Genomic DNA, 144,179 nt, shown 5'->3' with positions numbered 1-144,179 from the left:
TGACCTTGTGGCTGATTGTTAGCAAGTCAGATATAGTGCTCTCACGCAGGATGTGAGCATCATGGATGCTGCCCAGGAATTTAGCATTCACTGCCATAATAATTTGCTGGTGGTCAACAATGAGTTGCACATTCAGGGAGTGGAATCCATTGCGGTTCCTGAAAACCTCTGCAATATGAAAAGGTGCCTGCATCGCGATGTGCGTACAGTCTATTCCTCCCTGCACCTTGGGGAAGTTAGCAATTTGGTAGAATCCTAGAGCCCTCTCAGTCTGAGTCTCTCTGGTCATAGGGAAGCTGATAAAGTCCACCCTTCAGTGACATGTCTAATGCAGCAATGTAGCAATGTGTGGCATGCTGAGGCATAACCACAAATGTCGCCAGCTGAGGCCTGAAAAGAACCCGACGTGTAGAACGACAGTGCCGCAGTGACTTTGACCTCGACGGACAGTGTGGTCTTGATGGTGCTGGCAGGCTGCAGATCTCCTCTTATCAGCTGGCATATCTCACTGATAACTCTTTGTGGAAGCGCAGTCTCCGAAGGCAGGTTTTGTTGGGCAAGTGCTTCTCCCTATACTTGAGGGGGGTGTAACATCCGGTCCTCCTCATCAGTCTGTCACGTCTTACATTGGGTATATGATGCTGTCGAGCGTACCTTCTGCCATCTCGAGTCTACATGTAAGTGGTCATCAACAGAGGGTGAGAAAGGATAGGCCCCATTCCAATAGCTATCTGTTTTCCATCGATTGGTCACAAAGAATGAATGTCCCCACTAAGACACCTATTAAATTCCAATTGTCCACAGTATGATAAAGATGTTTGTTCAGATGTTCACATCACCTCCAAAGACCTCCAGAGTACATCCGAACACCCCCGAGGTTGAAGCAGAGTAGCCTTTTAACTGATGAGACATGTGATTTAGAACATGGCGACCACACCGCTGTGAGTGGTTCTGGTTAGTTCCACTTTTCCCCAGCAGTTTTTTCGGCGAACAATATTGTGGGCGAGATGTGTGCGAGGTGCCGAATGTAAGGATGGGCAATCTCCTGGGCCTTAGTTTCAGCAAATTTGATCTTTACGACAAAAAATAGTGGGTGGGCGGTATTATTAAATCTCGGTGTTAACTACGTGCCGAAAGTAACACTGGCCGATATTACAGGCGTTGGGATCACCCATTCTGATGAACGCACGGCAAAAAAGTGGGTGGGCCGTATTATTTTTTCTCGGCATTACACACATGCGAAAAGTAACGCTCGGCGATAAGTGACTGAGAAATGGGCGTCAGTTTCCATTTTGTGGCTAAATGGGCGATATCTGGGCATTACATGTCATTTCAGCGTTAAAATGGACAGTAAGTGGGCGTTATGCATGCAAAAATAATGGGAAATCTAGCCCTTTGAGTCTCTTCATCGGGAGCACGCGGAAGCCAAGTACAAACAGCAGAAGGATTGTATGACACACCAAGCTCCCCACCCACCGTCCCATCAGCCACCACCTGTCCAACCTGTGACTGAGACTGTGGATCCCGCGTTGGACTTATCAGCCACCTTACAACTCACGACAGTGTGGAAGCAAGTCATCCTCGACTCCGAGGGACTGCCTAAGAGAAGAAGCTTATAAAGAATATAGAGGCACTGGAACGGGTGCAAAGAAGATTTACAAGGATGATATCAGAAATGCAAGATATACATATCAGGAAAAAGAAGCCTAAGGGGTGACCTAATTAAGGTCTTTAGAATTATGCCAGGGTTTGATCGACTGAATACAGAGAGAGTGCTTCCACTTGTGAGGAAGAGCATAACAAGAGGCCATCAATATAAGATAGTCGCCAAGAAATCCAATCGGTAATTCAGAAGAAACTTCTTTACCCAGAGAGTGGTGAGAATGTGGAACACGCTACCGCAGGGATTAGTTGAAGCAAATAGTATAGATGTATTTAAGGGGAGGCTAGACAACCATATGCTGATAGATTTAGATGAGGAAAGATGGGAGAAGTGGAGATAAACGCCAGCATTGACTGGTTGGGCTGAATGGCCTGTTTCTGTGCCGTAATGATCCTAAGTAATGATCTTATTGAATGGCGGAGCAGGTTCAAGAGGCCGTATGACCGACTCCTGCTCCTAATTCACAGTTGCGTGTTGATACTGCAGTCCTAGGGCCATACATAACCTCTAAGCACAAATAACTCATGTATTTCGGCTTATATTTCTTATTCCCTGGTTTGTCCTGTTTAAATATTGTGAGCCGGGAGCTTTGGAAAGGGCTATTTATAGCACTAGTGTCTCAGTGATGGATAAATCAGTACCTGTTAGTCCCACTCCAGAGCCTTGAGCACAAAAATCAAGGCTGACACTCCGGTGCAGTGCTGAGGGAGTGCTGCACTGTCGGAGGTGCCGTCTTTCAGATCAGACGTTAAACCGAGGCCCCGCCTGCCCTCTCGGGTGGACGTAAAAGATCCTGGCCTAGAATTCCCGGTCGAGGGTTTCCCGCGGGCGATCGACAGAAAAAGGTAAAAAAGATGCGCACCTACCTGTTCCTGCTGCGCCCACGTCGGAGCACATGCATGTCTGGACGTCCATAAGCTGGAGCTGAAGTTACATGGCTCTGGACAGCCAATCCAGGTACAGTATTTTCGCATTCATAATAATGGGAACTCCGTAAGTTGGAGTTCCTATTATTATGATTGAGAAACCCCCCAACACCCAAACACCAATAAAAGATAGAAAAAAATACACCATATATTTAAGATTAATTTAAATTAAAGTTATTAATATCATAAAATAAAATATTTTTCCAATTAAAAAAAAAAAATTAAATTATGCTTTAAAATAAACTTACCTTACTGGACAGAGTTTTAAGATTAAAATGTGTTTTTAAAATTTTATTTTACTATGTTTTTGTATGTTTTAAAACTCTTAGGCCTGTAAAGTAGGCTATGTGCCTGCTTTTATCAGGCACAAGAGTTTTCAAGATATCTGCTGGGCAAGATATGGGTAAATACCGTAATCTTGCCCATGCGAATGTCCTGGCTGTGGGGATGCGGAGGATCTGTCAAACCAGAGCTTGACAGATTGGGAAAGTCAGTTTTCAGCGCATGCACATTGTACGCTGAAAACCGGCTTTTGTGATGCCTTGCCGGGTCTGTGCACACTCCGTATGGACGTGGGGAGGCCTGGATTTCTAGGCTCCTATGTCAGTATTTTGAAGAAGAGCAGGGGAGTTACCTGGTGTTCTGGCCAATATTTATCCCTCAACCAACATCATTAAGAAAAACAGATTATCTGGTCATTGTCACATTGGTGTTTGTGTGCAAATTAGCTGCTGCGTTTCCTACTTTAGAACAATGCTTCAAAAGTACTTAATTGGCTATTAAGTGCTTTGGGACATCTCGAGGTCATGAAAGGTGCTATATAAATGCATGTCTTTTTTATATTTCTTATCATCAACAGCCTGAGAAATCTGCAAAGTAATAGGAATGTGGATTTAAAGTGACAAAATTGGACAGCCCTGCTCTACGGTATATAAGAATCCCAGTCCATTCCACTTCATGGGCTGGATTTTCTGAGCTTTTGCGCACCGTTTTCGCCTCGGAGCGGTGGCAAAGGCGGCGGTGAGGATTTCTGGGCGGGTGGGCGGGCGGGAGTTTTCGAATCCGGTTTTGCGGCGGCATGGAGAAGTACCACCTGGAAGAGCTGCAACGCCCCTGATTGCGACACCAATGCGCTTTTTGACTCCCGCCCGACCCGTATGCCCCGCAGCGCCCCGCGCAGTGACCGCCTAGGAAATTAGGCAGTCCAACCTATACTGACTGCAGAGAGATAAGTAATGCCGTCTTAAGGTAAGTGTTATATATGTGGACTTTGTATAGCCACCAGAGGGCTCTTCCCCTGGAGTCCCAAGGGATCCCATAATCCCTTGGGAGCACAGGTATTTAAGGAGGCTTCACAGGTTGGAGAGGCACTCTGGAGACTTGCAATAAAAGACTAAGGTCACACTTTACTTTGAGCTCACGGTGTTCAGTCTGACTCTTCCTCCATACACAACAACTGGCGATGAGATATAGATAGCGAACCCAAAGATGCAGAGAACAGTGGGCATCCTGGAGAAGTTTTCAGAGGGAGATGACTGGGAAACGTTTGTGGAACAACTCGACCAATACTTCGTGGCCAACGAGCTAGATGGGGAAGAGAGTGCTGCTAAACGAAGGGCGATCCTCCTCACCATCTGTGGGGCACCAACGTATGGCCTCATGAAGAATCTGCTCACTCCAGTGAAACGCACGGATAAATCGTACGACGATTTGTGCACACTGGTCCGAGAGCATCTGAACCTGAAGGAAAGCGTTCTGATGGCGAGGTACCAGTTCTACACCTACAAAAGGTCTGAAAGCCAGAAAGTGGTGAGTTATGTCGCCGAGCTAAGATGCCTTGCAGGACATTGCAAATTTGAAGGACATTTGGAGCACATGCTCAGAGACTTTTTCGTACTTGGCATTGGCCACGAAACCATACTTCACAAACTTTTGACTGTAGAGACCCCAACCTTGAGTAAGGCCATAGCGATAGCCCAGGCGTTCATTGCCACCAGTGACAATTCTAAGCAAATCTCTCAGCACACAAGTGCTGCTACAAGTACTGTGATGTTGTTTTTGAATCATAACACACAGGGCAGGTCACACATGCCTGCAGCTGCTCGTCCGCAGATGACTCAGAGTCCACCATCAAGGGTGATAAATGCAAGGCCATTAACACCTTGTTGGCGCTGCGGGGGTGATCATCATTTCCATTTATGCCAATTCAAAGAGTACGTTTGCAAAGGCTGTGGAACAATGGGACACTTCCAACAAGTGTGCAGGTGAGCTGCAAAGCCTGTTAAATCTGAAAACCACCAAGTTGCAGAGGAGGACAAATCCACGGAGCATCATGATGAACCAGAGCCTCGAATCGAGGAGGCAGAGGTACACGGATGCACATATTCACCACGAATTGTCCCCCGATAATGCTGAATGTTAAACTAAATTGACTCCCAGTGTCAATGGAGCTGGACATGGGCACGAGCCAGTCCATCATGGGCAAAAAGACTTTCAAAAGGTTGTGGTGCAACAAGGCCTCAAGGCCAATCTTAACTCCAGTTCGCACGAAACTAAGAACTTACACAAAAGAACTGATTCCTGTAATCGGCAGTGCTACCGTAAAGGTCTCCTACAATGGAGTGGTGCACAAGCTACCACTCTGGTTGGTACCAGGTGATGGTCCCATTCTGCTCGGCAGGAGCTGGCTGGGAAAGATACGCTGGAATTGGGATGACATCTGAGCGCTATCGCCTGCTGACGACACTTTGCCCAGGTCTTAAACAAATTTCCTTCGCTGTTCGAACCAGGTATTGGGAAATTCCAAGGAGCAAAAGTGCAGATCCACCTAATTCCGGGGGCGCGATCCATCCATCACAAGGCGAGAGCAGTACCGTACATGATGAGAGAAAGGGTAGAGATCGAGCTAGACCGGCTGCAAAGAGAGGGCATAATTTCACCGATCGAGTTCAGCGAGTGGGCCAGTCCTATTGTCCCAGTCCTCAAGGAAGATGGCACCGTCAGAATCTGTGGTGATTACAAAGTAACTATCAATCGTTTCTCCCTGCAGGACCAATACCCACTACCAAAGTCCGACGACCTCTTTGCAATGCTGGCGGGCAGAAAGACATTCACAAAGCTGGATCTGACTTCAGCCTATATGACACAGGAATTAGAGGAATCATCGAAGGCCCTCACCTGCATGAACACGCACAAAGGTCTTTTTGTTTATAACAGATGCTCATTTGGAATCCGATCAGTAGCGGCGATATTCCAGAGAAGCATGGAAAGCTTGCTGAAGTTGGTCCCGCACACCGTGGTCTTCCAGGCCGACATCTTGGTCACTGGTCGGGTCGAGCACCTGCAGAACCTGGAGGAGGTCCTTAGTTGACTCAACCTCATGGGGCTCAGGTTACAACGCTCGAAGTGTGTTTTCCTGCCGCCTGAAGTGGAGTTCTTGGGAAGGAGGATTGCGGTGAATGGCATCAGGCCCACTAAAGCAAAGACGGAGACAATCGAGAACGCACCGAGGCCACAGAACGTGACGGAGCTGCGGTCGTTTCTGGGACTCCTGAACTACTTTGGTAACTTCTTACTGGGTCTCAGCACCCTGCTAGAACCACTACATGTCTTAGTATGAAAAGGGGGCGATTGGGTTTGGGGCAAAAGCCAAGAAAATGCCTTTGTAAAAGCGAGAAAATTGTTATGCTCAAACAAATTGCTTGTGTTATATGATCCATGTAAGCGTTTGGTACTTGCATGTGATGCATTGTCATATGGCGTCGGGTGTGTATTGCAACAAGCTAATGATTTTGGAAACTGCAACCGGTTGCTTATGCATCCAGGAGTCTGTCTAAGGCTGAGAGAGCCTACAGCATAATTGAAAAAGAAGCGTTAGCGTGTGTCTATAGGGTAAAGAAAATGCATCAATACCTGTTTGGGCTAAAACTCGAATTGGAAACTGACCATAAGCCACTTATATCCCTGTTTTCTGAGAGTAAAGGGATAAATACCAATGCATCAGCCTGCATCCAGAGATGGGCGCTCACGTTGTCCGCATACAACTATGCCATCCACTACAGGCCGGCACAGAAAACTGCGTCGATACTGTCAGTAGGCTGCCATTGTTCACCACAGGGGTAGAAATGGCACAGCCCGCAGATCTATCCATGGTTATGGAAGCATTTGAGAGTGAGCAATAACCCGTCACTGCCTGGCAGATCAAAACCTGGACAAGCCAGAACCCCTTATTATCTCTATTCAAAAGCTGTGTGCTTCACGGGAGCTGGTCCAGTGTCCCAGTGCCGTTCCAGCAGTGCAAAGATGAAATGTCTATACAGCAGACTGCCTTCTGTGGGGCAATCGAGTAGTGGTCCCCAAGAAGGGCAGAGACATCTTCATCAATGACCTCCACAGTACCCACCCAGGCATCGTAATGATGAAAGCGATAGCCAGATCCCACGTGTGGTGGCCCAGTATCGATGTGGACTTAGAGTCCTGCATTCACAGATGTAATACATGCTGGCAGTTAAGCACTGTACCCAGGGAGGCGCCGCTAAGTTTATGGTCTTGGCCCTCCAAACTGTGGTCTAGGGTACACGTCGACTATGCAGGCCCGTTCTTGGGTAAAATGCTCCTTGTGGTTGTAGACGCGTACTCCAAGAGGATTGAATGTGAGATAATGTCGACTAGCACGTCTGCTGCCACTACTGAAAGCCTGCGGGCCATGTTTGCCACTCACGGCTTACCCGATGTCCTGGCAAGTGACAACGGGCCCTGTTTTACCAACGTTGAGTTCAAAGAATTCATGACATGTAACGGGATCAAACATGTCACATCTGCTCCATTTAAACCAGCGTCCAATGGTCAGGCAGAGAGAGCAGTGCAAACCATCAAGCAAGGCTTGAAGAGGGTAACTGATGGCTCACTGCAGACTCGCCTATCCTGAGTCCTGCTTAGCCACCGCATGAGACCTCACTTACTCACTGGGATCCCACTTGCTGAACTGCTCATGAAAAGAGCACTTAAGACAAGGCTCTCGTTAGTTCACCCTGATCTACATGAACAGGTAGAGAGCAGGCGGCTTCAACAAAGTGCATACCATGATAGAGCAAATGTGTCACACGAGATTGAAATCAATGATCCTGTATTTGTATTAAATTATGGACAAGGTCCCAAGTGGCTTCCCGGCACTGTCGTGGCCAAAGAGGGGAGCAGGGTGTTTCGGGTCAAACTTTCAAAATGGACTAATTCACCGGAAACACATGGACCAAATGAAACTCAGATTCACGGACTATCCTGAGCAACCCACCTTGAACCCTACCTTTTTTGTTCTCCCAACATACATACCAGTGGCAACCGGCACCACGGTTGACCACGAAGCAGAACCCATCATCCACAGCAGCCCAGCAGGGCCCAACACACCAGGCAGAGAAGCAAGGCCAGTTGCACAGCAGCCCAGCGAGGGCCCAACAAATGATTCAACAACACTAGCTTTCACACCGAGATGATCAACCAGGGCAAGAAGGACCCCAGATCGACTCACATTGTAAATAGTTACACTATTGACTTTGGTGGGGGAGTGTTTTTATATATGTGGACTTGTATTTACTCTGTACAACCACCAGAGGGCTCTTCCCCTGGAGCCCCAAGGAATCCCATAATCCCTTGAAAGCACAGGTACTGGTTGGAGAGACACTCTGGAGACCTGCAATAAAAGACTAAGGTCACACTTTACTTTGAGCTCACAGTGTTCAGTCTGACTCTTTCTCCATACATAACAGTAAGTGTGATTGTTTTTTCTTCTAATTTATTTTGCGATTTATCTTGTGGGCATGGGTTATGTATTGGGAATGTTTTTGTGGGGATTTTTTTCAGGTTTTTCTTTTTCTCCCCAGGCATCTCACAGAGCACTCCTGACCCAGCTCTTTAGCTCGGGATTTTACCATGCTGACACCCCAAGAGAGGTGCACAATGCCTCCCTTAGTGCTGCACCTCCTGACTCAGGATTCCAGATGCCCAAATTTGCTGACTGAGGCGCAAACTGTTCCCGGGCGCAAACTTTACCGCTCCGCCGCCGTTACCGCCCCGAAAATCCAGCACTATCCTCCTTCTCTTTCTTCAGTCTGTAACCTAGCACTAATTATGAGCTATATAGTGTGTTTGCAGCTTCCTGAGCAGTGCTGCATTTTTACTTTCAATCTCACAGATGCCCAAATATCACATCCCCTGAAGCAATGTCTGTGGTTCACCCAGATCATCACACCCTCCCATATGCCCACCATTCAGAGGCTTCACTAAAATGGAAAAACATTCTATCTGATGCAATAGCCAGAATCTTTGCCCATATCTTTAGATACGGCTCAGTTCTCCATTACCACCAAAATGTCTTGTTTAAAGGATTGAGAGACAAGTTCCTTAGATTATAGGCAGATGCCATATCTACAACAACAACTTGTACTTTATAATGCCTGTACTGTAAAAAATCTTCTTCTTCTTCAGCCGTCCCTCGGAGTCAAGGATGACTTGCTTCCACAATAAAAATGAGTTCTAAGGTGACTGATGAGACCAATGCAGGATCTGCAGTCTCTATCACATGTGGGGCAAATAGTGGTTGAAGGGATGGGTGCTTGGTTTGTCGTACGCTCCTTCCGCTGTTTGTACTTGGCTTCCACGTGCTCCCAACAAAGACACTCAAAGTGTTCGATGCCTTCCCGGATGCTTCTCCTCCACTTTGAGCGGATTTGGGCCAGGGATTTCCAATGGTCGGTGGGGATTTTACATTTTTTCAAAGAGGCTTTGAGGGTGTCCATGAAGCATTTTCCCTGCCCTTCTGGGGCTCACTTGCCATGACGTAGCTCGGATTAGAGTTTTTGTTTCGGAAGTCTAGTATCGGGCATGCGGACGACGTGGCCCATCCATCGGAGCTGATTGAGTGGTCAATGCTTCGATGCTGGGGCTGTTGGCCTGAGAGAGAACACTGACCTTGGTCACCCTTCCCTGCCAATGAATTTGCAGGATTTTGTAGGGGCCATATCTACAACAACAAATTATACTTTATAGTGCCTGTACTGTAATAAATAACCCAAAATGCAAAACAGAATCAGTTATGGCTCAGTGGTAGAATTCTTGCCTCTGAGTCAGGTTCAAGTCCCACAATGAGATGAGCAGAATATCTCGGCCGACATTCCAGTGCAATACTGAGGGATTGCTGAACTGTGGAGGTGCCGCCTTTCAGATGAGACGTTAAACCGAGGCCCCATCTGCTCTCTCTGGTGGACGGAAAAAAATTCCATTGCACTATTTCGAAGAAGGACAGGGAGTTATCCCTGGTATCCTAGCCAAACTTTATCTCTCAACCAACATCACTAAAACAGATTATCTGGTTATCACATTGCTGTTTGCGGGAGCTTGCTGTGCCCAAATTGCCTGCTGCATTTCCTACATTACAACAGTAACTACACTCCAAAAGTACTTTATTGGCTGAAAATCACTTTGGGATGGCCTGAGGTCATGAAAGGCGCTATATAAAGTCTTTCTTTAGAGGCGAAAAATAGTCAGGAAGTCAAGAAATGAAGGAAGAAGTGTTAAGGCTGTGAGTGAAACAGGATCAAAAAAGTTAGGATTTGAAGGGACTTTTGATGGAGGGATGGGAGGTAACAAGGTAGTGAGCGTTAGGGAGAGTGTTCCAGAGAGTGGGGACAAAATTGGTTGAAATCTCTGCAGCCAAAAGTGGAGTGCAAGGGGAAAGATTGCAAAGGATAAGTGGAAGGCACACACAAGAACATTCAGTTGAATGATGATGAAGAGTTGCAGGGCAGTGAGACCATGGAGGGCTTTGTAGATAAAGACAAGATTTTGAAATCGATGTTGGATTAATGATCATCAATGATGTCACCAAGGTGCAGCATGTGAACACAATGGGCCCCTGGTGCACACTCAATGTAACTGTACATGAAGAGGCATTACAAGTGATTTTATGTCTCTGTTGGGAAGGGTAAGAGGGGAATCAAGCGAGGTCAATGCCACAAGTACACTACGAAGAAGAAACTGTGGAGATGGATGGAGTGATCAAATGTATCGAATGCTCCTGAAATGTCAAAGAGGACATTGTAGATGTGGCTTCTGCCTGTCATCTAAGGAATAGTGCACTGCAGTCACAGTCACAAAGGATGTCGTTGCCGACTTTGACCAGGGCTGTTTCAGGGTGTGGGCAGGGTGGATATTGGATTTATTTAGAAGGCGTGACGGCAGAGATGGGTACGGAACTGGTTAGCGATAATACATTTAAGGAGAAGCTTGATGGATACATGAGGGAGAAGGGAATAGAAGGATAAGGTGACAGGGTAGAAAGAGGGAATTAGAGTGGGAGGAGGCACGAGTAGAGTATAAACATCGGGGCATTGATCAGTTGGACCGAATGGTCTGTTTCTGCCTGTAGATTCTATGTAAAACATTTGCAAACTTTAGAAAGGAGGATAATTGCGAAGATGTGTCTCAAGGACTTTCAAGGAGGCAGTCAAGTCAAAATCATCTGGCCCCGAAATTGTCCTTTGCCCTGATTGGGGGTGGTAACCTTCAGGGACCGGGACTTCCTGCGGCCAGCCCGGAAGTCACGCCCATGGCGCGGAATTGGGCCATGCGCCCCTGAAAGGAAGTGAAACGCTGTCTCCGGCGCTTTGCTGAGTCCTGTGCCGCACTGAGGAGGCCAACGCTACGTGGATGCTCTGCGCAGCACTGATGCGCTACAATGCCCCACACTTCAATTAAAGGGAAGGCTCACTTTGCACTCTACAGACCCTTTGGTGGCCACAATGCGAGATGCTAAAGTCCTCCCCTTTAAGGGGCGCCCCGGCAGTGGATGTCCATCAGCTTCGCGACTGGCACGGACATCCTCCAGCAGGGCGCAAAGGGGTCGGTGCGCTCCAAACCTCCGGGGCAATTTCCCCAGAAGCGCTAGCCCCCTCCCCTGGTCGAAAATGCCATTGCGCCCCCTCCGCGCCCCCCCCCGGAGGCGCTAACGAGGCTATAAATAGGGTCAATTTCGGCCCCAGAAAGTTCAACAATCGAGGTATGAAGATAACATCACTGGAAATAAGAGAGAGCTGCAGGAACTGATGAATGGACTGGCCATTATAAGCAATGGTTAAAGGGCTGCATTGTCAAATGTTGGTGGGTTAGCAATGGAGCAGGAACATGGTGGCCGTCTGGTCCGTATGGCTTAAGCATTTACTGTGCGGCATCTTCACCTACTAGATCATCAGGGGATCTTCATTCCTCACAAGGGAAGGAAGCAAGGAAGGAAGGAAGGGAGGGAGGAAGGAAGGAAGGAAGACAGACTTGCACTTATCTAATGCCTTTCATAACCTCAGGGCATCCCAAGTGTAGTCACTGTTGCAATGTAAGAAAGCATGAGGGTCAATCAGAGTAGCGATGTTTCTTTTCGTTGCAAAGTTTGATCAATTAATTGTTAAAATTCTCTGGCATCATTTTTATTTCACAGGCAACTGTTTGACTAATGTAAAGTAATTAGAACTGACTGCGTTTATGTCTTTGACCCCTCTGAACAAATCATTTGACAGCAAGCTGCTGACTCTGCAGGGCTGTAGTTAGAGCATGAGCAACAGTGTTTAGCGTTTAGCGATTACAGGATAGCATATGCTTTAAATAACCCTTCATTCTGAGTTGTAGCTCCTAATCTGGCAGGAAAATTGATGGTCTTCAACCAAGAAATTTACAACAGCAGCATTACCGAGACAGAAAAAAAAAATGTTTTTAAAGTCCGCTAGCCATTAAGTTCCTCTTACAAGACATTCCTAAACCTGTTGTTTTTTCCCAAGTGTTACAATTTTATTTTATTAGCTCCCAACCCCGCTTATTTTCTGATGATCCAATGGATGACTGCGTCTTCAAGGAAAGTTTGCGCCTCCCACCCAGAAATTTGTCAGAATCGATCGAAGAGCTGACAGGGGTGATAAATCAGCCATTGCACACCAGAGCTGAGGGGATGCTATCGAAAATGCTGGCGCTAAATTTAACCGACCCATTGCGCATGCGCCGAACTCTGAGTCAGATCCCAGGAAAAGCCGAATCTTAAAGGCGTGGCATAGTAATACGCCCATTAAAGTTTTCAAAATGACTTTTTCTCAAGCTGAACTCTTATTTCTGTCTGCCACTGCAAACTCAGAGGCTCACACATCGTGCTGTGTGTAAACATTGCACTGACTGTGATCTCCGAGGGAAGCGCTTCCTCATCCCTTTAAGTAGCCACCAGTTAACGACTCTGCAAGCATGCACCGACTGTTTTTCCAGACGCTGTTCTTGGCGGTCGATAAAAGAGGTGGCGCACCTAATTTTCTGACTAGGGTGCAAGCGTGGGCGTTGCACCAGGAATATGTCTTGACCGGAGCGATCATCAGCAGCCAGGCACTAATGGTTTGTGCCCCCTTTAAGCCTCTAATGAATTTTCGAACTAAACGCTGCACTCCCGGTCGGTAACCTCTACGCTTCCATTAATGCCCCCTCTGGCCGCTAATTGAGGCATTAGACAACCAAAAATCCAGCCCATTACCTTCAGTATCCTCTTCTACATTATTCACTTTGTCCATCTTCTATTTCTGGCACAGAAGAGCTTCATTGCATTCTTCAGCTGCTTCATCCTCACTACCAATATCTTCATCATCATCACTGTATTTGCCATCAAGTTTATCTCCCTCATCTGGACCTGGCTTGCCCCACCAGACACAGTGGTGGAAGCAGAATCCATAGTAGCTGTTAAAAGGGTCATGAAAAAATATTTGAAAAAATATATTTTTTAAGTGTATGAGGAAAGGGACTAAGTGAATAACTCTTTCAAAGAGAGTCAGCACAGGAATGATGGGCTGAATGGCTTCCTTCTGTGCTGTAAAATTCTAACCTTAGTAAACTCACTAAGGTTACTTTGACAGCACCTTCCTCCCCAGCAGCCGAAGGATAAGCGCAATAATTTTGTGGGAGCACCATCACCACCAAGTTCCACTCCGAGTAACACACCATCCTGCCTTGGGCATATATTGCCATTCCTCCATTATAACTTGGTCAATAGCCTGGAATTTCCCTTCCTAACGCAATCGTGGGAGCACCATCACCACAAGGCCTGCTGTGGTTCAAGAGACAGGTCAACCAATGCCGGGAATGCTTTCCTTTATTAGCCAAAGCATAGAATACAAGAGCTGGGAGGTTATGCTACAACTGAATACAACTCTAGTTAGGCCACAGCTTGAGTACTGCATATAATTCTGGTCACCACATTACAGAAAAAATGTGATTGCACTAGAGAGGGTGCAGAGGAGATTTACAAGAATGTTGCCAGGACTGGTAAATTTTAGCCATGAGAAAAGATTGGATAGGCTGGGGTTGTTTTCTTTGGAACAGAGGAGGCTGAAGGGAGATTTAATTGAGGTGTATAAAATGATGAGGGGCCTAGATAGAGTGGATAGGAAGGATTTATTTCCCTTAGCAGAGGGGTCAACAACCAGGGGGCATAGATTTAAAATATTTGGTAGAAGGATTAGAGGGGAGATGAGGAAAGAAAATTCACCCAGAGGGTGGTGGGGGTCTGGAACTCACTGCCTGAAAAGGTCATAGAGGTAGAAACCCTCATTACATAGATGCACACTTAAAGTGCCGTGACCTACAGGGCTAACGACCTAGTGCTGGAAAGTGGGATTAGGCTGGGTGCTGCTTTTTCGACCGGCACGGACACGATGGGCCAAATGGCCTCCTTCTGTGTCGTAATTTTTCTATGATTCACGGGGAAACTAAATGTGGTTGTGCCAGCGCTGCCCATTTCTTGAGAACAAATAAAAACATTTAATTGCTGCTTTTTTAGACCACATTAAGTCAAAAGGAATTATGTAGAAACTATAATGTGGAAACAGGCCTTCCAGCCCAGCAGACCATGCTGGTGTTTATCTTGCACATGAGCAGTAGTCCTGATCCACATTCCCGCTAATTTTTTTCGGGTGCGTGTCCCCTTTAACGGGCTGTGCGGCCCATTCAGTTTTTTGCACAGGCGCGGTTATTTCCATTGAAAGGTCCGTGAGTCGCCTACGTGGGACCTCCAGAGTGCCGCACAGCACAGTGCCACGGGAAAATTGATGCTGATCCCACGTATTTGTCCTGTTGCTATAGTCCCCTTATTTTCAATCAGCCAACGTATTTTTAAACTTTGTAACTATTTGTATTGCACTTATTTTGCGCATGCATCTGTCAGGACCCACCCCCCATGACGTGTCTGTCAAGCTCCGCCCCCTCTCCCTCCCATCCCCCCCGAATCATTCACCCCACGTGGTGTCGAGAAGCAGGACCTGAGGCCCTAGACTGGCGACCTGATCTCGACGGGGGGCTGACAGGTGTGAGGAAAAGAGAGAGAGACTGGGGGAGGGAGAGAAAGACTGGGGGTGGGGAGAGAGTCTGGCGGAGGGGTTGGGAGAGAGTCTGGCGGGGGGGTGGGGAGAGGGGGAGAGACTGGGGGGGGTGGGAGAGGGGGAGAGACTGGGGGGGGGTGGGAGAGAGACTGGGGGAGGTGGGAGAGGGGGAGAGACTGGGGGAGGTGGGAGAGGGAGAGAGACTGGGGGAGGTGGGAGAGGGAGAGAGACTGGGGGATGGGAGAGGGAGAGAGACTGGGAGAGAGGGATTGAGAGAGGGAGAGGAAAAGAGAAAGAGGGGGAGAGGGAGGGGAAAGAGAGAGGGGGAGAGAGAGAAAGGGAAGGGAGCAAAAGAGAAAGGAGAAAGAGATAGAAGTGGAGAAAGGGAATGAGAAAATTCGATTGGAAGTGAGAGAAATAGAGGAAGAGAGAGGCTGGGGGAGAGAGAGAGAGAGACTGGGGAGGCGCGAGAGAGAGAGACTGGGGGTTGAGAGAGAGAGACTGGGGGTTGAGAGAGTGAGACTGGGGGGGGGTGGGGTGAGAGAGTGAGACTGGGGTGGGGGGGAGAGAGAGAGGCTGGGGTGGGGGGGGGAGAGAGAGAGGCTGGGGTGGGGGGGAGAGAGAGAGGCTGGGGTGGGGGGGAGAGAGAGAGAGACTGGGGTGGGGGGGGAGAGAGAGAGAGACTGAGGTTGGGGGGGAAGAGAGAGAGAGAGACTGGGGGTTGAGAGAGTGAGACTGGGGGGGGGTTGAGAGAGAGAGAGGCTGGGGAGAGAGACGGGGGAGGGAGGAGAGACATGGATGGGAGGGAATTCAGGAAAGACTGATCACATTCTTCCAACCCCCTACAAGGGACATCATTGGAGGGGATGAAATCCAGAAGTCACGACACTGTCACATCATACCCAGTAAACCTGTTAACAATCCATACCACAATGCCCCATCTATTGTGGAGGGGGGGGGTGGGGGAGTCATGCACTTGCACTGAGGTAAAGCACTTTGGCTGGGGTGGGGGGGGGGGGAATGTACTTGGACTGGGGTAAAGCACTTCAGCTGGTCCTTGCTGTGTTCTCGAGATCTCTGTCCTCTGTCGCTTCAGGAAGTCAAAGTGGATCGAGTTACAATTTGCAAAGTCAGTGAGACCTTGGGATGGGCGGTTCCAGTTACACATTCCAGTGAAACTTCAGGGTGTGGCTTATCCTCCAAGGGGACCAATCATAGGCAAAGGGTGGAGAATAGTGGCCATTTTTGCAGTACAAATAAGCGCATCCATTTTTAAATGCTGACGTGGTCTCTGCTTCAGTCATTAACTCTGGTCATGCATTCCACAGCCTTGTAGTTTCTCCTGCTCTCTGTCCCAAGTTGCTTACACGCTGCCTGACCTGCTGAGATTTCCAGCATTTTCTGTTTTTATTCCAGATTCCAGCATCCACAGTATTTTGCTTTTGTAATAATATATCTCTTTCTCATCGTTCTAGACCCCCCCTCAACCACAGAAAACAGTCTATTTTTATCTACCCTGCCTCATTCATTCCTAATTTTAAACACCTCTATCAAATCGGCCCTTAATCTCCCCCGTTCTAATGGAAACAGTAGCTGTTTCTAACGGAAACAGTTTAAGTGGCTGCATTGCTGCTGTGGCTGTCAACCTCCAGGGTTCTGTGGGCTGAGATGTATCCCATCCCCTCATCATTATGCTGACAGCTGTTCCTGAAATCACAGTTGATTTCCAGCCTGCAGATATGACTTTTGGTTAATAAATGTGTGTAAAAGCACCTCTTGGGGCCTTATCTGCAACAGCCAGACAGTAAGTCATAATCTATTCACTTCAAACTTGGCTCAAACTTGTTACTTGTGTTGTCCATCATAAGCGCCGTATTTGTTATCTTTGCTAATTTTTTTCCCCTTTGTATTTCTCTCCTCTTCCTCTGGAGGCATTTGGCCAATTTCCCAGGACCACCGCTGCCCTGGTACTGGGCAGGCGATAGAACCCCATCAAATTCTTTGTCATTTAAAGCTGGCTTTGCTTATTCACTATCTTTAAATGAAAACAAAATTCTCCTCACCAATGATGTTTTATATTACTAAGCAGTTTTTTATAATGCAGTTTGCAGGCCATTCAACAAATTAACTCCCTCTTGATGTTTACTAAGCTGGCATGAAGTGCATTGTGTTGATCCAGGCAAATCTTCAGGCTACTGGCCTTGGTGCCTACTGGTTGCTGCTGGAGGACAGCGGTTCAAAGTGCCTGAGGGCCGAAGATCTGGAGGACAAGAAAGAAAGACTTGCCTTTATATAGCGCCTTTCATGACCACCGGGCGTCTCAGCCAATGAAGTATTTTTGGAGTGTAGTCACTGCTGTAATGTGAGAAACTGCGGCAGCCAACTTGCGCACAGCAAGTTCTCACAAACAGCAATGTGATAATGACCCAGATAATCTGTTTTTATTACGTTGATTGAGGGATAAATATTGGCCAGGATACCAGAGATAACTCTCCTGTTCTTCTTTGAAATAGTGCTATGGGATCTTTTACATCCACCTGAGAGCAAACAAGGCTCCAGTTTAACATCTCATTCAAAGACAGCACCTCTGACAATGTTGTTCTCCCTCAGCACTGCACTAGAGTGTCCATCTAGATACATATGCTCAAGTCCCTGGAGTGGGATTTGAACCCACAACCTTCTATTCAGAAGTGAGTGTGCTATCCACTGAGCCACAGCTGACACTAAATCATCAGGTGAAAATATGCTCACCTTCTCATTCAGTCTTGGCCTCAGCTTGCCGCTGAGGAATTTTCAAGTCCGTCCCTCCATTGGGAGCATCTCTTATCACATTTTCAAGAAATTGAGGTAACAGGCATAGATCGCTCCTTCCTGCTTTCCTTGCATTGCCATGCTGGCTCTGTACTTATTGCATGCACAGGCCCTGCTCAGCCCCTTAGGGGAAACCTGGGGCGATATAAAAGGATGGAGATACAGAGTTAAAGGTTTCTGCCTTCTGTTTCCTGATCTTTGCACCCACACAATGGAGGTTCCTTGGGGACAAAGGTAAAAAAAACTCACCCCATTGACTCGTTCTCGAGGCTGAGTCCACAGATGTCAGCAGCCCTCTTGTACCTTGCCAAAGCCTTTCATCATGTGTGAGCCGAGATAGTGACTGTTGGTAGGAGGCATCAAAGCCAAACCTAACTCTGCCCTCACTCAATGCATCTGTCGACATCTTTTGATAACAGCCAGGAGGTAACATACGGTATACAGCACAGATACAGGCCATTTGGCCCAACCAGTCCATGCTGGCGTTTATGCTCCACTCGAGCCTCCTCCAGTCTTTTCTCATCTAAATCTATCTGCATAACCCTCTATTGCCTTTTCCCTCATATGCTTATCCAGTCTCCCCTTAAATGCATCAACCACTTCCTGTGGCAGCGAGTTCCACGATGTCATGTATCTCACACTACTGTACATAACTGTATCTTACCATGCTATACATGACTGTAACAAGAGATGACCTGTAACCACTAGCTTACCTTACCAGGGGTGCACTTGCAGGAGACACTGCATACCTGTCCCAGACAGGTATATAAGGACAGGTCTCGGGCAAGTGTGGCATTCGAGAGCTGTGTAATAAAGGTGCAGGTCCTGAGTGACCTTGACTTCAGCATGTGCCTCGTGTGAGTTTGCACTGCAGGGATAGGACTTTACAGTGGCGACGAGGATGGGATTACAGAATCCACAGAATGGCGACCAACAGCTCAGATGAAAAATACAATGCTGGAGATAATTGGGAGGACTTTATAGAAAGGCTCCAGCAAAGCTTCGTAACCAAAGACTGGTTAGGCGACGATAAGGCAGACAAGAGAAGAGCCCATCTCTTGAGAAGCTGTGGCTCGAAAACATACGCCTTAATGAAGGACCTGCTGGCACCCGAGAAACCAGCAAGCAAGTCGCTTGAAGAGTTGAGCACACTGGTAAGAGACCACCTGAAGCCAGCGAGCAGCCTACACATGGCCAGACACAGGTTCTACAACTACAGACGCTGTGTGAGCCAGAGCATACCCGACTTTGTGGCGGAACTTCGGAGGTTGGCTAGCTTATGTGAGTTCTCCGATGAACTAAGGAGAGAAGTACTGAGAGACTTTTTTATTGAGGGAATAGGCCACGCAGGCATATTCCGAAAGATCATAGAGACCAAGAACTTGACCCTAGAGGCAGCAGCACTGGTTGCACAGACATTCTTGGCAGGAGAAGAAGAAACGAGGTTGATCTATACTGCGAGTATGACAACTAACGAAACATCGGAACAAGGGGTTCACAGCGTGAAACAAGCCGTTACCCCCATACACAGACAAAGGCAGGAGAGCAGGCCCTCAACAGCAGGCAGTGGCGCCAGAAGCCATCAAGGGCCACATGAACGGCCGTTCACACCTCATCAACCCACAATGCAAGCAATCAACTACAAACTGAGAGAAGCTCAAGAGAGATCAGCCAGACGCAGTTCATTCTTTGGAAGCAATGGAAGTGGTCTGTGCTGGAGATGTGGGGAAGGTACTCATCAAGGGGGTGTCGATTTCAGCAGGCTGTTTTCAGAAACTGCGACTATACAGGGCATCTGGCCCGCATGTGCAGAAAAACAGCAGCTCGGCTGGTATATGAATCGGAAGGGTCGGAAAGCGGACCAGAACACGGTGGGGACAGTACCCGGGACACCGAGGTACAGCGGGTCAACATGATCAATGGCCACTGCTCTTACAACAAGATGCCTTCAATAATGATGAGGGTCCTACTCAACGGGATACCCGTCAACATGGAGCTGGATACGGGAGCGAGTCAATCTCTCATGAACGCTCAACAATTTGAACAGCTGTGGCCGCACAAAAGAGACAGACCAAAGCTCACAAGGGTCGACACCAAACTAAGGACTTATACCAAAGAAATCGTCCCAGTCCTTGGCAGCGCCATGCTCTCAGTCACACACAAAGGGACAGTGAACCGACTTCCCCTGTGGATTGTCCCCGGAGATCTCCCAGCACTGTTGGGGAGAAGCTGGCTGGCAAACTAAACTGGAATTGGGATGATGTTCACGCCATGTCGTCAGAGGAACGGACCTCCTGCTCAACAGTTCTAAGTCGATTTGAACATCTCTTTCAGCCAGGTGTGGGCACCTTCAAAGGGGCTAAAGTCAAAATCTACATCACACAGGATGCTAGACCGGTCCATCACAAGGCTAGAGCTGTGCCCTATGTGATGAGGGAAAAGATTGAACATGAACTGGACAGGCTTCTGCGGGAAGGCATTATCTCACCCATGGAATTTAGTGACTGGGCAAGTCCCATCGTCCCAGTCATGAAGCCTGATGGATCCGTACGAATCTGTAGGGACTACAAATCTACCATAAACAGAGTCTCCCGATAGGACCAATACCCGCTGCCCAGAGCGGAGGACTTATTTGCCACATTGGCTGGAGCAAAACTTTTCTCAAAACTAGATCTCACATCTGCGTATATGACGCAAGAATTGACCAATGAGTCTAAGCTACTCACCACCATCAACACACATCGAGGCCTTTTCATGTACAATTGATGCCCATTCGGCATCAGGTCGGCAGCTGCTATATTCCAGCGCAACATGGAGAGTCTGCTCAAGTCCATCCCGGGTACGGTTGTATTTCAAGACGACATACTTATCACGGGCAGGGACACCGACTCCCATCTCTGCAATTTGGAGGAAATACTAAAGCGGTTGGATCGGGTAGGCCTTAGAGTTAAGAAATCCAAGTGCCTGTTTCTTGCGCCCGAGGTTGAATTTTTAGGCAGAAGGATTGCCGCTGATGGAATCCGCCCAACAGAGTCCAAAACCAAAGCAATCCACCTGGCACCCAGGCCACGGAATGTCTCAGAACTACACGCCTTTCTCAGGCTACTCAACTACTTTGGGAACTTTATGCAGAACTTAAGCACGCTGCTGGAGCCTCTCCACGTGCTACTCAGAAAGGGGTGCGATTGGTTTTGGGAGGACGCCCAGGAACGCGCCTTCAATAAGGCACGCAACCTTAAATGTTCCAACAGTGTTTTGGCTTTCTTTGATCCAGGTAAAAAGCTAGTTCTTACATATGATGCGTCAGCATACGGGGTCGGGTGTGTTTTACAACATATCAATAGTGCAGGTAAATTACAACCCATAACTTATGCCTCCAGGTCACTTTCGCGGGCGGAGCGCGGGTACGGGATGGTGGAGAAGGAGGCGCTCGCGTGCATGTACGGTGTCAAAAAGATGCACCAATACCTTTTCGGGGCCAAGTTCGCGTTAGAAACCGACTACAATCCCCTCACGTCCCTACTATCCGAGAGCAAGGCAATAAACGCTAACGCCTCAGCGCGCATTCAACGCTGGGCACTCATGCTGGCCTCTTATGATTACACCATAATGCACACAGCAGGCACAGACAACTGTGCTGACGCGCTTAGCAGGCTACCCCTGGTGACCACGGAAGGGTCTGGCGAACAGGACTGTGAGATAATCATGGCAATCAATGCCTTTGAGTCCACAGGTTCGCCCATGATGGCTCGCCAAATCAGAACCTGGATGACCAGCGACCCCACGTTATCCCTAGTAAAAAGATGTGTCTTAACTGGTGACTGGGCAGAGGCTCGCGAAGCCTGCCCCGAGGAGATCAAACCTTTCCATAGGCGCATGCATGAACTATCACTATAGGCAGACTGCCTGATGTGGGGCAGCCGAGTAGTTATGCCTCTGCGAGGCAGAGAGGCATTTGTACGGGAGCTCCACCGCAAGCATCCGGGGATCGTTCTCATGAAGGCCATAGCCAGATCCCACATCTGGTGGCCTGGCGTTGATGCGGACTTGGAGCTCTGCGTCCGATGGTGCACCATTTGTGCCCAACTCAGTAATGCCCCCAGGGAGGCCCCCCTGTGCCCCTGACCCTGGCCCACCAAACCGTGGTCGCAGTGCACGTCGACTATGCGGGCCCATTCATGGGCAAAATGTTCCTCGTAGATGTAGATGCATTTTCAAAGTGGATCGAATGCACCATTTTATACTCGAGCACTACTTCCACCACAGTGGATAGCCTTGGAACCATGTTCGCAACACTCGGCATTCCTGACATATTGGTCAGTGATAATGGTCCGTGCTTCACCAGCGCAGAATTCAAAGATTTTATGAGTGACCATGGCATAAATCACATTAGGACGGCAACGTTGAAGCCAGCCTCCAATGGCCAGGTGGAGCGAGCAGTGCAAATCATTAAACAAGGCATGCTCAAAATCCAAGGTTCCACGCTGCAGGGTCGCCTGTCGCGGCTGCTGCTGGCATACAGATCTCGTCCGCATTCATTGACTGGAGTTCCCCCCGCGCAACTATTGATGAAACGGACCTTAAAGACAAGGCTCTCATTAATTCTCCCAGACATGCATGAAATCGTTGAGGCAAAGTGCCGTCAGCTAACTGAGTACCATGACCGAAATTTGACGGGGAGGTGGAATGAGATAGGGGACAAAGTGTTTGTGCTAAACTATGGCAGGTGTCCCAAATGGCTTGCAGGGACAGTAACAGGCAAGGAAGGAAACAGGCTACTTGTGGTACAAATGGACAATGGCCAAACCCGCTGGAGGCATGTAGACCAAGTCAAAAGTAGATTTACCAACAACACTGCTGAACCAGAAGCAGACTACACTGTGGAACTCACACCACACCTGGTGGACAGACAGAGGGAACAACCTGAGGAAAGGGCAATCCCAACAGACAGCCCAGGCGAGACACCAACAATCATACTGAACGAAACAGACAGCCCAGGTGAGATACCAGCAATCACCCCGAAAGAAAAACAGGTACCAAGGCAAACAACTGAACCACAACTAAGACGCTCCACGCGAGAACGTAGACCACCTGAGAGACTGAACCTATAAAGACAATAAGACCTTGGGGGAGAGTAATGTCATGTATCTCACACTACTGTGCATAACTGTATCTTACCATGCTATACATGACTGTAACTAGAGATGACCTGTAACCACAAGCTTACCTTATCACCAGGGGTGCACTTGCAGGAGACACTGGATACCTGTCCCAGACAGGTATATAAGGACAGGTCTCAGGTAAGTGTGGCATTCGAGAGCTGTGTAATAAAGGTGCAGGTCCTGAGTGACCTTGACTTCAGCATGTGCCTCGTGTGAGTTTGTACTGCAGGGACAGGACTTTACACACATTCGCACCCCTCTTTGGGCAAAGAATTTTCTTCTCAATTCCCTACTGGATTTCTTAGTAACTATCTTATATTGATGGCCTCTATGTATTTTTAACGCTGGTTAAAAAAATTCTTCCGCTCTCCAGCCAAGGAGCGCAAAGGGTGAATGAGATTTCCCTGTTGACAGCCCGGCTCAGCAGATCGTAGTTCGAACCTACATGGTCAGTGTGGCTGAGAAATACACCAGGCTGTGCACCACATCACTGAGCCACTATGAGATGTTGTGCTCACAAGTTTAAAACAATAAGAAAAGAAGACATGTTGAAGCACTTTAAACTTGCCGTCACAGCGGTCAAAGGACAACATTGCAAAAGAGCTTTCATACTGGGCTTTCCAAGAGCACACTGCACCAAATCGCCATGTTGAGTTGATAGAACCCCATCAAATTCTTCCTCATTTTTCATTGTCAGCCGTGGCTCAGTGGATAGCACACTCGCTACCCACTGAGAAGGTTGTGACTTCACGTCCCATTCCAGGGACCTGTGCACAAAGAAATCTAAACGGATACTCCAGTGCAGTGCTGAGGGTGTGTTGCACTGTCGAAGGTGCTGTCTTTCGGATGAGATGTTAAACCGAGGCCATGTCTGCTCTCTCAAGTGGACGTAAAAGATCCCATGCTGTTACTTCAAAGAGCAGGGGAGTTATCCCCAGTGTCCTGGCCAATATTTATCCCCCAATCAACATAACAAAAATAAAACAGATTGGGGCCGAACTGAGAGACCGGGTGGTACTTTGGGCAGGAAATTGATGAAAAATAATTTAAAAGTTGGGCCGGCGGCAAACGAGTGACGTACACCGTCAAACTGGGCGGAAGCTCCCGATCTCGGTGGCAAAGGCTCTTGCCCCCGAGGATGGAGTCGGACCCATGGAGGGTCGAAGACGTTCAAATAAAAATGATTGGAAAAAAAAAAATTACCCGGAAGACCTTCAGGGGAAGCCATTAAGATAAGTCGCTGTGAAAAGAAATTTATTAAAAAGTTCACCAACTTTTTTTTTCATTTCTTTAAACTTACCTTGGGGGTTAGACCAGCCTCCTCGTAGCAGTCCTTCCCCCTGCTGGCACCGACTCCCGCCGACTCCCGCCCGCACCAATCTGGCATCTCAGAGGTCACCTGATGTCAGCAGGTGGTTCCCGGCGGTTCTCCCCTCCCGCCCGCTCCAGCCCAAGTGCAAACTGGCACTGAGTGCAAACAGAGAGGAATGTCGGCAGATCTCGGTGGCAGTCGGCAGCAGTGGGCGGTAAGACCATCAATTTCGGCCACATTATCTGGTCACTATCACATTGCTGTTTGTTGGAGCTTGCTGTGAGCAAATTGGCTGCCGCGTTATCACATTACAACAGTGACTACACTGCAAAAGTACTTCATTGGTTGTAAAGGTGTTATATAAATCCAAGTCTTTCTTTCATTTAAAGCTGGCTTTACTTATTCACTACTTTTAAATGAAAAAAAAATCTCCTCACAAATGATCTTTCATATCCTTCAAGAGTTTCCTTTAATGCAGTTTGTAGGCCATTCAACACATGAACTCCCTCTCGACATTTGCAGTTTCTGTTGACTCCCATCACCTCCTCCCCCTCCCTATTTTCTGTATTTTTTCCACCTTACTGAAATGCTTGCTCATCCATTAGTCCTCAGTTTTTATGAAGGATGTGCACCCAAAATTAATTAAACTGTCCTTTCTCTTCATGGATGCTGGTGGAGCAGTGTATTTCCATTATTTACTGTTCTTATTTTAGATAATCTAAGGTGAGTTTTGACAACATTATAGATGCATCTTACATCAGTGTTATTAGTATTGCGGTATATTCTGTTCAAGGGTAATTTTGAATTTGCAAACATGTTGGTTTCTTGCTACAACTCCTAGTGTAACACAAGTTAATTCGGCAATGACAAAATGATGTGTTTCAGAAGACATCTTTTAATCATCATCATCATAGGCAGTCCCTCGAAACGAGGATGACTTGCTTTCATGCCAAAAAAGAATGAGTTCACAGGTGTTTCAATGAAGGACCTAATATTCCAGATCCCAAACTACATCTTGGAGGATGGAAGATGCCTGTGCATGGATGTTTTTAACGTGTGGTGGCTGTTGCACACCAGCCACCACACGGGCTTGACAGAGCTAGGTCTTGGTCCAGTGGCAAGGATTAATCAAGACGACTAGAGACCAGCTCTGCTGCATGGACCGAGTGCGCACACATATCGCAGTGTGGGCCGGCCCGTGCTGCCCCTGGGCCCTCGCCTCTTCTGGGCCACAGACTCATGCCTCTCCTGTTAGGTTAGATCACTCCAGAACAATTCTAAATGTAACTATACTCTCCAATATTACAGCAGTGACTACATTCCAAAAGTACTTCATTGGCTGTAAAGTGCTTTGAGATGTCTGGTGGTTGTGAAAGGCATTATATAAATGCAAGTCTTTCTTTTTTTATGCTCTCCACTACTGCAAGGTCGTGGGTTCAAGCCCCAGTCCACAGACCTGAACACATAATATAGGTGGACGTTTAAATGCAGTACTGAGGGAGTGCTGCACTTAGGAACATAGGAACAAGAGGAGCCGTTGAGCCCCTTGAGCCTGTTCCACCATTCAATGAGATCATGGTTGACTTGTGACCTAACTCCATATACCCGCCTTTGTTCCTTAATACCTTTGATGAACAAAAAAATATCTTCGATTTAAAATTAACAATTGATCTGGCATCAATTGCCATTTGTGGAAAAGAGTTCCAAACTTCTACCACCCTTTGTGTGTAGAAGTGTTTCCAAATTTCACTCCTGAAAGGTCTGGTTCAATGTTTAGACTATGCCGCTTAGTCCTAGAATCCCCAGCCAGCAGAAATAGTTTCTCTCTAACTATCCTATCTGTTCCCCTTAATACCTTGAAAACTGTTGGAGGTGCCGTCTTTCAGATGAAACGTTAAATCGAGGCCTCATCTGCCCTCTCAGGTGGACATAAAAGATCCCATGGCACTATTTCAAAGAAGAGCAGGGGAGTCCTCCCGGTGTCCTAGACAACATTTATCACACAACCAAAATCACTCAAATAGCTTCTCTGGACATTTACCTCAGTGCTGTTTGTGAGACCTTGCTCTATGCTAATTGGCCGCCGCGTTTCTCTACATTGCAACAGTGACTACAGTTCTAACGTAATTTATTAGCTTTAAAGTGCTTGGGGACATCTTGAGGTCATGAGAAGTCCAACATGAATGCAAGTTATTTCTTTCTGAGACATGTCTTTGTTGCATTTGCCTCTGGTTGCGTGTTGTTGATAGACCACCTAATTAAAAATGTAATAATATACTAACAATACAATTTGAAGTATTTTAAATCAAACTATTTCCTCTTTCAACACTTTCCATAAATGTACCTGTATCCAATTATGCTTCTCAGGCAGAGTTGCATGATCCCGAGGATTGATAATTGCCCTACTTGTAATCATCTGTTTACAGGATGGAATGCTATTTCACACAATGCGACACACACACTTCAGATAAAAACATAAGAATTGGAGCTGGAGTAGTCCATTTGACCCTCGAGCCTGCTCCGCCATTTAATAAGATCATGGCTGATCTGATCTTGGTCTCAACTCTACTTTCCTGCCCGCTCCCCATAACCCCTGACTCCCCTATAGTACAAAAATCTGTCTATCTCAGCTTTGAATATATTGACTCAGCCTCCACAGCTCTCTAGAGAATTCCAATGATTCACGACCCTCTGAGAGAAGAAATTCCTCCTCATCTCTGTCTTATGTGATAACTGGCTAATCCACATAGGTGAGAATTTACATAGGCTAAAAGGATTTATGTTTATTCACAATTCAATGTAAATATGGAGCATTAAAACAGAGTAATGGGCAGCTATTCACAGTGGCAGAAGGTGGGTAATGGTGTTCCACAAGGATCAGTGCTGGGACCACTGCTGTTCACAATTTACATTAACAATTTAGTCTTTGGAATCAAAAACACAATTTCTAAGTTTGCGGATGACACCAAATTGGGCGGTGGGGGGACGGGGATAGTCAATACTGAGAAGGACTGCAACAAATTATTGGAGGACACTAATAAACTTGCAGAATAGGCATATAATTGGCAAATTAAGTTCAACACAGATAAGTATTACATTTTGGTAGGAAGAATAGGAAGGTCATTTATCACTTGGAGGGTGCGAGGGTGGGGTAGAGGAACAAAGGGATCTCGAAGTACAAATACACAAATCACTAAAAGTTGTGACACAGGCCATAAAAAGAGGATCATCGACCTGAGACGTGAACTCTGTTTCTCTCACCACAGATGCTGCCTGACCTGCTGAGTATTTCCAGCATTTTGTTTTTATTTCAGATTTCCAGCATTCGCAGTATTTTGCTTTTGTGTTGCAACGGATGAATTAATCCTTTTGAGAAATCTCTTTGGATATTAACACAGTTGCTAGATTAGTAAATATTGCCTGTCCACCTTGTGTTTTGAATGGAATAGAATTACGATGTATATGATGTGAGCCATGTGTTATGGCGTCTGTAATGTATGCACCTGTGAGTGTGCTCACAGGTTTATAGAGCAGTTGCATTGTGAGTGGCTTTAGCCAGTGATATTCACAAGACTCAATAAAACCACAGCCAGTTGGGTCTAGGTCATCCACAATGAGGCATGCAGTTTGAGCCTAGTGGTTGAAATAATGTGCCGTGTGATTGTTAAACCTTTGTTCACAAACCAACTAATTCTTAATAGCAATGTGTTGCTATGAATTCTTAAGCAAATAACCTATGAAGCAAATGCATTACTTCAGAGTCCTCCTGACCAAATCTCAAAATGAGTTACTGACCCTAAAGACCTTCTAGTTCTTAAAATGTTGGACAGAAAAGGCTTCGATTCAGGGAAATATCCTTTGTTTCCTTTCCTGGGGAACGACAAACAATGGCCCATAGTATCTCATTAGCAGGGAGTGCCGTGTATAGAATAGTACCCCCCGGGCATGTGTCATCACTTCAAGGGAGAGGAAGAAAAAAGACAATATTAACTAAAAAAAATCCAAATTTAAAACAAATATGCAGTATTACAGGATTAGAAACTTAGTGAAATGATACCAGAAATAGAAACTGTGAAAAGAGCTTTGTGAGAGATTGGTCTCACAACTGTTGAAAGAGAAAGCAGTTCTGTTTAAAATACTAGAAACTGTAATGATGCAATATTATTATAATTTCATCATCATAGGCAACCCCTCAAAATCGAGGAAGACTTGTTAAAAGTGAGTTAGTTCTTAGGTGACTGAACAGTCCAATATGGGAACCACAGTCTCTGTCATAGGTGGGACAGACAGTCGTTGAAGGAAAGGGTGGGTGGGACTGGTTTGCTGCACGCTCCTTCCGCTGCCTGCGCCTGTTTTCTGCATGCTCTCGGCGACGAGACTCGAGGTGCTCAGCGCCCTCCCGGATGCACCTCCTCCACCTAGGACGGTCTTTGGCCATGGACTCCCAAGTGTCGGTGGGGATGTTTCACTTTATCAAGGAGACTTTGAGGGTGTACCTGAAACGTTTCCTCTGCCCACCTTGGGCTCGCTTGCCGTGTAGGAGTTCCGAATAGAGCGCTTGCTTTGGGAGTCTTGTGTCAGGCATGCAAACAATGTGGCCCGCCTAATGGAGCTGGTTGAGTGTGGTTAGTGCTTCGATGTTGGGAAGTTGGCCTGATCGAGGACACTAACGTTGGTGCATCTGTCCTCCCAGGGGATTTGCAGGATCTTGCGGAGACATCGTTGGTGGTATTTCTCCAGCGATTTAAGGTGTCTACTGTATATGGTCCACATCACTGAGCCATACATGAGGGCGGGTATCACTACAGCCCTGTAGATCATGAGCTTGGTGGCAGATTTGAGGGCCTGATCTTTGAACACTCTTTTCCTCAGGTGGCTGAAGGCTGCGTGGGCACACTGGAGGCGGTAAACCTTGTCATCGATGTCTACCCTTGCTGACTATAGGCTCCCGAGGTATGAAAAGTGGTCCACATTGTCCAGGGCCGGACCGCGGATCTTGATGACTGGGGGGGCAGTGCTGTGTGGTGGGGTTAGATTAGTGGAGGACCTTTGTCTTACGGATGTTTAGTGTAAGGCCCATGCTTTCGTACACCTCAGTGAAGATGTTGACTGTGGCTTGAAGTCGGTGGGGATGTTGCATTTTATCAAGGAGGCTTTGAAAGTTGTCTCCTTGATATTATATATTTATTATATTAGATATTATATATTTATTTAGGTGGTGTAACAACAAGGTACAGCTAAAGGCAAATATAATGAAGAATTCTTTCAGATAAATGATTTATATGATCCAGGAATCAACTGCCTGAATAGAATATGTGTGTTATGTCAAAGTGGAATTAATGGGCTGGAATTTGCGGTCGGGCTGACTGGCAGTGTTCGGCATCATTCCGTCTTTGAAACTGACCGCAACGTCGGGATCTGGCGCAGCCTATTGCAGAAATCCTGAAGTTGCAGTTTGTCATTCACTGCTCCAAAACAGGATGTGGTATGTCCTCCCACCACCAACCCCACTATTCTTCCAGAGCCGGCAATCAGTGAAATCTCTCAAATCAGTGAAACTGAAGAAAACTTCAGCTCTTCCGCAGTAAGTACGCTGTTAAATTCTCCACTAAAAGTTAGACCCAAAGGGATTAGGTGTAACTGAGGTTTTAACCGTATTGACTGCGAAACTAAGGTTATAGGCCTGAAAAGCTCATTTTAATTTTGAGACATGTCAAATACTAGTTAAGGGCTGTGCAAAAATATAATGAACAAAATCTGCAATGGGTTAATTTTAATAAAAACATTTTTATGAAACTTTGAAAAAAATATGTAATTTTAACTTAAAAGTTTGTTCATCTTTATTTCAGGTTTGCCTATTCCCCAGTGTGAAAGCCCCAATCTTTGTTTTGCTCCCGCTAACATTTTTTAAAAGTTAGAATTTTAAGAGCTTACTCACTTCCTTGTTCGCTGTCTGAGAATTCTGCATTTTGATTGACTGCTTAGACAGCCAGTTGATGCCACAGCAGCTCGCACAAGGGGATCCTCACTATACTCCATTGATTTGAACTACATGTCGGAAAATCCAAACTTCTAGATTGCGAGATCTTTGCGCGAAGCTAATTTTGGGAACAGCAGTGAATGCCTTCGCTTCACCGCTGTCCGCTAATTCCGGGCCAATAAATGGGTTGGACACTATAAGGAACTCATCACAAAGGCATGCTCGCACATAAACACGCACGTGCACACATGCACGTACATGTACACAAACACACATATATACGCATTTGCACACACGCACATCACCATCATCATCATCATAGGCAGTCCCTCAGGGTCGAGGATGACTTGCTTCTACAATAAAAATGAGTACTCAGGTGACTGATGAACTCATTTTAAACTGTGTAAGATGCATGTGCGTGAATTCTTTTAACATGGGGTGGCCGTTGCACACCGGCTACCACACGGGCTTGACGGAGCAAGGTCTTGGTCCAGTGGCAAGGGGATCCAAGACGACTGGAGACCAGGCTACGCCGTATGGGCCAATACATACACACAAACTCAAACATACTCTTACTGTCCTCCTTCCTTCCCACAGGACCTCTCTCTACGTGGAATTCATAGTACGCAATGTGAGCCTCACGACCTCACAGCCTCGCTATTGGCCCTCGCTGCGCCTTCCCTTTGTCTTGTCCACGCTGCTCCACCTTTGGGCTCCGACCTCTCTGCTCCTCCATGCCTCGTCTGTCCTCTCCTCTCTGCTTCCGACCTCCGGACCTCGCTGGTCCCGACCGCCGCTTTTCATCGGTCCCTCTCTCCGCTCCTCCCCGATCCTGACCTCCGCTCCTCATCGGTCCTTCCCTCCGCTTCTCCCCGATTCCGACCTCTGCTCCTCCTAGATTCTGACCTCCGCTCCATGCTGCTTCCGACCTCCGTTCCTCCTCGCTGCTTCTGACCTCCGCACTGTTGATTCTGCTGCTGTGGTGGCTAGCTTTTTTAGATTTTCCCACAGCTCCAGCCTTGCGCTCCAAACTGCTCCTCTGACTGTCCCATGAATTCGGGCTTTTTTTGATTTGCGCACAGCTCCAGCCTCGCACTCTATACATACATGTGCACACACACACACATACATGTGCACATAACACACACATACGTGCACACACACATAAACATTCACATGCACATATGCACGTACACGTGCACACACACATACACACACATGTGCACACACGTACATACACGTGCACACACATAAACATGCATGTTCACACATGCACATACACATAAACATGCATGTGCACACAAACACACATGTGCACACACGGACATACACACACTTACGCAGATGAAACATTTTATTTCCTTGAGCAACTCTAGTGTAAAAGCTTGCATTTGCATCAGCAAATTGCATTGACACATGCTGAGCAATTTTTGCCGTCGCCACTCCTCTTCCTGCCCTCTCCAAAGCATGCCCATGCATGCAGCCGTTGCCAGCAGATAGAGCAGGGAGAAGGCGACGGACCTCTGCAAGTCTTCAATAACCCTGCAGAGTAGGTCCAGTCCAGTGAGGTGGCTCATGGGCATTGCTGCAGAAACACCACAGCAGACTGAATACCTGTTCTATACACGTTAGATGCCAGCACTCAACCGGAGCAGGTCAGTGAGTTCTTGCATGTAATGTGTACAGAACAGCATCTAGTTACCATCAGCCTGGGGGACTTGTACTGCATTTAAAGGCCTGATCCATGACTGTTGGTCAGTTGTGTAATGCCAGACATACACTTGTACACCAGATTTTCAAATCTTAGTAATAAGCGCTTACAGTTGTGTCAGTAAACTGGAAATGAAATGATATTTGGGCTTTGCAAATGTTCACGGTTATTGTTCCAAATATCTGTATTGAATATGCATCCTGTTCATTTGAAGTAATTGGTGTGTGCTTATTACAATTTCAATTAAGGGAAACCTAATGACTTTTTCCCATTCCTGAAGGAATTTATACATCTGCATTTACTCGTATTGATATTCAGGCGGTCAGGATATCCAGTAAACTTTTCACATCTCTAGTTCAATTCAGAGAGGAATCATGGATCACCTTTGACATCCAGCACTGCAACACAAATCTCCCAATTCCAGTACACCATTGCCCTTTCAGAATGCTTATCCGGGTACTTTCTAGGGACATATACTTCTGTCAGCTGTGACTCAGTGGGCAGCACCTTGCCTATGAGTCAGAAGTTTGTGGGTTTAAGTCCCACTCCAGAAACTTAAGCACAAAAAATCTAGGCTGACACTCCAGTGCAGTACTGAGAGAGTGCTGCACTGTCGGAGGTGCTGTCTTTCGGATGAGATGTTCAACACAAGCCCCGTCTGCTCTCTCAGATGGACGTAAAAGATCCCATGGCACTATTTCAAAGAAGAGCAGGAGAGTTATCCCCAGTGTCCTGGCCAATATTTATCCCTCAATCAACACAACAAAAACAGATTATCTGGTCATTATCACATTGCTGTTTGTGGGAGCTTGCTTGTGCGCAAATCGGCTGCCGCGTTTCCTACGTTACAACAGTGACTAAGCTTCAAAAACTCCTTTATTGGCTGTAAAGCGCTTTGAAACATTGATGGTCATGAAAGGCGCTATATAAATGCAAGTCTTTCTTTCTTCAAAAGACTGACAGTGAAAAGCCTTTGTAACAACAAAGCTTATTTAATATGTGTGTATATTAAAAGAAGAGGTTGCTTTTATTTGTATTCTTGGAAGTAGAATTGGAAATATTGGTTGCATTTTTTAAAATATGAGAAATCTGTGTATTTTTACACTTTGATTTATCTTGCACACCCTGTCTGTCAACTGAGAAACATAGCCGTAAACATTGCACATCACTTTCATCGATCGCGATTTCCTCATCCCGCTGCACAGATACTTTAGACATGACCTTCGGCCTCCTGCTGAACTTACCGCCTGAATGAGTGCGTTACTTGGGAGGTTCTGCGCTGCGCTTGTTTAAATCAGCAGCGGCACCACGATACCGGTGCTGCCCGCACTCTGTTCACGATCTTAATCGAATTTCTACGCCACAGATTTGCTAAATGTCACCCTACTGCAGTACTTGCTGCCATTCTAAAACCCTCAAAACCTCCTTGAAAAAATGTAACATTCCCACCGACTCTTGGGAATCCCTGGCCCAAGATCCGCTCAAAGTGGAGGAGAAGCATTCGAGAAGACGGCGAACAGCTCGAGTCTCTTCGCCGGGAGCACGCGGAAGCCAAGTACAAACAGCGGAAGGAGCGTACGACAAAACAAGCACCCCACCCACCCGTCCCTCCAACCAACTGCAACAGAGTCTGTAGATCCCGCATTGGTCTCATCAGTCAACTTAGAACTCATTTTAGTGTGGAAGGGGACTGCCTGAGAAGAGAAAATCGGAGTTAACACATTTTATGAACAGGAAAAACAACATTCGACCTAACAAATATACTGATGCAGAGCAAGGGCGATTTGGCCTGTGCCTAGCTCAGGATATACACTTGACCTGGCAATGCTTGACACAGACATTGGTTGCAATGACAAATCTCCCTTGAGTGAGAGTACAATATCATTTTATTTTAAAAGAGTTGCAATAATTGCCACAGGAGCTGAATGCAAGTTGAATTATGGCAAACCATTGGAGAATTTAGCTCTGTTTTCTGGGAAGGAAAGAGATGCCTGCTGCATTCTGTGTTCCCTGAGCAGTTGTTTGATCCTACATGTCACTTTTATTGCAACAAGACTCGACTGTCTTCGCACTGCTGAAACCATATCAAGTCCCACTGACTGGCTTACCTTGGAAGTGATAAAGTGCTCAGCCACTGAACTTGAAGTCAATTGTTTAAATTTAGTCTTTTTTGGGTGCATTTTGTGAGCAGCAGGAAATAATTGCTGCAGTCTTTTTATAAGGCTGCTGAGTTGATGGAATGGAATCTTAATGGCAAATCAGTATCAGAGCAAGAACTGCAAACATAGGAACCGAGCAGAGCATTGAAGGTGGTAAAAGCCGAACTGAGAAACCACAGCCATCCAATGCAGGAGAAGATTTTGGTTAGATCAAATTACTTCCCAGTCACTCCCTTAGTCTATAATTCCAATGGGCCACTTTACTTCCCATTGTAAAGGCACAAACAACTTTTCATTCATTCCCATTGTATAGAATTCCAATAAACCAAATTGTTTTCCATACACTCCCATTCTATAACGCAGTATTGTCCAATGCCTTAGTCGTTATCATAAAATCATCAAATGGTTACAGCACAGAAGGAGGCCATTCGGCCCGTCAAGCCCGCGCCAGCTCTCTGCAAGAGCTCTTCAGCCAGTCCCACTCCCCTGCCCTTTCCCCGTAGCCCTGCCATTTTTTTTAAACTCAGGTACTTAACCAATTCCCTTTTGAAAGCCATGATTGAATCTGCCTCCTCCACCCTCTTGGGCAACAGTACATTCCAGGATCCTAACCGCTTGCTGCGTAATAAAGTTATTCCTCATGTCGCCTTTGGCTCTTCTGCCAATCACCTTAAATCTGTGTCCTCTGGTTCTCGACCCTTCCACCAATGGGAAGAGTTTCTCTCTATCTTGGTCTAGACCCCTCATGATTTTGACCTCTGTCAAATCAACTCTCAAACTTCTCTACTCTGAGGAGAAAAACCCCAGCTTCTCTAGTCTATCCACGTAACTGAGTCTGTCATCCCTAGAAACATTCTTGTAAATCATTTCTGCACCCTCTCTAAGCCTTCACATCGTTCCTAAAATGCGGTGCCCAGAATTGGACACAATACTCCAGTTGATACCTGTTATGTATTTAATCCTTTGTAACCTGTATTACACTATCACCAGAGGGCCTACCTGTTGGAGACCCAAGGGATCCCAGCATCCCTTGGGAGCACAGTATATAAGCAGGCCACCCACGAGGTACCTGCACTCTGGAGTCTTATTAAAGGAGCTAAGGTCACACTTGCTCATTGTACACAGTACTCAGTTTCATCCTTCGTTATGATCATATAAAATGGCGACGAGGTAACGAACAACCGCGCAAAAATGCAAAGAACAGTTGGTATCCTGGAGAAGTTCTCAGAAGGGGACGATTGGGAGGCCTTCATGGAGCGACTCGACCAATACTTTGTGGCCAACAAGCTGGAAGAAGACGAGAACACTGTCAAACGAAGGGCGATCCTCCTAACTGTCTGTGGGGCAACAATCTATGGCCTCATGAAGAATTTCCTAGCTCCGGCAAAACCAACAGCCAAATCCTATGAATCCTGGGCCGGGAGCACCTAAATCCTAAGGAAAGCGTTTTGATGGCGAGATATCAGTTCTACATGTGTCAACGGTCGGAGAGCCAGGAAGTGGCGAGCTATGTCTTCGACCTAAGGCGCCTCACAGGACATTGCGAATTTGAGGGATTCCTAGAACAAATGCTTAGAGACTTTTTTGTACTGAGCATTGGTCATGAGGTAATCCTTCGCAAATTGTTGAACCTCCGAATCTAAGTAAAGCCATAACAATAGCCCAGGCATTTATGTCCACCAGCAACAACACCAAACAGATTTCGCAGAGTAAAGAAGTTTCGGCCAGTACTGTGCAAAAGAAACGTCGTTTTCGAGCAGCAATATACGTGGAAGAACATACACACTGGCTGCTGCCACCCAACCTCAGATGACCCAGAATCCGCCATCAATTGTTAATGCGAGGCAGTTAACACCTTGTTGGCGCTGTGGAGGTGATCATCGGCCCCATCAATGCCGCTTCAAGCAAAATGCATGCAACGGTTGCAGAACAATGTGACACTTCCAGCGAATGTGCAGGCGAGCTGCAAACCCTGCAAACCACAACGTTGCAGAGGAAGATCGATCCACTTTGGATCAGGCTGAATTGGAGACTCGTACCGAGGAGGCAGACGTGTACGGAGCACACACATTCATCATGAAATGTCCACCAATAATGTTGAAAGTTAAACTGAATGGAATTCCAGTATCTATGGAACTGGACACGGGTGCGAGTCAGTCCATAATGAGTAAAAAGGCCTTCGACAGGCTGTGGGGCAAAAAGGCACACAGGCCCAAGCTCAGCACCATTCACACCAAACTAAGGACTTACACCAAGGAACTAATCCCTGTAATTGGCAGTGCAGAAGTCAAAGTCTCCTTTGACGGAGCAGTACACGAATTCCCACTGTGGATTGTGCCAGGGGATGGCGCCCCCATTGTTTGGCAGAAGCTGGCTGGGAAAAATCCATTGGAACTGGGATGACATCCGAGCCCTTTCGTTTGTCAACGACGCCTTATGTGCCCAGGTTCTGAGCAGATTTCCATCGTTGTTCGAGCCAGGCATTGGAAGCTTCTCAGGGCGAAAGTGCAGATCCATTTAGTTCCCAGTACGCAACCCATCCACCACAAGGAATGGGCGGTACCATATATGATGCGTGAGAAAGTGGAAATTGAGCTGGACAGGCTGCAGCGAGAAGGCATCATCATGCCGGTGGAATTCAATGAGTGGACTAGTCCAATTGTCCCTGTACTTAAAGAGGATGGCGTGGTCAGAATTTGTGCGGATTATAAAGTAACGATTAACTGTTTTTCGCTACAGGACCAGTACCCGCTACCCAAGGCAGACGACCTATTTGCGACCCTGGGTGGAGGGAAGACATTCACCAAGCTGGACCTGACCTCGGCCTACATGATGCAGGAGCTGGAGGAGTCTTCGAAAGGCCTCACCTGCATCAACACACACAAAGGTCTGTTCATCTATAACAGATGCCCGTTCAGGATTCGGTCAGCCGCAGCAAGCTTCCAACGGAACATGAAGAGCCTGCTAAAGTCGATTCCTCGCACCGTGGTTGTCCAGGTTACAGGTCGGGACACCATTGAGTACTTGAAGAATCTGGAAGAGGTTCTTAAGTTGGTTGGATCGTGTGGAGCTCAGGTCGAAACGCTCGAAGTGTGTTTTCCTGGCGCAGGACGTCGAGTTTTTGGGAAGAAGAATCGCAGCAGACGGCATCAGACCCACCGACGCCAAGACGGAGGCCATCAAGAACGCGCCAAGAATGTAACGGAGCTGTGGTCATTCCTGGGACTCCTTAACTATTTTGGTAATTTCCTGCCTGGGTTAAGCACCCTGCTGGAACCCCTACATTCGCAACTGCGCAAGGGAGACCGCCTGGGTATGGGGGAATTCACAAGAGGCTGCCTTTAAAAAAGCCAGAAATCTGTTGTGTTCAAACAAACTGCTTATCCTGTATGACCCTTGTAAAAGATTAGTGCTAGCTTGCGATGCGTCGTCATACGGGGTTGGATGTGTGTTACAACAGGCTAACGAATCGAGAATTTTGCAACCGGTCGCTTATGCGTCCAGGAGTTTATCCAAGGCCGAAAGTGCCTACAGCATGATTGAAAAAGAGGCTCTGGCGTGCATTTACGGGGTAAAGAAAATGCACCAGTATTTATTTGGCCTCAAGTTTGAGCTTGAAACTGACCACAAGCCTCTCATATCGCTGTTCTCTGAGAGCAAAGAGATTAACACCAATGCCTCTGCCCGCATCCAAAGATGGGCGTTTACGCTGTCGGCACACAACTATGTAATCCACCACAGACTGGGCACAGAGAACTGCGCAGATGCTCTCAGTTGGCTGCCATTGCCCACTGCCACGAAAAGTCCCCCGTTACGGCCCGCCAGATCAGGACCTGGACCAGCCAAGATCTTTTACTGTCCTTGGTAAAAAAACTGTGTCCTCCATGGGAGCTCGTCCAGCGTTCCAACGGAGCTGCAAGAGTAAGTGAGTCAAAGATTATGGGGAGAGGTCAGAGAAGTAGAGTTGAGGCCAAGATCAGATCAGCTATGATCGTATTAAATGGTGGAGCAGGCTCGAGGGGCCAGATGGCCTACTTCTGCTACTATTTCTTATATTCTTGTCAACTGCTTTCTCAACCTATCCTGTCTCCTTCAATGATTTTTGCACATATACCCCCAGGACTCTCCTTTCATACACCCCCTTTAGAATTGTACCCTTTTGATTATATTGCCTCTCCTCGTTCTTCCTACCAAAATGTATCACTTCGCACTTTTCTGTGTTAAATTTCATCTGCCATGTGTCTGCCCATCCCATCAGGCAGTCTATGTCTTCTTGAAGTTTATCACGATCCACCTCACTGTTCACTATACTTGCAAGTTTTGTGTCATCTGCAAATTTTGAAATAGTTCCCTGTACTAAGTCTAAGTCATTAATATACGTCAAGAAAAGCTGTGGTCCGAGTGTCAGCCCCTGGGGAACACCACTGTATACCTTCTTCCAGTCCGATAAACAACCGTTCACCACTACTCTCTGTTTCCTGTCACTTAGTCAATTTCGTATCCATGCTGCCTCTGATCCTTTTATTGCATGGTCTTAAACATTGCTGGCATGTCTATTATGTGGCAATTTGTTGAACGCCTTTTGGAAGTTCATGTACATGACATCAGACCTCTCTGTTACCTGAGCAAAAAACAAGTTAGTTAAACACGATTTGCGTTTCGGCACATGTGGCTAATTTGAAACTTAGAAACATAGAAAATAGGTGCAGGAGTAGGCCATTCGGCCCTTCAAGCCTGCACCACATTTAATAAGATCATGGATGATCACTCCCTCAGTACCCCTTTCCTGTTTTCTTTCCATACCCCTTGATCCCTTTAGCCGTAAGGGCCATACCTAACTCCCTCTTGAATACATCCAATGAACTGGCATCAACACCTCTCTGTTGCAGGGAATTCCACAGGTTAACAACTCTCTGATTGAAGAAGTTTCTCCTGATCTCAGTCCTAAATGGCCTACCCCTTATCCTAAGACTGTGTGGCCTGGTTCTGGACTTCCCCAACATCGGGAACATTCTACCCGCATCTAACCTGTCCAGTCCCGTCAGAATCCTATACTTTACTATGAGATCCTCTCTCATCCTTCTAAACTCCAGTGAATAAAGGCCCATTTGATCCAGTCTCTCCACATTTGTCAGTCCAGCCATCCCAGGAATCAGTCTGGTGAACCTGTGCTGCACTCCCTCAATAGCAAGAACGTCCTTCCTCAGATTAGGAGACCAAAAATGAACACAGTATTCCAGGTGAGGCCTCACCAAGGCTCTTTACAACTGCAGTAAGACCTCCCTGCTCCTATATTCAAATCCATTAGCTATGAAGGCCAACATACCATTTGCCTTCTTCATTGCCTGCTGCACATGCATGTCAACATTTAATGACTAATGAACCATGACACCCAGGTCTCGTTGCACCTCCCCTTTTCCTAATTTGCTGCTATTCAGATAATGTTCTGCCTTTGTGTTTTTGCCCTCTAAGTGGATAACCTCACATTTATCCACATTATACTGCATCTGCCATGCATTTTCCCACTCACCTAACCTGTCCAAGTCACCCTGCAGCCTTTTAGCGTCCGCCTCACAGCTCACATTGCCACCCAGTTTAGTGTCATCTGCAAACTTGGAGATATTACACTCAATTCTTTCATCAAAATCATTAATGTATATTGTAAAGAGCTGGGGTCCCAGCACTGAGCCCTGCGGCACTCTACTAGTTACTGCCTGCCATTCTGAAAAGGACCCATTTATCCCGACTCTCTGCTTCCTGTCTGCCAACCAGTTCTCTATCCACGTCAGTTCATTACCCCAAATGCCATGTGCTTTGATTTTGCACATCAATCTCTTGTGTGGGACCTTGTAAAAAGCTTTTTGAAAGTCCAACTACACCACATCCACTGGTTCTCCCTTGTCCACTCGACTAGTTACATCCTCAAAAAATTCCAGAAGATTTCTCAAGCATGATTTCCCTTTCATAAATCCATGCTGACTTGGACCGATCCTGGCACTGCTTTCCAAATGCGCTGCTATTTCATCCTTAATAATTGATTCCAACATTTTCCCCACGACTGACGTCAGGCTAACCGGTCTATAATTAGCCATTTTCTCTCTCCCTCCCTTTTTAAAAAGTGGGGTTATATTAGCTACCCTCCAGTCCATAGGAACTGATCCAGAGTCGATAGAATGTTGGAAAATGATCACCAATGCATCTACTATTTCTAGGGCCACTTCCTTAAGTACTCTGGGATGCAGCCTTCAATCCCATCAATTTCTCTAACACAATGTCCCGCTTAATAAGGATATCTTTCAGTTCCTCCTTCTCACTAGATCCATGGTCCCCGAGTACATCCGGAAGGTTATTTGTGTCTTCCTTCGTGAAGACAGAACCAAAGTATTTGTTCAAATGTTCTGCCATTTTTTTGTTCCCCATTATAAATTCACCTGAATCTGACTACAAGAGACCTATGTTTGTCTTCACTAATCTTTTTCTATTCACATATCTATAGAAGCTTTTGCAGTCAGTTTTTATGTTCCCGGCAAGCTTCCTCTCGTATTCTATTTTCCCCCTCTTAATTAAACCCTTTGTCCTCCTCTGCTGAATTCTAAATTTCTCCCAGTCCTCAGGTTTGCTGCTTTTTCTGGTCAATTTATATGCCTCTTCCTTGAATTTAACACTATCCTTAATTTCCCTTGTTAGCCACGGTTGAGCCACCTTTCCCGTTTTATTTTTACTCCAGACAAGGATGTACAATTGTTGAAGTTCATCCATGTGATCTTTAAATGTTTGCCATTGCCTATCCACCGTCAACCCTTTAAGAATCATTTGCCAGTCTATTCTAGCCAATTCACGCCTCATACCATTGAAGTTGCCTATCCTTAAGTTCAGGACCCTAGTCTCTGAATTAACTGTGTCACTCTCCACCTTAATAAAGAATTCTACCATATTATGATCACTCTTCCCCAAGGGGCCTCACACAACAAGATTGCGAATTAGTCGTTTCTCATTACACATCACCCAGTCTAGGATGGCCAGCTTTCTAGTTGGTTCCTCAACATATTGGTCTAGAAAACCATCCCTAATACACTCCAGGAACTCCTCCTCCACCACATTTTGGTTAGCCCAATCAATATGTAGATTAAAGTCACCCATGATAACTGCTGTACCTTTATTGCCCGAATCCCTAATTTCTTGTTTGATGCTGTCCCCAACCTCACTACTAATGTTTGGCGGTCTGTACACAACTCCAACTAGCATTTCCTGCCCTTTGGTATTCCGTAGCTCCACTCATACTGATTCCACATCATCCAAGCTAATGTCCTTTCTTACTATTGCGTTAATTTCCTCTTGAACCAGTAATGCCACCCCACCTCCTTTTCCTTTCTGTCTATCCTTCCTAAATGTTGAATACCCCTGGATGTTGAGTTCCCAGCCCTGGTCACCCGTGATGTCAATTACATCATATCTGTTAACTGCTATCTGCGCAGTTAATTCGTCCACCTTATTCCGAATACTCCTCGCATTGAGGCACAGAATCTTCCGGCTTGTCTTTTTAACACACTTTGCCCCTTTAGAATGTTGCTGTAATATGACCTTTTTTGCTCTTTGCCTTAGGATTCTCTGCCCTCCACTTTTACTTTTCTTCTTTCTATCTTTTGCTTCTGCCCCATTCTACTTCTCTCTTTCTCCCTGCATACATTCGATCCCCCTGCCAAATTAGTTTAACCCCTCCCCAACAGCACTAGCAAACACTCCCCCTCGGACATTGGTTCCGGTCCTGCCCAGGTGCAGACCGTCCGGTTTGTACTGGTCCCACCTCCCCCAGAACCGGTTCCAATGTCCCAGGAATTTGAATCCCTCCCTTCTACACCACTCCTCAAGCCATATATTCATCTGAGCTATCCTGCGATTCCTACTTTGAATAGCATGTGGCATTGGTAGCAATCCTGAGATTACTATCTTTGAGGTCCTACTTTTTAATTTAACTCCTAGCCCCCTAAATTCAGCTTGTAGGACCTCATCCCATTTTTTACCTATATCGTTGGTACCTATATGCACCACGACAACTGGCTGTTCACCCTCCCTTTTCAAAATGTCCTGCACCCAATCCAAGACATCCTTGACCCTTGCACCAGGGAGGCAACATATCATCCTGGAGTCTCGGTTGTGGCCGCAGAAACGTCTATCTATTCCCCTTACAATAGAATCCCCCACCACTATAGCTCTCCCACTCTTTTTCCTGCCCTCCTGTGCAGCAGAGCCACCCACAGTGCCATGAACTCCCCTGATGAGTAATCCCCCCCAACAGTACCCAAAATTTGAAATCCAGATGTGGCTAATTGCACTTTAGTTTAGCAAATAAAGAATGAGTAATGGACACTGTTGTTGCGCATGTGATCTCAATACTCATTCGCACAGCGTTTGTCCACTTTAACCCTTTTGTGCATTTGTTGGTAAAGTGCTAAGATGAAAAGTAGAGTGTGCAACTGTTTTTATTGATCGCAGTGAGTGCTTTCCTTCCTTGGTTACCGAATGGTAGTAGATTTTGTTAAGTATTATCGTGCATGTGCGAAATGGGTGTCACCATAGCCACACCATGTCCAACATCCCCAGCATCGACTTGGAACTCCTACACGGCAAGCGATACCCAGGTGGGCAGGGGAAACATTTCACGGACACTCTCAAAGCCTTCTTGATAAAGTGGGAGTCCATGGACCAAGACCGCTCAAAGTGGAGGGTTAGCATCCGGGAGGGCGCTGAGCACCTCGAGTCTCATCGCCGAGAGCATGCAGAAAACAAGCGCAGGCAGCGGAAGGAGCGTACGGCAAACCAGACGCCCCACCCACCCATTCCTTCAACCACTGTCTGTCCCACCTGGGACAGAGACTGTAAATCCTGTATTGGACTGTACAGTCACCTGAGAACTCACTTTTAGAGTGGAAGCAAGTCTTCCTCGATTTCAAGGGACTGACTATGATGATGATGATGATGATGACCTGTGACTGGTCAACCATTTCTATGTGACAACACTGGTGTCGAGATATTACACTCTGAGGATGATTGCTTCCAATTCATTGGAGCCCCACTCTGTAATTCAAACACTTACCTCATAAAAAGGGAAGATCGGTGAGTAACCTATTCCTAAGCCTCAGCTTATAACATGCTCGTACTGTCCAGCAGAAAATACGTGCAATTAAAATTGATTAGCTTATACAACTATTCTCTTCTCCACTATCAAAGCCTGATCAGTGCAAAAATCCTTTCCTGGGAAAGATTCTGCTTGCATCAACATTTCTATGAACTGTAATTGAAAATAGCAAAGTTGGAAATCTTTGTCTGTTGGTCCACTAAATTATTAATTTACTGTTTCAATCGAAGCAGAAAATGCTGGAACCAAATTACTAGCTGATAGAAAGTGATTACATTTCGAAATGTGCTGATGTCTCCTGATGATATTTTACAGTGGAGTGATGTTTAACATTAACATTAACAGCCCGATAACTGGGGAGCAACTCATGTTTGGGTCAGGAATTGGAATTCAAGTGTTGTACTTGAAGCAGTAACTCTGACAGTGGGAGTGAATGGAAAGCGATTTGGTCCATTATGTTCTATGCTGTGGGAGAGAATGCAATGCAGTTTGGTTCTTTGAATTGCTATACCTGGAGGTGAATGGGAAATAGTTTGGTCTATTGGAAGTCTATATAGTGGGAATGAATGGAAGGCGGGTTGGTGCATTGGATCACGGGTGTAATTATCTGGAGTCAGCTTCATTTCTGTCAAGGGTGAGTTGAAATGTTGATAATATTATGACGCAAGGGCTTCAATGTGTGAAAAGTAGATCCTGGGGCAATTGGTCTTATAGGCCCCAAATTTCAAAGAAGTAGAAAGAAATCGAAAGGTGACATCACAGCCAAGGGGGTAAGTAATTGGCTGATGATTGGTGAATAGTTTTTCTTTTTCTTTTCCTTTATCAGTAGGTAATCTTTATCATTTTTGTTACCAAATTAAGTTAATCTTGGGGTTACGTCATGGCAGGAGAGCTCGGACACGTATCATGCTCCTCCTGTGCTATGTGGGAATTCAGGGATGCTTCCAATGTCCCTGACGACTACATGTGCAGGAAGTGTATCCTGCTGCAGCTCCTGACAGACCGCATTGCAGCACTGGAGCTGCGGGTGGATTCACTCTGGACCATCTGCGATGCTGAGGATGCCATGAAGAACACGTTTAGTGAGTTGGTCATACCGCAGGTAAACGTTACACAGACAGATAGGAATGAGTGACCAACGGGAAGAGAAGTGGAAAGAAGGTAGTGTAGAGGTCCCCTGCGGTCATCCCCCTCCAAAACAGATACACCATTTTGGGTACTGCTGGGGGAGATGACTCATCAGGGGAGAGCAGCAGCAGCCAAGTCTATGGCACCGTGGGGATGGTTTTCGAGACCAATATGTCAAGGGTCCAACTAGAGGACTGGCCATCCTAGACTGGGTGATGTGTAATGAGAAAGGACTAATTAGCAATCTTGTTGTGCGAGGCCGCTTGGAGAATAGTGGCCATAATATGGTAGAATTCTTTATTAAAGATGGAGAGTGACACAGTAAATTCAGAGACTAGGGTCCTGAACTTACGGAAAGGTAACTTTGATGGTATGAGATATGAATTGGCTAGAATAGACTGGCAAATGATTCTTAAAGGGTTGACGGTGGATAGGCAACGGCAAACATTTAAAGATCACATGGATGAACTTCAACAATTGTACATCCCTGTCTGGAGTAAAAATAAAATGGGGAAGGTGGCTCAATCGTGGCTAACAAGGGAAATTAAGGATAGTGTTAAATCCAAGGAAGAGGCATATAAATTAGCCAGAAAAAGCAGCAAACCTGAGGATTGGGAGCAATTTAGAATTGAGCAGAAGAGATCAAAGGGTTTAATTAGGAGGCCAAAAATAGAGTATGAGAGGAAACTTGCTGGGAACATAAAACTGACTGCAAAAGCTTCTACAGATATGTGAAGAGAAAAAGATTCGTGAAGATAAACATAGGTCCCTTGCAGTCAGATTCAGGTGAATTTATAATGGGGAACAAAGAAATGGCAGCCCAATTGCACGAATACTTTGGTTCTGTCTTCATGAAGGAAGACACAAATAAACTTCCGGAAATACTAGGGGACCGAGGGTCTCGTGAGAAGGAGGAACTGAAGGAAATCCTTATTCGGCGGGAAATTGTGTTCGGGAAATTGATGGGATTGAAGGCCGATAAATCCCCGGGGCCTGATAGTCTGCATCCCAAAGTACTTAAGGAAGTGGCCCTAGAAATAGTGGATGCATTGGTGATCATTTTCCAACAGTCTATCGACTCTGGATCAGTTCCTATGGACTGGAGAGTGGATAATGTTACACCACATTTTAGAAAAGGAGGAGAGAGAAAACGGGGAATTATAGACCGGTTAGCCTGACATCAGTAGTGGGAAAAATGTTGGAATCAATTATTAAAGATGAAATAGCAGCGCCTTTGGAAAGCAGTGACAGGATTGGTCCAAGTCAGCATGGATTTATGAAAGGGAAATCATGCTTGAGAAATCTTCTGGAATTTTTTGAGGATGTAACTAGTAGAGTGGACAGGGGAGAACCAGTGGATGTGTTGTATTTGACTTTCAAAAGGTTTTTGACAAGGTCCCACACAAGAGATTGGTGTGCAAAATTAAAGCAGATGATATTGGGGGTAATGTACTGACGTGGATAGAGAACTGGTTGGCAGACGGAAGCAGAGAGTCGGGATAAACAGGTCCTTTTCAGAATGGCAGGCAGTGACTAGTGGTGTGCCGCAGGGCTCAGTGCTGGGATCCCAGCTCTTTACAATATACATTAATGATTTAGATGAAGGAATTGAGTGTGATATCTCCAAGTTTTCAGTTGACACTAAGCTGGGTTGCAGTGTGAGCTGTAAGGAGGACGCTAAGAGGCTGCAGGGTGACTTGGATAGGTTAGGTGAATGGGCAAATGCATGGCAGATGCAGTATAATGTAGATAAATGTGAGGTTATCCACTTTGGGTGCAAAAACACGAAGGCAGAATATTATCTGAATGGTGGCAGATTAGGAAAAGGGGAGGTGCAACGAGACCTGGGTGTCATGGTTCATCAGTCATTGAAAGTTGGCATGCAAGTACAGCAGGCGGTGAAGAAGGCAAATGGTATGTTGGCCTTCATAGCTAGGGGATTTAAGTATAGGAGCAGGGAGGACTTACTGCAGTTGTACAGGGCCTTAGTGAGGCCTCACCTGGAATAGTGTGTTCAGTTTTTGTCTCCTAATCTGAGGAAGGACGTTCTTGCTATTGAGAAAGTGCAGCGCAGGTTCACCAGACTGATTCCTGGGATGGCAGGACTGACATATGAGGAGAGACTGGATCGACTGGGCCTGTATTCACTGGAGTTTCGAAGGATGAGAGGGGATCTCATAGAAACATATAAAATTCTGATGGGACTAGACAGGTTAGATGCAGGAAGAATGTTCCCAATGTTGGGGAAGTCCATAACCAGTGGACACAGCCTAAGGATAAGGGGTAAGCCATTTCGGACTGAGATGAGGAGAAACGTCTTCACTCAGTGTGTTGTTAACCTGTGGAATTTCCTACTGCAGAGAGTTGTTGATACCAGTTCTTTGGATATATTCAAGAGGGAGTTGGATATGGCCCTTACGGCTAAAGGGATCAAGGGGTATGGAGAGAAAGCAGGAAAGGGATACTGAGGTGAATGATCAGCCATGATCTTATTGAATGGTGATGCAGGCTCGAAGGGCCAAATGGCCTACTCCTGCACCTATTTTCTATGTTTCCCCTGGACACAATCACCATATGCAACAGGATTGTGCCCACCACTGCTGATCCAACTGGCTATAGCAGAATCAGTGGGAAATAGGCACTTCTACAGGTGCATTTCTGGTGCTCGCTTGCCCCATGTGGCTGGATAATCTAGATTTTGATTGGCCGGTGGGGGTGGGAGCAGGGGGGCATAGGCAGTTGTCCAGATCACTACCAACCCTCGCCATGTCCTTCTTGGTCCCTTGAGAAAGTAAGCTGTGAGGAAGAAACAAAGAGCTGGCAAATTGGGATACAGTGAGTGGGCAATAAGGTGGCAGATGGAGTATAATGTGGGGAAATGTGAGGTTCTTCACTTTGGTAGGAAGAATAGAAAAACATAATTTTTTTTTAAATGGTGAGAAACTATTAAATGTTGGTGTCCTCGTACAGGAAACACAGAAAGTTAGCATGCAGATACAGCAAGCATTTTGGAAGGGAAATGGTATGCAGGGTTTATTGCAAGGCAGTTGCAGTACAAGAGTAAGGAAGTCTTGCTATAATTGTACAGAGCTTTGGTGAGACCACACCTGGAGTCCTGTGCACAGTTTTAGTCCCTTATCTAAGGAAGGATATACTTGTCTTAGAGGCGAAGCAATGAAGGTTCACTCGATTGATTCCTGGGATGTGAGGGTTGTCCTATGAGGAGAAATTGAATCGATTGGGCCTATATTCTCTGGAGTTTAGAAGAATGAGAGGTGATCTCATTGAAACATATAACATTCTGAGGGGGATTGACAGGGTCGATGCTGAGAGGCTGTTTCCCCTGACTGGAGAGTCTAGAATTAGGGGGCACAATCTCAGGATAAGGGGTCAACCATTTAGGACTGAGATGAGAAGAAAGGTCTCCACTCAGAGTGTTGTGAATCTTTGGAATCCTCTACCCCAAAGAGCTGTGAATGCTGAATCATTGGATATATTCAAGGCTGACATAGATAGGGTTCGAAATTCGGTACCTTAGTTTTTGAGGCGGTGACACCGCCCGAGTGCTGATTTTACCGCCAGGCGTTAGGTGCAGGCTCAAACTGCCAAATTCAGTTTTTACGCCCAAAGTTGAGAGAGCAGTGCTAAAAAGTGGCTTTGCACACTCATCCTTGGGCGGGAGCTCAGGGGGCCAACTGAATTCCTCATCGGGAGGCTGCCATCGTGCTAGCTGGAAAAACAGGAAGAAAAGGGAAGAAAAAAAACGTCAAACTTCTCCGACCCACACACAAACTTCCCCACTGTTACAACAAATGAAGAAATAAATAATGAAAAAAACTTACCGTGCTCTCCGACTGATTCCACCCGAGTTCCGCTGTTTATCCACCACTTTTTCCAGGCTGTAAGAATGCCTGCTGGGAAGGCCAACGATCAAACTAAATATCATGATAGAGGCGCCAAGGAGGCGTTGCATGCTGGATGACATCATCACACAGGTGGCATTGGCCGGCGCAGCATTAACTCTTGGCGCCTCTGCCAAAGAGCCAACTGAATTTCTGCGTAGGCGTGGATGCCACCTACTGTTGAAGTTCAGCCCTTTCCGCCCGTTAGCCGCCTCCCATGCGCGGTGACGGGTGGCAGTATAAACTGAATTTCGACCCCTCAGTCTTTGGATTCTAGGGGAATCAAGGGATTATGGAGATCGGGCGGGAAAGTGGAGATGAGGTCAAAGATCAGCCATGATTTTATTGAATGGCTGAATTGCCCACTCCTAATTCTTATGTTCATGAGTACGTGCAGTGGGGTGCGGGGGTCAATCTGAAAAAAGACAAAAACAAAATTCCATTTTTCTTAGAGGTCAACAATGAGATCCATCTGTATCACACAACACACTTGTTTATACCAGCCTCTACAGGTACACGTAGTTTCAACTGAGCCAGGCTATCAGGAACTTCTAACATATGGAGTTCCTAACACTGGTTCAATCCACATGTTGACATTTACCTTACAAGGCAAGTCGGAAACTCCCAGAAACAGCGGAGACACGGTTCAGGAAGTAAACACTTACAATCTTTGGGTACCAATTCATTTTCATACTGAGAAGTGACATATTTCTACTCAAAAACCAAGCATTACTAGCAACATGACTTAATGAATGCCTCCAGCAAATGAGTCAAGGAATGGGTATTACTGCTAACCATATGGCTGGTAACTAAAAAGTATGATAAAATAGGTCTTGGACTGGTGAGACTGAGCGGTAGAACACCGTTTATGGCATTTCTCTGGAGTTTCCACAGATGATCTGGTGAACCCAACAGAAATTCAACCCCAAAATCTCAAAGGAATTCTATTATTTCTCATGCTTTTGTCCCTTTACCTCTTTCTGCCTCTCCTGATGCATTTTTAGTGAGGACTAGATTGGCACAGCAAAAATGCAGAAGATAATTGCAGGATTGTCAGGATATGCTTCTCCCCATTATAGTGCCAATGAATACCCAGCAACGTTTCTTTGTGAATTGTTGAGAGCAGAAGTATGGTCTCCCCATTCCTATGGGCACTGGGAAATTGGTAACCTTCATCCCTGGGTTCATCAGCAACACAACTTTACTGAAATTGTTTCCTCGTTGCCTTATTAAATTTACAATGATTTATTTGTAGCTTTCCATCTTTTCTTATTTTCTGTTTCTATCTATTGTCTCATTGGAAACTGTTTCTTTCAATGTGACCACAGATAACTTCACTGAGGGAAACTCTTCTTGGAGAGATTGGCCCAGATTTTGCAAAGTGATGGAGCTCGCTGCTCACCTCGAAGAAAGCTGTCCACTCAGATCTCTGTGGCATGGATTTCACCTCTCCCGACGCCAAGTTTGGGGATCTCCAGCGACAGTGAATCATCAAGCTGGATAAGTAGCCAATCACATAGAAGAATTCTCACAGACAGCAAACCAGGAAGTAGAGTGCACAGATTATCATTCCCTTTTAATAAATGTTACAGAGAGCGAAATATAGATTGGGACATACACATGGGACTGAGGTAGAAGCTGAAATATCAAAAGTAAACTTAAAAAATAAATTATATTAAAAAACAATTAATTTTTTATCATAAAGGAAAAATTTTACATTCCACAAATATAAAATTAGTTTCTCAGGGCCAGTGAAGTTGTTCAGCAATGGTTATGACTCAGTATGCTGTTACAAACCCAGTTACACCTCATTGAACAAGGATTAACTTTTTCCATGGGGTTTTAGACAGCAATATTAGAGCTTAAAGCTGAAGTTCTCATCATATTAATGATTGCCCGCTGCAGGGTGTTCAACAGAGTGCCCTATGGAGGAGTAGGGAATGACTGACAGCAACTTCTAGATTTCCACACTTAACTACGTATGTGCGGATGCCAGAAGTTGCTGTTAGTTTTACACAATATTGACGCCGAGCGCTGACAGTTTCACCATCATTACAACCATAAATTCCAGGCTATTACTGAGCAAAACACTGTGTGGCAGCTAACCAAATGTCAGCTATAAAACTCTAACATGAGGGGCTGGATTGTCCCGGGTCCCGCCCGCACAGTGCGTGTGATGTAAAAGGTAGGTTCCCTGCCCAGAAGTCAGCCTGATTGACAGGCTGGCTTCCAGTCGGAGCAGGAATCGAAAACCAGGAGGCCACGGGACCAGCTAAGTGCTGGGCCTAGAATGGTTGGGGGGGTGGATCCAAGCCCAAGGTGGGAGGGAAGGTCCGGTCCCTGACCCCGGGGACGAGTCGCAATCCGGTGGGAGAGGGTTGGTGGATGTTCCAGGCCCATGGGAGGTCCACTCTTGGGGGGCGAGTGGCTCCGAGCCCCGACCCCAGGGCGGTACGAGCTGATGTTGAGGGAGCTTGCTCCTCCCGGCCCATAAGCATTGCTAAATTAGAGACTGAGTGAAAGTGAGCAGGTTGGAGTCGGGTTTTACATTTGCACAACTTTCCCTTCCCCCTACACCTCTAACCTCCCCGTTTTTACCTCTGAAAATTCTGGCCAGGGTTTTTCAGAAATTACGCCATTTCAATTGTGTCTCTCAATTCAGCTCAATAGTTCTTCCCAACCAGTTCCTCCGATTGCATTCAGCAACCAGTACTAAAAGGAAAATTAATAGTCTAGTCTACTTAATTCAAGGTCATTTAATTCAAAGTAGCTGTTAATTTGAATTGAATTGTGTTCAGTGCACCTCCTGTGCTGTTCTCTTTAAATTGCTTGATTCACAATACTGGATCATTTGATTTTTTTCAAGCATAAATAAAACCGACAGGAGTAGAATGTGTTTTAAAAGATGAATGGAAACAAACAGGAAAATGGAGAAAAAAGGATGCTAAAAATAAATAGAATTGCCACTGTTTTATTTTTTTTTAAGGAGTTCTGATGTTGCACTTTCATCAACTTCAGCCATCCTGTTTTTCTCTGTCCTGCATCCAGACAATTAAATTATCAGATTGCAATTTCTTTGACGAGGACTGTCTGAATTCAAATTTCCCACAAGTGCTTTGAATTAGGTAAGGCTTTCCTGTCCTTGCAGCATTTACTATGCTTGGCTGATTTTAAAATGACTGTATCGCAGTAATTGTTATTCTACCTGCACTGTCTCCTGGTCGCTAATTAGAGAGTCTTGCCATCAAATGGCACAATTGCCGAATTCTCAGATCAATGTGTGAATGCAACATTCAACAGGCTAAGTAGTGAACGGTGGTGATTGACGGAAGAGAGTGACTAAAGTAAATGTTGGTCCCTTAGAAGATGAGAAGGGGGATTTAATAATGGGAAATGTGGAAATGGCTGAGACCTTAAACAATTATTTTGCTTCGGTCTTCACAGTGGAAGACATAAAAACCATGCCAAAATTTGCTGGTCATGGGAATGTGGGAAGGGAGGACCTTGAGACAATCACTATCACTAGGGAGGTAGTGCTGGACAGGCTAATGGGACTCAAGGTAGACAAGTCCCCTGGTCCTGATGAAATGCATCCCAGGGTATTAAAAGAGATGACGGAAGTTATAGCAGATGCATTAGTTATAATCTACCAAAATTCTCTGGACTCTGGGGAGATACCAGCGGATTGGAAAGCAGCTAATGTAACTCCTCTGTTTAAAAAAGGGGGCAGACAAAAGGCAGGTAACTATAGGCCGGTTAGTTTAACATCTGTAGCGGGGAAAATGCATGAAGCTATCATTAAGGAAGAAGTAGCAGGACATCTAGATAGGAATCGTGCAATCAAGCAGATGCAGCATGGATTATGAAGGGGAAATCATGTTTAACTCATTTACTGGAATTCTTTGAGGATATAACGAGCATGGTGGATAGAGGTGTACCGATGGATGTGGTGTATTTAGATTTCCAAAAGGCATTCGATAAGGTGCCACACAAAAGGTTACTGCAGAAGATAAAGGTAGCGGAGTCAGAGGAAATGTATTAGCATGGATAGAGAATTGGCTGGCTAACAGAAAGCAGAGAGTCGGGATAAATGGGTCCTTTCCGGGTTGGAAATCGGTGGTTAGTGGTGTGCCACAGGGATTGGTGCTGGGATCACAACTGTTTACAATATACATAGATGACCTGGAAGAGGGGACAGAGTGTAGTGTAACAAAATTTGCAGATGACACAAAGATTAGTGGGAAAGCGGGTTGTGTAGAGGACACAGAGTGGCTGCAAAGAGATTTAGATAGGTTAAGTGAATGGGCTAAGGTTTGGCAGATGGAATACAATGTCGGAAAATGTGAGGTCATCCACCTTGGAAAAAAAACCAGTAAAAGAAAATATTATTTGAATGGGGAGAAATTACAACATGCTGCGGTGCAGAGGGACCTGGGGGTCCTTTTGCATGAATCCCAAAAAGTTAGTTTGCAGGTGCAGCAGGTAATCAGGAAGGCGAATGGAATGTTGGCCTTCACTGCGAAAGGGATGGAGTACAAAAGCAGGGAGGTCCTGCTGCAACTGTACAGGGTATTGGTGAGGCCGCACCTGGAGTTTTGGTCACCTTACTTAAGGAAGGATATACTAGCCTTGGAAGGGGTACAGAGACGATTCACTCGGCTGATTCCGGAGATGAGGGGGTTACCTTATGATGATAGATTGAGTAGACTGGGTCTTTACTCGTTGGAGTTCAGAAGGATGAGGGGTGATCTTATCGAAACATTTAAAATAATGAAAGGGATAGACAAGATAGAGGCAGAGAGGTTGTTTCCACTGGTCGGGGAGACTAGAACTAGGGGGCACAGCCTCAAAATACGCAGGAGCCAATTTAAAACCGAGTTGAGAAGTAATTTCTTCTCCCAGAGGGTTGTGAATCTGTGGAATTCTCTGCCCAAGGAAGCAGTTGAGGCTAGCTCATTGAATGTATTCAAATGACAGATAGATAGATTTTTAACCAATTAGGGAATTAAGGATTATGGGGATCGGGCGGGTAAGTGGAGCTGAGTCCACGGCCAGATCAGCCATGATCTTATTGAATGGCGGAGCAGGCTCGTGGGGCTAGATGGCCTACTCCTGTTCCTAATTCTTATGTTCTTATGTTTTTATGATATGTGAATTTTGTGGGGCCACAGCAAGTCTCCTTAAATAGGCGCTTCCATATCCCATTACCAGATTCTGAGTTAACATAGCTCCACAATTCAAAGCAAGTAAGAAGAATGACTTTCCATGATATGGCGCCTCATCACTTCTTCAGGACATTTCAAAGCGCTTCACAAGCAATTAATTAATGTTAAGGTACATTCAGTTGTTGCATAGGCAAATGCAGCAGCCAAAATCGTGCAAACAGCAGAAAAGATAGATGTTTTTGGTGGTGGCAATTGAGGGAGGGATGTTGACCCAGACAAACCCCTGCTCTTCTTCAAACAGTACCATGAGATCACTTGCACTCAACCTGAACGGCAAGACAGGACCTCAGTTTAACGTCTCATCCGAAAGATGGCACCTTCGACAGTGCAGCACTCCCTCAGTACTGCACAGAAGTGTCAGCCAAGATTGTACTCAAGTCCTGGGAGTGGGGCTTGAATCCATGAATGTTTGGACTCAGAGGCAAGAGTGCGACCAACGGAGCCAAACAGTCAGCCGCACACAAACATAAAGTTCATACAATGAATGGACGGTCGTACTTCAGGGCTTTCACCTGTAGGACTTCTTCTGACGGGTTTCAAACACCAAGACTTATAAGAACACTGAGATTTTCCAATACAATGGGGCCGAACCCAGTTTTTTGAATGCTCTCCCCTCCGTGGGAGATTGGTGAGGCACTCACGTCGATGGTTTGGAAAGACCGCTGTGGAGTGTCCACCGGCGTGCAATGCCGAAAGAAGTCCTCCCGCCCGCTCCCGCCCGAGATTCATCCGCGCGGTCCTCCGCCCATGCAGGAGAAAAGACCGGCGCATGGGAACAGTTCTTACCTGAACGGCAGACATGAAGACCTGCATGAAAAGGTAAGTGAGATATATTTTTTTTACTTTTGCAGAGATTTTCTGTTAAAGGGTCCTCTGAAGGTTTTGTGATTTTTTGTTTTTTATTTTCTGAACATTTTTTTTGTGCGTTTCCCTCTTCCTGGGCCATACTCCACCCTCAGCGTAACTTTCTCCAGGATTCCATTGGCCGCCCAGTATCCCCTCTACCGCTCTCTACTGCCCAGAATTGGTGTGTAATGCCCATTTTTGTCGGCAGGTTTTTTTTTCCTCCATTTTTGACGAAAGTTCTGCCCAAAGTACCGTCAGGACCTTAGCGGTCTTTTCGACGGTAAATGGGCGGAACTTGCCTTTGATTAATTTCGCCTGAATGGACTTCATTAAAAAGATTATAAATGACTATAAGTTCCTCGTTCAACACTACTGAGTACAGGTTTAAAAATAAATCAAACTACAAATGATCCGCTTACCGATTTTAGATTCAATACCTACATACAAGCAAACATTTAAAGATCACATGGATGAACTTCAACAATTGTACATCCCTGTCTGGAGTTAAGAAAAAAAGGGGAAGGTGGCTCAACCGTGGCTAACGAGGGAAATTAGGAATAGTGTTAAATCCAAGGAAGCGGCATATAAATTGGCCAGAAAAAGAAGCAAACCTGAGGACTGGGAAAAAATTTAGAATTCAGCAGAGGAGGACAAAGGGTTTAATTAGGAGGGTGAAAATAGAGTATGAAAGGAAGCTTGCTGGGAACATAAAAACTGACGGCAAAAGCTTCTATAGATATGTGAAGAGAAAAAGATTACTGAAGACAAACATAGGTCCCTTGCAGTCAGAATCAGGTGAATTTATAATGGTGAACACAGAAATGGCAGACCAATTGAACAAATACTTTGGTTCTGTCTTCACGAAGGAAGACACATATAACCTTCCGGAAATACTAGGGGACCGAGGGTCTAGAGAGAAGAAGAACCGAAGAAAATCCTTATTAGTCAGGAAATTGTGTTAGGGAAATTGATGGGATTGAAGGTGGATAAATCCCCAAGGCCTGATAGTCTGCATCTCAGAGTACTTAAGGAAGTAGCCCTAGAAATAGTGGATGTATTGGTGATCATTTTCTAACAGTCTATCGACTCGGGATCAGTTCCTATGGACTGGAGGGTAGCTAATGTAACACCACTTTTTAGAAATGGAGTGAGAGAGAAAACGAGGAATTATAGACCGGTTAGGCTGGCATCAGTAATGGAGAAAATGTTGGAATCAATTATTAAAGATGAAATAACAGCGCATTTGGAAAGTAGTGACAGGATTGGTCCAAGTCAGCATGGATTTATGAAAGGGAAATCATGCTTGACAAATCTTCTAGAATTTTTGGAGGCTGTAATTAGTAGAGTGGACAAGGGCGAGCCAGTGGATATAGTGTATTTGGACTTTCAAAAGGCTTTTGACAAGGTTCCACACAAGAGATTGGTGTGCAAAATTAAAGCAGATGGTATTGGCGGTAATGTAGTGATGTGGATAGAGAACTGGTTGGCAGACAGGCAGCAGAGATTAGGGATAAACGGGTCCTTCTCAGAATGGCAGGCAGTGACTAGTGGGGTGCCGCAGGGCTCAGTGCTGGGACCCCAGTTATTTACAATATACATCAATGATTTAGATGAAGGAATTGAGTGTAATATCTCCAAGTTTGCAGACGACACTAAGTTGGGTGGTGTTGTGAGCTGTGAGGAGGATGCTAAGAGGCTGCAGGATGACTTGGACAGGTTAGGTGATTGGGCAAATGCATGGTAGATGCAGTATAATGCGGATAAATGTGAGGTTATCCACTTTGGTGGCAAAAACATGAAGGCAGAATATTATCTGAATGGCGACAGATTAGGAAAAGGGGAGGTGCAACGAGACCTGGGTGTCATGGTACATCAGTCATTGAAAGTTGACATGCAGGTACAGCAGGCGGTGAAGAAGTCAAATGGCATGTTGGCCTTCATAGCTAGGGGTTTTGAGTATAGGAGCCGGGAAGTCTTAATGGAATTGTACAGGGCCTTGTTGAGGCCTCACCTGAAATATTGTGTTCAATTTTGGTCTCCTAATCTGAGGAAGGACGTTCTTGCTATTGAGGGAGTGCAGCGAAGGTTCACCAGACTGATTCCTGGGATGGCGGGACTGATGTATGAGGAGAGACTGGATCGACTGGGCCTGTATGACTGGAGTTTAGAAGAATGAGAGGGGATCTCATAGAAACATATAAAATTCTGACGGGACTGGACAAGTTAGATGCAGGAAGAATGTTCCCGTTGTTGGGGAAGTCCAGACCAGGGGTCACAGTCTAACGATAAGGGGTAAACCATTTAGGACCGAGATGAGGAGAAACTTCTTCACTCAGAGAGTTGTTACCTCTGGAATTCTCTACTGCAGAGAGTTGTTGATGCCAGTTCGTTAGATATATTCAAGAGGGAGTTAGATATGGCCCTGATGGCTAAAGGGATCAAGGGGTATGGAAAGAAAACAGGAAAGGGGTACTGAGGGAGTGATCAGCCATGATCTTATTGAATGGTGGTGCAGGCTCGAAGGGCCGAATGGCCTCCTCCTGCAACTATTTTCTATGTTTCTATGTTTCTAACTTTTATGCTCTAAGTTAGACAGTTTAAATACAATTAAACCAAATCCTACTTCTTGCAAAAACTATGCAACCCCCCTCAGGTTACTTGGTCATGTACACCTCCTCACAAGATTAATGCCTGTTGGTTTATTAATAGTCCGTTGAGTGATCAATTCGACATAACTATACCTCTCAAATGGTTCTTGCCGGCTTACCAAAAGTTCCCTCACGACATCCGCTTCTTAGAGAAAGATTTCATTTGTCCTCGTTGTTTCATCGTTCACAAACAAACTGGGCCCTCTTGATAACCGAATGTCCAGTTGTGTTTGGCCAGAGATAACTTGACCCTTTCGCTGATTGGCCAACTCAAATGTCCTTCAACATCCCCCTTCCTATCTGATGCCTCTTCCTGTTTCAATTCAAAACTGCTTGTAGTGTGGAATGCCCATCCTCCGAGACTTACTTCAGACAGCTTACAGATGATTGGTTGTCTCTCAAACGCCTTCGCACCACCTGGTGGGGATAGTCCATTAATCCTCGTGTGGCACCACATTTCTGAGGCCTGTGGATCTGACTTGGTTTTACAGTCACACAACTTCATCATGCTGTGGCCGTCACAGTTTATTATATGAATGTGGTGTTGCACCAGCTCCCATGTCCTTGGACCCCGCAGAATAGGCTATGTATTGTCTGTTACATGCCCGCACATTCTCAATTTCTGGTCTTTTCCTACCATTCTGTATAAAACCATAAGAAGATAGCAATAAAATATGGTCAATCAACCCATCCATCTCACTTCATCATTAAGGTTCTAATGATGGGATTCAAAGACACAATGTGAAACTATCTCTTCATTTTTTTATTAGCTCTCGTAGGATCTGCAATGTATTTCTAACATTTTCAAATTTTATTTCAGATTTCCAGCATGCGTTATTTTATTTTTTGTCCTTTAGATCCCCTTTCAGACTCACTTGGGACATTGTTATGCTGCTGCTCGAATTGACATCAAATCTGTTGGAGGAAGAGTCTGCTCAGAATACTTTATTTAAGTCAGCATTCATTGCATCTGGCACTGCTTCATTCTGCAAGTTAATAATGTCTAAAGAGGAAGAAGTTATTCATGAAGTTATTTTTAACTTGTGACTTACAATTATATCCTCTTGTTCACTTGGTTCCTTTTTTTTAATTCATTCCTGGGATGTGGGCATTGTTGGCAAGGCCAGCATTTATTGCCCATCCCGAATTGTCCTTGAGAAAGCAGTGGTGAGCCGCCTTCTCAAACCGCTGCAGTCGGTGTGGTGAAGGTACTCTCACAGTGCTGTTCGGGAGGGAGCTCCAGGATTTTCACCCAGCAATGATGAAGGAACGGCCGATATATTTCCAAGTCAGGATGGTGTGTGTGACTTGGAGAGGAACTTGGAGGTGGTGGTGTTCACATACGCCTGCTGCCCTTGTCCATCTAGGTGTTAGAGGTCGCGGGTTTGGGAGGTGCTGTTGAAGAAGCCTTGGTGAGTTGCTGCAGTGCATCTTGTAGATGGTACACACTGCAGCCACGGTGCGCCGGTGGTGGAGGGAGTGAGTGTTTAAGGTAGTGGATGGGGTGCCAATCAAGCAGGCTGCTTGGTCCTGGATGATGTCGAGCTTCTTGAGTGTTCTGCAGAAAGAACTCCTCCACATTCACCACAGCGATTCCCTTTGTGATTTTTTAATATTTGAATCTTGTCTCTTCCTTTTATTTTTATTCTAATTTAGTACCAGTGATGTCTTATCATTGATTAAAGATCCACTAGACCTTCTGGATTCCTTTCAATACCTCGATTCAACAATCATTGTAACCCATGTATAAGCTGACCTAAGTTGTACACCTTGAGAACATTGACCACAAGGGGGTGAACTTGTGGGAGACACTCCTAACCTGGACTTTCAAGTATAAAAGGGGAAGCTCCACCCACCTTCATCACTTGAGGCCTTGGTAATAGAGGTAACTGGTCACAGAGTGACATTCTCTCAAGTATGGGCCTCATGTGCATTTATACTGTATAGATAGAACTTATCATTGGCGACGAGAAACTGGGATTTAAACCACGCGAGCATGGCCACTAGCAGCACAGAAGAGAGGTACATTGTTGGTGATGATTGGGATGACTTTATTGAGAAACTACAGCAAAGTTTTGTCACTAAGGAATGGTTGGGACAGGATTCGGCCGACAAACGCAGGGCTCATCTCCTGATGGTTTGTGGATCCAGAACGTACTCCCTGATGAAGGACCTTCTAGTGCCAGAGAAGCCGGCGGACAAGACGTTCGAAGAGCTCAGTAAGTTGATCAGGGAACAGCTTAAACTGGCGAGCAGCATGCACATGGCGAGACACCGGTTTTACACGCACCGGCAGCGAGAAGGGCAAAGCGTTCCAGACTTCGTGGCAGATCTCCGGCGACTGGCAAGCCTATGTAAGTTCACAGATGCTTGCAGAGCAGAGATGCTGCGAGACTTTTTTATCGAGGGCATTGGGAATTCTGGGGTTTTTAGGAAACTGATTGAGACCAAAGACTTCACCTTGAAAGTGGTGGCTCTGATAGCCCAGACATTTATCTCAGGGGAGGAAGAGACCAGAATGATGTATGACAAAAATCTTGGCTCAAATGCGGCAAATGACCAGGGAATCAACATTGTTAACGCGGCGCACAGTTCTCCAGGCAGACAAGGGCAATCGGACATGTCCCAGTATGTAGTCAAAACCAAAGGGGGAATTCAACAGAGACAATGGCTAGCTGAACGGCGATTCATGCCATCGCAATGGACAATGCGGCCAGTAATGGGGCCATCAACACCTGTCAATGGTGCGCTTAAGGACAGTTACAGAGACAGTCAGAGACGATCGACTGGTAATGGATCTTTTGTTTCCAACAACAGGGCCTCCAGCTTATGCTGGAGGTGTGGAGGCAAACACCCAGCCAGAGCTTGCAGGTATCAGCAATATACCTGCAGAAACTGCAACGTCAGCGGTCACTTGGCACGGAAGTGCAGGAAGCCTGGAGCCAGGTTGATGTACGAGGAGGACGGGCCTGATGTAAACCCTACAAGGACAAATGAATACTGGGGGAAATCGCTGGAAGCTGAAGTTCAGCAAGTTCATGTGGAGCATATATACAGTTCATATACCAGGACGCCACCAATAATGATGAAAGTGCTCCTCAATGGCATCCCAGTATTAATGGAGCTAGACACGGGGGAAAGCCAGTCCCTGATGAGTATCAAACAGTTCAAAAGGTTGTGGGTGTCCAAGGCCAGGAGGCCAAAATTATTGCCGATTGACGGACATATATAAAGGAGATCATTCCGGTGCTAGGCAGCGCCACGGTAATTGTGGCCCACAAAGATTCGGAGAACAGGTTGCCACTCTGGATTGTCCCGGGGGACGGTCCCGCACTACTGGGGAGGAGTTGGCTTGCTGTCATGAACTGGAAATGGGGCGATGTCAATGCAATTTCTTCTGTGGAGCGAGTATCATGCTCACAGGTCCTGGACAAATTTGACTCATTATTACAACCCGGCATCGGCACTTTCATGGGGGCCAAGGTAGTGATTCACATAAACCCGGACACCAGGCCAGTACACCACAAGGCCAGAGTGGTGCCGTACGTGATGCGGGAAAAGATAGAATGCGAATTGGACCGCCTGCTGAAGGAAAGCATCATCTCGCCAATTGAATTCAGTGACTGGGCGAGCCCGATCGTGCCGGTGCTCAAGGCGGATGGGTCGGTCAGGATATGTGGCGATTACAAGGCCACCATCAATCGGGTGTGAATCCAAGACTAGTACCTGCGACTGAGAGCGGAGGACCTCTTTGCAACGCTATCCGGTGGCAAACTTTTTTCAAAACTGACCTCAGCTTACATGACCCAGGAGCTGACGAGTGAGTCGAAGAAGCTGACCACCATCCCGGCACACAAGGGGTTGTTTGAGTATAATAGATGTCCGTTCGGGATTCGTTCGGCCTCTGCAATCTTTCAGTGAAATATGGAAAGCCTCCTCAAGTCGATTCCAAGGACGGTGGTTTTTCAAGACGACATCCTCATCACAGGTTGTGATACTGAAGAACACCTTCACAACCTGGAGGAGGTGCTACGCAGATTGGACCGGGTAGGGCTGCGACTGAAAAAGTACATCTTCTTAGCTCCACAGGCAGAATCCCTCGGGAGGAGGTTAGCAGCAAACGGGATCAGACCCACTGCGTCCAAAACGGAAGCGATCCAGAGAGCACCCAGACCTCGTAACACGACAGAGCTGCGTTCATTCCTGGGGCTCCTGAACTATTTTGGTAACTTTCTTCCCAAATTTAGCACGCTGTTAGAACCGCTACACGTGCTCCTACACAAAGGTCGTGATTGGGTCTGGGGGGACAGCCAGGAAAGGACTTTTGATAGAGCACGCAATTTGTTATGCTCCAACAAACTGTTAACGTTATATGACCCGTGTAAGAAACCTGTTTTAACATGCGATGCGTCGTCCTATGGGATCGGGTGTGTGTTTCAGCATGTGAATTCCAATGGTCAGTTACAGCCGGTAGCTTATGCCTCCAGAAGTCTGTCCCAGGCAGAAAGGGGCTACGGGATGGTAGGAAAGGAAGCACTAGCATGTGTATATGCAGTAAAAAAAATGCACCAGTATGTGTTTGGCAGGAACTTTGAGCTGCAGACAGATCACAAACCTCTAACGTCCCTTTTGGCCGACAACAAGGCCATAAATGCGATTGCATTGGCCCGCATACAGAGGTGGGCATTTACGTTAGCCACCTATGACTACACAATTCGGCACAGACCGGGCACTGAAAACTGCGCCGATGCACTCAGCAGGCTCCCACTAGCCACAACTGAGGGGGCAACTGAGCATGCTACTGAGATGGTCATGGCTGTTGAAGCTTTCGAAAGCGAAGGCTCACCTGTGACAGCCCGTCAGATTAAAGTCTGGACAAATAAGGACCCGCTACTATCTTTAGTTAAGAAATGTGTCCTGAATGGGGACTGGGCAGCCATGTACGGGCATGCCCTGAGGAAATTAAATCGTTTCATAGGCGCAAGGATGAACTCACGATTCAGGCCGATTGCCTACTGTGGGGAAACCGAGTAGTCATGCCCCAGAGGGGCAGAGAGATGTTTATCAAAGAACTTCACAATGAACACCAGGGCATACAAGCACTGAATTCCAGGACTTCATGGCAGGCAATGGAATCAACCATGTCAGAATGGCACCGTTCAAGACGGCCTCAAACGGCCAGGCGGAACAAGCAGTGCAGATAATCAAACGGGATGCTCAGAATCCAAGGGCGTTCCCTACAAAGCCGCTTATCACGCCTCCTGTTGGCCAATAGATCCCGAACACACTCACTCACAGGGGTTCCACCCGCAGAGCTGCTAATGAAAAGGATGCTCAAAACCAGGTTATCCCTATACACCCTATGAAAGAAATTGTTGAGAGCAGACGTCAGTCACAATGTGACTACCATGACAGAAATGCGAGCGCGCGATGTATTGATGCCAATGACCCTGGTTTTGTCCTTAATTAGGCTGCAGGGCCCAAATGGCTTGCAGACACTGTGATTGCCAAAGAGGGAATAGGATTTTGGTAGTTAAACTTACCAATGGACAAATCTGCCGCAAACACGTGGATCAAGCTAAAAGGAGGTTCAGCAACCCCATAGAAGAAGCAGAGAAAGAACATGACGTAGAGTTTACTCCACCATAGGTGACCAAACACTGGAACCAAGTAGAGGAGAGCCCAGTCACTGTGGGCAATCCGGACAGGCCTGAGGCACCGCAAACAGCAGACACTCAGGCCAGCGCCCAACAACCGGAGCCCCAACTCAGGTGCTCTACAAGGAAGCGTAAACTACCAGAGAGACTTAACCTGTGATCCCAATAAAACTTTGGGGGGGAGGTGATGTCATGTATTCAACTATCATTGCAACCCATGTATAAGCTGACCTAAGTTGTACACCTTGAGAACATTGACCACAAGGGGGCGAACTTGTGGGAGACACTCCTAACCTGGACTTTCAGGTATAAAAGGGGAAACTCCACCCACCTTCATCACTTGAGGTCTTAGTAATAAAAGTAACTGGTCACAGAGTGACCTTCTCTAAAGTATGGTCCTCGTGTGCATTTATACTGTATAGTAAGGACTTATCAGTTTTTATGGGTACAGTGACCAACCTTGTGCTCTGACCTATGCTGACTATGTAAGAATTACACTCCTCCGTAATGCAGAGTTTCTGTTGCCCGCCATGCTGTGCCATCATGAGGACATGCTGGGCATTACCAGGCACTTCATCACACAGAGGGAGAGTCACCTTCATTACCAATTGAACTGCTTGCACATACCTCCCAATGATTGAGTACATGGAGGGCTTGACAAAGAAGCATTGCAGCAAGTTGCCTACCCTCACTCTCAGTCCCTGCCTGAAGAAGGCAGAAGGAGAAATGAAAACAAAGCTTCTCAATTTAATAAACCAAGTGTCAGCTGTGGCTCAGGGGATAGCACATTTGCCTCTGAGTCAGAAGGTTGTGGGTTCAGAGTCCCACTCCAGAGACTGGAGCACAAAATTCTAGGCTGACACTCCAGTGCAGTGCTGAGCGAGTGCTGCACTATCAGAGGTGCCGTCTTTTTGATGAGATGTTAAACCGATGCGCCATCTGCCCTCTCATGTGGACGTAAAAGATCCCATGACACTATTTTGAAGAAGAGCAGGGGAGTTATCCACGATGTCCTGGCCAATATTTAGTCCTCAATCAACATAACAAATACAGATTATCTGGCCATTATCACATTGATGATTGTGGGAGCTTGCTGTGCACAAGTTGGCTGCTGCGTTTCCTACATCCCTACAGATTTTCCCACAAGGCTAGAATCTATTATTAAGGATGTGGTAACAGGGCACTTAGAAAATAATAATAGAATTGGGCAGAGTCAACATGGATTTATGAAAGAGAAATTATGTTTGACAAATCTGTCAGAACTTTTTGAGGTTGTAACTAACAGAATCGATAAGGGGAAACCAGTGGATGTGGTATATTTGGATTTTCAGAAGACATTCGATAAGGTGCTGCACAAGAGGTTATTAAATAAAATTAGGACTCATGGGATTGGGGGTAATATACTAGCATGGATTGAGGATTGGTTAATGGACAGAAAACAGAGATTAGGAATAAACGGATCATTTTCGGGTTTGCAGACTGTAACTAGTGGGGTGCCATAAGGATCCGTGCTTGGGTCCCAGCTATTCACAATCTATATCAATGATTTGGATGAGGGGACCAAATGTAATATATCCAAGTTTGCTGATGATACAAAACTATGTGGGAATGTAAGTTGTGAGGAGGATGCAAAGAGGCTTCAAGGGGATATAGACAGGCTAAATGAATGGGCAAGAACATGGCAAATGGAATATAATGTGGAGAAATGTGAAGTTATCCACTTTGGTAGGAAAAGTAGAAAAGCAGAGTATTTTTTAAATGGTGAGAGATTGGGAAATATTGATGTTCAGAGGGACCTGGGTGTCCTTGTACATGGAGCACTAAAAGTTAACATGCAGGTACAGTAAGCAATTAAGAAAGCAAATGGTATGTTGGCCTTTATTATTAGAGGATTTGAGTACAAGAGTAAAGACGTCTTTACTGCAATTATATAGGGCTCTGATGAGAATGCACCTGGAGTATTGTGCATAGTTTTGGTCTCCTTACTAAAGAAGGATATACTTGCCATAGAGAGAATGCAACAAAAGTTCACCAGACTGATTCCTGCGATGGGGGGGGATTGTCCTATGAGGAGAGATTGAGTAGACTAAGCCTATATTCTCTAGATTATAGAAGAATAAAAGGTGATCTCATTGAAACATATAAAATTCTTACAGGACTTGACAGGGTAGATGCAGGGAGGATGTTTCCTCTGGCTAGGGATCTACAACCAGGGGTCACAGTCTCAGAATAGGACTGAGATGAGGAGAAACTTCTTCACTCAGAGGGTGGTGAATTTTTGGAATTCTCTACCCCAGGGGGCTGTGGAGGCTTATGGCCCGACTTTGATGAAGGCCTCCACCCACCCAAGTGCCACCCAAAGGACCACTGATGACCACTGAGGTGCCTGACGATTTTTTGGGTGGGGTTTTCATCACCCAGGTCCCTCAAAGGTCGGCAGGTGGCAAATCTGCGACGTATGCCACCAATCTGGGCAGCAGCCGGCGGGAGGTCTCATTCGCGGCACCAAATGCACTTGCCGCCCAAGTGCCAATGAGGATGGAGTCGGGCTCATGGAGGGTCGAACTCCTGAAAATTAAAATCATCAGGGAAAAAAAATCCATCGGAAGATTTTCAGGGGATACCATTGAGGTAAGTCGCTGTGAAAATTTAAAAAAAAAACTTTACTAACCCTTTTTTCAGGATCTTCATACCTACCGTCGGGAACAGACCAGCCTCCAACCAGCGGTCAACATCCGTTCTGGCGCCGACTCCCACCCGCATGAATCTGGCCTCTTGGCGGGCAGGAGTCCACTTACACCACTCGGCCGTCAGCGAGCGGTTCCCGGCGACGCTCCCCTCCCGCCCGCTCCAGCCCACATCAAAAGTGGCACTGGGCGGATCTTCACGAGGAATGTTGGCGGCAGTGGGCGGTAAAGTGATCAATTTCGGGACCTTGAGTCTTTGAGTGTATTCAAGTCAGAGATCGATACATTTTTGAATATTAAGGGAATCAAGGGATATGGGAATAGTGCAGGAAAGTGTTGAGGTCAAAGATCAGCCATGATGTTGATGTCATTGAATCGCAGAGCAGGCTCGAGGGGCCAAATGGACTACTCCTGCTCCTAATTCTTATGTTCTTATTACAACAGTGACTACACTCCAAAAGTACTCCATTGGTTGTAAAGTGTCTGGTGAACGTGAAATGCATTATATAAATCCAAGACTTAAACAAAGGGGACTACAGTGGGATGAGGGCAGAGTTGGCTAAAGTAGGCTGGAAACAAGGACTAAACGGTGGCACAATTGAGGAACAGTGGAGGACTTTTAAGGAGCTCTTTCACAATGCGCAACAAAAATATATTCCAGTGAAAAAGAAGGGCGACAAGAGAAGAGATAACCAGCCGTGGATAACCAAGGAAATAAAGGAAAGTATCAAATCAAAGACCAATGCGTATAAGGTGGCCAAGGTTAGTGAGAAACTAGAGGATTGGGAAAATTTTAAGCAACAGCAAAGAATGACTAAAAAAGCAATAAAGAAAGGGAAGATAGATTACAAAGGTAAACTTGCGCAAAACATAAAAACAGATAGTAAAAGCTTTTACAGATATATAAAACGGAAAAGAGTGACTAAAGTAAATGTTGGTCCCTTAGAAGATGAAAAGGGGGATTTAATAATGGGAAATGTGGAAATGGCTGAGACCTTAAACAATTATTTTGCTTCCGTCTTCACATTAGAAGACACAAAAACCATGCCAAAAATTGCTGGTCATAGGAATGTGGGAAGGGAGGACCTTGAGATGATCACTATCACTAGGGAGGTAGTGCTGGACAGGCTAATGGGACTCAAGGTAGACAAGTCCCCTGGTCCTGATGAAATGCATCCCAGGGTATTAAAAGAGATGGCGGAAGTTATAGCAGATGCATTTGTTATAATCTACCAAAATTCTCTGGACTCTGGGGGGGTACCAGCGGATTGGAGAGCAGCTAATGTAACGCCTCTGTTTAAAAAAGGAGGCAGGCAAAAGGCAGGTAACTATAGGCCGGTTAGTTTAACATCTGTAGTGGGGAAAATGCTTGAAACTATCATTAAGGAAGAAATAGCGGGACATCTGGATAGGAATAGTGCAATCAAGCAGACGCAGCATGGATTCATGAAAGGGAAATCATGTTTAACTAATTTACTGGAATTCTTTGAGGATATAATGAGCATGGTGGATAGAGGTGTAGCGATGGAAGTGGTGTATTTAGATTTCCAAAAGGCATTCGATAAGGTGCCACACAAAAGGTTACTGCAGAAGATAAAGGTACGCGGAGTCAGAGGAAATGTATTAGCATGGATAGAGAATTGGCTGGCGAACAGAAAGCAGAGAGTCGGGATAAATGGGTCCTTTTCCGGTTGGAAATCAGTGGTTAGTGGTGTGCCACAGGGATCAGTACTGGGACCACAACTGTTTACAATATACATAGATGACCTAGAAGAGGGGACAGAGTGTAGTGCAACAAAATTTGCAGATGACACTAAGATTAGTGGGAAAGCGGGTTGTGTAGAGGACTCAGAGAGGCTGCAAGGAGATTTTGATAGGTTAAGCGAATGGGCTAAGGTTTGGCAGATGGAATACAATGTCGGAAAGTGTGAGGTCATCCACCTTGGGAAAAAAAACAGTAAAAGGGAATATTATTTGAATGGGGAGAAATTACAACATGCTGTGGTGCAGAGGGACCTGGGGGTCCTTGTGCATGAATCCCAAAAGGTTAGTTTGCAGGTGCAGCAGGTAATCAGGAAGGCAAATGGAATGTTGGCCTTCATTGCGAAAGGGATGGAGTACAAAAGCAGGGAGGTGTTGCTGCAACTGTATAAGGTATTGGTAAGGCCGCACCTGGAGTACTGCGTGCAGTTTTGGTCACCTTACTTAAGGAAGGATATACTAGCTTTGGAAGGGGTACAGAGACGATTCACTAGGCTGATTCGAGAAATGAGGCGGTTACCTTATGATGATAGATTGATTAGACTGGGTCTTTACTCCTTGGAGTTCAGAAGGATGAGGAGTGATCTTATAGAAACATTTAAAATCATGAAAGGGATAGACAAGATAGAGGCAGAGAGGTTGTTTCCATTGGTGGGGGAGACTAGAACTAGGGGGCACAGCCTCAAAATACGGAGGAGCCAATTTAAAACCGAGTTGAGAAAGAATTTCTTCTCCCAGAGGGTTGTGAATCTGTGGAATTCTCTGCCCAAGGAAGCAGTTGAGGCTAGCTCATTGAATGTTTTCAAGTCAAAGATAGATAGATTTTTAAGCAATAAGGGAATTAAGGGTTACGGGGAGAGGGCGGGTAAGTGGAGCCGAGTCCACGGCCAGATCAGCCATGATCTTATTGAATGGCGGAGCAGGCTCGAGGGGCTAGATGGCCTACTCCTGTTCCTAATAGTTATGTTCTTATGTTCTTAAGACTTTCGTTTTTAAGAGGATTTTTTTTATCTCACCATTATTAGATACTATACATAGAAGTGGTGGGGAAACTTGAGAGGTGCAGTGGGTTAGACAGCCGCCTTTTACCTCTGAGATCCTGGTTCAAATTTAGCCAGTGCCACCTCAACCCGCTGGTTGTAAGGTCCTAACATGAAGTGAATTCGGGCAGTCTCCATCCAATTCCTAATGGGTACGCAACATAACGCTGACCCTAATCCATCACTGAAGACTTGCATTTATATAGCACCTTTCATGACCACCGGATGTCTCAAAGTGTTTTACAGGTAATGAAGCACTTTTGGAATATAGTCATTGTTGTACTGTGGAAAACGCAGCTGCCAATTTGCACACAGCAAGCTCCCCAAAACAACACTGTGATAATGACCAGATAATCTGATTTTGTTATGTTGGTTGAGGGATAAATATTGTCTGGGACACCGGGGATAACTCCCCTGTTCTTCTTCAAATTAGTGCCATGGGTTCTTTTACATCCACCTGAGAGAGCAGACAGGGCCTCGGTTTAACATCTCATCTGAAAGACTAATGTGCAATCTAACTCAGAAAGACCACAGGATGGCTGATGTGGGAATAGGAAGTTATTACAATGGTGCAGTAGGGTTACTCCTCTGAGATTAGGACTGAGGCACCGGACATGTCAAAACACTTTACAACCAATGGAGCACTGAGGGAACTTCACTCTGTATCTGTCTCTGCTATACCTGACCTGAGACAGTTTAATACTGATACTGGGTACCCAGAATGGAAGTAATCCCTTCAGCAGCATCCCTTGCCATGATGACCATGACATTTAAAAAAAAATCATTTTTTTTTAAGTAATGGTGGGTTTGCGAGTTACTGACAGATTAATGTTCTGCAATGTAAAGTGATGCTGATGCATTTACAACATAATGCCTGCAAAGTTAATTTGATGAGTGTTAGCTAATGGAATGAGCAATACAGGCTCTAACACTTACGGGGTGGGGGCGGGGGGAATTGTGAAGAGCCCCGTTTGGGGACGGTAACAGCTGAAAAGCGGGAGTTCCTATACCAGGCGCGGAAGTCCCGCCCCACGACCTAAATTCGGGTTACCGCCCCTGAGAGCAAGTGGAGCACAAAATATCGCGCGCCACTTGCTCTTTGGGGCGTGAGCGAGGTGGAAGGAATCAATGATGGGCCCAGCGCTACACGGTGGGGTGGGTGGTGCTGCCGCTTGGGCAGGACCCTCCACTTCATCAAACGAGTGCCGGGCTGAAAGATCGCGGCACGGACCCCGTGATTCAACATGAAGCAGGCCGTGACCAGTAAGTTGGACCATTTTTTTGTTTCAAAGCGCCACCTCCCCTTTAAATTTCGCCCAGCGAGCGGCCTACAGAGCAAGTGGAGCACGATATTTTGCAGCAATAAGTTAGCATTACCCCGCGCTGCCTCGGGGGTGCTACTGAATTTCGCTCCGGGGCCAAAATGCCCCAAATTTCTCCCCCTAAAACCCTGATCCCAGTAAGAAATCTCCTGGCCTGTGTTACAAAGGATGGCGCCCAAACATATTCATCTGGGCCTGGATTACTTTTTTTTAAAATTTCAAAATATACTTTATTCATATAAAAAATTTGCACAATACATTGGAAGGCAGTTCAGTACATTTGGATGCGGTCAGCAATTCCATGCAATACATTTGGATGCTAACGGCAGTCCCGTTCAATTCATTTGCTTGCTTTACATTTCGAGGTACATTTCAGTACAATCGAGGATACATTGTAATACAGTCATCAAATTACTTTACTAGTGGCACTATACGGTACACGGAATGGGTGAGGATACAGTTACATTTCTTTGCAACATACATTACTAAACAGAACCTGCAGTATACATGGCACTACATAGGTTTTTTCAGATCATGGTGCTCTATGTATACAAAAAGTTTACAAGTACAGCCCGAGGGGAGTTTCATACTGATTCCAGCCTCTGGGTTTATCGTGGCGGAAGGGCTTTAAACTGTGGCTCTTCCCCACCGTGCCTTTGCGGCGACTGTACCAATTTTTAGTGCGTCCCTCAGCACGTGCTCCACCCAGTTTAGCGTCATCTGCAAACTTGGAGATATTGCACTCAATTCCTTCATCTAAGTCATTAATATATATTGTAAAGAACTTGGGTCCCAGCACTGAGCCCTGTGGCATCCCACTCCCTGCCATTCTGAAAAGGACCTGTTTATCCCGACTCTCTGCTTCCTGTCTTCCAACCAGTTCTGCTGGTTACAGACAATGTCAGTAATCACTTTTGTTTTTGTTGAATTTATTCAGTTCAGTTATTATCGGCAATCAAATTTTGCTGTGACCTTGTTCTGTAAATGGCCTAACATTTTGCCTCTTGATTGGACAATTTTCCTCTCATCATTAAGCAGCTTGATGAATAACAATGAGGAATATAAGGCTATGATTCATCATCACAATTCCTGTGTATTATTTGAATCTTTTAATATTTTGGTGTTTTGTTTATTTAAATTATTTTTTCTCCAACTTAGACATGGGAAAGGCTTAGACAAGAGGGATGAAAACAAGAAATGGGGAAGGGGAGAAGGGAAACCCTACAGATGCAAGACATCTGAAATTGAAAACAATTTGCTAAAAACACACAGTAGGACCCCGATATTTATAGGGTTGCGTGTTCAAAGCTGGTGGGGGGGAGTTGTGTTAGAGGAGTTATGGTCAGGAAACCCAGAGCTGTGACACTGACACTGATACAAAAAAAACAGTAAAAGGGAATATTATTTGATTGGGGAGAAATTACAACATGCTGCGGTGCAGAGGGACCTGGGGGTCCTTGTGCATGAATCCCAAAAAGTTAGTTTGCAGGTACAGCAGGTAATCAGGAAGGCGAATGGCCTTCATTGCAAGAGGGATGGAGTACAAAAGCAGGGAGGTCCTGCTGCAACTGTACAGGGTATTGGTGAGGCCGCACCTGGAGTACTGCGTGCAGTTTTGGTCACCTTACTTAAGGAAGGATATACTAGCTTTGGAGGGGGTACAGAGACGATTCACTAGGCTGATTCCGGAGATGAGGGGGTTACCTTATGATGATAGATTGAGTAGACTGGGTCTTTACTCGTTGGAGTTCATAAGAATGAGGGGTGATCTTATAGAAACATTTAAAATAATGAAAGGGATAGACAAGATAGAGGCAGAGAGGTTGTTTCCACTAGTCGGGGAGACTAGAACTAGGGGGCACAGCCTCAAAATACGGGGGAGCCAATTTAAAACCGAGTTGAGAAGGAATTTCTTCTCCCAGAGGGTTGTGAATCTGTGGAATTCTCTGTCCAGGGAAGCAGTTGAGGCTAGCTCATTGAATGTTTTCAAGTCACAGATAGATAGATTTTTAACCAATAAGGGAATTAAGGGTTATGGGGAGCGGGCGGGTAAGTGGAGCTGAGTCCACGGCCAGATCAGCCATGATCTTTTTGAATGGCGGAGCAGGCTCGAGGGGCTAGATGGCCTACTCCTGTTCCGAATTCTTATGTTCTTATGTTCTTATGTACCAACAATGTGGAAGAGTACCCGAGTATGTCCAAGTCACAAAAAAACAGCCAATTGCCACTCTAACAGCATAGATGCATTTAAGGGAAAGCTAGATAAACAGATGAGGAAGAAAGGAATAGGAAGTTATGCTGGTAGGATGGAAAGAGGTGGAAGGACACTCTTGTGGAGCAAAAACGCCCCTTTTATCAGTTTAAAAACCTCTACTAAATTTCCTCTTAACCTTCTCTGTTGAAGAAATAGTCCCAGTATCATAAGTCCCTTCTCAGTCTTCCATCCCTGGTATCATCCAGTCCTCACCCTCAAACATACTTTCTAACAGAAGTTAATGCATAGCCATCAAAAGTGGGAGCTCAGTCTGATCTTGCCCTCACCAACTTTTGCTCCAACTCTCCTTCCTTTTCCAACTGTAATGTCCCACTATATCCTTGGCTGGAAATCTCAGCAGGTCAGGCCGCATCTGTGGAGAGAAAAACAGAATTAACGTTTCGGGTCGACGACCCTTCCCATCAGTTCTGATGAAGGGTCGTTGACCCGAAACATTAACTCTATTTCTCTCTCCACAGATGCTGCCTGACCTGTTGAGATTTTCAGCATTTTCTGTTTTTATTTCAGATTCCTGCATCCGCAGTATTTTGCTTTTGTATATCCCTGGCTGGATCAGCTGCCTTGGCGCAGATTGGGAACTGAAACTAAGGCCTTCTGGTCTAGATGACATAGCACCATGCCATTGGGTATAGTGTAACAAAATCATAAACCCGCTCTTTATCAACGCATTTACAATGTTACTGCACCTGACAGATAGAGAAAACCTTCTACATCCCCCATGCTGTATTTACCCACCTTTAAATTGTAATGATGAATATTTTCAATCCCACCAAATTGAGGAGTATTAATGCTGGCAAATGGAGCCTTTAGCACCCAACATTTGCACCCACTATCAGCCTCAAAGCACTTGTAGGTCAGATATGGGGTGGGGGGGGTGGTTTGGTGCAGGATAAAGTTTCCTTAACACTGCTCCAATAATAAGATTGAGGTATAATCTCAGAAAAGCATCCTCTACTAAATCTGTTTCTGCTTTGAATTCAGTACAGAGCGATGACATGAAAGTCTCTTGTTAGTTGGAAGGATATTAACTTATATAAGTTTATAGAACCTCAGCAAAATCCCTGGTGGGTACAATTCAACAGTGCAATGTTGCCCATAATGTAGCACTTATACCTGTAATGTATGCACCTGTGAGTATGCTCACAGGTTTGTAGAGCTGTTGCCAACAAAAGAGTTGTAGAGCTATTGCATTGTGAGTGGCTAGGCCAGTCATGTGATGTTCACAACACTCAATAAAACCCCAGTCAGTTGGGTTTAGCTCATCCACAATGAGGTATGCAGTTGTGAGCCTAGTGAATGAACTGGTAATGTGTAGTGTGATTGTTAAACCTTTGTTAATAAACCAACTAGTTCTTAATAGCAATGTGTTGCTATGAATTCTTAAACAAATAACCCATGAAGCAAATACATTAGAATAACAGTAAGGTGAAGCTATGCTGCAACCTCTGCATAGATATGATATGGTTTTGGGTGTATGCCAACACCAAAATTATATTATTCAGGAGATGACCGAATGCCTTAATGTCCTGAAGTGTGAGTTCGCTCTCTAGCAGGTTACTCATCAGTTTGAGATCGCATTGAATGTGGTATAACTGTAGCCTAAATTCACGGTTTCAGTCAAAGACCATAAAATGGAAATGTTGCACTGTTGGTGGGTACATTCTCAGATAAGAAATAAGGTTCATTGTGGGCAATGTAAACAGACCAGTGTGGAGTATAAAGACCAGCACAGACTGGCTGGGCTGAATGGCCTGTTTCTGGGATATATATTCCATGTAATTCCATGTAATTTTACCCTGCATCTAGCCCATGCCATACGTCTTACCTTGGAGTACTTTCACCGGCTGCAAAAAGTGAAAGTGTTCCAGACCCTCTCTAGGTGTTAGTTTGGCTCAGTGGTACCTTTAAATCAGATGGTTATGTGTTCAAGACTCCGAGCCAGGAACTTGAGCACATAATCTAGGCTGTCACTTCATTGCAGTAGCGAGGGAGCGCAGCACTGTCAGAGTTGATGTCTTTTGGATGAGATGTTACATTCGAGGTCCTGTCTGCCTGTTCAGATGGATGTAAAATATCCTATGCTGCTATTCGTAGAAGAGCAGGGCAGTTCTCCTGATGTGTTGGCCATCTTTTATCCCTCACCATACACCTCCAAACAGATCAACTAGTTATTTATCTCATTGCTGTAGGTGGGATCTTTCTGTGCGCAAATTGACTGCCACATATGTCTACATTGCAGGGTTACTACATTTCAAAATAAATCAGCTGTAAAGTGCTTTGGGACATCCTCAGTGCAATGTATGCACCTGTGAGCACAGGTTTGTCGAGCTGTTGCATTGTGAGTGGCTTAGCCAGTCACATGATGTTCACAAGACTCAATAAAACCCCAGTTAATTGAGCCTAGGTTCTCCACAATGAGTGTGCGGTTGTGAGCCTGGTGGATGAACTGGTAGAGTTCAGTTGATTGATAAACCTTTGCAAATAAACCAGCTAGTTCTTTACAGCAAATGTGTAGCTGTGAATTCTTAAGCAAAGAACCCATGAAGCAAATACATCATCACATCATCATAGGCAGTCCCTCAGAATCGAGGAAGACTTGCTTCCACTCTAAAAATGAGTCATTAGGTGGCTGAACAGTCCAATACGAGAACCACAGTCCCTGTCACAGGTGGGACAGGTTTGTTATTTTAACCAATAAGGGAATTAAGGGTTACGGGGAGCGGGAGGGTAAGTGGAGCTGAGTCCACGGCCAGATCAACCATGATCTTGTTGAATGGCGGAGCAGGCTCGAGGGGCTAGATGGCCTACTCCTGTTCCTAATTCTTATGTTCTTATGTTTGCCGCACATTCTTTCTGCTGCCTGGGCTTGATTTCTGCATGCTCTCGGCGATGAGACTCGAGGTGCTCAGCACCCTCCCAGATGCACTTCCTCCACTTAGGATGGTCTTTGGCCAGGGACTCCCAGGTGTCAGTGGGGATGTTGCACTTTATCAGAGAGGCTTTGAGGGTGTCCTTGTAACGTTTCCTCTGCCCACATTTGGCTCATTTGCCGTGAAGGAGTTCCGAGTAGAGCGCTTGCTTTGGGGGTCTCGTGTCTGACATGCGAAAAATGTAGCATGCCCAGTGGAGCTGATCAAGTGTGGTCAGTGCTTCAATGCTAGGGGTGTTGGCCTGGTTGAGGATGCTATCGTCGGTGCATCTGTCCTCCCAGGGAATTTGTAGGATCTTGCGGAGACATCGTTGGTGGTATTTCTCCAGTGACTTGAGGTGTCTACTGTACATGGTCCATGTCTCTGAGCCATATAGGAGGGCAGGTATTATTACAGCCCTGTAGACCATGAGCTTGGTGGCAGATTTGAGGGCCTGGTCTTCAAACATTCCTTTCCTCAGGCGGCCGAAGGCTGCACTGGCACACTGGACACGGTGTTGAATCTCGTCGTCAATGTCTACTCTTGTTGATAAGAGGCTCCCGAGGTATGGGAAATGGTCCACGTTGTCCAGGGCTGCGCCGTGGATCTTGCTGACTGGGGGGCAGTGCTGTGCGGCGAGAACAGGCTGGTGGAGGACCTTTATCTTACGGATATTTAGCGTAAGTCCCATGCTTTCGTACGCCTCAGTAAATACGTTGACTATGACTTGGAGTTCAGCCTCTGAATGTGCGCAGACACAGGCATCATCTGCCTACTATAGCTCGATGACAGAGGTTGGGGTGGCTACACTCACGGAAGATGCTATATGACTGAAAGGCTTCTTTTTTTTTACTAACTGGATCAAGCCTCCATCCTACATCATATAAACTATTTCTGTATTATATCTATCATGAATTTCAAGCTTGACCAATTTATGTTAAATGTAAGTCCCTTCGCTCCACTGTGAAATAATTTCCTTTGTCTTTTGGCCTGGGGGCAGAGCAGATCTACAACACTGTGTGAACATTGTCTGCTGGCTCTGGGAGTGGCAAGTGAGCATCCAGCCTCTGTTTATGATACAGCCTATAACCAAAACATAGTCAGGGCAAGGCTATCTAGCTAAGGCCTCTAGGAGGAGAAATTTGCATTGTTTGCCTGGAGGGCACTAATGAGGTACAAATGATTTCTCGCCCAGGTCACGAGGCTGCTCCCACCGGTAGGCCCCCGGGCTACTGCGCAGCGACCTGTTTTCGCCCCGGAGTGGAACTTCGGTAGCATCCCGTCAGGCCGCTGCAGGCAATGTCCGCACCAGCCTCGCGGGTCGCGAACCGGGCCGCACTATGCTCGCTGGGCGAAAATTAATGGGGAGGTGCACCGCACCATTTTTTTTCCATGGCAGACTTACCGGCCGCGGCCTTGCCTTGTGGAATTCACGGGATCCGTGCTGCCATGTTACAGCTCGACACTCCGCTTCTGTGACGGGCCATTGCCACAGCACTCCACTCCCCCGTGGAAAAGTGGTGGCCCCTCGCCCCATTGCAGAGCTCGCAACGTGCCCTCCCTTTTAATGGAAGGGGAGGGTCCTGCGCTCCCGCCAACGCCACGCAGTGCTCCGCGTAGCGCTGGTAAATTCCCACGGTTAGCGCACCAGTCCTGCCCCTTCCTCTGCGCTCCACTTTCTCTCGTGGGTGGTAACTTCAATTTTGCTGCCAGGGCAGGACTTCGGCGCCTGGCCCAGGAAGTCCCACTTCATCTCGGTTACCACCCACAAATAGGACGCGACCGAATTACGGTCCCTAGAAACAGTAACATAAGCAAATGCATCATTGTAGCCATGGTGTTTGCTCGCTGTGATTGCCATGACCATCAAATGAGTGTCATGCCAGATGGGAGTTTCAAAAGCATTTTCACCTTGTGAACATCATTCCAGATAGTGGATAGAGTGGCCATATACTCTACATCCACATTTACTCAGTGTGATAGATATATTATAATTAGAATAAATATCTGCCTGCTAACAAAAGAATCAGGGAGATCCTTTAAGGAAGCGGACTTCCACTTCAAAGGGGATGAGAGGTATATCGAGGCTATTTGGTTCACTGAGTTTAACTTTTTATTTTCCACTCTTTAGGAGGGAGAAGAATTACACGGGATAAACATAAGAACATAAGAAATAGGAGCAGGAGTAGGCTATTTGGCCCCTCGAGCCTGCTCCACCATTTAATAAGATCATGGCTGATCTGATCTTGGGCTCAGTTCCACTTCCCTGCCCATTGTCCATAATCCTTCACTCTCTTATGGTTCAAAAATCCTGTCTATCTCCACCTTAAATATATTCAATGACCCAGCCTCCACAGTTCTCTGGAGCTGAGAATTCTACAGGTTTATGACCCTCTGAGAGCAGAAATTCCTCCTCATCTCAATTCTAAATAGGCGACCCCTTATTCTTAAACTATGCCCCTAGTTCTAGATTCCCCCACGAGTGGAAACACCCTCTCTGCATCTACCTTGTCGAACCTCATCAGTATCCTGTATGTTTCAATAAGATCACCTCTCATTCTTCTAAACTCCATTTAGTATAGGCCCAACCTGCTCAACCTTTCTTGATAAGTCAACCCCTCATCTCCGGAATCAACCTAGTGAACCTTCTCTGAACTACCTCCAATGCAAGTATATCCCTCCTTAAATATGGACACCAAATCTGGATGCATTATTCCAGGTGTGGCCTCACCAATACCCTGTACACTTGTAGCAGGACTTCTCTGCTTTTATACTCTATCCTCCTTGCAATAAAGGCCAACATTCCATTTGCCTTCCTGATTATTTGCTGTACCTGCATGCTAACTTTTTGTGTTTCATGCACAAGGACCCCCAGGTCCCTCTGTCCTGAGCATTTTATAATCTCTCTCCACTTGTCCACCTTCAACCTCATTATTTTACTGAGTACGTTCTCTTTCGTGATAATGATTGTTTTAAGTTCTTCCCTCCCTATAGCCCCTTGATTATTTATTATTGGGATGCTTTTAGTGTCTTCTACCATGAAGACCGATACAAAATATTTGTTCAAAGTCTCTGCCATTTCCCTGTTTTCCCTTATTAATTCCCCAGTCTCATTCTCTAAGGGACCAACATTTGCTTTAGCTACCCTCTTCCTTTTCATATACCTATAGAAGCTCTTACTATCTGTTTTTATATTTCTTGCTAGTTTACTCTCCTAATCCATCTTCTCTCTCTTTATTTTTTTATAGTCGTCCTTTGTTTCCCACGAATAGGCCTTCTCCAGGTAAGACTCAACAAAAGGTTTTATTAAAGGTCTCTTGAAATGAAAGCATTTTGACATTTTGTATTCAGAAACAATTGGTGTATGTGAGGTACTGTGGGGCTAAATTTCCTCTGGTCTGGCTCTGCCAGTGGACGTGTGCCATGGCGGGACTTTCACCCAACTATTGTTTGTACTCCTGGCCCTGATACACTTCCCATTCAGGGACCAGAAATTGGTCAATACATAAGATCCGCCCATTTCTCGGCGTTATGCTGGCGGTGCTTTGTTTCAAACTGCCGGCATACCGCCGAGACCGAAGAGGACAAAATTGGTCGATTTTTTTTTTCCGGTGATATGTCGGCGGTATGTCAGCAGTCTTCAGCAGGCGGTAGGTAACATAGTAGTCGATCCAGATCGACTTTCTTTTTGATGGACGGTGCAGCACTGAACTACGCATGCGCAATTTTTTTCCCCGTTTTTTTCACAGCAGCGTTTTACCCGCAATTTGGGGGTCAGGGGTCACCTGCACATGCACAGTGAGTTGAAGTCAAGGGAGAGACAGTGAGAATGAGCAGCAAGCTAGTCGACAGTCAGTTACTTTAAAAACACATTGCAGAGTTAAAAAATATTCATAACAAATAATAATTCTACAGTTTGAACAATAATAAAACATATTTTACAAAGCGAAAATCAAAACAACATAAATATAAAGGAAATGTTAAAAAAAAAGGTCGAAGCAAAGGAACGTCGAAAAGGACGGGAGATTGAGGGCGCCTGCCTTCGATGAGACGTAGTTATGCCCTTCTCGAGAATATAACAGAGAGGTACTCTGAGCTAACGAAGGGTGGTTGTGGAAAGCTCCCCTCCCCCCCAAAGGAGTACAATAGGATATGGGCCGAGATCGGCGAGGCTGTGTCCTCCACAAGTACCATAGTACGCACCGGGGAAAGATGCTGTAAAAGGTGGAATGACCTGGTGAGGGTTACAAGAGTAAGTAATGATTTTATTTATGCACCCCCCATGTGCCATGTATCATGTAAATGTAGGTTCAGTGTCACACGGATGATGTTATTTATCTTAAGGTTATGGTGATGTATTTGTGCTTTCAGGCAATGACAAGAGGAACAACACAGTGTTTTAACGTATGTGTGTGTGTGTGTGTGTGTGTGACCCTGTGTGCCTGGGATGTTAAATGAATTGAAGATTTTTACTTTCATTTACTTCACTTTCTGCAGAAGACATGTGCAATAGCAGCCGATCAGCAGCGAAAGGGGGGCAGCCCCACAACCCAAGAGCCATTGGCAGAAATAGAGATCTGTGCCTTGTCTCTGGTTCGGGATAGCAACCGTGCCACCACCGGCATTGGAGCTGACCCACTCACACAGAATGGTAAGTTGAATACAATCCCCGGTCTGTGTTGCGGTCCTATCATTTCATGTAATGTAACTATAATGTTGTCCTGATGTAATGTAATGTAAGTTTATTGCACTGTAATGTTGGCCTCATGTGATGTCATCATCATAGGCAGTACCTCGGAATCGAGCTCTTAGAATGAGTCCTTAGGTGGCTGAACAGTCCAATACGAGAGCCACAGTCCCTGCCACAGGTGGGACAGACAGTCGGTGAGGGTAAGGGAGGGTGGGACAGGTTTGCCACACGTTCTTTCCGCTGCCTGGGCTTGTTTTCTGCATGCACTCGCCGATGAGACTTGAGGTGCTCAGCGCCCTCCCGGATGCACTTCCTCTACTTAGGGCAGTCTTTGACCAGGGACTCCCAGGTGTCAGTGGGGATGTTGCACTTTATCAGTGAAGCTTTGAGGGTGTCCTTGTAACGTTTCCGCTGCCCACCTGATGTACTGTATACATCCACTGTGATGTACTGCAATGTTGAGGGCATGTAACGCATATATGCATATATGTACTTACATATATCTATAGGTACATAAAAAGAAAAGACTGGGTAAAGTAAATGTTGGTCCCCTAGAGGATGAGACTGGGGAATTAATAATGGGGAACAGGGAATTGGCAGAGACTTTGAACAAATATTTTGTATCGCTCTTCACAGTAGAAGACACAAAAAACATACCAATAGGGGATAATCAAGGGGCTATAGGAAGGGAGGAACTTAATACAATCACTATCACTAAATCAGTAGTACTCGGTAAAATAATGGGATTAAAAGCGGACAAATCCCCTGGACCCCATGGCTTGCATCCTAGGTCCTTAGAGAAGTGGCTGCAGAGATAGTGGATGCATTGGTTATAATCTACCAAAATTCCCTGGATTCTTGGGAGGACCCAACGGATTGAAAAAATGTAAAAGTAATGCCCCTATTTAAAAAAGAAGGCAGACAGGAAGCAGGAAACTATAGACCAGTTAGCCGAACATGTGTCGTTCGGAAAATGCTGGAGTTCATTATTAAGGAAGCAGTAGCAGGACATTTGGAAAAGCATAATTCAATCAAGCAGAGTCAGCATGGTTTTATGAAAGGGAAATCATGTTTGACAAATTTGCTGGAGTTCTTCGAGGATGTAATGAGCAGGGTGGATAAGGGGGAACCAGTGGATCTGATGTATTTAGATTTCCAGAAGGCATTCAATAAGGTGCCACATAAAAGGTTACTGCACAAGATAAAAGTTCACGGGGTTGGAGGTAATATATTAGCATGCATTGAGGATTGGTTAACTAACAGAAAACAGAGAGTTGGGATAAATGGTTCATTTTCCAGTTGGCAAACAGTAACTAGTGGGGTGCCACGGGGATCGGTGCTGGGTCCTCAACTATTTACAATCTATATTAATGACTTGGATGAAGGGACTGAGTGTAATGTAGCCAACTTTGCTGATGACACAAAGATGGGTGGGAAAGCAAATTGTGAGGAGGACACAAAAAATCTGCAAAGAGATATAGGGCTAGAATCTCCACTTTTGAGCTTATTGCCCAAAAATGGGTGTTATTTCCGGCGTGGGCGGTAAAAAAGGGTTTTCAGATCAACGGCTTCTCGCCCATTCTCAAAACACCTAGTATACATTTTGAAAATGGGCGTTACTGTAAGCGATATCAAATGGGCAGTAGTGTTAAATTTTTCTGACCTTCTGCCGTAAAGTGTGCCCGTACTTAGCAACAGCATGGCAACGCTCGATTCCCACTATTCAGGAGGTCAAGGGTCACCATGACATATGCAGAAGAGGAGACAGAGAGAGAGCGAGCTCAGAGGGACTGAAGGCGTGGCTGGGTGTAGTGTGGCTGCTTTGGGAGGAAGGAGGGAGACATCTTCACAGCAAGTAGGCAAACAAAAAGTAGCTGTTAACAGCCAAATATTTCACTGAATTTGCCCTATAATGGAGGGAGAGGAGGAGGCATCACAGCACGCTGTGGAGACTAATGCTGGGGAGAGCACTGAGGTGGGAGAGGAGCGTATTGGAGGCTGCAAAAGAGCCAGGAGGTTCTCGGACGAGGCAGATGCCTCCCTCCTACAGGAGGTTGAGTCAAGCTGGGGTGATTTGACCCAGGGAGGACATGGGAAGCCCAGCCCAAAGGCTTACCAGAGGATATGGACCGAGATAGCAGAAGTGGTCTCATCAATGACCAACGAGGTCGTGAGGGCAACCAATGCCGCAAACGATAGAACGACCTTGTGGGATCCGCAAGAGTTAAGTATTACATTGATTTACATGTACTTATGTATTTATATAATTTGATTTGGAACAGTCATGAGTGACTATCAGCAGATGTGAGGTCTTGCACTTTTACCGGGAATGTTTTACTCAAAGCCTGCGGTTACGGAGTGCATCTTTAGGTAAAGAATGATAATAATCATGATTACATCTGTCGGTTATGTGTTGTATCAGTGTCTGTGACAGTACCTAGCAATGACATCACGCAATGATCTCATGCCATGTCGTCCTGTCACCTTTTGCAGAAGAAGCTATCGACGATGTGGTCCCTGCAGAGGCGAACGGGTGGGGGGCCACCAGTCCCCAGCGACATCACTGATATGGAGGAGTGAGTGCTCGCACTCGTGCGGAAGCACTCCTGGACAGCCACGGATGCATCTGCAGACTTTGAAGTGATGCCACGTGAGTAAAGCTTACACCATTGCCTGATGTAAAGTCAATAGATGCCACATCCACTCATATCCAACCAATCATATATGATAGATGATTCCTAAACGTGTCATAGAAATAATGCTGACCTAATGAAAATCATTGCAATCCACAATGTGTTGATGGTCATGAAATGTGATGTCTGCAATGATTTTGAGAGCGGTGGTGCTTTTGTTGTGCATATGCCATGGGTAGCGCTGGACTCACCTTGTCACCCTAGCACCCCCTTCTCCTCTAACAACCTCATTTGTGTCTTGCAGCTCAGCCAGCAGCGCGGCCCCAGGCAAGGCCACAGAGGCCAGAAGGTGGGGGCACGGGGCAAGAATCGGCGGACGATCCTACTACATCTGGTGCTGAGGAACTCCGATTGTCACCCGTCAATCCGCTGGGTCTGTTCGCGATGGATCAGAGTGCGGATTTTGAAGAGTCTGCATCGCCACGCTCCAGAACTCATTCCACCCCAAAAACAACTATTGGTCCTCCGGTCATTCCCGCCTCCACTCTGGAGGTGCCGGCCCTAAGCACCTCTCCACAGGGCACCCCATTTGTCCCGATCCCGCAGAGGCCTCGAGGACATGGCAGGTCTGTTCCACGAGCTCGACATGACAACGGAAAGATGGTTCAGTTGTCGAGGAGGATTGTAGACATTGGTGACCAGCTCATCGAAGCTTGGGGGGCATGTCCCGACACCTGGCCACCATGTCCAAGTACATTCTGCGTATGGCGGAGTCCCTGGATGCAATAGCCAGGAACACTGCTGCCACAGCCCTCCCAGTGGTCCGAGAGCGTGGCACTCCATCCCTAGGTTCCGCAGCAGCACTGCGAATGACAGATGCGAGCAAGGACCAAGATCCTGCTTCTGCATCAGAGAATGTTGCCCCCTCCATACCCCCCGCTCCCGTACCTGTCCAACCAACGCATCTGCCTTCATCCCCCCCAATGAGGCACCGCCTGAGGAGGTCCTCGGCCAGGCGCCGTGGATCAAGGAGGGGAAGGGATAGAGTGGGGGGAGAAGGAAAGTGAGGTGCATGTGCGCAGGTGATGGCTGTGTTATATCTTCATCTGGGTGTATGCAATTTGTTGCAATATATGGGGGCTGGAGACCACGCTCCTGCTTTGCCTTTGTATTCTGTATCGCTGGACATGTTGTCCATGTAATTTATGTCAATGGTGGAAAAAGTGAGATGTGGGCAGGGATTGAGTATTATTGGCTGTGTTACTTATGATTTCAGACCAATGTTGGTATTAAACTTTTGTTATTGAACATAACCTTGTTGCGCATTGTCTCAGATAGCTGGACCATTACACACTGGTGATTCCTTACCGTGAAAGGGTTAAATAAAACTTAACATCAATCAATGTAATCTTTAACTGATACCAAGGTGATGGGCACCATTGATGTCTGAGCTGCATACACACAGCAGTGTGTCAGCATTGTCACTCACATCAGCGTTCATTCAGGCAAATCTTTCCGATATCAACTCTTCACTTAAGAGTGGAATTTAACAACTGCCAGCCACACCGCTGGCGTCCGTCCCGGTTAGTTCCACTTTTTGTGGCCGTTTTTTTGAGCGGGCGATATTCTGAGCGACGTGTGCGAGGTGGTGAAATTGATGGTGGGCGATCTGCATGGCCGCTAGTTTGGGTAAATATGTTCTTTACGACAAAAAACAGTCGCCGGGCGTTATTATTGAATCTCGGCGTTAATTCTGTGAGGAAAGTAATGCTGAGCGATATTATGGGCGTTGAATTTGCCCATTCTGCTGATTTCGCCCCCAAAGAATGGGCGGGCGGTAATATTTTTTCTCGGCATTAAGCCCATTGGGAAAATAACGCTCGCCGATAAGTCCCCTAAACAAGCCCGTCAGTTTCCATTTTGTGCCAAAATGGGCGATATCTGGGCGTTATATGTCATTTCAGCAGTTAAATGGGCGTTAAGTGGGCGTTGAGCAGGCAAAAAAGTGGAGGTTCTAGCCCATAGACAGGTTCAGTGAGTGGGCAAAAATTTGGCAGATGGAGTATAATGTAGAAAAATGTGAGGTTATCCACTTTGGCAGAAAAAAATAGAAAAGCAAATTATTATTTAAATGGAGAAAAATTGCAAAGTTCTTCAGTGCAGAGGGGCCTGGGGATCCTTGTGCATGAAACACACAAAAGTTATTATGCAGGTCAGCAAGTAATCAGGAAGGCAAATGGCATGTTGGCCTTTATTGCAAGGGGGATACAGTATAAAAGCAGAGAGGTCCTGCTACAATTGTACATGGTATTGGTGAGGCCACACCTGGAGTACTGCGTGCAGTTTTGGTCTCTGTATTTAAGGAGGGATATACTTGCATTGGAGGCTGCACAGAGAAGGTTCATTAGGTTGATTCCGGAGATGAGGGGGTTGACTTATGAAGATAGGTTGAGTAGGTTGGGTCCATACTCATTGGAGTTCAGAAGAATGAGAGGTGATCATATCGAAACATATAAGATAATGACAGGGCTGGACAAGATGGATGCAGAGCGTATATTTCCACTCTTGGGGGAAACTAAAACTCATGGGCATAGTCTCAGAATAAGGGGCCGCCCATTTAAAACTGAGATGAGGAGGAAGTTCTTCTCTCAGAGGGTTGTAAATCTGTGGAATTCACTGCCCCGGAGAGCTGTGGAGGCTGGGTCTTTGAATATATTTAAGGCGGAGAAAGATAGATTTTTGAGCAATAAGGGAATAAAGGTTATGGGGAGGGGGCAGGAAAGTGAAACTGAGTCCATAATCAGATCAGCCAAGATCTTATTAAATGGCGGAGCAGGCTTGAGTGGTCAAATAGCCCACTCATGCTCCTATTTCGTGTGTTCTTTTATTGTCTGTCTGTGATATGTAATGCAGCAGTGGTGGACATTTAAGTAAGACTGCGCTATGTATTCATGTAACTCTGGTCCACTCCCCTGGTGTCAAGCACTTTTAAATGTTGTTTTGTACTTCCAGACTCGGACGATTCAGACCAGATCTCCACAGAGAGAACAGACGAGAGACCCACTGCCTCCACCTCTGGTGTCATCCAGCCCTCTCCTGACTTCACCCCTGGCAGAGATGATGAAGAGGAAGAGGAAGAGCCGCTGATCCTGGAGCCAGTGGAGGTGGAGGTAGAGGTGGAGATGGAGACACCAGTTCCATGTGGGCCAGCTGGAACATCCTCCACCACCGAGTCTGTATTCAGGGGATTCCCCCATGGCTCCCCTGATTCTGCGGGACCAAGTGGTGCGCAGCAACGCACCCCCAGTGTTGCATTGCCTTTGCCGCAGCGACAGAGGTTGGTGCAGGAAAGGTCGGTTGCTGCACGACAGATAGGCGTGTGCCAGGACATGGTGCGTCTGTCACAGGCCAGCGTTGACATAGATCAAGAGCAGCTCAAGGCCATGGCTACAATAGCTGCAAACATCGCAGCTCTATCAGAGCAGCAGTCAGAGGACATGTCGCGTATGATCACCATCAATGCTGAATATTCCGCCGAGCAGTATGTCGGCGGTATGTAAATGTTTTTTCACCAAAATCGCATTTTTGAGCAGTTAGGGGGCGGTATGTCCATGAATTTCGGGCCCCTGATATTTCATGCAGCACAAAGGAGGGAGGACAATCCACATGGCATTTTGCTGAAGATTTTTTTTTAATTCAGGAAGTTAAAATTAGGCACTTGCATAATGGATTTGGTTGCTCTGTGATTGATTACACTAGGTAAATGGGACTTCAAATTCCCTCCAAAGCCATCAACAATGCTAGACCACAAATACATTTCTTGCTCCTAGCTTCGAGCATAAGTAATGGGAAATATGCTCTATGACGTGTTACCCCCTCCCCCCACCCCTCCATTCATATTTTATTATAATATGCCTGACTATATTTTGTGGCGCAAACATAGAGGAAATTTGGGGCTACATTTTTTTTAAATCTGCTGATTGATTTTTCTTCCATGTAAATTTAATACTGGCTATAAGTCTGACCTATAGTTTTATCCCAAACTATATAATATAAAAGCCTTATATTTTTCTGCCTAACAAACAGATCAGGAGTGTATGATGGGCCTGCACTGCTAATGGATGTTCCCAATGGTATAAAAAATATATTGCTAACCTTGAGGCACACTACTCCTGTACATCATATGCTTCAAGTTGCAAGCTCGAATGGAATGCAGGTCCGCCTAGGGATTACTGAATAGAGTGGAGAGAGGGCTGAATTATCACACTCACATTGACTGCCTTGATGAGAACAACGGATTTGAAATTATTCTTTGTGCGCAAGCAATGCTTCAAATGTTAAAGAAAAAAAGAAAGACTTGGATTTATATAGCGCCTTTCATGACCACCGGACATCTCAAAGCGCTTTACAGTCAATGAAATACTTTTGGAGTGTAGTCACTGTTGTAATGTAGGAAATACAGCAGCCAATTTGCGCACAGCAATCTTCCACAAACAGCAATGTGATAATGACCAGATAATGTGTTTTTTTGTTATGTTGATTGAGGGATAAATATTGGCCATGACACTGGGGATAACTCCCCTGCTCTTCTTCAAAATAGTGCCATGGGATCGTTTACATCCGCTTGAGAGAGCAGATGGGACCTCAGTTTAACATCTCATCTGAATAATGGCAGCTCTGACAGTGCAGAATTCCCTCAGCACTGCACTGGAGTGTCAGCCTAGATTTTTGGCACTCAAGTCCCTGAAGTGGAACTTGAACCCACAAACATCTGGCTCAGAGGCGAGTGTGCTACCCACTGAGCCACAGCTAACACTATGGGCCCAAGTTTTCACATGATTTGCGCCTGATATCTTAGAAATTGCAATTCTCCACATTTTTTTTTCTGCAGTTCTCGTCAGGTAGAACAGTTCCACTTTGGAACAGAATTTTTTCTTCAAAAGGGGGCGTGTCCGGCCACTGACGCCTGATTTGAAAGTTTCCACAGTGAAAACGTACTCCAAACTAACTTAGAATGGAGCAAGTGAAGATTTTTGTAGAACTGAAAAAACCTGTTCTACACATTAAAAAATCAGCCGCAGGTTACAAATTAGGCGTCCAGAACGAGGTGGGGGGGGAGGGAGGGGGGGGAAGGGAAGTCATTAAATTCTACAATAAATCCTTATTTATACTTATACAAATATTATACAAATAAATCCAACCTGAATAAGCAAAGAAAAGATTAAATAAACCATCTTCCTACCTGTGTGAAAGTGCTTCAGCCAGGGAGAATGCTGCAGCAAGCCTCACAAAACGAGGCAGCCGTTCCCGAACGTGGGGGGGTGGGGGGGTGGGGGTGGGGTGGGGAGGCAGCCGTTCCAGACGGCGGGCGGGACAGAACCAACCGACCGAACGCAGGGGGGGAGGAAGCCGTTCCAGACGGCGGGGAGGGACCCAACCGACCGACCGAACGCAGGGGGGGGGGGAAGCCATTCCAGACGGCGGGCGAGCGACCAAACGCAGGGGGGGAGGGGGGAGCCGTTCCGGGCGGGCGAGCGAGGGGAGGGGGGAGTGCGGGCCCGACCGACCGATCGCAGCGGGAGGGGGGGCGGGGAGGAAGCCGTTCCAGACGGTGGGAGGGAGGGAGACAGAAGGCTGCAGGAAGCCTCAGAAATTGAGGAACCATTTCCCGACGGCAAAAGGGGGAGGTCGTCGGGAAACGGCTGCCTCAACTTTCTGAGGCTTCCTACAGCCTTCTCAGTGCTGATGGCAATGTTCTTTTACTAAAAAATGTTCAAAACGTAAACAGCTACAAAGAACTACAAAAATGGCCAGTGCCAATGTTTCCTTCACACTGCGCGTGCGCGAACGCTCCAACGCACATGCGCAGCGTTGCCAGCAGGAAAAAAACTCATTTAAATAGTACCCGCCCCCTCCCACTTACAAAATCGGCGCGAGTGTAGGCTCCGCCCCCTTGGGCGCCGCACCAAACAGACAAGGAGCTGCAGGGCGCTCCAGAATCGCGCGTTTTTTTTCCAGCGCCGTTTTAGGCGCGAAAAACGGGTGCCCAGCTCGGAGGGGCGCCCGTTTTTTATCGTGTGGAAACTTGGGCCCTATGTGTTATGTCTATAGTGTACTTATGAATGACTCCACAAGACAATATGTTGTACTTGAACTGGAGTGACCTTGGTCCTTTATTCCAAACTCCAGAGTGCTGTGCCAGCATGGTGTGCAGCCTTTTATACAGGGCACTGCCACCAGGGCGGGAAACCCCCAGTCTCCACCAGTGCACCCTCTAGTGGTGCCAGCATATGTGTGAACCTTATTGATAATACATCAGGTAACAAGTCTCCATCCTATACAATTTCATAGTGACTACACATAGAGTACATCCATAGTCAGCATATACAACATCACTCTGCCCCCAAGTCCTTTGTGCCACTTAGCTTTGCACTATGTGCTCTGGCTTAACTCTCCCCAGACTTAAGTGCCAATAGCCCTTGGACCTTGGCTGTGCTTTGGCTTGGCCCTCTCCCTGTTAACCCTCAAGTCCTTTTGCCACAACGTTGGGTAGTGGTTATCAGATTGGATGGTTCGATGATGCAGTCGGGGTTCCAGTGGGTTCTGGGTGTGATCCATGTGTGTGTCCATGGCTACATACATCCATTTCCCCCTCCCCACAGCGAGATCACGCAGATGGCCCATTACATTAACATACAGGATCAGAGGCAGTAAAAGTACAAAGAAAGGAAGAAAAAACATTTTTTTTTTTCAGTTTGTACGTGGCACCTAGGTTTCCAGACTTACATTCGTTACGTTTTATGGCCGTGTGCCAGGATGGGGTAGATTGCATTCATGGTTTAGTCATGGTCAGTACTGAGGTAGCAGTACAGGTATGCGAGGACGCTAGTTCCAGAGCAACCGGATGGGGTCCTAGTCATCTGATGGCAACAACATTCTGTTCACAATCTTAATCGGTTCATTACATTGATTGCCATGCATACAATGTCTCTTTAAGTTCAGTTGGTTGCAGGTCTCCTTTAAGAGAACCCTGCTGCCTTTACCCCGATCAGATCCTTTGTTGGACCCCACGTGTTGGTCCCTCAGCGTTGCACCTCGTGATGTTGTCACGGCCATCTGTCTTTTCAGTCACGCTGCTCCTCGCTGCAGCAGGAACGCCATCTTGCCTCAATCCTCGAGGTCGACTGCCTTGATCCTTCTCTCCCGCGATTCTGCTACAAATGCTGGAAGGGTACTTGTGATTTCAATCTTCCTCCCCAGGAGTCCTGCCACTGGAGCTGAGAAGGTATTTTTAGATCGTTCCGGTCGGATCATTGTCACGCATTCGTGATGGACGGTCTGTGGCTCAGGTGCTGCGCTGGTCTGTTCTCTGGTGCCGGTCCCAAGCGAAGGTGAAGTTTTGTTCTGCCTCTGAGCACGGGGGACATCGATTGCTAGAGTGAAGAGGTCTTCTCATTTCCATTGGATCTTCCTCATCCATCTTCTTCCGCGTAGTGTTCGGCCATCACCTGCAACAATCCACAGAGGTAATTTATGCACCACGCCAATATGGATTAAACTTACATCCGCAGTACCGAGGACTGGGTTCGGTTCTTTGGTGTAGATGCGCAACTTTTCCTGTACTGGAATCAGCTCAGGTTGTTTTTTATTCCACAGCCTCTCGAAGGCATCCTGGCTCATCACTGACTGGCTCACTCCCGTGTCCACTTCCATGAAGACTGGAACGCCGTTTATCTCGACTTCCATCTTCCTTAGAGGACAATCAGTGGTGCAGGTATACACTCCATAAACTTCTTCTTGGGGCTGAGCTGCCTCTCTGGCCAAATCATCATACTCCCCACTGGATTCAAAGTCATCTACCGACTCCTCTGCAAGACAGTGAGTTGTATTTCTTTTACACATGCGCTGGAGGTGGTCCGTCATGTTACAGGCTTTGCATACGTACTCCGCAAACTGACACTGGTGAGTCCTATGGTTTCCTCCGCAACGCCAGCATGGTGCTACTCGATTAGCACCCCTCGGCGGACTCTGAATTCTGGAACCCTGAGGTCTGTGCTCTCTGCTCTGGGCAGAGCCACATTCTACAGTCTTGCCTGTGAAAGGCACCATTCTGTGTACAGTACTTGCCGGGTTTGAGTCCACAGGATGAATGATTTGCTTGGTGCTACAGGTCGAGGTCATGAATGCCTGACTGATGCCGATTGCTTTCTGCAGGTTGACTGTGGTGTCAGCAGATAGTAGCTTGTGAAGGAGGCCCTTGTGGCCAATTCCGATAATGAAGATGTCTCGCAATGCTTCGTTGAGGTGCCACAAGTCTCCTGAGGTCGGCAGCATATTTTGCAATCTCCTGGCCCTCAGGTCTGCGGTGCGCGTAGAATCTGTGCCTGGCCGTGAGGATACTCTCCTTTGGTTTAAGTTGGTCGCGAATTAGTTCAGTCAGCTCATCGTATGTCTTATCCTTGGCCTCCATGGGTGCCAGCAAGTCCCTGACGAGGCAGTGGCCCCCGGGCCCACAACTGGTCAGCCGTATAGCCTTGCGCTTCTCCGCCAATGCGTCCGTCTCCCCTGCCAGGTCGTTTGCCACAAAATATTGCTCAAGCCTTTCCGTGAAGGCATCCGTATCATCACCCTTTGCAAAGTCTTTTAGTGTGCCAAAGGTAGCCATGATCGTGTGAAAGTCCTTATTCTCATCACCAGTTGTTATGTCTATAGTGTACTTATGAATGACTCCACGAGCCAATATGTTGTACTTGAACTGTAGTGACCTTGGTCCTTTATTCCAAACTCCAGAGTGCTGTGCCAGCATGGCATGCAGCCTTTTGTACAGGGCCCTGCCACAAGGCAGGAAACCCCCGGTCTCCACCTGTTGCACCCTCTAGTGGTGCCAGCATGTATGTACATGGTGTGAACCTTATTGATAGTACATCAGGTAAACAAGTCTCCATCTTATACAATCTCACAGTGACTACACATAGAGTACATCCATAGTCAGCATATACAACACTATGTAATTATGACAAATGGTATCTTGTTTTTAGGCACACTCGCAAGAATGCACATCTTTATACATTTTCTGGTAGCTTGGATGTGTAATAAAAAAACACAACTGTGTTGACTATTGAAAAATATTTGCAAGAATGTTACTGAACTGGCTAAATTGGCACTTCATAAATAATGCAGTGTGGGCCAATAGAGCGTGCAGTGCACAATATCTGTAAAAAAGGGAAGAAAAGCAGATGAGACACAAAACAATATCACAGCCTGCATGAGATTACAGTGAAGTACTTTTTACAATCCTAGAACCTGATAACACAGAAGGAAGCCACTAGGCCCAGCGTGCCTGAGTAAGAATACGCCATTTTTGGCTGTATATTTATTATAACTTAACCAAACTTGAAAGCTTGACCAAATTTAATGAACCAGCATGCTTTGGGAGGCCAAGAGACTGGTTCCTGTGAGAACTTTGTAGAACTGCTGCGGTTACAAGCCGTGCACAGATACAAAAATGGGCCTTGAGAGTTCTAAAAAACAAACCTCTTGAGCAATCACAGGACAAGGAACTTCTTTAGACCATGGTGTAACTGGTCTTGAAGGCCCACTGACTAACTGATGAAAGCAGATTATTCACACAGCTTGAGACATGCATGCAGTGGGTGGGATGCCAGGTTTTGAGGTATAAAATGTGCTGCTGCAGTCGAGGGCAACCTGGTCAGTTGCCAGTTAAAGTCGTATGTCTAGTCACCACCGAACCGACCACACACTGGTGTTCGTACGTATTTCGGGCCAGATTTTTGTTTTTTGGCGAAAACGGTTGATTTACGCCAGAATTACCGTTTTCGTTGCGCTACCATTTTTAGGCCTAACTTTCGGCCTTTATGATCGGTAAAGTTGGTGTTGCACAAAGATTCGTGGAGCAAATCACGAGTTTCGGCAACTTTAGTCTGGGGCCGGCAGCGCTGCGAGAGAGGCCTTGGGAGGGGGGGGAGAAACAAAAGAAATTGCAAAAATCATTCACAAAACATTTTAAAAATCCTTACCTACTAAATCGCAGAAAAAGAATTTAAAATTAAAAACTTTAACTGACCTTCTTTCAGGTCATCATACTTACCGCTGCTGGCAGGGCTGCACTGACAGGTTTGACCCTGCGGTGTAAGGGTCGGCAGAGTGCTGATAGTGCGACGCAAACGCAATCTGCGTCATTGCACGTCGGCGCACCTCTCCCCGGCAGTATGTGGAAGCACCGCCGCAATGAAGTCACCGAGGATCCCACCGACCAGGTTTTCACTGCGGAGGGTCAAATTGCGGCGAAAATCCGGTCGCAAAGTCGACAAAAATCCAGGCCGTAGTGTTTGCTTATCATAACTTGATTTTAAAGTAAGGGAATAATCCTGTTTGCTGAAGTATAATCAAGGAGGTATTATAAGCATCAGTTTTGTGTGAACTTAATTGAAATTTCTTGCTTAGCTTGAGTAAAAATAACTTTTTCACAGATTCATTGGTTATTTTGAATTGTTTTGTTCCACGGGTCTCAACTCTATAAACTGTTGGACGGGTCGAGGGGTTATTTCCACATGTCCTACACTTGTGCCGGTTCTTGAAAATGAGACCCACTTTTGGCATCGGCCATAAAACTGTGCTACCTTCTAAGATACACAATGTAAAATATTCATTCATTCAATGCACACTGTCTCCTCCCTACGCTAGAAGGTCGGCCTTCAACAGAAGGTACAGAAGGTGGAAGAATGGAATAGCTCAGCAGGCCTAACATCTCACTCTCTTTGAAAACGCTACTTACCAGGAAGTCACCGGTTCATAAATTGTACATGCTGTGGGTGACATGCAAGCTGCAGGAGAGAACTGCACTCCAGGTTTGTTCCTTTCTAATCACGTACCCTCTTTGCATGAGTCACAACAGGTGCAAAGTGGTGACTGTTGCATCACGAAATGTGCCTTTGTTACTAACCGTGCATGTTGATCCATCCTTGGCCCATGTGCCCTTTTCATCGCTGCAGATAATCCAGATCCCGACAGCAGCAATCTCAACCCTCTCCCGCCTTGTAAGCGTCACTGTAACAGTCCACAGCATCACCAGCCCAGTGGCACTCTGGAGAGTTTCAGTCATTTAGAACATGGAGCACAGGATCAGTCACTCCCCATGGGCGGGAACGTTAGTGGCTGAACATAAGAACATAAGAAATAGGAGCAGGAGTAAGCCATTTGACCCTCGAGCCTGCTCCGCCATATAATAAGATCATAGCTGATCTGATATTGGCCTCAACTCCATTTTCCTGCCCGCTCCCCATAACCCCTGACTCCCCTGTAGTTCAAAATTTATGTCTATCTCCACCTTGAATATATTCAATGACCCAGCCTCCACAGCTCTCTGGGGTAGAGAATTCCAAAGATTCACGACCCTCTGAAAGAAGAAATTCCTCCTCACTTCCAGCTTAAATCGCAGGCTTATTCTGGAACTATGCCCCATCAGAATCTTATATGTTTCAATACGAGCACCTCTCATTGCTGGTTTGCTGAGTGGAGAGAAAACATTGCCACACGTCTGCAAAAGCAAAACGCTGCAGAGGCTGGAAATCTGAAATAAACACTTCCTCTTTCACCTCCCCCTTTCCTACTGTCCAGGGCCCCAAACACACCTTCCAAGTGTAACAGTGATTTACAAGTACTTCTTGTAATTTAGTATATTGTCTTTGCTGCTCACAATGCGGTCTCCTCTACATTGAGGAGACCAAATGCACATTGGGTGACCGCTTTGCAGAACACCTCCATTCAGTCCGTAAGCGTGACCCCGAGCTTCCGGTTGTGTCACTTTAATTCTCCACTCCACTCCCACTCTGATCGCTCCATCCTCGGCCTCTTACACTGTTCCAATGAAGCTCAACGTAAGTTCAAGGAACAGCATCTCATCTTTTGGTTAGGCACTTTACAGCCTCTGGACTCAACATCGAGTTCAACAATTTCAGACCATAACCTCTGCCCTGATCTTTTTCAGATAGCAACTGTTGATGATTCTGCCATTTATATTTACACCTTATCTAGACTCATCTTTTCTTTCTTTACTTGTCCCATTACCATTCCCTTTTGCCTCGCACCATCATCCCTTTCTTCATTTAATCTCTCCTGCCTTCCACCCTATCACAGACCTTCCCTTTTGTTATCCCCCCCTTCCCCCCCATTATCTGCCCTTACACTTGCTTAAAATCTTTTACAGCTCTAACTTTTTCCAGTTCTGACGAAAGGTGATCGACCTGAAATGTTAATGAGTAAATTCATACATTTAGTTTTAATTGCTACTAAACAAGCCAAGAAAACCGTTAACTGGAGTGCGTGTGTGTTAATGGGCATTGACCTGGGATTTTAGGGGCTAGGGTAAAAATGCACTAATGTTCCATTGATGTGATTGCACCAATTGACAACGCACTTGCTGTTTGAGTTACGTCTAATTGACAAGAAGAGCAAAAGTAAATTCATTTGGACTCCTTGACCTAGAAATTCAGGTTGTTTGCGGCTCCTGTTAGCGACCCTGGGGAGGGGGGTGGGGGCTGGTGGTGAGGCACTAACGAGCGCAAACGACTTTTCAACCAGGCGCAGCACCACTATTGACTCCCACTAAATTCGGCGGGTGTTTAGCGGTGGCGGTAACCCACAGCACCCCACTCCGCTGCTCCGGTGATGACAACATCATCACTGTGCACAGCTCCCTGTTAGCGCCCCAGACACTAAGTTGCATGGGGCGATGCCAGCGACAGCTTCAGGGAGTGCGTACAGGCCGGCCAGCCGCTTGCGGGTTAAAGGGGAGGTGTGGTCCATTACGAAAAAAAATTCAGCCAATTTTGCCGAGCACCATGTTGGTGCTTTGCACGCGGGTTCCGTGCCGCGATTGGTCAGCCTGGCACTCCACTTGAGTGCCCGAGCTGTTGGCACGGCACCCCCTGCTCCCTGGTAGTCCAGGGAGGCCCCTTTCATTACTGCAGAATTTGCAGCTTGAGCCCCTCCTACCCGGCCCATTGCGCCCCGCTCCTGACCCGTCCGCCCCCCACTGCCCCAGAAAGGAGGTGAAGTACATTAATTTACACTCCACTTCCTCCAATTTCTCACGAGAGGCGAGACTTCTGTGCCTGACTCAAAGTTTCGCACCTCGTGAGTGTTACTGCCCCCAAACGGGGCACAATGGAATTCTTCACTGCATATGTTGTCATTTAAGATACACAAAGGAGCTTTGAACATTCCATAGAAATCTTAGAACCGTATAGGGTCTTTACTCGGTGTTGTTTTGCCAGAGATTGGATTAACTCAGCAGTCTTCTTAAAAAAAGCATAATATTTCATCCAATTTATGACCATCGTATCATAGAATCACAGAATGGTTACAGCACAGGAGGAGACCATTCAGCCCGACGATGCCCATGCCGGCTCTCTGCAAGAGTACTTCAGCTAGTCCCACTCCCCCGCCCTTTCTCCGTAGCCCTGCAGATTTTTATCCTACAGGCACTTATCTAATTCCCTTTTGAAAGCTACAATTGAATCTGTCTCCTCCACCTTTTCAGGCAGTCATCATCATAGGCAGTCCCTTGAATCGAGGATGACTTGCTTCCACGTCAAAAAGTTCACAGGTGTTTCAATGATGGACCTAAAATTCCAGGTCCGAACTAAATCTTGAAGGGTGAAAGATGCCTGTGCTTGGATTTTTTTAACGTGGGGTGGCCATTGCACACCAGCCATCACACGGGCTTGACAGAGCTAGGTCTTGGTCCAGTAGCAAGGATTAACCAAGACGACAGGAGACCTCTGCTCTGCTGCACGGACCTAGTGCGCACACATATCGCAGTGTGGGCTGGCCCGTGCTGCCCCTGGGCCCTCGCCTCTTCTGGGCCCCGAACTCGCACCTATCCTGAGCCTCGATCACATCCCTCTACAATCTCTCGCCACTCCTTCGTCCCGATCTCGCCGTTCCTGCAGTGCCTGCCCACGCTCCAATCACCGGCCTGGACCTTGGTGACGTCCCTTTTCAGTGCCGTTGCTCTCCTGCTCCAGCATGTGCTGCTCCCTGGAGTGGTATGCTGCCACGCTGCTCCTTCCGCTCCCCGACCTGCTCCGATTGTGCTCGCAGGCCGGGGGCCGCACAGACTGCTGGGCTGGGCCGCCACGCTGCATTCAGGCAATGCATTCCAGATCCTAACCACTCGCTGCGTAAAATAAGTTTTTCCTCATGTCGCCTTTGGTTCTTTTGCCAATCACCTTAAATCTGTGTCCTCTGGTTTTCGACCCTTCCGCCAATGGGAACAGTTTCTCTCTCTCTACTCTGTCTAGACCCCTCATGATTTTGAACACCTCGATCAAATCTCCTCTCAACCTTCTCTGCACTAAGGAGAACAATCCCAACTTCTCTAATCTGTCCAGATAATTGAAGTCCCTTATCCCTGGAATCATTCTCATAAATCTTTTCTGCATCCTCTCCATGGCCTTCACATCCTTCCTAAAGTGCATTGCCCAGAATTGGACACAATACTCCAGTTGAGGCCAGACCAGTGTTTTATAAATGACCAAACATGAGGCAGGTCAAATGGCTGAATCTGAAGGTCAATAGGAACATCCAAACTCTCAAAGGCAACAGTATTGTCTCCATGTGGAGTCTTTGGGTGGGCACAAGGGCATTCCAAATCAAAACTCCCCTCTTGCACAGCCATGCTGACTTTCATAAGCTTATATTGTGCAAAGATTTATATTCTTTTAGTTTTATTCAGTCATCTTTCAGATGAGACGTTAAACCGAGGCCCCATTAGGTGGACGTAAAGGATTCCACACCACTATTGGAAGAGAGCGGGGGAGTTCTCCTGATGCTGTCCTGGCCAACACCGATCCCTCACCAACATCAATAAAACAGATTGTCTGGTCATTTATCTCATTCGCTGTTTACAGGACCTTGATGACCCCAGATTTATTACTATGTTTGCCTACATAACCACTGTAACTATATGTCTAATGTATTGAATCAGCTGTGCTTTCCGATGTCCTGAGCTTTGAAGGGTGCTGCCTGAAGACACATTCTTTCTTTGTTTGTAAATCAGTGATGGCAATTTTAGCAATTTACATTGATGATCTTGTGCCTTTAAAACAATTATACTGACACTCAACCGCCCACCATGCTAATCGCATCACATGGTAATTCCAACTGATGGTGAGATATATGCAAACTATCTTTGAATTTTCGAGAAGGGCTGGTAATCAAAAGTTGCGTTTCCTACATTAAAACAGTGACTGCACTTCAAAAGGACTTAATTGGCTGTAACTGCTTTAGAACGTCCTGAGGTCGTGAAAGGCGCTTTATAAATGCAAGTCTTTGGGCTAGAAATTCGATAGGTTGGCGCCTCCCATTAGCATCTGGGGGGGCTGACATCGACCGTCACCAGCCTCGTGGCCCGCGGAGGCAACTTCCCCCGTGGGCCGCAAAAAGGTCCACCCTGGGCGGTGAGGGGTCAGCGTGCACGGCGATGACGTCATTGCCAGGCATGCGCTGGCCCGGGACTCTTTGTGGGCCCAGGAGGAGCACTCCTGCCCCATGCCCGACCGTGTTAAACGTGGCCCTATTAACTCTACAACAGTCTTCCAAGGGTTAATTTGAACTGGTTGGCAAACTGTCTCTCAGCAGCTGCATTGCCAACAGTAACATTAAAATCCCACAGCTGGCATCTGATTATTTGCTCTGAACCCCCATGATCAAACACTGGATGTTCTACATCTGCTGCCAAGTGGGCATCAGGAGAAGCTATTCTTTTCTCTTTTTTGTTTTGTTTGTTTGATGATTCAGGAGCACTCCCCGACAGGGCTCCAATCTGTCTGGGCAGCTGCAGGGCAGCCTCCTGGCTCTGTGCGAGAAAACTATACAATCCAGATATCAACTGGTAGATACAGAGTATGTATTCAAGCGACTTTGAGTTTCAAGCCACAGGGAAGTGACACCAAGGCTCCATGGGATGTAGGTATAAACATCTTTATCACTTGATTCTATCTAAAAGTTTTGAAACCAGAGGGATGTAGAATCAGCATATCATTGGGTCCCTGACAAGTTCCTAATTGCAAAATATTGAATCAAAGGCCAAATGTTTTTCGAGAGCCAGGTATACTCATCAAACTTTTGGGAACTATTCGTCTCTGTAAAGTCCTTACTTTACAGCATGAAACCACACGAGGCACATTCTGGGGACAAGGTCACTTTGTGACCTCAACTCTTTATTCACAACACTCCACATGTGATGACCCTGTGTGGGACCTCCCTTTATATACCTGGGAGATCAGGTAAGGAGTGTCTCCCACAAGTTCACCCCTTGTGGTCAAGGTGTGCATCTAGGTTGTGTGTGTACAGTAATACAGTGGTGTTACATTGTGGTTACATACATGACATCACCTTCGCCGCCCCCCCCCCAAAGTCTTGTTAGGATCATAGGTTTAGTCTTTCAGGTGGTCTACGCTCCCTCGTGGAGCGCCGCAGTTGGGGCTCTGGTTGTTGGACACTGACGTGAGTGTCTGTCAGCTGCGGTGATTCCGGCCTGTCCGGGCTGACCGCAGGGACTGTGCATTCTTCTGATTGCTCTTGTTGCTCGTTCACTGGCGGTGTGGTGAGCTCCATCTCATGGTCTTCTTCAGGTACCTCCGTGTCGATGCTGAACATTTTTTTTACTTGGTCCAGATGCTTACAGCATTTCTGACCATTGTTGAGTTTTACCACGAGGACCCTATTTCTCTCTTTGTCAATTACAGTACCCATGGCGTGATTGAGGATGAATACAGGATCAATGAATACAGGATCATTTATTTCTATACATCTCCCCCTCGAATTGCGGTCATGGTACTCATTTTGTGACTTGAGCTTGCCCTCAACTATGTCAGTTAGGACTGGGTGAATGAGGGACAACCGGGTTTTAAGTGTCCGTTTCATAAGTAGCTCTGTGGGCGGGACTCCCGTGAGCAAGTGCGATCGGGATCTATAGGCCAGCAGGAGGCGCGATAGGTGGCATTGTAGGGAGGGTCCTTGAATCCTGAACATACCTTGCTTAATGATTTGGACCGCACATTCCGCCTGGCCATTGGAGGCCGGCTTGAACGGTGCAGTCCTGACGTGGTTGATGCCATTACCCGACATAAACTCCTGGAATTTGTAGCTTGTGAAGCATGACCCATTATCACTAACCAGGATGTCATGGGTTGCAAAGATCGCACGTAGGCTTTCCACAGTGGTGGATGACGGGCATGAATTCAGAATGATGCACTCGATCCATTTCGAGTACGCATCTACCACAATAAGGAACATCTTTCCCATGAATGGGCCCGCGTAGTCAACATGAATGCGTGACCATGGCCTGGTGGGCCAGGGCCACGGGTTGAGCAGGGCCTCCCTGGGGGCATTACCCAGCTGGGCACACATCGTGCACCTGCGAACACAGTGTTCCAGGTCTGAATCAATTCCCGGCCACCAAACGTGTGACCGGGCAATGGCCTTCATCAGCACAATGCCTGGGTGCTCGTTGTGGAGTTCCCTGATGAATGCCTCCCTGCCCTTCTGGGGCATAACTACCCGGCTGCCCCATAGTAGGCAGTCGGCTTGGATGGTGAGCTCATCCATCTGTCTGTGGAACGGTCTGACCTCCTCGGGGCATGCTCCGTGTGCGGGCGCCCAATCCCCAGTCAGGACATATTTCTTAATCAGGGGTAGGAGGGGATCTCTGTTTGTCCAGATTTTGATCTGGCGGGCTGTGATGGGGGAGCCTCCACTGTCAAAGGCATCGACAACCATGACCATCTCGGCGCTTTGCTCCGCTGCACCCTCAGTGGTGGCCAGTGGAAGGCTGCTGAGCGCGTCAGCGCAATTTTCAGTGCCGGGCTGGTGCCGGATGGAGTAGTCATAAGCAGCCAGCGTGAGAGCCGATCGGCGTATGCGGGCTGATCCGTTGGCATTGACAGCCTTGCTGTCTGACAACAGGGATGTTAATAACTTGTGTTCCGTCTCTAATTCAAACTTCCTACCAAAGAGATCCTGATGCATTTTTTTTACACATGTGAGCGCTTCTTTCTCAACCATCCCATATCCCCATTCTGCCTGAGAGAGCGACCTAGAGGCATAAGCCACAGGCTGTAGTTGACCCTCAGCATTGCCCTGCTGCAACATATACCCAACCCCATAGGACAATGCATCACATGTCAGAACCAATTTTTTTCAGGGGTCGTACAGGGTCAACAGCTTATTTGAACAAAATAGGTTTCGCGCCCGATCAAAAGCCCGTTCCTGACAGTGCCCCCAAAACCAATTGCAACCCTTACGCAGGAGCACGTGTAGCGGCTCCAACAACGTGCTCAAGTTTGGCAGAAAGTTCCTGAAATAGTTCCAGAAATGAACGCAACTCCGATGTGTTGCAGGGCCTGGGTGCTCATTGAATCGCCTCTGTTTTGGATTCGGTGGGCCGTATCCCATCTGCAGCAACCCTCCTGCCCAGAAACTCAACGTCAGGAGCTAAAAACACAGATTTAGACTTCTTGAGTCGCAGGCCTACCCGGTCCAGTTGGTGTAGCACCTCCTCCAGGCTGTGGAGGTGTTCCTCGGTGTCTCGACCTGTGATGAGGATGTCGTCCTGGAATACGATCGTTCCAGTAATGGATTTAAGCAGGCTGTCCATGTTTCGCTGAAAAATCGCAGCCGCTGATTGAATGCTAAACGGGCACCTGTTATAAACGAACAGTCCCTTGTGCGTGGTGATGGTGATCAGTAGTTTCGATTCGTCGGTCAGTTCCTGGGTCATATAGGCTGAGGTGAGGTCCAACTTGGTGAACAGCTTGCTGCCTGCCAGCGTGGCGAAAAGGTCCTCCACTCTCGGGAGCAGGTATTGATCTAGTAGGGACTCCCGATTGATGGTGGTCTTGTAGTCACCACAGATCCTGACAGAGCCATCCGCTTTTAGGATGGGAACGATGGGGCTCGCCCAGTCGCTGAATTCAACAGGCGAGATGAGACCCTCTCTCAACAGCCGGTCCAATTTGCTCTCGATCTTTTCCCGCATCACATACGGCACCGCTCTGGCTTTGTGGTGCACTGGCCTGGCATCCGGGGTGATGTGTATTTCTACTTTGGTGCCTTTGAAAGTCCCGACGCCAGGTTGGAATAGTGAGTCGAATTGTTGTAGGACTTGTGAGCACGAACTTCGCTCCACAGATGACATTGCGTGAACATCCCCCCATTTCCAGTTCATCTCGGCTAACCAATTCCTCCCCAACAGTGCGGGACCATTACCGGGTGCAATCCAGAGCAGCAGCCGATTCACTAACCCGTTGTGTGTGACAGCCAACATTGCACTGCCTAGCACCGGAATGATTTCTTTCATGTAAGTCCGTAATTGTGCCTCAATACATGCTAATTTGGGTCGACTGGCTTTAAGTGGCCATAGCTTCTCAAATTGCTGAATGCCCATGAGTGACTGGCTGGCCCCAGTGTCCAGCTCCATGCGCAATGGGATGCCATTTAATAAAACCCTCATCATCATTGGTGGCGTTTTGGTGTATGAACTGTTCGCCGCATGGACCCGCTGAACCTCAGCGTCCATCGATTTGTCCCAAAAGTCATCCTGCCTCAAAGGACACTCTTCTCAACCCGCCACCTCATATATTAGTCTGGTTGCAGGCTTCCTGCACATTCGAGCTAAATGGCCACTGAGATTGCAGTTCCTGCAGACAAACTGTTGAAATCTGCAAGATCTGGTTGAGTGTTTTCCCCCATACCTCCAGCATGAGTTAAAGTTTCCATTGTTGGGGACAAAGGGACAATGGCCAGGCATTCCACTCTGACTGTCCCTTTAACTGCTCTTAAGTACCCTATTAGAGGGTGTCAATGGCCCCATCCCCGACCGCATTGTCCGCTGTAATGGCATGAATGTCCGTTCAGCCTACCATTGTCTCTGTTTGAGTCCTACTCTGGGGTCTATTGCTGCCTGAGGAATATCGGACTGCCCCTGCCAGCCTGCAGGGCTCTGAGTCGCATTGATGATGTTGACTCCCTGACCCATCGCCGCGTTAGAGGCAGAATTGCGCGTGTATATTATTTTCGTCTCTTCCTCCCCTGCCATGAAATTTTGAGCTAACAACGCCACCACTTCCAAGGTCAAATCCTTGGTCTCAATTAATTTGCGGAAAATTCCCGCGTGACCGATGCCCTCGATAAAGAAGTCCCTTAGCATCTCCCTCCTGCAGGCGTCTGTGAACTTACAGATGGTGGTCAAACGGCGGAGGTCTGCTACGAAATCCGGTATGCTCTGTCCTTCACGACGTTGGTGGGTGTAGAATCTGTGTCGGGCCATGTGTATGCTACTCGCCGGTTTGAGGTGCTCCCCGATCAGTTTGCTAAGCTCTTCAAAGGTTTTGTCCAATGGCTTTTCAGGTGCTAGTAAGTCCTTCATGAGCGCGTAAGTCTTTGTACTGCAGCTTGTCGGCCGCTGCATCCCCCAGCCATTCTTTCATAATGAAGCTTTGCTGAAGCCTCTCGACAAAATCGTCCCAGTCTTCCCCAACACAATACCGTTCCTCTGCACTACCGGTGGCCATTCTCATGGGTCGTGAGTTCCCGTTTCTCGTCGTCAATGTAAAAATCCTTACTCTACAGCATGAAACCACACGACGCGCATTCTGTGGACAAGGTCACGCTGTGACCTCAACTCTTTATTCACAGCACTCCACAAGTGATGACCCTGCGTAGGACCTCCCTTTATATACCTGGGAGATCAGGTAAGGAGTGTCTCCCACAAGTTCATCCCTTGTGGTCAAGGTGTGCATCTAGGTTGTGTGTGTAGAGTAATACAGTGGTGTTACAGTGTGGTTACATACATGATACTCTCGTCCTTGGTGAGTGATGCCAATCCTTGGTGAGTGATGTCAGTGCTTGGTGAGTGATGTCAGAGCTTGGTGAGTAATGTCAGTTCTTGGTGAATAATGTAAGTCCTTGGTGAGTGATGTCAGTCCTTGGTGAGTGATGTCAGTGCTTGAACATAGAACATTTTCCCACTTTTGCACCGAATGTTAGGCTCAATTACTACAAGCTGAGGTACAGCTTGAGTTAATAAATTTGCTGCTCCAGCTCTCAATGGCAGACAATATTGATCAATTATAGACTATCTGGAGACTTTTTAAAAATTCATTCACAGGATGTAGACATTGCCAGCAAGGCCAGCATTTATTGCCCATCCCTAATTGCCCTCAAGAAGGTGATAGTGAGCCACTTTATACAACTGAGTGGCATTTCAAAGTCAATCACATTGCTGTGGGTCTGGAATCACATATGGGCCAAACCAGGTAAGGACGGCAGATTTCTTTCCCTAAAAGACATCAGTGAACCAGATGGGTTTTATAACAATCTAGTAACTTTATAGTCACCATTACTGATACTAGCTTTTTATTCCACATTTTATTAATGAACTGAATTTAAATTCCCACAGCTGCAGTGGTGGGATTTGAACCTCATGTCTCATTAGTCAAGTCCTCCAATTACTAGTCCAGTAACAAAACCATTACACTACCATACCCTGTGCCTTAATATGATAGTCAGTAACAACATTTACTGGATCTCTTGACCCATAGTAAGTCACCATAAGCAATTTGTTCTGACCAATAGTGGTATTGGATTCGTATTTCTGTTGTCATGCCAACAAGCAGCCATACCACATAGCATAGTGGTTGGTAGGGTTTCACTTTGTAGTAGGAAAATAATGATACACCATAGCACAGCGATATTTTGGTGCACAATAGCATTGCCATTATGATGTAGGGCAGCATTCACACCCAGAGCTACCACACATAGTGTATTCCCAGTCAAGCCATCGGGGTTCTTAGACTTGAGTTCAAAGGCACTTGGTTATAACTAGATAATTGCAGTGTAACTATTTGTACTGCACTTTTTTTGATGGACATGCACCTGTCAAGCCCCGCCCTCCCATTCCAGTATTGCACTTTTTTTACAGACATGCGTCTGTCAAGCCCCACACCCCCATGCCACGTATGTCAAGTGCCGCCCCCTTCCGACCCCTCCTCCCAGCCCTTAATCAGTCTTTCCATGTGGTGCCGAGAAGCGGGACCTGAGGCCTAAGACTCCTCTCCCCCCTGACTTGTCATTTATGTAACCACACTGTAACACCACTGTATTACTCTACACACACAACCAAATGCACACCTTGACCACAAGGGGTGAACTTGTGGGAGACACTCCTTACCTGATCTCCCAGGTATATAAAAGGAGGTCCTATGCAGGGTCATCACTTGTGGAGTCCTGTGAATAAAGAGTTGAGGTCACAGCGTGACCTTGTCCCCAGAATGTGTCTCGTGTGGTTTCATACTGTAGAGTAAGGACTTTACATTGGCGACGAGAAACGGGAACTCACAACCCACGAGAATGGCCACCGGTAGTGCAGAGGAACGGTACTGTGTTGGGGAAGACTGGGACGATTTTGTCGAGAGGCTTCAGCAAAGCTTCGTTACGAAAGAATGGCTGGGGTTGCAGCGGCCGACAAGCGAAGGGCTCATCTTTTGACCAGCTGCGGACCAAAGACTTACGCGCTCACGAAGGACTTACTAGCACCTGAAAAGCCGTCGGACAAAACCTTTGAAGAACTTAGCAAACTGATCGGGGAGCAACTCAAACGGGCGAGTAGCATACACATGGCCCAACACAGATTCTACACTCACCGACGTCGTGAAGGACAGAGCATACCGGATTTCGTAGCGGACCTCCAGCTTTGGCCAGCCTCTGTAAGTTCACAGATGCCTGCAGGGGAGAGATGCTAAGGGACTTCTTTATCAAGGGCATCGGTCATGCGTGAATTTTCTGCAAATTAATTGAGACCAAGGATTTGACCTTGGAAGCGGCGACGTTATTAACTCAAACTTTCATGGCAGGGGAGGAAGAGATGAAAATAATATACGCGCGCAATTCTGCCTCTAACGCAGCAATGGATCAGGGAGTCAACATCATCAATGCGACTCAGAGCCCCGCAGGTTGGCAGGGGCAGTCCGACATTCCCCAGGCAGCAATAGACCCCAGAGTAGGAGTTCAACAGAGACAATGGCAGGCTGAACGGACATTCACGCCATCACAGCGTGATGGGGCCATTGACACCCACTAATAGGGTACTTAAGAGCAGTCAAAGGGACAATCAGCGTGGAATGCCTGGCCATAGTCCCTTTGTCCCCAACAATGGAAACTTTAACTCATGCTGGATGTGTGGGGAAAACACTCAGCCAGATCTTGCAGATTTCAACAGTTTGTTTGCAGAAACTGCAATCTCAGTGGCCATTTAGCTCGAATGTGCAGGAAGCCTGCAACCAGACTAATATATGAGATGGAGGGTCGAGAAGAGGGTCCTTTGAGGCAGGATAACTTTTGGGGCAAATCGATGGACGCCAAAGTTCAGCGGGTCCATGCAGCAAACAGTTCATACACCAAAATGCAACCAATGATGATGAGGGTTTTATTAAATGGCATCCCATTACGCATGGGGCTGGACACTGGGGCCAGCCAGTCACTCATGGGCATTCAGCAATTTGAGAAGCTATGGCCACTTAAAGCCAGTAGACCCAAATTAGCACGTATTGAGACACAATTACGGACTTACACTGAAGAAATCATTCTGGGGCTAGGCAGTGCAATGTTGGCTGTCACACACAATGGGTTAGTGAATCGGCTGCCACTCTGGATTGTCCCAGGTAATGGTCCTGCACTGTTGGGGAGGAGTTGGTTAGCCGAGATGAACTGAAAATGGGCGGATGTTCATGCAATGTCATCTGTGGAGTGAAGTTCGTGCTCACAAGTCCTGCAACAATTCAATCACTATTCCAACCTGGCGTCGGGACATTCAAAGGCACCAAAGTAGTAATACACATCACTCCGGATGCCAGGCCAGTGCACCACAAAGCCAGAGTGATGCCGTATGTGATGCGGGAAAAGATCGAGAGCGAATTGGACAGGCTGTTGAGAGAGGGCATCATCTCGCCTGTTGAATTCAGCGACTGGGCGAGCCCCATCGTTCCTGTCCTAAAAGCAGATGGCTCTGTCAGGATCCGTGGCGAGTACAAGGGCACCATCAATCGGGTGTCCCTACAAAATCAATACCCGCTCCCGAGAGCGGAGGACCTTTTCGCCACGCTGGCAGGCGGCAAGCTGTTCACCAAGTTGGACCTCACCTCAGCCTATATGACCCAGGAACTGGCCGATTAATCTAAACTACTGACCACCATCACCACGCACAAGGGACTGTTCATTTATAACAGGTGCCTGTTTGGCATTCGATCAGCGGCCGCGATTTTTCAACGAAACATGGACAGCCTGCTTAAATCCATTACTGGAACGATCGTATTCCAGGACGACATCCTCATCACGAGTCGAGACACCGAGGAACACCTCCACAAACTGGAGGAGGTGCTACGCCGACTGGACCAGGTAGGCCTGCGACTCAAGAAGTCTAAATGTGTGTTTTTAGCTCCTGAGGTTGAGTTTCTGGGCAGGAGGGTTGCTGCAGATGGGATTCGGCCCACCGAATCCAAAACAGAGGCAATTCGACGAGCACCCAGGCCCTGCAACACATCGGAGTTGCGTTCATTTCTGGGACTGTTGAACTATTTCAGGAACTTTCTGCCATACTTAAGCAAGTTGTTGGAGCTGCTACATGTGCTCCTGAGTAAGGGTTGCGATTGGTTTTGGGGGGACTGTCAGGAATGGGCTTTTGATCGGGCACGAAACCTACTTTGATCAAACAAGTTGTTGACCCTGTACGGCCCCTGTAAAACATGTGATGCATCATCCTGTGGGGTTGGGTACATGTTGCAGCAGGGCAATGCTGAGGGTCAACTACAACTAGTGGCTTATGCCTCTACGTCGCTCTCTCAAGCAGAACGGGGATATGGGATGGTCGAGAAGGAAGCGCTCGCATGTGTCTAATGTGTAAAAAAAATGCATCAGGATCTCTTTGGTAGGAAGTTTGAATTAGAGGCAGACCACAAGCCATTAACATCCCTGTTGTCAGACAGCAAGGCTGTCAATGCCAACGCATCAGCCCGCATACAGCGGTGGGCTCTCACGCTGGCTACTTTTGACTACTCCATCCGGCACCGGCCCGGCACTGAAAATTGCGCTGACGCGCTCAGCAGGCTTCCACTAGCCACCACTGAGGGGGCAGCAGAGCAAAGCGCCGAGATGGTCATGACTGTCGATGCCTTTGACAGTGCAGGCTCCCCCATCACAGCCTGCCAGATCAAAATCTGGTCAAACAAAGATTCCCTCCTATCCCTGATTAAGAAATGTGTCCTGACTGTCCCGCACACGAAGCATGCCCTGAGGAGGTCAGACCATTCCACAGACGGATGGATGAGCTCTCCATCCAAGCTGACTGCCTACTATGGGGCAGCTGGGTAGTTATGCCCCAGAAGGGCAGGGAGGCATTCATCAGGGAACTGCACAGCGAGCATCCAGGCATTGTGCTGATGAAGGCCATTGCCCGTTCACACTTTTGGTGGCCTGGAATTGATTCAGACCTGGAACACTGTGTTCGCAGGTGCACGACTTGTGCCCAGCTGGGTAATGCCCCCAGGGAGGCCCTGCTCAGCCTGTGGCCCTGGCCCACCAGGCCATGGTCACGCATTCATGTTGACTACGCGGGCCCGTTCATGGGAAAGATGTTCCATATTGTGGTAGATGCATACTCAAAATGGATTGAGTGAATCATTCTGAATTCATGCCCGTCATCCACCACCGTGGAAAGCCTACGTGCGATCTTTGCAACCCATGGCTTGCCAGACATCCTGGTTAGTGATAATGGGCCATGCTTCACAAGCTACGAATTCCGGGAGTTTATGTCGGGTAATGGCATCAACCACGTCAGGACAGCGCCGTTCAAGCCGGCCTCCAATGGCCAGGTGGAGCGTGCGGTCCAAATCATTAAGCAAGATATGCTCAGGATTCAAGGACCCTCCCTACAATGCCGCCTATCGCACCTCCTGCTGGCCTATAGATCCCGACCGCACTCGCTAACGGGAGTCCCGCCCGCAGAGCTACTTATGAAATGGACACTCAAAACCCGGTTATCCCTCATTCACCCAGTCCTAACTGAGGGCAAATGCAAGTCACAAAACGAGTACCATGACCATAATTCGAGGGGGAGATGTATAGAAATAAATGATCCTATTCGTCCTCAATCACGCCATGGGGCCCAAATGGCTTGAGGGTACTGTAATTGACAAAGAGGGGAATAGGGTCCTCATGGTAAAACTCAACAATGGTCAGATATGCCATTAGCATCTGGACCACGTAAAAAAAACGTTCAGCATCAACACGGAGGAACCTGAAGAAGACCATGAGATGGAGCTCACACCACCACCAGTGAACGAGCAACAAGAGCAATCAGAAGAATGCACAGTCCCTGCGGTCAGCCCGGACAGGCCGGAATCACCACAGGTGACAGACACTCACGTCAGTGTCCAACAACCAGAGCCCCAACTGCAGCGCTCCACGAGGGAGCGTAGACCATCTGAAAGACTAAACCTATGATCCTAATAAGACTTTGGGGGGAAGGTGATGTCATGTATGTAACCACAATGTAACACCACTGTATTACTGTATACACATAACCTAGATGCACACCTTGACCACAAGGGGTGAACTTGTGGGAGACACTCCTTACCTGATCTTCCAGGTATATAAAGGGTGGTCCCACACAGAGTCATCACTTGTGGAGTGTTGTGAATAAAGAGTTGAGGTCACAGAGTGACCTTGTCCCCAGAATGTGTCTCGTGTGGTTTCATGCTGTAGAGTAAGGACTTTACATGACTCTCTTCCCCGCTCTGACTCTGAACACTCTTGGGAGGCCAAGAGGACCAGCGAGCAACAGACAGGGCCTGTGGGTGGCCGAGAGTGGTGTCGGTGAGCAGACAAGCAGCTTGGTGCTAAAAGCGGGGTGGAAGAGAGGGAGAGACTGGAGGAGGGTGAGGGAGAGCGAGACTGGGGGAAGAGAGAGAGATTAGGGGAGAGAGAGACTGGGGAAGGGAGAGAAGCTGGGGGAAAGAGAGTGTGGGGAGAGAGAGGGAGACTGGGAGAGGGAAAGAGATGAGGTGGGGAGAGACACGGGCCGGGGTGGGGGGATTGGAGGGGCTGAGAGGGAACTCAGGGAAGACGGATCACGTTCTTCCAACCCCTTACATGGGAGATCGTTGGAGTGGATAATATCCAGAAGTCACAACACTTTCACTATTCACGTCATACCCAATAAACCAGTTAACAATCCGTACACAATGCCTGCCCCATCTATGGTGGAGTAGGGGGGAGGGGTTGCGGGGTGGGGGGGCGGGCGGCGGGTGCGGTGGGGGGGGAAAGAATACTCATGCGCTGGGGTAAGGCACTTTGGCTGGCCCTTGCTGTGTTCTGGGGACCTCTGTCCTCTGTTGTTTCAGGAAGTCAAAGTGGATCGAGTTACAATTTGCAAAGTCAGTGAGACCTTAGGATGGGCAGTTTCAGTTACACATTCCTGTGGTCCTGTGTAATGAGACAGGAAAAATAAATGATCTCCTCGTAAAAGACCCTCTCGGAATGAGTGATCACAGTATGGTTGAATTTGTAATACAGATTGAGGGTGAGGAAGTTGTGTCAGAAATGAGCGTACTATGCTTAAACAAAGGGGACTACAGTGAGATGAGGGCAGAGTTGGCTAAAGTAGACTGGAAACACAGACTAAATGGTGGCACAATTGAGGAACAGTGGAGGACTTTTAAGGAGCTCTTTCATAGTGCGCAACAAAAATATATTCCAGTGAAAAAGAAGGGCGGTAAGAGAAGGGATAACCAGCCGTGGATAACCAAGGAAATAAAGGAGTGTATCAAATCAAAGACCAATGCGTATAAGGTGGCCAAGGTTAGTGGGAAACTAGAGGATTGGGAAAATTTTAAACAACAGCAAAGAATGACTAAAAATGCAATAAAGAAAGAAAAGATAGATTTCGAAGGTAAACTTGCGCAAAACATAAAAACAGATAGTAAAAGCTTTTACAGCTATATAAAACGGAAAAGAGTGACTAAAGTAAATGTTGGTCCCTTAGAAGATGAGAAGGGGGATTTAATAATGGGAAATGTGGAAATGGTTGAGACCTTAAACAATTATTTTGCTTCGATCTTCACAGTGGAAGACATAAAAACCATTCCAAACATTGCTGGTCACGGAAATGTGGGAAGGGAGGACCTTGAGACAATCACTATCACTAGGGGGGTAGTGCTGGACAGGCTAATGGGACTCAAGGTAGACAAGTCCCCTGGTCCTGATGAAATGCATTCCAGGGTATTAAAAGAGATGGTGGAAGTTCTAGCAGATGCATTCGTTATAATCTACCAAAATTCTCTGGACTCTGGGGAGGTACCAGCAGATTGGAAAGCAGCTAATGTAACGTCTCTGTTTAAAAAGGGGGGCAGACAAAAGGCAGGTAACTATAGGCCGGTTAGTTTAACATCTGTAGGGGGGGAAATGCTTGAAACTATCATTAAGGAAGAAGTAGCAGGACATCTAGATAGGAATAGTGCAATCAAGCAGACGCAGCATGGATTCATGAAGGGGAAATCATGTTTAACTCATTTACTGGAATTCTTTGAGGATATAACGAGCATGGTGGATAGAGGTGTACCGATGGATGTGGTGTATTTAGATTTCCAAAAGGCATTCGATAAGGTGCCACACAAAAGGTTACTGCAGAAGATAGAGGTACGCGGAGTCAGAGGAAATGTATTAGCATGGATCGAGAATTGGCTGGCGAACAGAAAGCAGAGAGTCGGGATAAATGGGTCCTTTTCGGGTTGGAAATCGGTGGTTAGTGGTGTGCCACAGGGATCGGTGCTGGGACCACAACTGTTTACAATATACATAGATGACCTGGAAGAGGGGACAGAGTGTAGTGTAACAAAATTTGCAGATGACACAAAGATTAGTGGGAAAGCGGGTTGTGTAGAGGACACAGAGAGGCTGCAAAGAGATTTGGATCGGTTAAGCCAATGGGCGAAGGTTTGGCAGATGGAATACAATGTCGGAAAGTGTGAGGTCATCCACCTTGGGAAAAAAAATAGTAAAAGGGAATATTATTTGAATGGGGAGAAATTACAACATGCTGAGATGCAGAGGGACCTGGGGGTCCTTGTGCATGAATCCCAAAAATTTAGTTTGCAGGTGCAGCAGGTAATCAGGAAGGCGAATGGAATGTTGGCCTTCATTGCGAGAGGGATGGAGTACAAAAGCAGGGAGGTCCTGCTGCAACTGTATAGGGTATTGGTAAGGCCGCACCTGGATTACTGCGTGCAGTTTTGGTCACCTTACTTAAGGAAGGATATACTGGCTTTGGAGGGGGTACAGAGATAATTCACTCGGCTTTTTCCGGAGATGAGGGGGTTACCTTATGATGATAGATTGAGTAGACTGGGTCTTTACTCGTTGAGAATTCAGAAGGATGAGGGGTGATCTTATAGAAATATTTAAAATCATGAAAGGGATAGACAAGATAGAGGCAGAGAGGTTGTTTCTACTGGTCGGGGAGGCTAGAACTAGGGGGCACAGCCTCAAAATACCGGGGAGCCAATTTAAAACCGAGTTGAGAAGTAATTTCTTCTCCCAGAGGGTTGTGAATCTGTGGAATAATCTGCCCAAGGAAGCAGTTGAGGATAGCTCATTGAATGTATTCAGGTCACAGATAGATAGATTTTTAACCAATAAGGGAATTAAGGGTTACGGGGAGAGGGCGGGTAAGTGGAGCTGAGTCCACGGCCAGATCAGCCATGATCTTATTGAATAGCGGAGCAGGCTCGAGGGGCTAGATGGCCTACTCCTGTTCCTAATTCTTATGTTCTTATGTTCTTATGAAACTTCAGTGTGTGGCTTATCCTGCAAGGGAACCAATCATAGACAAAGGGTGGCGCATGGTGGCTATTTTTGTAGTACAAATAAGCGCATCCATATAATTGGGGTATCACTCTGTCACACAAGTCTGAGTTTTACTGCCATTTTAAAATATTCGTTCATGAGTTATGGGCGCGCTGGTAAGGCCAGCATTTATTGCCCATCCCTAATTGCCCTTCAGAAGTTGGTGGTGAGCAGCTGCCTTTGAACCACTGCAGTCCGTGTGGTGAAGGTACTCTCACAGTACTATTCAGGAGGGAGTTCCAGGATTTTGACCCAGTGACGATGAAGGAACGGCGATATATTTCCAAGTCAGGATGGTGTGTGACTTAGAGGGGAACTTGCAGGTGATGGTGTTCCCATGAGCATGGTAGTAGGTGTTTGCGGTTGCGGGTTTGGGAGGTGCTGCCAACGAAGCCTTGGTGAGTTGCTGCAGTGCATCTTGTAGGTGGTGCACACTGCATGGTGTGCCGGTGGTGGAGGGAGTGAATATTTAAGATGCTGGCTAGGGTGCCAATCAAGTGCACTGCTTTGTTCTGGATGGTGTTGAGCTTCTTGAGTGTTGTTGGAGCTGCTCTCATCCAGGCAAGTGGAGAGTATTCCATCACACTCCTGACGTGCCTTGTGGATGATGGAATTGCTTTGGGGAGTCACGAGCTGAGACACTCGCCGCAGAATACCCAGCCTTTGACCTGCTCTTATTTCCACAGTATTTATGTGGCTGGTCCAGTTAAGTTTCTGGTCAATGGTGACCCCCAGGATGTTGATGGTGAGGGATTCAGCGAAGGTAATGCAATTGAATGCTTGTTGGAGATAGTCATTGCCTGGCACATGTGTGGTGCGATTATTGCTTGCCACTTATCATTCAGGAATTTCGTTCAGGTCTTGCTGGAATGCTCCATTATCTGGGGAGTTGCCAATGGCACTGAACACTGTGCAATCATCAGCGAACATCTCCACTTCTGATCTTATGATGGAGGGAAGGTCACTGATGAAGCAGCCGAAGATGGTTGGGCCTAGTGCAGTGATGTCCTGGGGCTGATGATTGACCTCCAACCACCACAACCATCTTCCTTTGTGCTCGGTATGACTCCAGCTAGTGGAGATTCTTCCCCCTGAATCCCATTGACTTCAGTTTTACAAGTCTCCTTGATGCCACACTCAGTCAAATGCTGCCTTGATGCCAAGGGCAGTCACTCTCACTTCACCTCTGGAATTGAGCTCTTTTGTCCATGTTTGGCCCAAGGCTGTAATGAGGTCTGGAGCCGAGTGGTCCTGATGGAACCCAAACTGGGCATTGGTGAGCAGGTTATTGGTGAGTAAGTGCCACTTGATAGCACTGGATAGCCTCTTTACCTTGAGTGCAGTACTGAGGGAGAATTGCTTGTTGGAGGTGTGGTCTTTTGGATGAGACATCAATCTAAGGTCCTGTCTGCCTGTTTTGGCGGATGCAAATTATCCCATGGCATTATTCAAAGAAGAACAGGGATTTCTCCCAGCTGGCTATCATTTATCCCTCAACCAATACATCAAAACAGATGAACTGGTCATTTATTTCACTGCTGTTTGTGGAACCTTGTTGTGCACAAAACGGACTGCCATGTTTCCCTACTTAACAACAGCAGCCACACTTCAACAGTAGTCACTGACTGTGGAGCACTTTAGGACGTCCTGAGGACCTGAAAGGTGCTATTTGACTGTAAGATATTGGTTTAATCTTTGGCTCAGTCAGCTAAACTCAACTTTCATCGTGGACTCGCATTTCTGCCCTTATGAACGGATTGTATCAAATCAGGGCAGGTTGAATTACTACCCATTGCAAATTATACTGTAAACACAGCATCGTACAATTAAAATAAAATGATGGAATCCTATCGCATAAACCAGTTGTACCCGAGCATTTTTATCCTTTTGGGCCGTACAGGTGTGTATCTCAGGATGACATACAAAATACTTCCATTAGTTTACATGCATTTCAACTTGTTTGCACTGGCATGTCTGGGTGTTTCTGATTCAAGATTTATCCGCTCGTGAGGCAACAACAACCGGAACAGCTTTTTCCAAACCTCCAGGCCCACAGAATTCAAACAGGGCAGAATAAGAAATATACAGGCATCCGAGATCATAGGCAGTCCCTCGGAATCGAGGAAGACTTGCTTCCACTCCCAAAGTGAGTTATTTGATGGCTGAACAGTCCGATATGAGAGCCACAGACCCTGTTACAGGTGGGACAGACATTCGTCGAGGGAAGGGGTCAGTGGGGCTGGTTTGCCGCGCGCTCCTTCCGCTGCCTGTGCTTGGACTCGTCATGTTCTTTGCGTTGGGACTCGAACAGCTTGACGCCCTCCCAGATGTACTTTCTCCACCTCGGACAGTCTTCGGCCAGGGTCTTCCAGGTGTCAGTGGTGATGTCGCACTTAACCAGGGAGGCTTTGAGGGTGTCCTTATAACGTTTCCGCTGTCTTCATTTGGCTCATTTACCATGAAGGAGCTCTGCATAAAGCATTTGCTTAGGGAGTCTCGTATCTGGCATGCGAACTATGTGGCCTGCCCAGCGAAGCTGATCAAGTGTTGTCAGTGCTTCAATACTGGGGATGTTAACCTGGTCGAGGACACTGATGTTGGTGCGACTGTCCTCCCAGGGGATTTTCAGGATCTTGCGGAGACATCATTGGTGATATATCTCCAGCGACTTGAGGTGCCTTCTATACATCGTCCATGCCTCAGATCCATACAGGAGGGCGGGTATTACTACAGCACTGTAGACCATGAGCTTGGTGGTAGATTTGAGGGCCTGGTCTTCAAACACTTCTTTCCTCAGACAGCCGAAGGCTGCACTGGCGCACTGGAGGCGATGTTGAATCTCCACATCAATGTCTGCCTTTGTTGATAAGAGGCTCCTGAGATATGGGAAATGGTCCATGTTGTCCAGGGCCGCGCCGTAGATCTTGATGATTGGAGGGCAGTTCTGAGCAGCGGTGACAGGCTGGTGGAGGATCTTTGTCTTACGGATGTTAAGCATAAGGACCATGCTTTCATATGCCTCAGTGAATACATTGACTATATCCTGGAGTTCAGCCTCTGAATGTGCGCAGACGCAGGCGTCATCCGCATACTGCAGCTCAACGACAGAGGTTGGGGTGATCTTGGACCTGGCCTGGAGGCGGCGTAGGTTAAACAGCTTCCCACTGGTTCTGTAGTTTAGTTCCACTCCAGCAGGGAGCTTGTTGACTGTGAGGTGGAGCATGGTGGTGGAGAAGATTGAGAAGAGGGTTGGAGCGATGACGCAGACCTGCTTGACCCCGGTCCGGATGTGGATTGGGTCTGTAATGGATCCGTTGGTAAGGATCACGGCCTGCATGTCATCGTGAAGCAGGCAAAGGATGTTGACAAACTTTTGGAGGCATCCGAAACGGAGGAGGAGGCTCCATAGACCCTCACGGTTGACAGTGTCAAAGGCCTTTATAAGATCGAAAAAAGCCATGTATAAGGGCTGGCACTGCTCCCTGCATTTTTCCTGCAATTGTCGCGCTGCAAAGATCATGTCTGTTGTGCCCTGTCGGGGACGAAATCCACACTGTGATTCCGGGAGGAGCTCCTCGACCACAGGGAGAAGACGATTGAGGAGAACTCTAGCGACAACTTTCCCAGTGGCTGATAGCAGGGAGATTCCCCTGTAGTTGCCGCAGTCGAACTTGTCCACTTTTTAAAAAATGGTCACAATCACTGCATCTCTCAGATCTCGCGGCATGCTCTCCTCCCTCCAGATGAGAGAGATGAGGTCATGTATCCGTGCCAACATCGCCTCTCCGCCATACTTTAGCGCCTCAGCAGGAAGTCCAGCCCCACCCGCAGCCTTGTTATTCTGGAGCTGTTTTATGGCTTTGCCTACCTCGTGCAACGTTGGAGTTTCACTGATTTGGTGGCAGGTCGCGTGCTGCGGGATGGAGTTGAGAACACTCGAGTCAAAGGCAGAGTTTTGATTGAGGAGATCTTCAAAGTGCTCCTTCCATCGGACCCTGACAGCCTCGGTGTCCTTGATGAGCGTTTCCCCATTCTTGGCCAGGAGTGGGGTGGGGCCTTGGGTGTTTGGGCCGTAGGTGGACTTGACTGCAGCGAAGAATCCTCGCATATCGTAGCTGTTGGCCAGTTGTTGTATCTTCTGTGCTTTCTCCATCCACCATCTGTTCTTTAGGTCCCGAGTTTTTTGTTGGATCTCAGCCTTGATCCGTCTATAATGTTGTTTTGCAGCTCCCGAGTTGGGTTGTTGCTTGAGGCTCAGAAATGCTTTGCGCTTGTGATCTATTAGTTCTTCAATCTCCTGATCATTTTCATCAAACCAGTCCTGATGTTTTCTGGTTGAGTGACCAAGTGTCTCTTCACAGGCACTAGTTATAGAGGCCTGGAGGGCAGATCAAGCGCTATGGGCATTCAGCATCTCAGGGTCATCCAGGCACGCCAGATTGGCTGTGAGGCGCTGGCTGTATAGGGCTCTCTTAGCTGGGTCTCTAAATGCCCTAGCATTAACTTTTTTGCGGAACTGCTTCTGCTGTCCCCTCTGCTTTGGGGCTATGTTTATATTGATGATGGATCGGATTAGGCGGTGGTCCGTCCAGCAGTCGTCAGCTCCTTTCAAGGCACGGGTGATGCGCACATTCTTGCGATCCCTGGCTTGGACGATGACATAGTCAAGCAGGTGCCAGTGTTGAGAGCGAGGGTGTTACCACGATGCTTTGTATTTGTCCCTCTGGCGGAACAAGGTGTTGGTGATGAGGTGTTCATGTTCTAGACATTTTGTCAAGATTAGGGCACTGCCGGAGTTGGCTTTCCCTACCCCCTCTCTGCCAATTACGCTGCCCCAGAGGGCTGTGTCTTTGCCGACCCTGGCATTAAAATCACCCAGGAGGATCAATTTGTCATCCGTGGGCATGCGGGACATGGATGTCTCGAGGTTGGAATAAAAACCCTCTTTAGTCTCATCCGTTGCATCGAGTGTAGGGGCGTAAACACTGATGACTATGGTGCATTGGTTCCGGGATAGGGTAATACGAAGAGTCATGAGGCGTTCGTTAACCCCACAGGGGAAGTCTTTGAGGTGGTCGACCAGCTCATTCTTGATGGCAAAGCCGATTCCAAGAAGGTAGCGTTCTGCCTCTGGTTTCCCTTTCTAGAAGAAGGTGTAACCTCCATCATTTTCCGTCAACTGGCCTTCCCCTGCCCGCCAGGTCTCGCTTAGGGCAGCGGTGTCAATGTCAAAGTGTCTGAGTTCCCGGGCAACTATGGTGGTGCGGCGTTCCGGCTTGTTGCTGTTGGGATTGTCCATGAGGGTCCTGACATTCCAGGTCCCGAACTTCATACTGACGAAGTGAAAGATGCCTGTGCGTGAGTTCTTTTAACGTGGGGTGGCCGCTGGACACGGGCTTAGCTGAACAAGGTCTTGGTCCAGTGGCAAGGGGGTCCAAGCCAACTGGAGACCAGGCACAGCTCTATAAGCCTAATTGCCTATGGCAAAGTGTTGGCCGCAAGCTCGGCACCGAGTAGCGCCATTGATGGTAGATGGCCCGAGGCTTCGTTGGGGGCAGACATTAGGAAGGTGACTTCCAAAATTATTTTAAAAGTTAAAGGTTGATAAAGATTCCCAATTTATTTAAAAAGGCATATTGAGCACTAGTTGTCTGAGCTTCATGAACCAGATTGCCAGGGTTCGAAGGCAGCATTGGACCCATGGGTTAAACATACCAAGGTAACATTCTCCACTGTGTCCAGCATTGTCTTCTTCTTCTTCTTTTGTATGGTTATAGCAAAGCAAATCAAATGTCAATATCTAAGTCAGGTATCCAGGCCAAAGCTTCCTGTGTAACAGTGTGGATATTGTGTAGGCTGCCTGTGAATCTCCTCTGAGGGCAGTGCTCAATGATGTGCTCCAGGGTCTGATCAGGTGCTCCACAGTCGCATGATGGGGATGCTGTAATCTTCCACCTATGTAGAAGGTGGCAGCATCTACCGTAACCGGTTCTGAGGCAGATTGATGGTTGTTCACTGTTTGCGAGGAAGGTTTCATCCTTCAGGTTTTACTGTGGGGTCCTCTATAAGGAATCCATTCCGTACGTCGCAGTTCTTCCAAGCATTTCGCCATCGGTCATCAAGTCTGAGGGGAGATCGCTGAATGGCTTCGGCGACGGTCCAAAATGGGCTTCTAGATTTGAGACGGGTTGGTGGTAGTTTGTTCAAGTCGGCCTGGATCGGCATGTCTTTGCTGGTGTAGCGGTTGTATTCTCTGCAGACTGCATATTCGTGGCATTTGTGATTGAGCACATCCCAGCTACAAGTTGCCCATGCCAGTTCGCAACTTTAGCTGGTGTGCATTGCAGATTTAAGCATCAACACAGTTTCACTTGGCTGTAGTCATCATTGTAACTGAGGAACACACCTGAGCAATGCCCAGGAAAGGTTTGGCCTTAACCATGGATGAGTAAAACATTTGGGTTGGAGCAGTGTTCATCGCTACTGACACCGATAAGCGATGGCACATAGCATAATTCCAGCTTGTATCTCTGCTGATCTTATCTCGGGAGCCTCCTATCAACAAGAGCAGGCATTGACGGCGAGATCCAACACCGCCTCCAGTGCAGCAGTGCATCCTTTAGCCACCTGAGGAAAAAAGTGTTTGAAGGCCAGGCCCTCAAAACTGTCATCAAGTTCACAGTCTACAGGGCTGTAGTAATACCCACCATCCTGTATGGCTCAGTGTCATGTATGTAATTTTGGGATCACTGGCCACTAGATGGCGTCACTGTTGGAGGCCATTGGGCTGCACGCACATGTGTGCAGTCCAAGTTTAAAAGGCCAACCATTTTGTATATTAATCACTTTGGTCCTTAATAAAGCAGAGCCAAGGTCATACCTCTTGGCGTTAAACAGAACTCAGTCTAACAGTTATTGCATTCACAACATTTGGCGACAAGGCAACAAGAACCTTTGAATGCAAAAATGAGCACAATTGGATTGTTGGAGCGATTCGTGGAAGGAGAAGATTGGGCAGACTGTGTGAGCCATTTGAGCCAGTTCTTTGTGGCCAACAAAACGGAGGAGGTCGGTGATGCAGATCGGCGCCGGGCGGTGTTTCTCAAGGTTTGCGATCCAAAAATTTATGGTCTGATAAAGAATCTATTCCTGCCTGTGAGCCCAACAGTGAAGACGTATGAAGAATTGTGTACACTGATGCAGGACCACCTTAAGCCAGATGAAGACATCATCATCTCGAGACACAGATTTTACACGCACGTTCGCTCACAGGGCCAGAAAGCCGCGGAATTCGTTGCCGACCTGCGACGTCTAGCGGGACCGTGTAAGTTCGGGGCTGTGAAGGCAGAAATGCTGCGGGACTTCTCTGTAATCGGCATCAACCACGAGGTGATCCTGTGTAAACTACTGGCGGTGGAGACGTTGGACTTGAACAGGGCCATCACGATCGCTCAGTCATGCATGACGACAGATAGAAGTCTAAAGCAGATATCAGTGAAAAATCGAAACTTGGCAAGTACTGTAAATATGATTAATTCGGTGTTCGGCAGAGCGCCAGATGGCAGGGCCTACCCGACTGCGTACGCGAAACCTGTGGCTGCCCAAAGTCCACCAGCGGGAATGCATCCGATTTCTCCGTGTTGGCGTTGTGGGGGAAATCACCGGCACCAGCAGTTCCGATTGAAGCAATATAGTTGCAAAAGCTATCTGTGAGAGTGGGGCATCTCCAACGCAAGTGCCCGCAGATGAGCAAGTGTGCTGCGACACACCATGTGGAGGATGATGACCAGTATAGCGCGGATCTGGACACACAATCCGAGATACCAGAGGAGGAAGTGTATGGACTGTACTCATTCCTACTAAGAGCAAACCAATAATGAAATTTAATAAGGTGCCGGTATCGATGGAACTGGAAACAGGGGCTAGTCAATCGATAATGAGCCAGAGGGCATTCAACAAGTTATGGGATACTAAGGCTGTGAAGTGCAGGCTGAGTCCAGTCAATGCCAAGTTGCGCACATACACCAAAGAACTCATAACGGTGACTGGCAGTGCCACAATTAAAGTGTCGTATGATGGTGCAGTTCACGAGTTACTGTTATGGATTGTCCCAGGCAATGGCCCAACGCTGTTCGGCAGGAACTGGCTTGAAAAAATCAGATGCGATATCAAGGCGTTGTCGTCGGAGAAAAATACATGTGCCCAAGTACTGAGCAAGTTCCCCTCACTGTTCGAACTAGTCATCGTCAACTTCATGGCAGCCAAGCTGCAGATCCATGTGGACTCGAATGCAAGACCCGTCCATCATAAAGCCCGGGCAGTTCCGTATGTGATGACGGGAGAAGGTCGAAATCGAACATGCTCAGACTCCAGCGTGAAGGGATCATATCACCGGTTGAATTTTATGAATGAGCCAGCCCCATTGTTCCTGTGCTGAAAAGTGATGGTACAGTCAGAATCTGTGGAGACTACAAGGCTACGGTCAACAGGGTTTTGAAACAGGATCAGTACCCGTTACCGAAGGCTGATGACTTTTTTGCAACGCTAGCCGAGGGGAAGTCGTTCACCAAACTGGACTTGACATCGGCCTACATGACACAGGAGCTGGTCGAGACGTCGAAGAGACTTATGTGCATTTACACGCATAAAGGACTGTTTATTTATCACAGGTGTCCTTTTGGAATTCGCTCGGCTGCAGCAATATTTCAGAAGAATACAGAGAGTCTTCTGAAGTCCGTTCCCAGAACCGTCGTGTTCCAAGATGACATCCTGATGACAGCTCGTGACTTCGAGGAGTCTGAACAGCCTGAAAGAGGTTCTACATCATCTGGACAAAGTGGGAATCAGACTGAAACGCTCAAAATGCGTCTTCATAGCACCAGAGGTCGAATTCCTTGGGTGGAAAATTGCTGCTGGTGGCATCAGGCCCACAGACGCGAAAACCAAGGCCATCAAGAATGCACCCAAGGAGCTGCATTCGTTCCTGGGTCTACTCAACTGCTTCAGTAACTTCCTACCTAAATTGAGCACCTTATTAGAACCACTGCACATGCTGCTAAGAAAAGGCAACAACTGGGTGTGGGGTGCGTCTCAAGACAGAGCTTTTGAGAAAGCCACTAATCTGCTTTGCTGTCACAAGCTGCTGGTACATTATGACCCATGTAAACATTTAGTATTGGCCTGTGATGCTTCGTCATATGGAATTGGTTGCGTACTCCAACAAGCTAATGAGTCGGGTAAACTTCAACTAGTCGCGTATGCTTCAAAAAGTTTGTCTAAAGCGGAAAGAACCTACAGCGTGGTAGAGAAAGAAGCACGAGCCTGTGTGTATGGGGTTAAAAAGATGTACGTGTTTGGTCTTTGGTTTGAAATAGAGACGGATCACAAGCCGCTCATTTCACTGTTCTCTGAAAACAAAGGTATCAATACCAATGCTTCATCCCGCATACAGAGTTGGGTGCTGACATTATCTGCCAATGATTATGTCATTCGCCATAGACCTGGCACCGAGAATTGTAACTGATGTTTTGAGCCGCCTGCTGTTGCCCACACCGGAGGTGGAAACGCCACAACTGGCGGGTGATCTAACTCCCCCTTGAATATATCCAATGAACTGGCATCAACAACTCTCTGTGGTCGGGAATTCCACAGGTTAACAACTCTTTGAGTGAAGAAGTTTCTCCTTATCTCAGTCCTAAATGGTTTAACCCTTATCCTTAAAATATGTCCCCTGGTTCTGGACCTCCCCAACATCAGGATCATTCTTCCTGCATTTAACCTGTCAAGTCCCGTCAAAGTTTCATATGTTTCTAAGGAGATCCCCTCTCATCCTTCTAAACTCCAGTGAATACAGGCCCAGTCGATCCAGTCTCTCCTTATATGTCAGTCCTGCCATCCCGGGAATCAGTCTGGTGAACCTTCGCTGCACTCCCTCAATAGCAAGAATGTCCTTCCTCAGATTAGGAGACCATAACTGAACACAATGTTCCAGGTGAGGCCTCACTAAGGCCCTGTACAACTGCAGTAAGACCTCCCTGCTCCTATACTCAAATCCCCTAGCTATGAAGGCCAACATACCATTTGCCTTCTTCACCGCCTGCTGAACCTGCACGCCAACTTTCAATGACTGATGTACCATGACACCCAGGTCTCGCTGCACCTCCCCTTTTCCTAATCTGTCGCCATTCAGATAATATTCTGCCTTCATGTTTTTGCCACCAAAGTGGATAACCTCACATTTATCCACATTATACTGCATCTACCATGCGTTTTCCCACTCACCTAACCTGTCCAAGTCACCCTGCAGCCTTTTCGCATCCTCCTCACAGCTCACACTGCCACCCAACTTAGTGCCATCTCGAAACTTGGAGATATTACACTCAATTCCCTCATCCAAATCATTAATGTATATTGTAAATAGCTGGGGTACCAGCACTGAGCCCTGTGGTACTCCACTAGTCACCGGCTGCCAATCTGAAAAGGACCCGTTTATCCCGACTCTCCGCTTCCTGTCTGCCAACCAGTTCTTTATCCATGTCAGTACATTACTCCAAATGTCATGTGCTTTAATTTTGCACACCAATCTCTTGTGTGGGACCTTTTCAAAAGCCTTTTGAAGTCCAAATACACCACATCCACTGGTTCTCCCTTGTCCACTCCACCAGTTACATCCTCAAAAAAATTCTAGAAAATTTGTCAAGCAGGATTTCCCTTTCATAAATCCATGCTGACTTGGGCCGATCCGCCACTGCTTTCTAAATGTGCTGCTATTTCATCTTTAATAATTGATTCCAACATTTTCCCCACTACTGATGTCAGGCTAACGGGTCTATTAGTACCCGTTTGCTCTCTCCCTCCTTTCTTAAAAAGTGGTGTTACATTAGCTACCCTCCAGTCCATAGGAGCCGATCCAGAGTCGATGGACTTTTGGAAAATGATCACCAATGCATCCACTATTTCTAGGGCTACTTCCTTAAATTCTCTGGGATGCAGACGATCATGCCCCGTGGATTTATCGGTCTTCAATCCCATCAATTTCCCTAACACCATTTCCCGCCTAATAAGGATTTCCTTCCGTTCTTCCTTCTCACTGGACCCTCGCTCCGCTAGTATTTCCGGAAGGTTATTTGTGTCTTCCTTCGTGAAGACAGAACCAAAGTATTTGTTTAATTGGTCCGCCATTTATTTGTTCCCCATTATAAATTCACCTGAATCTGACTGCAAGGGACCTACATTTGTTTTCACAATCTTTTTCTTTTCACATATCCATTGAAGCTTTTGCAGTCAGATTTTCTGTTCCCAGCAAGCTTCCTCTCATATTCTATTTTCCCCCTCCTAATTAAACCCTTTGTCCTCCTCTGCTGTATTACAAACTTATCCCAGTCCTCAGGCTTACTGCTTTTTCTGGCCAATTTATATGCCTCTTCCTTGGATTTAACATTATCCTTAATTTATTTGTTAGCCACGGTTGAGCCACCTTCCCCGTTTTATTTTTACTCCAGACAGGGATGTACAATTGTTGAAGTTCATCCATGTGATCTTTAAATGTTTGCCATTGCCTATCCACCATCAACCCTTTAAGTATCATTTGCCAGTCTATTCTAGCCAATTCATGTATCAAACCATCGAAGTTACCTTTCCTTAAGTTCAGGACCCTAGTCTCTGAATTAACTATATCACTCTCCATCTGAATAAAGAATTCTCCTATATTATGATCACTCTTCCCCAAGGGGCCTCGCACAACAAGATTGCTACTTAATCCTTTCACATTACACATCACCCAGTCTAGGATGGCCAGCCCTCTAGTTGGTTCCTCGATATATTGGCCTAGAAAACGATCCATAATCCACTCCATGAAATCCTCCTCCACCGTATTGCTTCCAGTTTGGTTAGCCCCATCAATATGTAGATTAAAGTCGCCCATGATAACTGCTGTACTTTTATTGCACGCATCCCTAATTTCTTGTTTGATGCTGTCCCCAACCTCACTACTACTGTTTGGTGGTCTGTACACAACTCACACTAGCATTTTCTGCCTTTTGGTATTTCGTAGCTCCACCCATATCAATTCCACATCATCCAAGCTCATGTCCTTCCTTACTATTGCGTTAATTTCCTTTTTAACCAGCAATGCCACCCCACCTCCTTTTCCTTTCTGTCTATCCTTCCTAAATGTTGAATACCCCTGGATGTTACATAGAAACATAGAAACAAAGAAAATAGGTGCAGGAGCAGGCCATTCAGCCCTTTTAGCCTGCACCGCCATTCAATGAGTTCATGGCTGAACATGAAACTTCAGTACCCCATTCCTGCTTTCTCTCCATACCCCTTGATCCCCCAAGTAGTAAGGACTTCATCTAACTCCCTTTTGAATATATTTAGTGAATTGGCCTCAACTACTTTCTGTGGTAGAGAATTCCACAGGTTCACCACTCTCTGGGTGAAGAAGTTTCTCCTCATCTCGGTCCTAAATGGCTTACCCCTTATCCTTAGACTGTCCCCCCTGGTTCTGGACTTCCCCAACATTGGGAACATTCTTCCTGCATCCAACCTGTCTAAACCCGTCAGAATTTTAAACGTTTCTATGAGGTCCCCTCTCATTCTTCTGAACTCCAGTGAATACAAGCCCAGTTGATCCAGTCTTTCTTGATAGGTCAGTCCCACCATCCCAGGAATCAGTCTGGTGAATCTTCGCTGCACTCCCTCAATAGCAAGAATGTCCTTCCTCAAGTTAGGAGACCAAAACTGTACACAATACTCCAGGTGTGGCCTCACCAAGGCCCTGTACAACTGTAGCAACACCTCCCTGCCCCTGTACTCAAATCCCCTCGCTATGAAGGCCAACATGCCATTTGCTTTCTTAACCGCCTGCTGTATCTGCATGCCAACCTTCAATGACTGATGTACCATGACACCCAGGTCTCGTTGCACCTTTCCTTTTCCTAATCTGTCACCATTCAGATAATAGTCTGTCTCTCTGTTTTTACCACCAAAGTGGATAACCTCACATTTATCCACATTATACTTCATCTGCCATGCATTTGCCCACTCACCTAACCTATCCAAGTCACTCTGCAGCCTCATAGCATCCTCCTCGCAGCTCACACTGCCACCCAACTTAGTGTCATCCGCAAATTTGGAGATACTACATTTAATCCCCTCGTCTAAATCATTAATGTAAAATGTAAACAGCTGGGGCCCCAGCACAGAACTTTGCGGTACTCCACTAGTCACTGCCTGCCATTCTGAAAAGTACCCATTTACTCCTAATCTTTGCTTCCTGTCTGACAACCAGTTCTCAATCCACGTCAGCACACTACCCCCAATCCCATGTGCTTTAACTTTGCACATTAATCTCTTGTGTGGGACCTTGTCGAAAGCCTTCTGAAAGTCCAAATATACCACATCAACTGGTTCTCCTTTGTCCACTTTACTGGAAACACCCTCAAAAAATTCCAGAAGATTTGTCAAGCATGATTTCCCTTTCACAAATCCATGGTGACTTGGACCTATCATGTCACCATTTTCCAAATGCACTGCTATGACATCCTTAATAATTGATTCCATCATTTTACCCACGACTGAGGTCAGGCTGACCGGTCTATAATTCCCTGTTTTCTCTCTCCCTCCTTTTTTAAAAAGTGGGGTTACATTGGCTACCCTCCACTCGATAGGAACTGATCCAGAGTCAATGGAATGTTGTAAAATGACTGTCAATGCATCCGCTATTTCCAAGGCCACCTCCTTAAGTACTCTGGGATGCAGTCCATCAGGCCTTGGGGATTTATCGGCCTTCAATCCCATCAATTTCCCCAACACAATTTCCCGACTAATAAAGATTTCCCTCAGTTCCTCCTCCTTACTAGACCCTCTGACTCCTTTTATATCCGGAAGGTTGTTTGTGTCCTCCTTAGTGAATACCGAACCAAAGTACTTGTTCAATTGGTCTGCCATTTCTTTGTTCCCCGTTATGACTTCCCCTGATTCTGACTGCAGGGGACCTATGTTTGTCTTTACTAACCTTTTCCTCTTTACATACCTATAGAAACTTTTGCAATCCGCCTTAATGTATCCTGCAAGCTTCTTCTCGTACTCCATTTTCCCTGCCCTAATCAAACCCTTTGTCCTCCTCTGCTGAGTTCTAGATTTCTCCCAGTCCCCGGGTTCGCTGCTATTTCTGGCCAATTTGTATGCCACCTCCTTGGCTTTAATACTATCCCTGATTTCCCTAGATAGCCACGGTTGAGCCACCTTCCCTTTTTTATTTTTACGCCAGACAGGAATGTACAATTGTTGTAATTCATCCATGCGGTCTCTAAATGTCTGCCATTGCCCATCCACAGTCAACCCCTTCAGTATCATTCGCCAATCTATCCTAGCCAATTCACGCCTCATACCTTCAAAGTTAGCCTTCTTTAAGTTCTGGACCATGGTCTCTGAATTAACTGTTTCATTCTCCATCCTAATGCAGAATTCCACCATATTATGGTCACTCTTCCCCAAGGGGCCTCGCACAATGAGATTGCTAATTAATCCTCTCTCATTACACAACACCCAGTCTAAGATGGCCTCCCCCCTATTTGGTTCCTCGACATATTGGTCGAGAAAACCATCCCTTATGCACTCCAGGAAATCCTCCTCCACCGTATTGCTTCCAGTTTGGCTAGCCCAATCTATGTGCATATTAAAGTCACCCATTATAACTGCTGCACCTTTATTGCATGCACCCCTAATTTCCTGTTTGATGCCCTCCCCAACATCACTACTACTGTTTGGAGGTCTGTACACAACTTCCACTAACGTTTTTTGACCTTTGGTGTTCTGCAGCTCTACCCATATAGATTCCACATCATCCAAGCTAATGTCTTTCCTAACTATTGCATTAATCTCCTCTTTAACCAGCAATGCTACCCCACCTCCTTTTCCTTTTATTCTATCCTTCCTGAGTTCCCAGCCTTGGTCACCCCGGAGCCATGTCTCTGTGATGCCAATTACATCATATCTGTTAACTGCTATTTGCGCAGTTAATTCGTCCACCTTATTCCAAATACTCTTCGCATTGATGCACAGAGCCTTCAGTCTTGTTTTTTTAACATACTTTGCCCCTTTAGAATTTTGCTGTAATTTGGCCCTTTTTGCTTTTTGCCGTGGGTTTTTCTGCCCTCCACTTTTACTTTTCTTCTTTCTATCTTTTGCTTCTGCCACCATTCTGCTTCCCTCCGTTTCCCTGCATAGGTTCCCATCCCCCTGCCATATAAGTTTAACTCCTCCCGAGCAGCACTAGCAAACACTTCCCCTAGGACATTGGTTCCGGTCCTGCCCAGGTGCAGACCGTCCAGTTTGTACTGGTCCCACCTCCCCCAGAACCGATTCCAATGTCCCAGGAATTTAAATCCCACCCTTCTGCACCACTCCTCAAGCCACGTATTCATCTGAGCTATCCTGCAATTCCTACTCTGACTAGCACGTGGCACTGGTAGCAATCCTGAGATTACTACTTTTGAGGACCTACTTTTTAATTTTGCTCCTAGCTCCCTAAATTCATCTTGTAGGACCTCATCCCGTTTTTTTACCTATATCGTTGGTACCTATGTGCACCACGACAACTGGCTGTTTCCCCTCCCCCTTCAAAATGTCCTGCACCCGCTCCGAGACATCCTTGACCCTTGCACCAGGGAGGCAACATACCATCCTGGAGTCTCGGTTGCAGCCACAGAAACGTCTATCCATTCCCCTTACAATAGAATCACCCACCACTATAGCTCTCCCACTCTTTTTCCTGCCCTCCTGTGCAGCAGAGCCACCCACGGTGCCATGAACTTGGCTGCTGCTGCTCTCCCCGATGAGTCATCCCCCTCAACAGTACCCAAAGCGGTGCATCTGTTTTGCAGGGGGATGACCGCAGGGGACCCCTGCACTACCTTCCTTCCACTGCTCTTCCTGTTGGTCACCCATCCCCTATCTGGTTGTGTACCCTTTACCTGCGGTGTGGCCAACTCACTAAACGTGCTATTCACGTCATTCTCAGCATCGTGGATGCCCCAGAGTAAATCCACCCGCAGCTCCAGTGCCGCAACGTGGTCTGTCAGGTGCTGCAGGTGAATGCACTTCCCGCACACATAGTCGTCAGCGACACTGGAAGCGTCCCTGACTTTCCACATAGCACAGAAGGAGCGTAACACGTGTCCGAGCTTTCCTGCCATGACTTAACCCTTAGATTAACTTAATTTGGCAACAACAATGCTAAAGAAAAGAAAAAGAAAAACTACTCACCAATCACCAGCCAATCACTTACCCCCTTGGCTGTGACATCACCTTTCAATTTCTTTCTACTTCTTTTTCGCCTCCCTGCTGCAGCTGCACCGGTAGGCCTCTTGTAGGACTCACCATGCTGCCGCTCCGCCTCCTCGACCTCCCACTGGCTCCCGATGCTTGTTGGGCCTCTTGTGTCCTCACCACGCTGCTGTTCCACCTCTCCGACCTCCCGCTGGTTCCCAACGCCTGTTAGGCCGCTTGTAGGCCTCCCAAAGCTGCCGCTCCGTCTCTCTGACCTCCACCTCTCCGACCAAATCGTACTTTCTTCGCAAAGATGAACTGTCTATTCAGTCGGATTGTATACTGTGAGGCAATTGTGTTGTTATGCCCAAGCAAGGGAGAGAAAAATTTGTAAGTGAGCTACATAGCACACATCCCGGCATTGTAATGATGAAAGCCATTGCCAGGTCTCATGTATGGTAGCCAGGAATTGACTCTGAGTTGGAATTATGTTGGCATCAGTGCAACACTTGCATGCAGCTCAGCAAAGCAGCAGCGGAATCAGCGCTGAGTCTGTGGTCGTGGCCATTCAAACCTTGGTCCAGGATCCACTTAGACTTTGCAGGTCCCTTCCTGGGGATGATGTTTTTAGTTGTGGTAGATGCATATTCAAAGTGGATAGAGTATATAATCATGTCATCCAGCACATCCACAGCTACCATTGAGAATCTCAGTGTCATGTTTCGACACATGGTCTGCCTGACATCGTTGTTAGTGACAACGGATCATGCTTTACCAGTCAGGAGTTTCAAGAGTTCATGAAACTCAATGGTATCAAACATGTCAGGTCAGCACCATTCAAACCTGCATCCAATGGGCAAGCAGAACATGCTGTCCAAATCATAAAGCAGAGTATGAAACGAGTAACCCAAGAGTCACTGTAGACCCACCTGTCATGCATACTGCTGAGTTACAGGACAAGACCACACATGCTTACCGAGGTCTCACCTGCTGAACTAATGATGAAGCAAGGTCTTAAGACCAAGCTATCTCTTGTACACCCTGACTTGAATAATCATGTTGAATATAGAAGACAAAGTCAGCAAGGGTATCATGATCGCGCAGCTGTGTCATGCGATATTTCTGTAAATGATCCTGTATATGTTCTGAATTATGGTCAGGGTCCCAAGTGGATCGCTTACTATCATGGCCAAGGAGGGCAACATCATATTTATTGTCAAGCTCAAAAATGGGCAAACATGCAGGAAACATATGGATCAGACAAAGCTGCTGCACACAGACGAACCGGAACAGTCGGAGGAAGAGACAATCGACGACCAACCAATCTACCCCCAGTCATCAGAGGACTCAGTGGTCATCAGTGAATCGGGACTTTCAATCATTGACATATTCAATGAAAATGGACTTTCAATGCCTGACATGGCCATTGCCACTCACACCAGGTCAGCCACCCAGACACCAGTCACAACAAACACTTACCCAAGGCTGGAGTTGAACTGAGACGGTCAACCTAGGAGCGTAAAATACCGGACCGTCTCAATTTGTAAAAGATTCTGTTAATATCTCTGAGGGGGATATTGTCATGAATGTACTTTTGGGATCACTAGCCACTAGATGGTGTCACTGTTGGAGGCCATTGAGCTGCACGCACGTGTATGCAGCCCACGTAAAAAAGGCCAGCCATTTTGTATATTAGTCACTTTGGGTCTTAATAAAGCAGAGCCAAGGTCATACCTCTTGGAGTTAAACAATACTCAGTCTAACAGTTATCGCATACACAACACTCAGAAACATGGATCATGTACAGTAGACACCTCAAGTCGCTGGAGAAATACCACCAACGATGTCTCCGCAAGATCCTACAAATCCCCTGGGAGGACTTTACCTTCCTCGACCAGGCCAACATCCCCAGCATTGAAGCACTGACCACACTCGATCAGCTCTGCTGGGCAGGCCACACAGTTCGCATGCCAGACACGAGACTCCCAAAGCAAGCGCTCTACTCGGAACTCCTTCACGGCAAACGAGTCAAAGGTGGGCAGCGGAAACGTTACAAGGACACTCTCAAAGCCTCCCTGATAAAATGCATCATCCCCACTGACACCTGGGAGTACCCTGGCCAAAGACTGCCCTAAGTGGAGGAAGTGCATCCAGGAGGGCGCTGAGCTCCTCGAGTCTAGTCGCCGAGAGCATGCAGAAATCAAGCGCAGGCAGCGGAAGGAATGTACAGCAAACCAGTCCCACCCATTCCTTCCCTCAATGACTATCTGTCCCACCTGTGACAGTGACTGTGGCTCTCGTATTGGACTGTATGGCCACCTAAGAGCTCATATTAAGAGTGGAAGCAAGTCTTCCTCGATTCCGAGGAACTGCCTATGACGATGAACAAGTTCGTAATTCAGTTCACTCACACTGTTGGGCTCAATAATTTGTCGTAGGCTGGAGCAGTCAGCAGTACAATGGGCTGTAATGGGCAATGGGCTGTAATGGGTGTGTAGAAATGATAACAGCCTTCACCCCACTTGTAGAACATAAACAAAAATAAACGTAAGACCTCCAGGAGAAATTGTAAGATCAAGTATGGAACATCTCATGGTGTCTACCATCTGTCAATGAAGGTTCCTGGTGGCAATCATGCTTCAGTTTAGAGCCTCCAGAAGCTGTCATCTTCTGAGCTATTGTTTGCATCTCTAAAATGCCACTTTCTCCCATTCTCCTCAACTGAACAAAGCCAGGCTTTTGAATTCGACAACGCATTGAGCGCGTTCCAACCTGCTGATGGGGATTAGATGCTATCATGAAAGTCCTGTCACTTGAATGTTAATTGGGGGAGAGGGCTGACGCCGAAGGAAGACATTTTCTGTGGCATAACTCCAACTGCATTGTTCATTGGCCCATGTGCATGCAGCCCTGAATGCACACACAAGTTGGATGACATCCTGAAAGGATCATTATTGAATTTTTAGACTATGCTAAAACATTGCATTTTGACTGGCTTGTTGAGCTTGGGCAGGGACAGAATATTGTGCCAATGTAACGAGAGCCCAATTGGAGGAGCGCAGAGATCGCAGAGGGTTGTAGGGCTGGAGGAGGTCACAGAGGTAGGGAGATGTGAGGCCATGGAGGGATTTGAAAACAAGGATGTGAATTTTAAAATTGAGGTGTTGCCGGACTGGGAGCCAATGTAGGTCAGCGAGCACATGGCTGATGGGCGAACGGGACTTGGCGCGACTGGGAGTGCACAGATCAAAAAAAAGCACATCAATCGAACTCATTCCCACGTACTTCCTTGCAGCTTGCTACAGAGCAACACTGATTTGGGAAGAGCTCTGCAGTTCACCCTTGCAGGATTAATGTGTGGCTTGACTCAGCCTAAAGTCTGTTCGAAGAAGTGTAAGCGAGAAACCTATTAGAAGCAAAGCATAAAAGAAATTGTCTTTCAAAAAGAAAGGGACAAGAGGTAAAACATGAAACTAAATTTTGCATGGTAACCAAGGTAACCATGAGAATGAGGAACTGAAAAGCTGTGAATGGATAACTGAGGCAATAAAAATCCTGAAAGTGTGTGAATAAGAAATCCAAAATAACATCATGAGCAATATGACTCAATTGAGAAACTGTCTTAAAAAGACAGCTTTAAAAAAAGACCCTGTATGGAGACCTTAGAAACAATAAAATGGTGATGAACGCGGATTGAGAGACAATAAAAAAACATGCGAGCAACAGAGCATGAAATAGATACCGAGGGACACCAGCAAATCAGTACTGAACAGAAAGTAAATGAAGAAGGAAGAGTTTTGCATCAGCAGGGTTCCTGCTTAGGGGCGATTGGAGGGCAGAAATGCACAATGTAATAAAGCATCCCCTGGTGGACTACTGCTCCTCCTAATGGACTACTGTGGTAATGCAACTACTGATGTAAATAATAAAGGATCATGTGGCAAGGTCACATGATGCCACGTTTCTGGTCAGAGCCATCTTGTGTGTAGTGTGCTTCTTAGTGATGCCATAAGAATATATTACACACGTTTGTAACTTTTGAATGTTGTTATTTGCCAGGATCCTGCGAGCAGTCTATCGAGAACACTTGCTGATTCACAGTAACCCATGTGCAGGGGTTATGCAGTATTATGCAACAAAAACTGGGTGGTCTAGTTAATTCGAGCGTTATTGTTTCACTTCAGGATACTACTCCGAAACACACTTATATAGAAACATAGAAACATAGAAAATAGGTGCAGGAGTAGGCCATTCGGCCCTTCGAGCCTGCACCACCGTTCAATAAGGTCATGCCTGATCATTCACCTTAGTACCCCTTTCCTGCTTTCTCTCCATACCCCTTGATCCTTTTAGCCATATGGGCCATATCCAACTCCCTCTTGAATATATCCATGAACTGACATCAACAACTCTCTGCGGTAGGGAATTCCACAGGTTAACAACTCTCTGAGTGAAGAAGTTTCTCCTCATCTCAGTCTAAATTGGCTTACCCCTTATCCTTAGACTATGTCCCCTGGTTCTGGACTTCCCCAACATCAGGAACGTTCTTCCTGCATCTAACCTGTCCAGTCCCGTCAGAATTTGATATGTTTCTATGAGATCCCCTCTCATCCTTCTAAACTCCAGTGAACAAAGGCCCAGTCGATCCAGTCTCTCCTCATATGTCCATCTAGCCAACCAGTCTGGTGAACCTTTGCTGCACTCCCTCAATAGCAAGAACATCCTTCCTCAGATTAGGAGACCAAAACTGAACACAATATTCCAGGTGAGGCCTCACCAAGGCCCTGTACAACTGCAGTAAGACCTCCCTGCTCCTATACTCACAACCCCTAGCTATAAAGACCAATATACCATTTGCCTTCTTCACCGCCTGCTGATGCTGCATGCCAACTTTCAATGACTGATGTACCATGACACCCAGGTCTCGTTGCACCTCCCCTTTTCCTAATTTGCCACCATTCAGACAATATTCTGCCTTTGTGGTTTTTCCCCCAAAGTGGATAACCTCACATTTATCCACATTGTGCTGCATCTGCCAGGCATTTGCCCACTCAGTTAACCTGTCCAAGTCACCCTGCAGCCTCTTAGCGTCCTCCTTACAGCTCAGACCTCCACCCAGTTTAGTGTCATCTGCAAACTTGGAGATGTTACACTCAATTCCTTCATCTAAATCATTAATGTATATTGTAAATAGCTGGGGTCCCAGCACTGAGCCCTGTGGCACCCCACAAGTCACTGCCTACCATTCTGAAAAGGACCCGTTTATCCCGACTCGCTGCTTCCTGTCTGCCAACCAGTTCTCTATTCATGTCAGTACATTACCCCCAATATCTTGTGCTTTAATTTTGCACATCAATCTCTTGTGTGGGACCTTGTCAAAAGCCTTTTGAAAATTCAAATACGCCAAGTCCATTGGTTCTCCCTTGTCTACTCTACTAGTTACATCCTCAAAAAATTCCAGAAGATTTGTCAAGCATGATTTCCCTTTCATAAATCCATGTTGACTTGGACCAATCCTGTCACTGCTTTCCAAGTGCGCTGTTATTTCATCTTTAATAATTGATTCCAACATTTTCCCCACTACTGATGTCAGGCTAACGGGTCTATTAGTACCCGTTTGCTCTCTCCCTCCTTTCTTAAAAAGTGGTGTTACATTAGCTATCCTCCAGTCCATAGAAACTGATCCAGAGTCGATAGACTTTTGGAAAATGATCACCAATGCATCCACTATTTCTAGGGCCACTTCCTTAAGTACTCTGGGATTCAGCTATCAGGCCCTGGGGATTTATCGGCCTTCAATCCCATCAATTTCCCAAACGCAATTTCCTGCCTAATAAGGATATCCTTCAGTTCCTCATTCTCACTAGACCATCGGTCCCCTCGTACTTCCGGAAGGTTATTTGTGTCTTCCTTCGTGAAGACAGAACCAATGTATTTGTTCAACTGGTCTACCATTTCTTTGTTCCCCATTACTAATTCACCTGAATCTGACTGCAAGGGACCTATGTTTGGCTTCACGAATCTTTTTCTCTTCACATATCTATAGAAGCTTTTGCAGTCAGTTTTTTAATGCTCCCGGCAAGCTTCCTCTCATACTCTATTTTCCCCCTCCTAATTAAACCCTTTGTCCGCCTCTGCTGAATTCTAAATTTCTCCCAGTCCTCAGGTTTGCTACTTTTTCTGGCCAATTTTTATGCCTCTTCCTTGGATTTAACACTATCCTTAATTTCCCTTGTTAGCCACGGTTGAGCCACCTTCCATGTTTTATTTTTACTCCAGACAGGGATGTACAATTGTTGAAGTTCATCCATGTGATCTTTAAATGGTTGCCGTTGCCTATCCACCGTCAACCCTTTAAGAATCATTTGCCTGTGTATTCTAGCCAATTCACGTCTCATACCATCGAAGTTACCTTTCCTTAAGTTCAGGATCCTAGTCTCTGAATTAACTGTGTCACTCTCCATCTTAATAAAGAATTCTACCATATTATGGTCACTCTTCCCCAGGGGGCCTCGCACAACAAGATTGAAAATTAGTCCTTTCTCATTACACATCACCCAGTCTAGGATGGCCAGCCCTCTAGTTGGTTCCTTGACTCATTGGTCCAGAAAACCATCCCTAATACACTCAGGAAATCCTTCTCCACCGTATTGCTACCAGTTTGGTTAGCCCAATCTATATGTAGATTAAAGTTGCCCAAGATAACTGCTGTACCTTTATTGCATGCATCCCTAATTTCTTGTTTGATGCCGTCCCCAACCTCACTACTACTGTTTGGTGGTCTGTACACAACTCCCACTAGCATTTTCTGCCCTTTGGTATTCCGCAGCTTCACCCATATAGATTCCACATCATCTAAGCTAATGTCCTTCCTTACTATTGGGTTAATTTCCTCTTTAACCAGCAACGCTACCCCACCTCCTTTTCCTTTCTATCTATCCTTCCTGAATGTTGAATACCCCTGGATGTTGAGTTCCCAGCCTTGGTCACCCTGGAGCCATGTCTCCGTGATGCCAATTATATCATATTCATTAATTGCTGCCTGTGCAGTTAATGCATCCACCTTATTACAAATACTCCTCGCATTGTGGCACAGAACCTTCAGGCTTGTCTTTTTAACACACTTTGCCCTTTTAGAATTTTGCTGCAATGTGGCCCTTTTTGATTTTTGCCTTGGGTTTCTCTGCCCTCCACTTTTACTTTTCTTCTTTCTATCTTTTGCTTCTGCCCCCATTCTACTTCCTTCTGTCGCCCTGCATAGATTCTCATTCCCCCGCAATATTAGTTTAACCCTCCCCAACAGCACTAGCAATCACTCCCCCTAGGACATTGGTTCCGGTCCTGCCCAGGGGCTTGAGGATGAGTTTCTCCGATGATTCTGACAGACCGTGATATAGGCGAGATCCTGTGGGAATTTTAACTCGCTCCCATGCAGGGCCGCCCCACCGGGTCAAGATATCGGGAAGTCCAGCGAGGCCACGAAAGTTAAGTTAAAACCACTTTCATTAGCTGGGCCAGAAAGAGCAGTAATGCTCCTCTGGGCCCCACACGCAAAGTCTAGGCCTCCGCTGCCTTGTGCTCCCCACCTTCACAACACCACCTGCAAGGGGAAACTGGACAAACACATGAAAGATAAAAGAATAGAAGGATATGCTGATGGGTTTAGAAGAAGTAGGATGGGCTTGTGTGGAGCATAAACAGCAGCATGTATCAGCTGGGCTGAATGGCGTGTTTTGCGATGTGCATTCTATTACAATGGAAGAAACAGTTCACCAGCGGAAAGGCTCAGAACCAGAAGCCTGTGGTTTGCTTGTGGTGAGCTCCATTGGTGAAGATCAGAAGAGACCCTGAAAAAATCTTTACATTTCATTAAAGTGTTTTTTAAATGTAATTTTTTTTTTTTAAGTCTGTTAAAAGTTTATTTAAGAAGCAGTCTGGCCCTTCGCTTAGCAATGTAATTATTTTAACCCCTGCAGTAGACACGTTCAATGGCACAGAGGGCCAATGTAAGATATCCTAGTTGCTTATAAAGAAAAAAAGAAAGACTTGCATTTATATAGCACCTTTCACGACCAGCGGACATCTCAAAGCACTTTACAGTCAATGAAGTACTTTTTGGACTGTAGTCACTGTTGTAATGTAGGAAACGCGGCAGCCAACTTGCGCACAGCATGCTCCGACAAACAGCAATTAATAATGACCAGATCATCTGTTTTTGTGATGTTGATTGAGTGATAAATATTGGCCAAGACAACAGGGATAACTCCCCTGCTCTTTTTCGAAATAGTGCTGTGGGATCTATTATGTCCATCTGGGAGAGCAGACTGGACCTCGGTTTAATGTCTCATCTGACAGTGTAGCACTCCTTCAGCACTGCACTAGATTTTTGTGCTCAAGTCTGTGGAGTTGGACTTGAACCCATGACCTTCTGATCTCATTGATGTATACCACAAAAAGCAGGGGACCTAGTACTGAGCCCTGCAGAACCCCACTGGAAACAGCTTTTCAGTCACAAAAACACCTGTCAACCATTACCCTTTGCTTCCTGCCCCTGAGCCAATTTTGGATCGAACTTGCCACTTTCCCTTGGATTCCAGGGGCTTTTACTTTTCTGACCAGTCTGCCATGTGGCACCTTGTCAAAAACTCTGCTAAAATCCATAGACTGTATCAACCACGCTATCCTCGGCAATATACCTTGTTACCTCCTCAAAATATTCAATCAAGTTAATCGGATACGACCTTCCCTGAACAAATCCGTGTTGACTGTCCTTGATTAATCCATGCTTTTCTAATGGATGATTAATACTGTCCCTCAGAATTTTTTCCAATAACTTACCCACCACCGAGGTTAGGTTGACAGTCTGTAATTATTCAGTCTGTCACTTTCTCCTTTCTTAAACAAGTTAATTTGTCAGGACCTATGTTGGTCTTCACTAATCTTTTTCTCTTCACATATCTATAGAAGCTTTTGCAGTCAGTGTTCAGTTTTGGTCTCCTAATCTGAGGAAGGATGTTCTTGCTATTGAGGGAGGACAGCGAAAGTTCACCAGATTGATTCCCGGGATGGCAGGACTGACACATGAGGAGAGACTGGATCAAGTGGGCTTGTATCCACTGGAGTTTAGAAGAATGAGAGGGGATCTCATAGAAACATATCAAATTCTGACGGGATTGGACAGGTTAGAGGCAGGAAGAATGTCCCCGTTGCTGGGGAGTTCCAGAACCAGGGGTCCAGAATAAGGGGTAAGCCATTTAGGGCCGAGATGAGGAAAAACTTCTTCACTCAGAGAGTGGTTAACCTGTGGAATTCTCTACCGCAGAAAGTTGTTGAGGCCAGTTCATTAGATATATTCAAAAGGAAGTTAGATATGGCCCTTACGGCCAAAGGGATCAAGGGGTATGGAGAGAAAGCAGGGAAGGGGTACTGAGGTTGAATGATCAGCCATGATCTTATTGAATGGCGGTGCAGGCTCGAAGGGCCGAATGGCCTGCTCCTGCACCTAATTTCTATGTTTCTATGTTTCTATGAATGCCTTGGAATCATAATATCATGCAGCACAAAAGGAGGCCATTCGGCCCATCTTGCCGGTGCCAACTTTTTGAAAGAGCTATCCAATTAGTTCCACTCCCTTGCTCTTTCTCCATAGCCCTGCAAATGTTTCCCTTCAATATTCCCTTTTGAAAGTTATTATTGAATCTGTTACCACCACCCTTTCAGGCAGTGCATTCCAGATCACAACAACTCGCTGTGTAAAAAAAAATTCTCCTCGTCTCCCCGCTGGTTCTGGATGTATTGCTGCTTTGGAATGTGAGCTGCAAGGCACATAGGGTAAATTTTATACTGCCTGCATCCTCAGGCTAGATTATAATGTTAACATAAGACAGGCTTTTAAAATAAATATTTTCCAAAACCCGTTACTTGAGAGTTATTGGATCAAATGGCAACAAAATGAAATGCTGAGAAGGCCAGATTTGCTCACAGTATATGTGCATTTTAATTTCATTTATTTATTTTTGGGATGTTAGAAATTTGATTTATTCCAAAAGTAGAAACGCCTGTAGATATAGCTCACTATTCAGATAATCAGTCACTGTGCCACAGTTTACTAAGCAGAGATTAGTGTTAATTGTGAGGCCTGAAAAGTCCTCTTATATCCAAAACTGCCTTCCTTCAAGCACTCTGTAGGCTTTTAGTCAGCTAAATTGCAGTTACTACTCAACACCTACACATGTAGTGCTTCAGAGAGACTCACAGCGTGTTTTAGTCAGTAAATCCTTTGGGTGTTAGGAAGGGGCATGGTACTGTTTAAATACTCAATTTGCTGGCGAGGTGCAATATAATGGAAACAGATACAGCGAAGAGGCAAGAGGTCTGACCTAATAGGAATGAATAGGTAGCATTTAGAAAGGAAGCAAAAAGACCTCCAACAATCCCACAGACAAATGTAACGGGAGCCAAAGGAAACGGGAACAAAAGTGGATTTGAAGACTACGAGGTGAGGGGAGTGGCAGGGGTGACGGGGGGTGGGGGAGAGAAGAAAAAAATGAAAGAGAACATTAAAAAAATCCACATTTTGAAAAAAACAGTGCACTCCATCAATAACCATCAATATTAATCCGGCCGCGCCGAGGACATGCAGAAAACAAGCCCAGGCAGCGGAAGGAGCGTGCAGCAAACCAGACTCCCCGCCCACCCTTTCCTTCAGCCACTGTCTGTCCCACCTGGGACAGAGACTGTAATTCCTGTATTGGACTGTATAGTCACCTGAGAACTCACTTTTAGAGTGGAAGCAAGTCTTCCTCAATTTCGAGAGACTGCCTATGATGATGATGAAGATGATTAATCCGGTGAGATCCTGTACAACCAAAGAGAAGGAATTGCATTTATATAGCGCCTTTCACAACCTCGGGATGTCCCACAGCTCTTTACAGCCAAGGAACTACTTTTGAAGTGTAATCATTGTTGTAATGTAGGGAAACGTTGTAATTTGCGCACAGCAAGCTCCCACAGACAGTAATGTGATAATGACCAGATTATCTGGTTTACTTTTCGTGATTTTTTTGAGGGATAAATATTGGCCCAGAACACCAAGAGAACTCTCCTGCTCATATTCGCATAGTGTCATGAGATCTTTTACGTCCACCTGAGAGAGCAGACGGGGCCTCAGTTTAACCTCTGCACTGGAGTGTCAGCCCTAGATTATAAGCACAAACAAACAAAGCTGGACACTTTCTAACTCAAATTCTAATTTGACCTCTTCCTAGATAGTGACTTCCCAATTATGCCTCAGGAGTCAAATTCAGCACCAAGAGAAGGCAGTACGAATCAACCACTTGATGTTGGACTGGAGTCACATGTATTCCAGATCAGATAGAAGGGCCAGGTTCCTTTCCACTATCATCATCATCATCATAGGCAGTCCATCGGAATCAAGGAAGACGTGCTTCCACTCTTAAAATGAGTTCTTAGGTTGCTGAACAGTCCAATACGAGAATTACAGTCTCTGTCACAGGTGGGACAGATAGTCATTGAGTGAAGGGGTGGGTGGGACAGGTTTGCCACACTTGCGCATGCGCTTGATTTCTGCATGCTTTCGGCAATGAGACTCGAGGTGCTCAGCACCCTCCCGGATGCACTTCCTCCACTAAGGGCATCAGTGAATCCAACAAAATTTACAACTATTCATAGTGGGGATTTGAACTTGCGGCCTCGGTTGCTAGTTCAGGACCATAACTACTCCTTCTTAGGCAGTCCCCCGGAGTCGAGGATGATTTGCTTCCACACTATTATGAGTTTTAAGGTGACTAATGAGTCCAATGCGGGGCCTACAGACTCTGTCACAGGTGGTGGTTGGAGAGACGGGTGGGTGGGATGTATGGTTTGTCGTACGCTCCTTCCACTGTTTGTACTGGCTTCCGTGTGCTCCCGGCGAAGAAACTCATAGTGTTTGGCACTTTCTCGGATGCTTCTCCTCCACTTTGAGTGGTCTTGGACCGGAGATTCCCAACTGTCATTGGGGATGTTGCATGTTACCATAACTACTACACCACTGTCTGCATATGCATGATAATCTGTAGCTGCACTTATCCTTATGCCCTTCAATCCCTTTCATAAGCAGATATTTATCGGATTTGCAGCATTAACCAACTTAATGTGGCGAACAAAATACAGTTTCTACTTCTACCATTTTCCAAAGTTCAGGCCTAAAGGTCGATACCTGAAATGTTCACCGATCTTTTGCTCTTTCCAGCACTGCTGTTTATTTCCATAATATTCGTGGCAGAAAAGTGAATGAGTTGGCTGGAGACCACTCGCAGCTCAAACACACTCAATCAGCAATATGCCCGAGCCAAACACTGAGAGGCGCAACAGCAAACTCTTGATTTATGCAACACATGGGCTGCCAGTGACAACTGGTGCACACAATGGAGAATAAACAACAGCTGCAGACCTCCGACACAGCAGGGGGAAAAATAAGAGAGCAAAGCTTCAGGGGATGGTAAGACATCATTTGAACCTTGGCTTTTTGTTACAGCCTCGAGAATGCTGTGATCCCAAACATCATTTATGTTTTATATTGAGCAGTGCTGTTTGTTTACCTTCGCCCAGCCTTGTTCATCAAATTCATTTGTGTTCTCTGCCTTGCCTAACATGTGTTGAGCTGGAGAGGAAATAACCTTCACTTCAGTGCACGTCGGAACATCACTACAGTACCATACTGTCAGACAAGTCACTCGCGGTTGTAGCTGATGCCATATTCCACCACCAGGTAGGACCATTCCTACCTGGCTATAACATGACAAGTCACTTTATTGTTATAAATGTCATTATAATCGATGCAACTTTTCAAATCCCTCCACGGCCTCACCCCTCCCGTATGTCTCTGTAATCTCCTCCAGCCCCACAACCCCCCTGAGATATCTGCATTTCTCTAATTTTGCTCTCATAAGCACCCCGATTTTAATCGCTCAACCATTGGTGGCCATGACTTCAGCTACTGGGCCTCAAGCTCTGGAACTCCCTCCCTAAACCTCTCCGCCTCTCCACCTCTCTTTCCTCCTTTAAAGATGCTCCTTAAAACTTACCTCTTTGGTCAACTGCCCAATATGCCTTTATGTGGCTCGGTGTCAAATTTTATTTTCTAACGTTCCTGTAAAGCACCTAGGGACGTTTTACTATGTTAAAGGCACTACATAAATACATGTTGTTATTGTTGCAAACTGCAACACATTGTTCGAATCATTCCAATATACATTACTCAAGTTTAAGATTATGTTTACCCATTTTCCCAAGCCATTGACTCAGGCCTTGTCCCTCAGAAAGCTGGAGAACTCCGTAATCCTCCTTCCAACAACTAATATAAAACAGATTTTAAAAATAGTAGTTCAAATTAAGCCCAGTTTCTCTCAGAACAGATTCCCTGAGAATTGAGATGGTTTCCCCTCTGTACATTGTGCCAATCAAACTCTGACACAGCAGCCATGTGAATGGTGTGCGTTCCCCCATGTTACCTTTTCCAAAGTTCCATCGTCATGGTAGCCTAGAACTTCGGGCGCGCTCCGAACGATCCTTGCACCTGAATGATGAGGTCCGAGGAGCACCCGATACTTGGCCTTGAGCCTTATTACCATCGAGCCAGGACAGTAAGCGGCAGCTCGACGATGAAGCTCGATGAAGATCCTCACCTGCAGCGGCCTTCAAGTAAGTGTTGTAAGGGGGGAAACCAGGAAGGGGGCGATCGGGTCAAGAAGGAAGCGGTGGCCAGGGAGGGGGTAGTTCACGGGGAGGTAGTGTAAGTGGTTTCCCTTAGGTGTTTTTGATGCACCCCCACGTTACACTAGTTCTAGACCTGGGAGTGATTACTGTACTGAACAGATGAATGAGTCATGGACAAATACCTCGGTCTGAACCGTCAATGCTTTATTAAAGCTACCTCAACACAGCAAAACTACAAGTAAATACAGTGACGATGCAATACAGTCCAATACCCTGGCATGTTTAAACTGTCCCTATCGCAACGTCTAAAGCCTCTACTCGGATCTACAGTGTACCACCGAATCTGTACCGACCGGCTGGGCATACCCCGATGGTCCTTGCAGCAAAACCTCCCCACTAAAACCCTTACTAAGGCTTGGTTGGGAGAACACATGACACCTCCTCACACGGTGGCTGTGATCTTAAGGGTGTGTGGGCAGGATGCTGCTCACCGATTCGTTGGCTTACTCGCTGCTTACTCACTGGGCCACAACAGTATCTTAATAATCTCTCCCCAGGGACAGAATGTGAGAATTCTGAAATATGAAATCCTGCCTTATCTTACATTATTTGTATCACAAACCTTGTTCAAAACTGCTTGCTAACTTGACAGTTAAGGAAATGGAGAGCGAGAAGTTGGTTCGTGGAACCTAAGAGCCTGGTCTGGATTACAGACTGCCAAGATCCGATTATAACTACACACCGCTACAGAGGTATAACATTTCTTTATGAATTTTACATGAGCTTAAAAAGCTCCTTCATGTAAAATACACAGTATAAAAACAGACTGCATATTTGCATATAAATGAAGGTATCAGACCCCAAAGTCACTTCTTCAAATAATAATTTTCAGCAAGTTATTTAAATGTCTAATTTTCCTATTTTTCTACTCTGAAACAGACCTGAGTGATTCTAATGAACGCATGATGCCATGAGTTAGGTATTGCTGCACACAGTTTCAGGCCCACTCATATTGCTGATGTGATATTGAGGAGGAAGAGAAGCTCTCACAGTCTTTGGAGTTCCATTCATTTTCCCACCAACTCTGTTCAACAAGTTATTCATCAGTTGAAAGACATCTGAAAGGCAGGGAAAGTCATTGCAAACACACCTGTACTCCAGGGGGCAGAAATTCAGGGTCTCAAAGAGACCTGTTAATGCCCGTTTGTGGCGGCCATTCCTAAAAATCAAATGTTCGCTGCTTTAGGGTCAACAGGCCGACCCGATCTAAATTCTAGTCGGGAATTTTTCGACCTGGACCCCATCCCGCCCAAGTAGATGCACTGCCAATTTAAAACAAAATAAATACTCACCTATCCATTTTCAGCTCGATCAGACGATCCCCGGCCGCACAGTGCCCCCGACAGGTTTTTCTGCCAGTGCACCATCTCCTCACTGAGTGCGGCCTGGGAGTGTGGCGGCCCTTAAAGGGGAGGGCCCACTGCCACGTCCGCAATGGAAAAATGTTTGCCGGTCGACTCACTGATCGGCCGGCAAAATACTGGCCCTGGGTTCAGTTGGGTCGCCAATGGGCAGCCTGGCACCCCCTCTTGGGTGCAAGGCCACTGGCCTGGCCGAAACCCTCCCTTGTGGCCTAGTGGCCAAAGTTAAAAAATGATCAAATCTTTCCCCTTTAATGGAGGGACAAGAGCTTGGTGACGCACATGCGCTATGACGTCACCACGTTGATTGACAGCGGCGGATGGCCCAAACGACCCATTTTCAGCCAGTCAGCCTGGCTTTGAGTCTAAAGCCCGCCCCATTATGATCCATTTTCAGGACTTTGAAAGAAATTCGAAGTCCTGAAAATGGATCTACTCACCGCACCAAGAGTTCCAGCGGTGAGTACCTGTTAAAAACTCATAGGTGCACCAATGTTCTGGTGTACCTGGATTTGGCTTCCACATTTATATTTATTCTGAAATCATCATACAATTCTTCGGTCACCTCAACTTACATTTATAGGGGTGGATTTTCAGACGGAGGATTTTACGGGTGGTAATGGCAGCGGTGCGGAAATGGTTTGATTCTGCAGACACAAAATTCAGCAGCTTGACCCTGAGAGTGGAGCGGAACGCTAAGGGAGGTGTGTCACGCCTGTCTTCGGGCGCTAGGCCAGCTGAGCAACTGAAAATCAGTTGCTAAAGAGCCGGCTTCGGAGCGCCTAAAGAGAGGCTTCCCTGGAAGTAAAAATCGCC

Source organism: Pristiophorus japonicus, chromosome 12 (assembly GCF_044704955.1).
Source record: "Pristiophorus japonicus isolate sPriJap1 chromosome 12, sPriJap1.hap1, whole genome shotgun sequence".
NCBI classification, from domain to species: domain Eukaryota; kingdom Metazoa; phylum Chordata; class Chondrichthyes; family Pristiophoridae; genus Pristiophorus; species Pristiophorus japonicus.
This window is presented reverse-complemented; position numbering follows the sequence as displayed.